Here is a 142,196-nt window from a genome sequence, read left to right as displayed (position 1 = left end):
TTCCCTCAGCGGCCAACCTCTCAGTGTCCCTTAGCGCCCAAATCTGATCCATTTAAATGGTTAAAATTTGATATACGCACACATCACATAACTATTAAAAATACATATAAATAATTTATTTTTAAATAATAAAAAAATTTATTTTGAAATATCATGTATGGGTGAACCCGTATTGGCTTGAAAGTCGTCGGGTCTCGCACCTTATTTCCCCGTGCTTTCCAGGGAATTTCTTGCGCACTGCACTCCATTTCTTGGGCGTGTTAATTAATTTATCGCATTTCATTATTTATCATCATCTTGCAGAGCTTAGAATCGTCTTTTACGAGTTGCTCTTGAATACGGTACTGAAGATTCAGGATGACCCAATTGTATGTGAATTGAAACTTTTTGATTCCTTTTTCTTCTTAAGAATAACTTCCGCCTCTTATTGTTTCTTGTACTGAATGGTTGTTCTTTCGGCTGCAGATGTAGCAGTGGACAAGAGATTGCATCTCTTGTGGCCAGCTCCGGTCTTCTCTCCTCTTCATGGAATCTCATCGGCGACCTGAACCCAACCCATCCGAACGAGAATCTATTCTGGAAAAAGCTTGTCAATGGATCAGATTTGACAATTATAGCGTTTGGGACTACCCAGAAGCATGTTGAACCTGATTTGCTTCCTTCTTCGAACATCACTCCTAACCCCTTCGAATTTCTCCGTCCCAGAAACAACCCCAACTTCTACTTCTCTCTTAATCGGTCTGTAATGTCCCTCTTCAATGGTTATCTCCCGATGCTTCATCAACTAAAAAGCGAGGTACGTACTTCTCCTTCACATCCTCAAAAACCTGTGGATGGCGGATCCACGGGGAGTTACGAAGATTTGTTAGCACGTTGACTTTCTTACCAGACAGTCGAACTGGTCAAACAAAAAAAAAATGATGCTGAACTCAAGCAAAAGTGACTGTTGAGAATTGAGACTGATAGTTAGGTGTGTGGGCTTTTGCTGAATGCAGATCGATCTCCGAAAACCGGTGATAGTCACTGGGCATGCCGTTGGAGGATCGATTGCTTCTCTTTTCACTCTATGGCTGATAGAAAAGATGCGGCCAATATCAGACAAGCGTCCGCTCTGCATCACCTTTGGTTCCCCACTTGTTGGAGACCAGCACCTGCAAGAAGCCATATCTCGAAGCACCAGCTGGAACTCTTGCTTTCTTCATGTAGCCTCTCACCGGGACCCACTGCCTTCCTCTTTCATTTCCGATGGTTCCTACAGGCCCTTTGGAACATTCCTCTTGTGTTCTGATCACGGTTCTACTTGTTCTGAGAACCCTGATTCTATTTTGAGGCTTCTCAAGGAAATGAGTCCCCCGGATCAAGGATTGTTGCAAATTCAAGGATATGGAGATATTGTCCAGATGCTCAATAGCAAGGCAATTTTCAAGGACTCTGGCGTTCCCAACACTGCTCGTCAGAATTTACTACAGGCAAGTCTTGCTTTGCAGTTGCAGACGCTGGGATTTTCAGATCCACCATTGTTGCAGGTATATCTCGACCCCAATTTCTAATCTATGCGGGGGGGAAATGCACAAGTTTTAGAAGATTACGTCTTTTTCTTTCTCGAGAAAAAAAAAATCATGCTAGAATTCAGTATTGAAAAGTGGGACAAACTGAATTAGGAATGACCGTGTTTTTAAAATGGATGTGTCAGAATCTGGTGAAAGATTTGGAGAGGCAGGAGCTGCTGTTGATTCTGAAAAAGAGGGAACAGTTTATCCCGCACAAGAAGCTGGATGAAATGAAAAAATATATGGCTCGACTGGAATGGTACAAGAAAACATCGAAGAATCGAAAAACAGGGTACTATGACAGGTACAAGAACGATTGGTCTCCAACTGACCAGGACGTTGTCATGTTTGTGAAAATCCTCAACAATTACTGGAAAGATATAGTAGAAGAGGTAGACAAGCAGCCCCAGAAAGAAAGTGTAGTTTTTCGTACTCGATGGCTCTACGCTGGGACCAATTACAGGAGAATGGTGGAACCATTGGACATAGCTCAGTACTACAAGGAGGGAGGACATGACTACATAAATAAAGGAAGACCCGAGCGTTATAGACAGCTACAGAAGTGGCAGGAAGAAGACAGGAAACCGGAGCCGATAAACAGGAAGAACGTGCAATCTATACTGACAATGGATTCTTGCTTCTGGGCACATGTGGAAGAGGCTCTCATTTCGTTGCAAAAATTGAAGATGATTGCAGGATCGAATGATGCAGAGAAGCAAGAGGAGATGAACAGGTTGGAGGAGTTCGAGGGGTACGTTTATGGGTTGCTAAAGAATTACTCAGTGTCACCGGAGATTTTCTTGGAGAAGAGTAGCTATATGCGTTGGTGGCATGACTACATCAGTATCATGGGAGCTTCACATGTCTCCCAGCTTGCCAAGTTCATGAAGAATAACGTTGGCATGTATGAGAAGGGTGAGTATGAATTCCCCCGCGAGTAACCGTGCTTTCTATATCCGGACATTCTACGCATGTGCAACTTCAAAATAAATTAATGTTAGTTCATTTCCCTTGAACTTGTGATGTATATTTCTGTTGGTGGTCATGAGTGAGACTGAGGAATGCCGCTGCCTGTTTTTGTTGAGTAATTCCAAGCCCAGCCAAAATGTTTGGTCATGTTATGAAGTAGTTGTGTTAACTTGTACGTAGTTCAGCGCGTGTGCAGAAGGTAAGAGGTATTACAGAGATTTAATATACTGTCTTCTCTTCAGAGAGATTTCAGTTTTAAATTCTGATGTGAACTGATAGAAAGAAGGACAATTCACAATTATGTTTTTGGAATGAGGCTGATCTGGGAGGTGGCTGCTGAACTCGTCGTTTGGATATATGACTTTTAACTGTTGGGATATATTTTTATAATTTTGGAATATAGGATGGTGTTTGAAAATTTTATGATTAGGTAAAATAACTTTTTGAATACACATTGAAAAATTTGGTCAAAAAAAAATGTACATTGAAAAAGTTATTCGAAGTAGATTTAAAAACTTAATTTTTTGAAGCTTTTTAAATTGACTTGTGTTGAGTTTTTAAATTTATTATACTACCTTTATTTCCTTACAATACTTATCGGGTGATCTATTTTATTAAAATTTAAATTTAGTGTAATAGTCACAAGACTAAATAGATTATATGGGGAGGCAATTTTGTAAACCTTTTGTATATAAAAAAGAGAGAGAATAATATTTTTAATCTTATTTATAAAGTATGTCATTTAATATTAATGACTGTTAAACTATTTATTATATAATTTTTTTAATATTAAACTTTATATTTTTTATTCTTAATTTAGTGTAATAGTCACAAGACTAAATAGATTATATGGGGAGGCAATTTTGTAAACCTTTTGTATATAAAAAAGAGAGAGAATAATATTTTTAATCCTATTTATAAAGTATGTCATTTAATATTAATCACTGTTAAACTATTTATTATATAATTTTTTTAATATTAAACTTTATATTTTTTATTCTTATTATTTAACATATTAAATTTTATGTTATTTTAATTTTTTTACATTTTTAAACATTTTTAATATATTATATTTATATAACAAAAATTATAAATTATTATAAATCAATGTATTTTTTTATCATTATATATTCAAAATTGTATTTCAAAAGTATAAATCATCATCAATTCAAATAGATTTTAATTTATTAAATTGATTTTAAAAAAATGTATCTAAATACAAATTTTATTATAATAATTGATTTTTATTAAAATGATTTTTGTCAAATGAATTTTCATTAAATAAACTTTTAGCAAATTAAAAACTAAACACACTGAAGTGTACTTAGAATCAAGACTTCGGTTGCAGTCAAAACCTCTCGGTCAAGACTTCGACTGTAGCCCATTCTTCCTCGACTGCAACCAAAACATGTTAGTAATATGCTGTCTTTGGCTTTCAATTGAGGCCGAAAGTGCTTGGGCTAAGGCCTGATTTTTTCTTGATATAATAACTTCATAACTCCTTCTTTGCTCCTCAAATAATGCTCCAACAACCTAAGAAGGCAAGAAATTTTATGAATCCAAGATTCATTATATCAAGATAAAGAATTATGCATAATTTACATTAAGATTTTGTCATTTAAACTCAAGTGTGAGATATGCATATTTTTCTATTATATGTACCAAAAATATGCACAATTTTATTAAAAAGCATATGAAATTGTAGGAAAATGCGTTGAGATGACATAAATTTCTATAGGTTGTTAGAAATTATGTCTAATCCCTTCATTATCCATACTGAAGTGGTTATTTTTTTTCACAGGAGTTGTTTGTGTGCATAGTTTCATTTAATTTTATTCTTAGTATTGTTATCATGGTAAAAAAATTACAAATTTCACACACTGTAGTTGTTCAATATCCATATTGAAATGGTTATTTTTTCTATAAGAGTTGTTTGTGCGCATAACTTCATTTAATTTTATTTTTAGTGTTGTTATCATGATAAATGAAGTTGCAAATTTATCACACTGAAATTGTTCATTTCCCTATTGCAGTTATTCATTTCTCTATATGACTTGTTTATAACTCTATCGTGGATTGATTGGGGCTTTGGCAATTCAATAGTCGATGACAACAAAATAAATGGTATACAACATAATTACAATAAGTTATCAAGGAAATTTCTTTTTGAACCCCCCAAAATTTTCAATGAAGCTAATATTCTCACAAAATTGACAGATAGTAACAGTTAAGAATAGCTAAAGGATCAATTTTTATATATAATTAATAATGAGCGAGGATTATTCATTATAGTGACAAATCTTGGAAATATAAAGTTTTCAAATTTCTTGATGATTCAATCATAAGATCAATGATTCAGCTCAAAAGGCCAAGTGAATTTTATAAAAAATCTACTTGGTTGGGTAAATGAGAGAATTGAGAGCGAAATTCACGCGAGAATAAGCTCCAAAAGTATAGACGATGGTTTGTCATAAGAAGTTTTTGATGGTCTAAACAAAGAGATTGAAGCTTCAAATTGGGGGGAGGTAGAGGGTGAGAGGCATGGCAAAGAAGGCAACGGCAAACAGAAGTTGCAGCATATCTAAGCAGTGATGTGATCACCACAGAGCTTAGAATTGAAAGAGGGTTAATTTTGTCATTTTTCTTAACATTTTAATTTTGCTTCACTACTCATAATCTAAAATGAAGTTTCAGAATTTAAGAGGGTTTTTTTTTTTTTCAAATTAAGTATGGTCAAGGGATATGGACTGAAATTTTCCCTTGATTTAACAGGTGCTTAATAGGTTATCTCCCAATTTAACACCAATAATAATAATAATAATAATAATAATAATAAACAAAACTAGAAGATGATTACTTTGACCTCTTTGAGGCGCGCATTGGCTTGAAAGTCGTCGAGTCTCGCACCTCATTTCTCCGTGCCTTCCAGGGAATTTCTTGCGCACTGCACTCCATTTCTTGGGCGTATTAATTAATTTATCGCATTTCATTGTTTATCATCATCTTGCAGAGCTTAGAGTCGTCTCGTACAAGTTGCTCTTGAATACGGTACTGAAGATTCAGGATGACCCAATTGTATGTGAATTGAAACTTTTTGATTCCTTTATCTTCTTAAGAATAACTTCCGCCTCTTATTGTTTCTTGTACTGAATGGTTGTTCTTTCGGCTGCAGATGTAGCAGTGGACAAGAGATTGCATCTCTTGTGGCCAGCTCCGGTCTTCTCTCCTCTTCATGGAATCTCATCGGCGACCTGAACCCAACCCATCCGAACGAGAATCTATTCTGGAAAAAGCTTGTCAATGGATCAGATTTGACAATTATAGCGTTTGGGACTACCCAGAAGCATGTTGAACCTGATTTGCTTCCTTCTTCGAACATCACTCCTAACCCCTTCGAATTTCTCCGTCCCAGAAACAACCCCAACTTCTACTTCTCTCTTAATCGGTCTGTAATGTCCCTCTTCAATGGTTATCTCCCGATGCTTCATCAACTAAAAAGCGAGGTACGTACTTCTCCTTCACATCCTCAAAAACCTGTGGATGGCGGATCCACGGGGAGTTACGAAGATTTGTTAGCACGTTGACTTTCTTACCAGACAGTCGAACTGGTCAAACAAAAAAAAAATGATGCTGAACTCAAGCAAAAGTGACTGTTGAGAATTGAGACTGATAGTTAGGTGTGTGGGCTTTTGCTGAATGCAGATCGATCTCCGAAAACCGGTGATAGTCACTGGGCATGCCGTTGGAGGATCGATTGCTTCTCTTTTCACTCTATGGCTGATAGAAAAGATGCGGCCAATATCAGACAAGCGTCCGCTCTGCATCACCTTTGGTTCCCCACTTGTTGGAGACCAGCACCTGCAAGAAGCCATATCTCGAAGCACCAGCTGGAACTCTTGCTTTCTTCATGTAGCCTCTCACCGGGACCCACTGCCTTCCTCTTTCATTTCCAATGGTTTTTACAGGCCCTTTGGAACATTCCTCTTGTGTTCTGATCACGGTTCTACTTGTTCTGAGAACCCTGATTCTATTTTGAGGCTTCTCAAGGAAATGAGTCCCCCGGATCAAGGATTGTTGCAAATTCAAGGATATGGAGATATTGTCCAGATGCTCAATAGCAAGGCAATTTTCAAGGACTCTGGCGTTCCCAACACTGCTTGTCAGAATTTACTGCAGGCAAGTCTTGCTTTGCAGTTGCAGACGCTGGGATTTTCAGATCCACCATTGTTGAAGGTATATCTCGACCCCAATTTCTAATCTATGCGGGGGGGGGGGGGGGGAGGAATGCACAAGTTTTAGAAGATTACATCTTTTTCTTCCTCGAGAAAAAAAAAATCATGCTAGAATTCAATATTGAAACGTGAGACAAACCGAATTAGGAATGACCGTGTTTTTAAAATGGATGTGTCAGAATCTGGTGAAAGATTTGGAGAGGCAGGAGCTGCTGTTGACTCTGAAAAAGAGGAAACAGTTTATCCCGCACAAGAAGCTGGATGAAATGAAAACATATATGGCTCACCTGGAATGGTACAAGAAAACATCGAAGAATTGGAAAACAGGGTACTATGACAGTTACAAGAACGATCGGTTTCCAAGGGACCAAGACGTTTTCATGTTCGTGAAAATCCTCAACAATTACTGGAAAGATATAGTAGAAGAGGTAGATAAGCAGCCCCAGAAAGAAAGTGTAGTTTTTCGTACTCGATGGCTCTACGCTGGGACCAATTACAGGAGAATGGTGGAACCATTGGACATAGCTCACTACTACAAGGAGGGAGGACAAGACTACATAAATAAAGGAAGAGCCGAGCATTATAAACAACTACAGAAGTGGCAGGAAGAAGACAGGAAACCGGAGCCGATAAACAGGAAGAACGTGCAATCTATATTGACAATGGATTCTTGCTTCTGGGCACATGTGGAAGAGGCTCTCATTTCGTTGCGAAAATTGAAGATGATTGCAGGATCGAATGATGCAGAGAAGCAAGAGGAGATGGAGAGGTTGGAGGAGTTCGAGGGGTACGTTTATGGGTTGCTAAAGAATTACTCAGTGTCACCGGAGATTTTCTTGGAGAAGAGTAGCTATATGCGTTGGTGGCATGACTACATCAGTATCATGGGAGCTTCACATGGCTCCCAGCTTGCCAAGTTCATGAAGAATAACGTTGGCATGTATGAGAAGGGTGAGTATGAATTCCCCCGTGAGTAACTCTGCTTTCTATATCTAGACATTCTATGCATCTGCAACTTTAAAATAAATTATTGTTAGTTCATTTCCCTTGAACTTGTGATGTATATTTCTGTTGGTGGTCATGAGTGAGACTGAGGAATGCCGCTGCCTGTTTTTGTTGAGTAATTCCAAACCCAGCCAAATTGTTTGGTCATGTTATGAAGTAGTTGTGTTAACTTGTACGTAGTTCAGCTTGTATGCAGAGGTATCATAGAGATTTAAGGAAAAATTTCAACAAGGACCCTTGACCGAAATTAATCAAAAAGAGAATCTCAAAATTTCTGAAACTTTATTGAAAGACCCCTACGAAATTTCTCCTGAATTTGTGATAAAAATAACAAAATTTGTTTCATTTAACTTAACAACATAAATAACTTGTTTGTTTCTATATTATATATTATTCATTTATTTACTTAATATTGTTTATTTTTTTACTTCACTTATTTGTAAGCCTAATTTAATTTAATTTCATTTTGTATTGGTTTCATGATAATATGACTTGTTCATTTCCATATTATATGTTGTTTATTTACTTACCAAATGTTATTCATTTTTTTATTTCACTTGTTTATAGCCCTTGAAATAAAATCAAGTGAAAGTAGGCATATAAATAAGTAGGGAAATAAATAATATTTTATGAGTAAATAAGCAACATATAGTATCAGAACGAATAAATTGTTTATATTATTTATTTAAATGAAGGCAATTTTGTCATTTCCTTCAAAAATTCAACAGAAATTTCATATAGGTTCTTAAGTGAAGTTTCAAAAAATTTGGGGATCTCTTTTTTATGAAGTTCGATCAAGGATCCCTGATTGAAATTTTCCTGAGATTTGACAGTTGATCCCTGATTGAAATTTTCCTGAGATTTAACAAACTGTCTTCTGTTTAAAGAGATTTCAGTTTTAAATTATGATGTGAATTGATAGAAAGGAGGACAATTATGCTTTTGGAATGAGGTTGATCTCGGAGGTGGCTGTTGAACTCGTATGGCATTTTTTTTTTTTTTTTGGGTAGGAACTCGTATGGAATTAAAACTTACTTAGAATCACGTTGTCCAAAGTTAAGACTATTGTTTTGGGCCTATACCCAAAAGCCTTTTTCCCGGGTTTTTGTTTTGATTAAAAAAAACTTTCAAACAGATATTTATATTAATAACCCCAAAAGGCCCATAACATTCTGCCCTCGTCTTGATCCATGCCATCCTCTTTTATTCCTGTCATATTCATTTTACACAGATATTTTTTTAAAAATTTATTTTCACGAAACGAAAGAATCCCGCCACAATATGAAGGGAAATGTTTTTTTCCAAGACAGATTTATTTGATAATAGGATAATAATAGCTTTTTTAAAAAATATAATCTAAAAAATTTATGTAATAATTTTTGAAATAAAAAAATTTAAATCATGCAAATGCGTTCATTAATTCATAAACGACTCGATCATATTTTACATTTTATCAAAATATACTACTAAAAAAAGGCTCTATATAGTTGTTATTTTTGTCATTATATAACAATTTTTAATCACTATATAAGCCAGGTTATATAGTTCAGGGGCAATTATATAACAATTTTTAATCATTATATAATTAAGATTTAGATAACAGCTATTTAAAAGAAGCTACTAGAATAGATTCTTTTCAGCTTTGGTTTTAATTAAGCATTCAGCAAACTATATAACTGTTATTTTAAAATAATCATTAAATAGTTGTACAATATTTAATGGTTATTTTTGAAAAACGGTTAAAAAAAAAAAAAAAAAATGGAGACTATATAACGAATTTATATTTCAATCATTATATAGATGCAAGACTATTTAACAATTATTTTATATAACTGTTATATAATTTCTGAAATCAAATATCACCTTGTCTATATAATGATTATTAAAATAATCTTTATACAGGGAGCGTTATATGTAGCTCTTTTTCTAGTAGTGATGTTCACAAAAATTATGTTTGTCAGGTGTGACTTTTCAATCCAACATGCCGGATGACACGTTATAACACATGACTACATTAATAAACAGATCCAAATTTTCTCGGATCGCACCTGGCAGCCATTGGACTATTATTAAGTGTAGCAAAAGTTAATTAAATTTAAAAAAATGATATAATTTAGGCATTAAATTAAAATAGTGAAAAGAAATACTCCGAAGTTGTGAGGGGATTTCGGATTTGGAGTGGGTCCGCCGGCGGAAGTTCAGCATCTAAAACCGCGTACCCCGTGATTGGTGCCGCCATTGATCCATCCTCTCTTTCTTTCTCCCGTTCCAAGATAAGTAGAGATTCTTGTTACTTAAAATTCAAATCTTTACGTATTCGTCTCAAATCAAAAAATAATGTGAGAAAAAATTTTTAACCCAAAATATAAGAGAAAACTAATGCCCCATTTAATATTATGAAAATAATATTGATGAAAATAAAAATAGATATAAAAGTAGAGGTGAATTTGAAAATTAAGACACATATGGAGTTCAAAAAAAATGTTTAGTGTGTTTGTGGAATTGGAAGATTATTTTTATTTAGGTTAAATTATATTTTTAACCCTTTAACTTTATATTTAATTTTAATTTGATTTTTTAATTTTACAAATTATCTTTTTAACTTTAACATCGTTACTTTCAAGTGATTATTTTTTGCATCAATTATTATTATTTTAAAAAAATTAAACTTAATATGTCAATATGTAAAAATATTTTTTCAATATTTAAAAGTTCAATATAAAAATTTGCTAAAATAAAACTAACAATGTTAGCGTTAAGGGACTAAAAAAATACTTTATAAAATTAAAGAATTAAAATAGAACATCATGAAAAGTTAAATGACTAAATGTATATTTTAGCATTTTATTAATATTAATATTTAAAATATAAAAAAAATTAAATTGTCCTCATCCCAAAAAGAATTGCTCCGGTGGATTGAAAAAGGGACACCATGAATGATGAACTGTGGTAACCCATGAAATTGAAGAAAAAGAAGATTTTGTCACGTAATTGAAAACAAACAAAGAGGCAAACAACATGAGCAATCATTGTTGAATCAAAGGCAGATTTGGAAGAAGATGAAGAATGTCGTCGTCAATTCCATTCGTGTTTGGTCTTATCATTTTGTTCTTTGGTCAACATCATTCATAACTGTCTGTCACAGCTTTAGAATTTTCCTTTCCTTGAATCGTGCTGGCCTTAACTTTGATCAACCTTTTGATCTTAACTAACTCAGCCGAACCCACAAAGTAGGCAAAGAGATTTAAGAGGATTAATTGCACAAGTAGAGAGTAGAGAGCTTGAGTGAATGAACTTGAGAGCTTTATTTCTTTACTTGAGTGGTTACAAATGAGGAATGAGGGGGTATTTATAGGCTCCCCCTTTCTTCCAGAAAGTTCCCACCTCCTTAATGGATGGTTAGGATTGATTCGATCCAAAGTGTACATTATATCTCTAAAATATTCTATAGAAATATCTACAAGGAATAAATGATATTTACAAGGAGAATTCTAGAATGTACAAGAGAAGGATATTCCTAGAATAATTTAGATACTTCAAGTGCCCTTTACACTATTCTAGAGATATTTAAGTCTTTCGAGGTCATACCAGCGTATTCCAGAAGACTCTGATGCCTTCTCGATTGTCCTGGATTATTTCATAAGCTTATAGAATACTTTAACCTCGTGAAAATTCTGACTTTGTCACATTCTCCCCCTACCTATTTGAGTGACGTCCTCGTCACGGCATCATCTTTATAGGAACAAAGTTGTTCTTCAAATTGCTAAAGATATCTTTGAGATTCCCTTGTTGTTTTGCTCTCTAGCAATCCCTTCCATTTGATCAAGTATTGTGTGTCTGGTGGCACACCTCTTTTCTGCACAACTCGATGACTAAGTATTTCTTCGACTCCTTAATCATATGCCTTAGTGATGATCAGTGGGGCACGCGATGACGTTCCTCAAGTTAGGTCATCCTGATCTTCGTGATAAGGTTTCAATATACTAATATGAAAGACAAGATGAATCTTTAAGTTAGTAGGGAGATCCAATTTATATGAGACTTTTCCTACCTTCTTGATTACCTTATAGGGACCTTCATATTTGCGAATGAAGCCTTTGTGTATTGTTCTGAAGGCTTTGAATTGTTGTGGGAGAAGTTATTAAAAATTGTACCCTAAGGCCAATCATTGTACTATGCACATTATTATTTAATAAATTTCTCTTTTATTATCATAACAATTGCATATTCAATATGATAATTGTATTCCTGGACAAACTATAGTGATTGTCCTAAATGCCCTTGGTCGGTCATCTTTAAGGAATCATAGATGAAATAAGACTAGTATGACTTTAATTAATTATAAAGATATAAATTAAAGTCATAAGCACTTGAAAGAGTACAAGGTGCTGGATCGATCCGCTATGAGAAAGCTGCATGGTATAAGCCATAGGCTTATTTCATATGTAATAATATTACTAAGTTCTTTGACCTGAGATTATCATGAATTCCTACATGATTACCACTGAAAGTCACTTTTGACCGGGTGATCATAAAGGCTATGATTGAGTTTAGTGATATTCATGTAGAGAAATATGAGTGGTCAAGATAAAATTTGTCCCTCACATTAAGTGAGAGATATTACTTGGCCCCTCGATAAGTGAGATTAAGAAAATATATGGCCATACTATAATAGAAAGGGTTTTTTCATTACTATTATCAGCCTACTTAGAGATCAATAAAGTAATGGTCAGGTAAAGAAGAATAACAATTTCATGTCTCATGCTTGACCGAAATATCGCGTGACAAAAGGGATGTGATATAGTTGCATGATAGGTTATGTCGGATCATCGATCTCTATGTGAATTGGGTAGTTGCAATATCTTGCTAAAGGCCACTTGTCACTTATGAGCTAATAGCGTAATTTGCCTATTGCCAATTTCATATGGGCCTACAGGGTCACATGCAAAAACAACCCAACTCAAGCTATAATATCCAAGTTCATTGAATCTGAAATATGTCTAGATTCAATGAATGTAGCATAAGGTGAATGAATTATATATATATATATATATATTTAAATATTTATTTAATAAATATATATACATATATGAAATATAAAATTTAAAATATAATTATATATATATATCCATATATGTATATATATCTATCAGATATATATATATATATATATATGATATATAAAATTAAATATACATAATATAATATCTATATTTTTAAAATATCTATGTATATATATATTATATATATATATAATATAATATGTATATGTGATATATTATATTATATTATGTTATGTTAGTTTTAAATTTAATTTTACATGATAAATTAAATTTAATAACTAATATGATATGAGAGAATATCATGTCAGTTTTATAATTTAAATTTATAAGATAAATTTGAATTAGATATGATATTATAGATTAAATTTATGAGATAAATTTAATTAAATTTTTGTGAGCTTTTAAGTGAAAGACGTAAACCCTTATCTATATACTATATATAGATAGGGACGTCCTTTATGAAGGAGGAGAGAGTTAGAAAAGTTCTGATAGCAAAACACTTTGAGAGTCATGAAACTCCCTATAGAAAAAAAACTAACGTTCATAGAAGAATGAACACTGGGAGCGCTAGCACGCTATTTGAGTTAGAGAACTATTCGTGTGGATATCAGTAGAGGAAGTAGATTTACATTGTCAGCTCTTGAGATCCAAACTCTTGAAGAAAACATATGCCAAGTTTGAAGAATTAAAAGATAACTCTTCTATCCACCTTGACTTAAACGAGTTCATTCGATCTATATCAGGATAGGGTCTTTAAAATTTTAATCTTTCACCATGCCTCCCTATCCAATAGGAGTTTCACTATTGCTATGTCTCCCACTTGAAATTCTACTGCACGCCTTCATTTGTTTGCAAACTTCTTCATCTTCTTGGCAACTTTAACAAGGAAGGATCTTGTTTCATCAGCCCATTCCTACCAGGACTTAGCCATGTGAAAAGCTCTAGGGCTCTTACCTTTATAGGAGGTTGCAAGGGCATGTGGGGTGATCGGTTGTTGTGTACTCTTTCCTGTCGCCTCGCTCCTCCGTAGGTTGTAAGAGAACTGAGCCACATCAAGTAATTTAGCCTAGTCTTTTTTATTGGCGCTAACAAAGTATTGTAATTAACACTCAAGTAAGGTATTCACCTTCTCAGTTTGCCTGTCTGTTTGAGGATGAAAGCTAGTTGAGAAGTGTAGTTCTGTCTCTAATAATTTGAATAGTTCTGTCCATAGCTTTCCTGTGAACCTTGGGTCTCTATTGCTGATGATAGTTCTAAGAAAGCCCCAATATTTTACCATATTTTTGAAAAACATTCGAGCTGCTTCCTCAGCTGTAAAGTCCATTAAGGTAGCTATGAAAGTTGCATATTTGAAGAATCAATCTACTACCACCATGATGGATTCGAATCCTTCTAACTAAGGTAATGCTGAGATGAAGTCCAGTGAAATACTTTCCCATGCTTGGCTCAGCATAGGTAAGGGTTCGAGTAGTCTTCCAAGTAATTGGTTATCCACCTTATCTTGTTGGCATACAAGATAAGTCTTCACATAAAGTTTCACATCTTCCCTCATGTAAGGCCAATAATAGGCTGCTTCTAGCAAAGCCAAAGTTTGCCTATGACCTGGGTGACCTGCCTATTTGGAGTCATGACACTCTTTGATCAGCTTCTTCCTTAGGTTTGCCCATTTAGGAACATACATTCGGCTTCCTAAAGTGTAGATAATTTCATCTTCCACCCAGAATCTCATAGTCTTTCCCTCAGGGCTATAGGATCCTAGGCTATCCCTTCCTTAATCTTCTCGACCAAGTCCCCACTAACGTGGGTCAATGTTTCCAGTTCTGCCTTTCTACTTAGAGCATCTGTAATGATGTTAGCTACTCCTATTTTATACTCCAACACATGGTCAAACTCAGCCAAGAACTCTTGCCATCTTGCTTGCTTTGACGTCAACTTCTTCTAGAGTCTGGAAGTAACTAGTGGCTACGTTGTCCGTCTTGATGACAAACTTTGCCCCTAGCAAGTAATGCTTCTAAGTAGGTAAGCAATGGACTACAGCCATCATCTCCTTTTCCTAGACCATTTATCGCATTTGGGTGTCATTTAGCTTGCGACTTTCAAAGGCAATAGGATGCCTCTCATGCATTAGGACACCTCCTATAGTAAAGTCAGAGGCATCAGTATGTACCTCAAAGGGTTTGGAGAAGTCAAGAAATGTCAACACTGGTTCTTCCATGACAGCCGCCTTTAAGTCCTTAAAGGCTTGTTGGCACTCCTCTATCCAAGTCCAACACTTGTTCTTTTTCAACAACTTTATGAGAGGGGTAGCTCTTGCTGAGTAGCCCTTAATGAATCACCAACAATAGTTTACTAATCCCAAGAAGGATCGTAGCTCAGCCACACATGTTGGAAGCTCCCATTCCTTTATAGCTTGTACCTTTTTCTCATCCATTTTGAGGCAACCATGTGAGATCACATATCCCAAGAAGGAGACTTCCTCCATAGCAAAGGAATACTTTTTCTTTTTCACATAAAGCTCATTTTCATGAAGGGTCTTGAACATAGTCTGAAGGTGTTCAACATGTTTCTCCAATGTGTTGTTATAGATGACAATGTTGTCCAAGTACACCACTACGAACTGATTGAGATAAGGATGAAAGATCTTATTCATTAAAGTGCAGAATGTGGTTGGTGCATTGGTTAGTCTAAAAGGCATGACTAACTATTCAAAGGACCCATATCGTGTTACACAAGTGGTCTTGGGTTCATCTCCTTCGGCAACTCAAACTTGATGATACCCAAAACTTAGATCTAGTTTGGAAAAGTATTTTTCCTTCCCCAATTGATCAAACAAGTTAGCTATTAAAGGAATAGAATATTTATTTTTAATTGTTACCTTGTTAAGTGCCTAATAGTCAATGCATAGGCGTAAGGATCCATCTTGCTTTTTTTGAAATAAGACCAATGCTCTAAAAGGTGCTTTTGATGGTCGGATGAAACTTAAGTTGATTAACTCCTTTAGCTACTTCCTCAATTCCTCTAATTTTGGTGGTGCCATATGATATGGCGCCATAGCTGGTGGCCAAGTTACCAGTTTTAACTTGATCTCATGATCCACCTCTTTATATGGTGGAAGTTCTTAGGCAACTCAGCAGGCATAATATCTTGGTTCTCTACTAGGACGCGGGCAATTATGGAAGGGACTTCTTCCTTAACCTTGTCTTCGGGGTCAATCTCTTTCAGTTTTACCAAGTATGTAGCCTCTTACTTTCTTAATCCCTTTTTGACTTGCAAGGTCGAGAGTTGGTATCCACCACTCACTCTTCTTGTAGGCATAAAACAAGGGTTTTCCTTCTCTAGTATGCAAAGTAAATTATAGTAAGGCATGGGGTAAGCTTTGACTTGTCTAAAGAACTTTAATCCTAGCATGACCTTGAAGTCATCTATAGGAGCTACGGAAAAGTCTATCTTACCACTCTAGCTTCCTAAACATAGCTCAACCCCTTGTGCTATGCCACATAGTTTCTTAGGAGGTGAGTTAACTGCCTTTAGACTTCCTCCCTCCTCCACCACCTTGAGACTTATTCTCTTTGCCTGTTCCGAAGTGATAAAATTATGTGTAGCTCCAATGTCACATATCATGGTGATAGGTGATCCATTCAGCTTCCCATCTACATACATCAAACCCTTAACTTTAAGATTCTTTGGTAAGGGTTTGACTTTTAAAACCTCAAGGAGTCGTAGAGACCTCATCTCTGCATTAGGCTCCTCTTCTTCAACTTTCTTCATAATGGCTGCCAATGTACCTAACTTCAGACATTCTCTCATTCGATGAGGGCCTTTGCACACAAATCATCTCGTCTAGTCTTTGAAGGTCTTCTTTTGCCCTTCAGGTTGTTTCTTCTGTGGGGACTTGCTATCACCCTTTTTGGATATCCCCTTGCCCTTATCTCCCTTACCTTTTCCAGGATTAGGTTTGGAAGACTTAGGTTTAGAGGGCTCACCTTTTTCCTTGTGATACTTTGTGAGACTTTAAGCTACTGTGATTGCCTCATTAATGGTCTTCACATCACGCCATTGTAACTCATGCTTGGCCCAGTTCTAGAGGCCATCAATGAAATAGAAGAGAGCTTCTTCACTACTCAGATTGGGAATTTGAAGCATTAAAGAGGTGAAGTCTCATATGTAGTTAGAGATAGTGGTCTTTTGTTTGAGATCCCTCAGTTTCTTTCGTGCCTCATAGACCACATTCTCTAGGTAGAATTGTCTTTCCAACTCTTTCTTGAAATCTTCCCAAGTATTGATTGTACAAAGCCCTTTGTCTATATTTGGATGCTTCCTTGCCACCATAGCATGGCATTGTCTGTAAGGAAGTAAGCAGCGATACATACCTTAGTTTGATAATCAATCATCCTTAAGGTGTTGGCATAACATTCCATCTACCATAAGAAGTTCTCAACTTCCTTGGCATCTCGTAACCCCTTGAATTCCTTGGGTTTGGGAAGGTCTAACTTGACTCCCCTTATTCCACTATTTTCATCTAATAATGGGTTCCTTCCTCTTTCTTCTACGAAAGTCTTGAGAGTGTTGAGCTATTATTACATCGTGGTGATGGCATCTATCACCTTTGTCTCTAAGGATTTCACAGCATCCTCCCATTGATCCTCAGAGTTTTGTAAGGTATCCATACTACTTTTTAACTCTTCAAGTTCTTCGAGAGTGTGGTCCTCCAACAAACCTATATCATCCTCAACCTTTTCTACTCTACCCACCATTTCTTCCATAACTTTCTCTAAAGCATCGATTTTTATGGAGAGTATAATAAGGTCTTTTGAACTTACCTTACTAGTGCCTTGTGCCTTCTTGCCACCTTGGTGTAGAGGTTGGGATTCCCTTCCCTTCTCTTCATCATGAGTAAGAGTCTCCTCAATTAAACCATGGCTCCCTCAAACCTGGCTCTAATACCACGTTGTCATGGCCTTGAAACTTCCCTTTCCTTGAACCGTGCCGGCCTTAGCCTTGATTAACCTCTTGATTTTGACTAATTCAGTCGAACCCACAAAGTATGCAAAGAGATTTAAGAAAACTAGTTGCACAAGTAGAGAGTAAAGAGCTTAAGTAAATGAACTTGAGAGCTTTATTGCTTTGCTTAAGTGGTTACAAATGAGGGGTGAGGGGATATTTATAGGCTCCCCCCTTCTTCTAGAAAGTTCCCACCTCCTTAATGGACGGTTGGTATTGATTCGATCCAACGGTGTATATTCTATCTCTAGAATATTCTATAAAAATATCTACAAGGAATATCTTGATATTTACAAGGAGAATTCTAGAATGTACAAGAGGAGGACATCCCTAAAATATTCTAGATACTTCAAGTGCTCTCTATACTATTTTAGAAATATCTAGGTCTTTCAAGGTCATACCAGTATATTCCAAAAAACTCCGATGCTTTCTTGATCGTCTAGGATTGTTCCAGAAGCTTTTAAAATATTTTAACCTTGTGAAAATTCTAACTTTGTCACATGTCGCTGGCATCAATCAAACTTGTTCCTATTCATCCATTTCAACTCTCCTTAGTTCAAGTAAGTTTGAGAGTTTTCATCCTCACCCTTCATGGATTTGAGGAAGGTTGTCACCACTGAGAAAGTCACAAGAAGTAGGTGATAAGTTCATCGGTTGGAACTTCGAAGATTGATAGGAGGTCATTGTGTTCACACACCTAATTTGAGAAGAGAAGAAGGGCTAGAAAGTGAAATTAGGGACTTGAAATTTGAAAATTGACTTTTTTTTATTGAATCCAATTCAAACAATTTTGATGGAAATGATTTTTATGTGAAAGTCCAATTCAACCAGATTTTAACCAGCCAAATATAAAAAAAATTTCAATTCCATTCTCATATCAATTTTCACTCTCCCAATTCCATCATACCAAATAAGCCCTTAGGTTTCATTAATAATATTTTTTCAATATTAGCCCTTAGGGATATTTTTAAAAGTTATGATTTTTTTTTAAAAAAGGAGTTGATAAAGTGTTATTGTTGTTTTTTTTTGGTATACCTAATCTTATCTCAAATTATTTTAGGGTGTATTTGACAAAAACTGATTAACAAAATGTGATGATATTTGAATAATATTTTTTGAAATTGATTTTGATATTGAAGATGTTTGAATAATTTTTTAGAATCAATTATAAAGATAGAGGAAATGGAAAATGTCCAAATTTTAAGAACTGAAGAAAGAAAAAAAAATTCTCCAAAATATAGTTTCACCGGCAAAATAGAGTTTTGCAAAATTGAAATGTTTGGATAAGTTTTTGCAAAATTATAATGTTGGTCCCAAAATTAATTCTAAAAGAGAATCCAAACAAATACTTATAATTTAAAATGAAGAAAGTAATTTAGTTGGGAAAGGTCAGAGTTTTTTTTATTGTTGACGAGGTTTATTCCTTATATTTATATAAAAAAAAAATACCCATGTGTCACACATCTGCCCCCAGCATAATTCATTGTTTCTTAAAATATTTGAAATCGAAATTATATATCCAATTCATATAAGATAATTCCAAAGTTTTGTTTTAGACATTTATTTTAAATTAATATTCATTTTAAAGTTTAAACTTCATCCTCATTTATTGATGTCATTATATTCGAATTTGGTATTTTAACTTATGACAATTACTTATATTTTTTTCCCTTGAGTAGTTTATTCAATAAAAATATTATTATGAATTTTTAATAGCAGACAAGTGTAAAGAAATAAATTACAATGACTATTATTTGTCTTTTTTTTTTAAAAAAAGAAATTTTAATCCCAACATAACATTTCTTTATAAACAAAGGAGAGACACGCGCGCATCTATGCACACACACAAATATATCAAACATTAAGGGAACCACGCATGAATCAAGAAATCATTGTGTGGGAGGAACATAATTAAAATTTTATCTAAAAGTAGGGGGCAAAAATTAATTTAACATTTTTCATAAATAAAATTTTACTTACGAAAACAATTTTGTGATATGAGGGGCCACAGTACCCGCTTGTCTTCTTGAGCTCATCACTAGTCTGAACCTGCAACCTCTTTCAAGCATAATAGAACATATAAAATAAATATTATATTATTAACTTAAACAAAAATAATATCATGGAATAGTGAATCACTGAATTGGCCATTATGGACGATGAATGAAGAGGAGAGTTGCAGGTAGAGGAAGCCAATGTATGATGATGGAGGATAGGGGAGGGTGGCTAGCAGCGTTGGTCCATGTCAGCGGGATGGTGGCCAATGGCAAAAGAATACAGTGGTTGGCAGTCAATGCTAATGGAGTGCGATAGGGGAATAAGGATTGAAAAAATTTATATATTTAAATTTACATATATATGATGCTTATTTTTAATTACATTAAGAGAAATGTATCTTTTAGTTTTCATAAATTATTTATTTATGACAAATTTATGTCATTAATATTATTGACACATTAAAATTCACATGTCTTGATTTGATTGAATAAAAATATATTAAGTATATAATATTAAATAAATAAATTTTGCTTATAATATATTTAATAATGTATTAATTATATTTTTAATATTATTTTTATTTAAACTCATTGATCAATATAATGTAAATTTTTATTTTTTTAAAAAAAATTTAAATATGGTAAAATTACAAGTTCTCTCACACAAAATCAATAACTTTATTACCTTTCTTTAATTACGGCAAGGTAATTAGATGTGTCTTATAATAATAGGGAGAATGATAATTAACTTTTAGAACTTTAAATTAATAACAATTAGATCCTTGAATAAATTTTTTATAAAATAAATTATAAATATCAATTCAAATAATTACAAATAGAAATGTATAATTTAAAAGTTATATTTGATACTTAAATATTTATTTAAAATTAAAAATTCAGGATTTTAATTATTTGGATCAATATTTTTCAACCAAATTTTTTAAAAATTATTGAGAACTTAATTGTTCTTAATTTAATATTATCAGATTTAACTGTCATTTTTCCATAATATTTAGTAGAGGAGGTACATATTTTGGAAAAATATTCTCTGAGGACCATGGGAGGTATTTTATATTAAGATTATGATTTTTTATTATACCCCTTTAATCTTTGGCTAAAAACAAATTTGCATTGGGATGACTTAATTGCCCCTCTTAATGAAAGAAAAACAATAAAACGAAAATTGGATGTTAATATTTGAATGTGTTGTTGTTAATCAAAAACTAATTATTGTCCAAATTTAAATGACTTTTTATTTATATAAGGTAAACACTTGTTCTGTTAAATTTATAATATTAATTTTTTAATTTTGTCAAAGTTAAAATGTATTGTTGTCTATAAATTATTAGTTGTCAAAATTGAAATGACTTATTATTTATATAAGATGAACACTTACTATTTTAAACTGTAAAAATAATTTGATCATTTTTTATAAAAACTTATTTTCAATTAAACACTAAGGAAGTGCAGTGAAAAATTAGAATTTTGATGTCCTTCGTGACATAAAATACCTCCTATGGTACTTTGGTGATATTTTCCCACATATTTTTCTATGAATCAGCCAGTTAGCCAATTTTTAAATCTTTATATCCGACTTCTACAATCTACTGACTGCTCCCATATTAGTGTATACTGTATACTGATCTTATAAGACAGCGGGAAGCAATTTACATATTTTTTATTTTTATGCATTTGATTGAGCGACATATCCAGCTGATGAGAAAGATGCGGATGCTGTGCAGAGAGCGCGTTTACTGTAGATTTATGTAATTTAAATTACAAGCCTTTATTTTCTCCGGCTCTTCAGTCTCGTCTTTACCTCCTGGGAGCTTCCTCCTCTGTCCCTTCCCTCACCTCACAAATGGCCACTCCCGTTCTCGTTTTATTCCTCTCCTCTCTCTCATTACTCTTCCTTCCCTCCCACTCCAAGCTCTCCTTCGACTATTACGCCAAGTCCTGCCCCCAATTCGCCCACATCATCCAGGACACCGTTACCAACAAGCAGATCACCAGCCCCACCACCGCCGGTGCCACCCTCCGCCTCTTCCTTCACGACTGCCTCCCCAACGGCTGCGACGCCTCCGTCCTCATCTCCTCCACCTCCTTCAACAAAGCCGAGCGCGACGCCGACATCAACCTCTCCCTCCCCGGCGACGGCTTTGATGTCATCGTTCGCGCCAAGACCGCTCTCGAGCTCGCCTGCCCCAACACGGTCTCCTGCGCCGACATCCTCGCCGTTGCCACTCGCGACCTCGTCACCATGCTCGGTGGCCCCTACTACAATGTCTACCTCGGCCGCAGAGACGGTCGTGTTTCCATGGCTTCCTCCGTTGAAGGCAATCTCCCCAGACCGACCATGCCGATGTCGCAGATCATCCAGATCTTCGCCTCCAGAGGATTCTCCGTCCAGGAAATGGTGGCTCTGAGCGGGGCCCACACCATTGGATTCTCCCACTGCAGCGAAATCAGCAGAGATATCTACAATTACAGCGCCTCCTCCCTTTACGATCCTAACTACAACCCTCGATTCGCGCAGGGGTTGCAGAGGGCGTGCGCTGATTACAGGAATAATCCTACATTATCCGTGTTCAATGATATAATGACGCCCAATAAGTTTGATAATATGTATTTCCAGAACCTCCCCAAGGGTTTGGGGGTTTTGAAATCGGATCACGGGTTGTACACCGACCCGACAACAAGGCCGTTCGTGGAGCAGTTCGCGGCGGACGAGAACAAGTTCCTTCAGGCGTTTGGACAAGCAATGCAGAAACTGAGTCTCTTGGGAGTGCAGACCGGAAGGAGAGGAGAGATCAGGCGAAGGTGTGATCAGGTTAACTGATCCAAGCCATTGGTATGCCGGGATTGTAATATTTTTTTGGGTTCAAAATTAATTCTTCGTTGTGAGAATCAGATGGTGATAATTATTATCTCAATACATATTTCTATCTGTGAAGTTGGTATTTTAAAGGGTTCAATTATATACATTGGATACATGTAGTTACTTAGTGTGAGCTAGTGTAAGCTGTTGGTCTTTAAATGCTTTCGATCATCTCCAGCTGTCATGAAGTCCAATATTTCGTCTGTTACTAATGTTACTGCGTGATTGAAGCTAACCTGGGCAGACGGCATTGTTCGGAGCACGATAGATTATTAAATCTACTTACCGAAATGAGCAAGACATGTGCTGGAAGGAAATTTAATCCAACACAATTTCAAAATAGAGAAGGTGCATTTTTTATTTGAAAATGTACTTAATGAGGCTGCATAGTAGGTTGAGTTTCATGGGGTTGGACTTTGGAGAGAGTTGATTTTGGAAGTTTATGCATGCATCTTCAGTTGAGGTTTCTGAGGTTGTTAACTTACTATTGTTGATATTGATCAATGATCATTCGTATTTAATATTTAAAAAATTATCAATATTTTTTTTTAATACAAGGCCACGGCAAAACCGTGCAAAAGGATTATGGTCTAGTCATATCTAAAACTATAAGGTTATTACAGTTTATTAAAAGAAAATCCAAAATCATAACGTTGATAGTGTCATGTATTGACTGATAAACTAATAAGTCAGCACATCTATTTGTTTTTCTATAAACGTGATCAAAGGTAACAATTTAATCTTTCATTGTGAAAACTTTAATCTTCCTAATAATGCTTGATAATGGATGACCTCTGTGGTATTCTCTGTTGATAAGCGACAATGCTTCCATAGAATTGGTGTAAACATTGATTTTAGTTAAATTCATATTTCAGTAGAGATTGGAACCTTCAAAAATTTTCATAAATTCGGCTGAGATTGATCATTAGTTAAATTCATCAATACTTTTTGGGGCCAATCAATTAACTATTAGCTAATCTATTAAAACCGTGTCATGAGGATTCATTGGCCGGTAAGAACAATTTACTGGCTATGAGGAAGCAATAACCAATCTGAATTGAGGCTTCGGTTCATGATCCATGATGCTTTCTGTTGAAGGTCAAAATGATGAGTCTGTCCCAGGCTTGCAGCAGGTTGGATATTCTCGTAATTTTGTGTTTGTGGGGATTAGGAATAATCATGAGTCCCTTTTGATTACATTACGCCGTGGGGGCAAGGTCCCTTGTCAAATTGATGTTTCTTTTTCTTTTGCGAGTTTTGATACCCCACGCGGTCTTGTGTTGGGCGATTCCTTTTCAAATGTCTTCTCATTACTGTCACTGAATTTATAATCCTCGGGGTCTCGAATTTGGTTATTCCAATAAATAAAAAATATCACCTGTCATTGTAGGGTGAATAATATTTTATGATACCTTCTCTCGTTGATATTTATTCTGATTCTGATTCGTTTAATTGCACGCATTCATTCAATGCAATTTTTTTCTTTTTGGGTTAGCCATGTATATTTTTTTTTATTAGAGATAATCATGTCAAAAATATTATTTGGCAATAAATATAAAAATTTGGGAATGCTAGTATTAAAAAAACTTTAATTTAATGTTAATATTTTTATAAGATTTTTATTTGTCATTCTCCCAAATAAAAAACCCAACCTTTCGTACAATCCAAACAACAACAACAATAACAACAAGTTTTATCATATTAAACGAAAACAGTTACATAAATTATATAATATTATTGTATTCTATTAATTAACCTTATAATGGCTATTTTTAGAGAGAAAAGAAAAAATAACAATGGCCAAGGTTTTTTTTTTTTAAAAAAAATATTGAATGGGTTTATAGGTGACATTGGGGGGAACCCAAAAATAATACAAGTATGTCATTTTAATTTATTTGGGAGAATATCAATGAAAAATTTTGAAATAATTTAATATTAAACAACGAATTAGACGGATTAGATATTTATTAAAATTTGAATTTCGGTTAATCATTAATGTTTACTTGTTAAAAATCATTGTTAGATATTAAATTCTTTTGAGCATTGTTTAATAATATTTTCTCAATTTAATTTCATAGAAAAAATCAATTATCTCAAGGTTTTCTTTCTGACAGGTGTAAAATTCCCCATCCCCAGCTTATAAACGATATGAAGGCCATCCTTCCTCCCTTGCTCTCATTCTCCAATTTCCGTTCCGTCCTAGAAGCAATCAACCTGCCATGGCAGGTGGAACCGAAGCCTTCCCGGATTTGGGATCACACTGCCATCACGTTGATTGCAATCAACTCGATTTCCTCCCTTTCACATGCGACGCTTGCTCTCAGGTTTCCCTTCTTTTGAATCTCCATTCCTTCAATTCTCCCTATCCTCACATCTTTCTCCCATTTACATTGCAGGTTTTCTGCTTGGAACACAGATCTTACAAGTCCCACGACTGCCCCAAATCAGACCATAACAGCAGGAAGGTTGTGATTTGCCCATCATGTTCCATGTCAATGGAGACCACCGGTTATAATGAACACGACGAGAAGGCTATATTGGAGAAGCATGACAAATCTGGAATGTGTGACCCCGGCAAGAAGAAAAAGCCCACTTGTCCTGTTGGGAGATGCAAGGAGGTCTTGACATTTTCTAATACCTGTATTTGTAAAACTTGCCAGCTCAAGGTGTGCCTCAAGCATCGGTTTCCTGCGGACCACGCATGTAAAGGAGTAACATCCGCTTCATTGTCATCACCTGAAGCTACTGCAAATTGGGGATGGAAGGATCGATTCTTGGCTGCTTTGACTTGGATGAAGGGACAACAGTGCTCCAAAAGCAGGGGTCAAAGCACCTCTTCTCGTGCTCCATCTGTTAAAATCTGCTGAGGACAGGGTAAGATCATGCTTTTATGTGGTTATCGTATGTGATGTGCATCATAGGTGCTTGGTCATTATTGTACAATTTGATGGCAATGAATAACAATACCATCTTAAAGATATATTTCGTATACCACTAAATACGTTTATGAAACTTAATTATATATTGAATTCTTTGCCTCTGGTTTTGTTTCAATTTATATGAATGGCAGTAAGTGTTTCAGTTCTTTTCTTGTTTACATCTGGGAGAGGCAAATAGCCATAAAATGAAAGTGAAATGGTTATATCATTAGTAAGCGGTAAGCCTAAAGTCTCTAGTTCCTGTTACCCCAATGTTGTCATATCTGCCTTTAAATCAGATCATTTCAGAATCACAAGGCAGTTCATGTTATGCACATGCTTCCCATCCTACAAATGGCCAAAAATATTGGACCAAGAATCACTTCTGTCTTTTCTCTTCTCTAGCCTCCAGATTAATCTTAACTTTTAGAGAAGGGTCAGAAGAGAATCCAAACGTAAAAACACTGCATCAATATGAAAAGATTCTTTTTACATGCATTGAAACCAGGAGACCAAATGCAAATCAAAACACATCGTTTTTGCAACAGTATCTACTATAGGAGGAGGCTGTTGCTTCAGTAAGCCTCATATGTTTCTAATACAAGATGTACACAAACATTTTTCCAGAACAATGAAAATGAGATTTTGATATCCTCAAATAAAATACCACCTAAGGATATAATGTCAAGTAATGATTATTTTATCGTAACATCAAGAAAAAGTTGTTTAATAAACTGAAGCATGGGAAAGGGGATCAAACTATTACCCCCAGAGCATCTATAGGACACAAATTGAAGCACCAATAATAATAATAAAACATATATAAGTGTCAGCATCACCTGAGACATGTATTTCTTGCAGAACCCTCCGACACACCAAAATAAAGCAGGAATAGATCCCCAAAAAAGAAAGCTTATATTGGAGTGATGAAGATCCTTTTCCAATATTTATTGAAATGGTCTTCAGCTACATGCTCTTGATGAAAATGCACGTGGTGAGGAGTGTTATTACTGTGCTAAGCTTTGGTCAGCATTTAAAAAAAGAAAAAGGAAAAAAGAAAAAGGAGGCAAATAAAACCTGTCCTTCAACCATTAATATGCTATGTCACCTGTGAACTAGTGAACAGTAGATTCCATCATGCAGATAAAGAAATGACATATGAACAGTTGACTTGTATCATGTAAAACATCAAGATTCTTATCATGCAGATTTATTACATCAAGATTCTTATCACCAACTTTGGAGGATTGACATGTGAGATCTTCATGAATGAATGCCCATTATTCAAATAAGGGAACTGAAGTAGATGTGCAAGACATATGGATACAGAGACTTACATGACCAGCGCACGTAAAGAATATAGGGCAAAAGTGTAAATTTAACTAACAATTATTTTTCGAGGACCGTCTGACAACTTATACTATAATGTAGTGTGAAATAAATTATGAACTTTAAAAAATAAAACATCTAGCACCTTTCATTAAATTTTAATGGAAGGTAATTAGTTGACCATATTTTGACTCAATCTCTATCTACATGGTTATACATGCGGCATTGTTCCTTGTATCTCTCTCCTCCCTTTCTATACATTCTTCTTCTTCTGTTGACGAGAGTTGAAACCGACCTTCACCATCTCTAGATCTATAAGCAACTCTTGGCTTGAAATCAACAATGACATTCCAACCCAAGCCGTTATGTGTCACCATTGCACAAAGGAAGGTGAGAGAACGTGGTAATATTGATAGGTTGAGAATGATCGATGTACATTTCTTCAAGGAGGCTTTCAAGAGTTACTATGATGATGCTGGAACAAAACCATTTTCAGATTTGTATTGTTTTTATGACTCATAGTCAGCGAGCTGACTCTCAAATTAAAGAAAGCTACTTAGAGCACCCTGACTAGAATGTGCGTTGACTTGAAGGAATTTTTGATGAATTGCAATTCGATGCCAAAGAAAATTAACCCAGATCTAGAAACAAAGTCAACAGCCCAAAAATTCCACACATTTCTTCCTTCTTTGCAAAACCACACGTTTTTGAGAAAAAAACAAAGAGACCTAGGGAGAGAAATATAGAGGTAGAGATACTCAAAGCTTAAACATGGAGGTGGAAATGTCAATTCCCAAGGGCCCATCTTTGTCCTTTCTCCTTTGTAATCATTGATTAATTTGAGACAAAAATAAATCATATTTCCATCATTTCACTCTGCAAGCTGTGACCCTTCTGGAGAACAACAAAGTTGTTCATCCTAATGTTCATTGGAGGTTTGAAAACCCAAAGAGCTTATTGGTAAACCTGTTGTGAGAGAGATTGAGACTTCAAACCTAATTTGTTAAGGGATAATGGAAGACTTTACCTTTGAATAAGGGACGACACAAATCCGATAAGACACCAAAATCCTTGTGGCGAGACAGCAGAAAATGGGACCACTCTAGCAACCGCTTATCGAGGAAGACATATTTAATGAGGGAGAGGTGATTTGGTGAAGATGGAAATGAGGAGAGTGCCATCGAGGGAGAGAAGAGAGAAAATTCGACAGGCTAAATTAGAATCAGTGGAAGGAATGATGGTATCAATCCATCCATTGGATGAATTAGGAGCTCAAGGCTAGGAATTGGAGTCATCAAAGCCAAAGAGCTTGCAGATTAGGGTTGGGAAGGTGATAGAGAAAACATGGCAAGATTGGTTGGGTGAGTGAGATTGGAGGAAGCAATTGATGGAGGCACAAGTGGAGAAGATTTGAGAATGAGAGGCGGGGGCAATAATGGTGGAAGTAATGTCCTGGGATTTAGAGAGAGAATCAACAACATAAGAGTGAGGGAGCATGGTGAGGAAGCGAGGAAGGAGAGGGAGAGAGTAGGGGTTATGGTTAGGGAAGAGGAATAACGCATGTGTGGCATGACCACTCCTTTTTTTTCCCCTTCCAGTCAAACAGTTGGTCAAACAAACGACTGTTTTATCACAATTGTCAGAAGGTGCCCTGGTTCATATAAGAGGTATGTCTCAAAGGTTTCACGATAAGAGCGGCCCAATATTTTTTTTTCCCCTAATAAGAACAGTGCATTTATTTCCATATTAGGATGATGTTCTCAATTTTTTTTTTAAATGGAGACGCAATTGTATGAAATCAGCACATAGAAATGAAAATTAATTATAAATATATATAGTGGAGTCCTTCTTTTAGTACAGTAAAAAGATCAGAGAAGACCATACAAAAAAAAAAAAAATTTGATAGAGAAAACACATTCCCTCATGCAAACACAAATATACCCATACAGTACATGTGTTAATCTATAATGGCCATATAGAAGTTTGTCACAAGTCTCGTATCAAAAAATTTCACAAGTGGTGTAAAGTTTATAAATTCAAGGTACTCTTTCTCTCAATAAGCTAGTCTTTTGATGTGAACTCTCCTTTTGTGTTTGTGCTCGTCATATTAGTGCTTTTATTGAAAGATCGATGTCAAGAAAAAGGCTACCCACAAAGGGTTTTGACCGACATAAGGTTGAGTGAAGTGCTGTGAAGTAAAGCTGTTGGGGATGTCAGCTTTTGACGGGGTGGTATTGTCACGAGTCTCGCATCAAAAAGCCTTACAAGTGGTGCGGAGTTTATATGTTCAAGGAGCTCTCCCTCCCAATAGATTAGTCTTTTAAGATGGACTCATTCTTTAGATTTGTGCTCATCACAAGTGGTGTGAGATTTATATATTATATGTCCCACATTAGGAGGCTACATTAGTGAAGTGTGGTCTATCAGTCAACTAGGCACCTTTTCCCTACAAGGTGCCTTTTAAGGGTAAATTCTACTTAAATAACTTGTGTTCGTGATATTAATACTCTTGTTAAGAGTCGTTTTTGGTGAAAAGGACTATCTATGAAGGGGTTGATCGACCGAAGGCCTAATGAGGCACTTTTTGAGAGGTGGGCTATGTCATAAATTCCACATCAGGAAGCTACATTTGTGGAGTGTGATTTATAAATTAATTGGACAGTTTCTTCCTATAAGGTACTTTTTGAAATTGAATTTTATTTAGATAGTTTGTGGTTGTGATAAAGTTGTGGCTAAAGACAAATATAGCTAAAATCTGTGACTCTTAACACCATAATTGTTAGTATCAAATTCAAAAGAACCCTTATAAATGAATGTGAATGTTCTGTAAAAGCCCAGTGTCACGTTCTAATTCAAAAACCTCGTGAATTGTGAAGGCTGTTTTGCGAATATCTAACGTTATTGCATTTGTTAAAAAAATCTTTTATGAATGGACATAAATTTTGTTGCAAAACCTAAAACTCAGAATTTCAATAATAAAAAGGGTAAATTGTCAAAGTTTTGTTGTAAATATGTAACACTAGTATTGCCAATATCGAAGGACCCTAATCAATCTAACCGTGAAGAATCAAGATATCGAAAATTTCCTTCAAATTCAGGTTGTTCCCGAAGGCAATGCTGTTCCACTATACCATTGCTTTGTAACCACGTGGCCTCCGCCGACATTGAAGAATGAAACACATCACTCACAAATAGTAAAATGTGTAATTTTATTATAAATTTTATATTTTATATCAAATTGGATGACTGCCATTGATTTTAATCTATTTAATTATTTACCAGTCAGTCACGTAGAAATTAAAAGTATACATGAGCTTTGGTGATCAATAGTTTAATACGACTTCTTTCACTCAAATAAAATATTTTGCCGCGGATGGACAAATTCAAGTTGCCAAACAAGTTCTTATACATTAATGTTTTTTTTTTTTTTGTCAAACTTATACATTAATGTTAATTGTGATGTATGGACAATCTCGTCCTTGATTGGACGCCCCTCCAAAAAAAAAAAAGTGAGACGATTTTTAAACAAAATATTAAGCTATGACAGTCAACATGGCCATGTCTAATCATAAATTCATAGATTCAAAATATTAGGTGCGCTATTTACGAAATCATCAATTATTGTTTGAAAAATGCGAAGAAACATGAATGTGCTATTGCATATGTGTATACTCCCTCCGTTTCTACTACCTTTGACTTGCAATTTGTATAAATAAAATTACACATTTTAATAAATATTTATTATATATTTTTTTAAATTATTTTTCATAATTTATAGGATTCATGAAGAAAATAGATCCTAAATTCTTGCTCGAAAAACATCCTGAATCCTGAATTTTTAAAATATATAAAATAAACTTTAAACTTTTAAATCTATAATAAATTAAATCCTATTGTTATCTTTTTTTTAACATTGTTACTGTTCGCCGTGAGCCCAATTAATTAGTTATACAGATCCTAAACTATTACTTGAGTAGCATTCTGAATCCTGAACTTTAAAATTTTAAGTAAATTATTCCCATCGTTTATGTATAAAACGTTGACTATTATGTAGATCAAATTAACCTCGGCGTAATTCACTGAGGTAAAGGCATCATTTGTCATGACGAACGATCGATAATTTTGTGAAATGATATTTTTTGCCTTTTTTTTGCAATGATTTCCTAACAATTAATACCCCATTCTTTCGTATACTATATAACTCTAATTTAATCTTATTTTAAATAATATTTATTTATTTAATGATGAAAATTTAAAATTTCATTTGAAAAAAAGTTTAAGTATCGTAGAATTTTACAAACAATTGACGTGAAAGTCAATGACTTTATCAATGAATTTAAAATTCAAAGTAATCGATTAATTAAAATTATTTAATATTTAAATTTTTTTTTAATGAAATCCTAAGTTTTCACTATCAAATTAAAAAATATTATTTAAAATATAACTAAATCAGAGTTATAGAGTACACAAAAATGTGAAATACCAATTGTTTAAAAAAAATTTTAAAAAAAGGGCAAAAAATGTCATTTCATAAAATTATAGGTCGTTCGTCACGGCCAATGATGCATTTACCACGGTTAACTACATCAAGGTTAATTTAGTTTACATAATAGTTAACATTTTATACATAAACGATGTAGGTAATTTGCTCAAAATTTTAAAATTTAGGATTCAAGATGCTACTTTTGTAATAGTTAGGGTCTGTGAAGCTAATTAACTGGGTCCACAGTGAACAGAAATGACATTTAAAAAAAAAAAGATAACATTAGGGTTTAATTTGTTATAAATTTAAAAGTTTATGATTTATTTTGTATATTTTAAGAGTTTAAAGTTCAAGGTGTTTTTCGAGTAAGAGTTCAAAATTTATTTTACTCATTAACCTTAATTTATATCAATAAAAAATAATTAATGTATGTTTATGTTAATTAAAATAAGACATTTTAATTCATTTTTTTTCAGATTTAATTATTATAGTTAATTGATTTTTTAAAATAGTGTGATAGAATTATATATATATATATATATATATAGATATAGAAACGGGGGAAGTAAATAGTCAAGATTAGTGCCTCATACAATACTGTTTCAAGCTTGAACATTAACAAACGTAGTAAGTACGAGGGACACTTAATCCTGTAATTAAATGTTCTTCACGCCATGTGGAAAAAGCGCCACCTAGTCAGTCAAAACCTACCACAAAGACACGTTTTGGGCGCAAATTCAGCAACATCATCTGTCTTCTTGATAATGAGAAAACCTTCGGTCTCTTTTAGTTGATACATCATAAAAGTTTTAAAATACTTTATAAAATTTTTATTTCAATTCTTCAGTAATCTTTTATATATGTATAGCTCAATTATTTTAATAGTTTAAAAATATAATTATTATAAAATCTACTTATTTTTAATAAAATAATATTATAGTTACTTTTAAAGCATTAATGTTATTTGATTTTGATTTTATTTTACATTTAATAAAAAAATTATAAGAATCATTACTAACAAACCTTTTTAACTATTGCAACAAAAATTTCAAAATATATGAAATGTTATGTGTTTGATATCTACCATAAAATCACTTATCTAAAAGTTAAAACATTATGGTTAAAATATATTTTTTTAAAAAAATTACTTATTTTTATAACAACCAAGCTATTAAAATTTATTATATGAATTTATTATTGTGTTGATATGCTTATTTACTATGATTATTAATTAAAAAAATTAAATAATAAATTCAGTAAACAGGTAATATAGGTTTTTTAGATTGAACATAACTTTAAATTTTAATTATGCATTTAAATTATTCAATGCTTGTGGGGAAGATAAAATTTTTTCTAATTTAATAATAATTTATATTGAGAAAGAAATTGCCAAAAATTTTATCATAGACATGATAACTAATTATTTTTATGCAATAAAAAATTGATAAAAAACTTAAAAAATAAAAGTATATATTTATTTTTGTTACATATATGTAAAATTGAATATAAATATATAAATTAAAATATTTATGTTACGTTAATGATATATATAGATTTAATTTTTTTTAATTATCATATATGCTTTGTCATCTCGATCCTCTCTAATAAAATTTTCTGGCTGCGCCCCTAGTGAAAACCATGATTAGTGTTGTAATTCAAATTAATTAGGTGGGTCATGGATATTGTACAATATTTGAATAACAATAATACTCACTCTATCCCAAATTATAAATTATTTTAAATAAAATTTTATATACCAATAAATCTCATTAAATACACTTAACAACATTATTTTTTTAAAATAAAAATATAAAATTTTAAAAATATTTATTATTTAATATATTGAAAAGAGAAAGGATGAAAATTAATTATAGAGAGAGAAATGATAATATTAGAATAAATCTATTTAATGAAACTATAATCTTCTCAAAGTGTCTTATATTTTATAATAGAGTGAGGAATCATATCAATTTTGTTAATTAAAAATATATCAATTTCGTTCATGATTGTTGCAAATTAATTTATATTATTAATATAATTAAGAATTAAGGTGCAATTTTACCCGTAAATTATTCATGGAGGAGCAATATTATCCCTAACTATTCAACAGAGCAATATAGCCCCTGAACTAATTAAACTAGAATAATATTACCCTCGTTGTTTATAATTCAAAAACATCCATTATTTAAAGCTAATGGCCTTCATTGGTCAAAATTTTTACTTAAAGGTCAAACATTTTAGTTTAAAATGATGAGGGTAAATGCTCCGGTTTAATTAACTTAAAGGTTACATTACTACATTAAATAGCTTAAAAAAAACATTGCTTCTCCATAAATAATTTAGGGACAACGTTACATCTCAACCCCATAATTAATTATATTATTTACAAGTTACAGACGTTATGATTGATTTTTTCAGATACATGTGGAGATCATTCACATAATTTCTTGTATTCTACTCTTTACTGTGCTTATTATAATAGAATATTAACAACCTTGTATAGATTAAATTCAGTTAAAATTAGTTACATTTTTTTAAATTTCAAAATTATTTTCAATATCAAAGTAAAAAGGTATTTAGCTAAAAAAATGTTTTACACAACGAATCTTTTATTAAGGAAGGCCTCCCCTCCGTTTTTCTACCCAAATAAAAAGGGAGGAAAAATCCACTCCCTCCTCCTCTAACCAAACCAACCCTTAAGCAACCAATACCTTACTATTAGTGAATGCTCATTAATTAATAATTATATGTATTTTTTTTGGGCCTTATAATAATCATATGTAGTTAACAGAAGCAACTCGACAACATTTAATCTACATTCTGCATGCGTAACTACAATATATGTACAAGTCCTGATTAAAATGGAACATAATGATCCATGCATTTAAATAGAAACGTATACTCCTTCAGTTTTATTTATAAATCATTTCTATCAATCTCATCAATAACAATGCAAAAAAGTAAAAGGAATTATAAAATTTTAAATATATCTTTATATAATAAATTTAAAATATGATGTCATATTTTTTTTTCTCAGGATAATTTTAAAAATATCTTTTAGGTATCACCTAAAAAACCACACCATAACTTATAAATGAGATTAAATAAATTTTTTAAAATATATATTATAAATGAAATCAAAAGGAGTATCACATATTCATATGCTCGGCAAACAAAAACTAGATAACATAAGGAGAGAAACTAAGAGACCAATCATCAATGTCCTCCTCTTACTTGGAGAGGAGGAGGTTGATAAAAAAAGCAAAAAGCTTCAGTAATAAATATTATGTCGTCCTAACCTAGCTAATCTATCAGCTGATGTGATCTTATTCATGTACATACAGTATGTGCAAGAGCCAAGAGTGTAAAAGCATAACACCAGGCGCACAGAAGAAAGCAAAAAATACAAGAAAAGAGAGAGTTTAATTAGCTATGCCTATACATAACTGGCCGGGATCGTAATACCTATTACATATATCACTAGGAAGGAAAGAACGAACACCGTACCCAATAGGAGTCTTAGCTCTTGAACATTTTGATTTGTATAAAGGCACAAAATTTGGATGACATGTCAACAAAAACCAACACAGAAGCATATCCATATTAAAGTTCACTCATGGACAAGCTAGGGAAACAAATACAAAAGTCGAGTCGATCAAAAGACGCTCTCTTACTGCAGCTAGCTAGAATCGCACAAGAAAGAAAGACACCCAGATGTTCACCTGAGATACCATAACTGATCGATAATTACAAAAGGGTAACGACGGAAACCCGTAGAAAAGGATCTATTATATATGAAGGGTGTAGTCGGACCACGAAGCTTGATTCCCCAAAAGCCAACGAACAGGACCCGCCGGATCGGAAGAGAAGACTAGGGCTGAGTACTGAGGAAGGTGGTGACAGGAGAGAGCGAGTGGGATGACGCTGCTTCATGAGGGGGAGGGCGAGAGAAGCCCAAGTGTATGTGGAGGCTAAGTGGGAAGGCCCAAGTCATGTCGTTTTGGTTGACGGGAAGGAGAAGTAACGATGACCTGAGGATGAAAGCGGAGAGAAGGTTGGGAGAACAATGATGGCGGTAGACGTAGAGAAGGCAAGACAGGGCCATGATGAAAACTTTTTGTCTTTGGGATTCCGGTGAGAGATTTTAAGGATGTGGCATTATGTCGGCTCTCTCTCTCACCCTCTCTCTGTCTCTCTGTGACACGGTAGAGAAATCATTGGCGAGCCTTTTCTCTTTGTTTGTCTGCTGTTGTTAGTAGGCCACGAACCAAAAGGCAAGCTCTTTGTCCGGTTGCTCCGGATACATCCACCTTCTTTCCGCTATTTTGAGCTTGCATTAGGGCCGGCTTTCAATTATTGCGTTGCTTTCACAATTTTACATTTTTAAGTCAACTACTTACTTCCAACAAAATTTTCTACACGATTAATTGACTTTATATTTGCTGGGGTGTATTTTTTTAATAAAAAAAATTAGGTGAGATGATACAACATAAAAACATGCCTTCACACTACATTAGTAATAAGATTTTTAACCTACAACCTTACAAGTAATTAAATGAAAATTAATCATTTAGTCTTGTAATTTTAATTTAGTCATAACCCAATCCTTATATTTAGATTCATTATAATTAACTTTTTATAATTTTAATTCGATTATAATTCAATCCCTGAATTATGACTATTGTAATATAGTTCCTATAATTTTAACTAATTAAATATTAATTTTTATATTTTAACAAATAAAATTATATAGATTAAAAATATTTTTAAATTTTAATGTTTATGAAAATTAAAAGGGTTCAGTGGTTTAAAATATTAGTCCAAAGTTTTAACAAAATTTTAATCTTTATAATTTTATTATTTTTAAAATATAGAGATTAATGTTTCAAATAATTAAAACTATAAAGACTAAGTTGCAAGAGTTAAAGTTTAAAAACTTAGTCACAATCAAGTTTAAATTATAAAGATAAAGTTACAATAAGTTGAAGTTTAAAAAATTAAATTATAACTAAATCAAAACTATAAGGATCAAATAACTAATTTTTTTGATAAATAAATAGATCAAATTCCTACTGGACAACCTTTGTTGGCATATTCCTTGAGGTGTATGGGTGCAATTAAAATTTAGTTACTCAAAATGTAATTTATGTTTATAGTGTTAATTTTTATTTTATGAAAACTATTGAGGTATTCATTATAACAATTCATTCGTACTTATTTTTCTATTAGATTTTGACAATAACTAATTGTTGATGGATATAAATTTTCTTTAACGATTCTTAATTATTATTTTCCCATTTTTTTGGGGGAGGGGAGGAATTCATGGTAAGTTTTTTTATTTTTTTTTTTGCTATCATAACAAGTAAAAGAGTCAGGTTCATCAAATTGCATTTGGGTGGAAATGTTGCTTGCAGAAACAATTCCGAAGGGGAAAATCATGTTTGAAAATGTGTTGAAAACGGACTTGTAACTTTAAAGAAAAAACTGATTTTACAATGCTTTTAGACTTTTGTAACTTCAAAGATAAAACTAATTCCATGTCACTTTTGACTTAGATGAATTTGTGCCAAACAAAAAAAGACTAAGATGAAAATATTTCCAAACACAAGATTACTTTGGATGTGACTCCAACAGCATGATATTGAAAATCAGACCAGACCTGCTGGTCCAACCGATGACCCAGCATCTAGTCCAGTCTGATTTAGTTGGGCAAGATGGACACCCTTGACCCGGGTTAGCCCGGCTAACCTCACCTAACCCCCCAGGTCAAGAGGTTGGGTAGATTATTTTTTAAAATCTAACCCCTAAAACGATGTCCTTTTGGGGGTCATCATATAAAAAAATTAAAAAAAAAATGAAGCGCGCATCCATCTCACCTCTGCCTTGAATTGCCCATCTCGCCTTTGCCTTGAATTGAAAATGACCAGAAGCCCTACGTACCCCAAAATGACCTGCCTCGAAGCCTTACCCAGCCTTCATCTCGTCTCCTCTCTGTAGCTGTGCTTTGTCTAAAGCTCTGAATCTAAACCCATGAACCGAGAAGGTAAGAATTCTAGTCTGATTGTCTGAATCTAGTGTCTCGTCTCGGCCTCTCTGATCTTCATCCTTTCCTCTTCAAGCTTAGAGGGTCTCGTTTCATTTACTATCGTGTGTCATCCTTGGGAGCTTCGGCAATATATCTCAGGTAGCTACTCTCTCTCTCCCTCCACTTGATTCAAGTATGGCTTCTCTCTCTCCCTTCTTTGAGCTTCATGTAGTTACTCTCTCTCGCTATTGCTGTTGCTCTGTATCTTCTAGCTTCATTTATGATATGCGTACTATATTCTGATTTACTCTATAACTATTGTTGCTTTATATCTTTGAAATATGCTACTCTGTACTCTTAGAGTAGTGTGTGTTCGAGCTTCATTTCTTGAAATTAAATTAGCTGAAATTAAATTGCTCTATATGTTCGAGCTTCACTTCTTGAATCTTTACTTTGTTGGCATGTCAGCTTTAATCTACACACTTCTTGAATTTGCTCTGCTGGCATGTTCGAGCTTTACTTTTTTTTTTTGCATTAGATGTTTATTTATGTTGACATTATCGTAGCTTGCAGATTAAAGCTATAACATGGATATTGAAAATAATTCTAGTAGTAAAGGAACTGAGAATCCTACTCCTTATTCCAACAATCCTACTCCTAATTCCAACAATCCCACCCCTAATTCTATTAATCCCCCTACAAGTCATAATGACTCCACATTTAGAACCCCATCAGTTTGTGGGAAAAAAGATCCTGTATGGGCATATGTTGCCTTAAGAAAAGAGGGCAACAAAAATGTGTATACATGTCTTTATTGTGCATTGAGCTATAAGGGAGGTGGAATAAATAGATTAAAGCATCATCTTGCTGATGTAAGTGAAAATGTAGTTTCTTGTAGCAAAGTTCCTCTTGATGTTCGTCATTAGATGCAAGAATCATTGAAAAATGGGAAAAAGAGAAAGCTTGCTAATGTACAAGCAGACATGGGGGAACATGTGTCTAATGCTAATGAACCCAATGCACCTACTACATCTAAGTCAATTCCTGAGAGTAGTGCCAGTAAAAAGAAACCTCCTACTATTTCAGTTGAAAATTATTTTGCTCCCAGGACAATTTCAGGTTCCCAGCCAGGCATTAAGAGTGCATTTACAACTAAAGAAGCACAACACAATGCAAAAATGGCCATTGCTGAATGGGCTATTATTAATTACATTCCATTTAATGCATTAGATTGCCCTTTCTTTTCAAAAGCTGAAAATGCTATTGCTTCAATTGGGCTAAGGTTTAAAGGTCCTAATGCTTATGAATTTAGAGTCAACTTGTTGAATGATTGGAAAAAAGAATGTCAGCTACTTATTGAGAGTTATCAATCTAAATGAAAAACTTATGGATGCATATTCATGGCTGATGGTTGGACAGATGTGACATAACAAACCTTGATAAATTTTCTTGTCTGTTCTACACATGGCATAGTATTTGTGAAATCTGTTGATACTTCTAATTTAATAAAAGATGCCAAGACTTTATTCTCATTGTTTCTTGAAGTGATTGAGTGGGTTAGTCCCAAAAATATTGTGCATGTGGTGACTGATAATGTTGCTAAGTATGTAGCATGTGACAAGTTGATTAAAGATAAATATAAAAGTATTTATTGTTCACCTTATGCTGCTCATTGTTTGAATCTCACTTTGAAAAACATTGCAAGCATGTCTCATGTGCCACAACTTGCAACAAAGGCATCAAAGATCACTATATTTGTTTATAATCATATGGTCTTCTTGTCATGGCTCAAGAAAAGAAAGGTTGGAAAGAAATTGTGCATCCTAGTATAACAAGGTTTGCTACAACATTTATCACATTGCATAGCATATATATGCACAAACATGATTTGCAAGCTTTAATCACTGATAAGCATTTTGTGGATCACAAATTATCAAGGACCAAAGCTGGAATAATTGTTCGTGCCATCATATTAGATAATCGATTTTGGAATGAATGTCTTGAAGTTATAAAGGTTGTGTCTCCTCTCATAAAGTTGTTGAGAATTGTTGATTCAAATGAGAAGCCTTCTTTGCCTTATGTTTATGAAGGCATGCAAAGGGAAAAAAAACAATTAAGGAAGTCTTCAATAATAAGAAGGATCAATACAAGCCTTACATAAATATTATTCATGCCCGATGGGATAAGCACTTGAAGACTAATCTTCATGTAGCAACATATTTGTTGAACCTTGCCTTCTTGTATGATGATGATTTTGTTCATAAGAGAAAGTTAATGGATGCTATGCTTTTAGTGTTTGAGTCAACTGAAAATTAAGATGTTGATTATATTGTGATAATGAAGCAGTTGAGCTTGTATCGTGATCATAAAGAATCTTTTGATAAAGCTTTATGTTATAGAGTAGCACAAAAACTAGACCCTTATAAGTGTTAATATTTAACATGGTCATGATAATTTTATTTATCATATAACATTTTACTAGTTGTCCTTTATTTGCAGATGAATGGTGTTCATTTTATGGAAGTTCTGTTCCAGAGTTGCAAAATCTTGCAATGCATATTCTTAGCCAAACTTCTTCTTCCTCTGGTTGTGAAAGAAATTGGAACTTATTTGAACGCATCCATATCGGAAAAAAAGATTGAAACATCAAAGACTAAATGATTTAGTTTTTACAAACTACAATCTACGATTGAAGCATAGGTAAAAATGAAAGTTATGAATGTTTTTAATAAATAAAAATTTTATTACCATTTCATGATAGATATATACTTATATTTGATTGCTTTGATCTCATCAAAGGAGCTAATGGAAGAAAAAAACAAATTTTGATCCAATTGATTATGAATTTATTGACAAATTAGACTTTTGGATTGCTAAAAAGGAACAAGATCCAGCTCCAAAATTTGATGTTGATAATGTCACTAATATGGAAAGTGCTATGTATAATAAAAATGTTGTAACTTCATGAGCTTTTGAGAGAAATAATAAAAGTTTATACTTACTAACATGTCTATATTGCATAATATATAATTATTTTTTACACAATGATTAATGTTAATTCTTGTCATAAATAGGTGACAAAGGTATGAATATTCCAAGAGCATCCAATTTGATTGATGATGTTGGAAATGGTTTTAATTTCTCTCAATCATCTCCTAATATTTTAATCCCTACTCCTGAAGATTTGAGTAAAATTAATAAAGATTTTGGTGTTAATTATTATTAGCTTTAGACTTTTTAATGATTAAAGGATTGTAATGATAAATATTTTAAATGTTATATTTTTAATGATATTTTGATGATTGTGTTAGACTTATATGCGGTATTGTATAAAATATTAAATCTTAAAAAATTTATTTTTATTTAAATCATATTATTTTATCATGTCCGATTTGAATTTGAGTTAACCTTCAATTTAACTAGTCTTGATCGTTTTAATGACTAATCTTATTTTTAGTGCCTTATCCAACAAAGAGGCGGAGAGATCTTGTCACAACAAATCATGCGCAAATTAGACATACTCGAGGTGGGAACTGGGCGCGTGCGTTCTAATCATCACCAGATAAAAACGGCAAAAACCAAATAACGGGGCATGACGAAAGGATGGGGTGACCTGAAAGCAGGGAACGACTTTGCTCTGTCAATGAATCTACCTAAACTCTTGATGGACATAGTATTGTAACATCTCAAATCGTTTTGTTTTTCAAACAATTTTTTAATTTTTTATTTTTCAGAACAGATAAAAAATAAAATTTTCAAACAGTTTTTATTAATTTTGTTTTTCAAAACAATTTTTTAAAATAAGAAATTTAACGGGCCCTAAGCCCCTTTAGCAGAAGTGGTTTTGTCTTATTTTTGGTACAGTGTTCTATTTTTATCTTATTATCAATATTATCAAAATTATTACTGATCAGGAGTAAGAGATTAATTGATCAGGTGAAGAGAATAATTCCAGAGACCAGAGAGATGTAAAGAAACAGGAAAAGAGACAGATCCAGAGGTAAGGTGGGTTCCACTGAACTGGAAGGATTAATCCCACTCCCATCCCCTTGACTTTTCTCTCTCAAGCAGTGAGAAATCAGTTACCATGTTTCTAATATAACTAAGCCATTATATTTATAAGTTTCTATTTCATAAAGCAGGGTAGAAGGAACTTGACTATTCATCAAATAACTTACTTGGGAGAAACTTTGGCCAGTCTAACATGCCGAATAAAGTCATAAACTAAATCTCATAAACACTTGAAAAAAATTGGGGAATAACTCAAATGGATACATCCAAACGCCAGCAGCACCTCTTAACCATAACTCAGATTGTACCAAAATAATGTCCATCCGATGCCATCAAACTTCAGCGATACTGACAACAAATCAATCATACCCTCGTCAGAAAGATCCCCCACATTTAAATTGACTCGTAAAACACAAACTAAAAAGCAGTAAATAAATGATAAAACGAACAAAACATTAGGCCTATTCTCACACAACTAGAGAAATCACCCGAAAGGAAAAACTAAGCAAACTAGACGATTCACAAAATTACGTCTCAATACAATCAAAAACATCCCCAACATGAGCATACCTTGATGAACCCAATTTCCTTTGCATTGCTACGGAAGCACTGCCTGCAGCACATCAGGCCATATTTCCTGATCAACCCATGGGGGTTCCCGCAGACTCGGCTGCACAGTGACAAAATCTCACATGTGAACTAATAACACAGACAGTGGGGTAAAACAGTATATTCCATGATGGGGAAAATGCGAGCAAGATTGAGCCACATTTATCCAAACAATCTATGCAAACCAAACTGAACTAAAATAAATCAAAACCAGAATTAATGGGTCCGAATCAGTATTTCACACATAGAAAACAACCTAATCGGTTGGATTATCAGTCTTTAATGATTTGCCTCGGATTTATGGAACCGAAGTGGGAACAGAGTTTTCAATTGAAAAGTCACAAGCAATCAAATTGTCTTGAAGATGTGCCAATATCAGCCACAACGCCACTGCTCGATCAGGACACTTTTGATATATGTTTAGACTCTCTAACACATACTATTAGCACATATTTTCCCCATGTAGCCAATTCAAAGAAAGCAGATGAAAATTAGATTATACCTTATATGTTGATTATGAAACTTCTGCAGATTTTTCCACTGACACTATTCAAAAGGATTTTTTTTTTTTTACCAACATATTCAATAAGATTCAATAGTATGTGTTAAAAAGGACTTATTGTTTGCAGTTGTCTGCTTCATGCAATTAACTGAGACTTTTCGGTCCTTTGCAGGTTATGCTAGTTTTTTTTTTTTTTGTGGTAACGAAATAAAAAAAAAACGATAGACATGAAATTTGTGACTCGTCAGTATAGCTGAGTTCTTGACTACGAACTTGTGAATGATTATTAAGTATAGGTTTATAGATTTGAAGCATTTAAGAGAAAATACACGTAGACTTGGAGATTTTGAGGATATCAGTATTAATAAGTTTATTCTAATGCTTAAACCGAACTGAACCTGATCCAGCCCAAAGTTTAACCAGAATTGAAAGCATTAAACATGACATTAAAAGTATTCCTACATAATAAGACCACTATTTGTCTATATCGTCATGGTTATGCTAGCACGAGAATACTATAAGTCCCAGGAAGAGGCAACTAAAAATCTGGCAGCGATTAATTTTACATTGCCTCTCAATTAATGAGAAGGGCATTGCAAACAATAGAAATCACCTGAATCATACAATCCATTTGGAGTGAGCAGTAAATAGTGATACAGAACTTTAGAAAGTTGATGATAGAAATTTCTAACTGACTCCAATAAAAAAATCAATGATTTCAATGACCCAAAACATCATAATATTGGAATGAATACGAACAAAAAAATATTGAAAACCTAGGCATATTATCGGCCAAAGTTGAAGGGAAAAAGGGAAAAATAGACTAGATGGTAAAAATGGAAAACAAACCAGGTCCGAGAACCAGGGCCATAGTTTTTAGGATGCGAATTCCAGACGTTTGAATGTCCCATTATTCGCTTTGCCTATCTCAGCACTGCTTCCTTTCCGATCGTTGCCGCGGTAAACCCTAACTCCTGTGCTCTTATATATAATATTTACACCTAAGAAAGCGGCCAGGATCTCAAAAGCCCAACCAGTGGCCTTTTTTTTCCCCCAAAAACATGTTTTTGTTTGTTCTTAAGCTAATATGGCCCAATAAAATAATCTCAGCGCCCTTTTTTAATATACATATATTTATATTATTTAAAAATATAAGATGAATTTAATTATTTAAAGTTGAAAATACACCCAAAAAAAAACATGATTAAAAAAGTGAACACTTTAAATGGTGCTATCATGTTATAATAGAAAAAGAACTACATGATGGACTGTGGGCATTATATAAGAGTCTAGAACGATTTTTGATATATTACAATTTCTATAGATTTCATTGTGTGCGTGTACACGGTCTAAATGTTTGAAGTCCAATAAGCTAATCCTCAAATAGTCAACTTAACCATATGTTTGCCAGATGAAGCTTTGACAATGGAGAAAAATAGCTTGTACCGGAGTCGCTAGAAATTCAGGTTTTATGCTATACTATTTCTATTCCTATATCTGCAGAGGGCTGTAGAAGCAAAAAATTGTCCTAATCTTATAACAATCACAGTCATTTAGGTTTTATCTGTTTTATTTTGTTTCATCTATCTCGTGATTAAATAGTTAGCTAAAAGAAAAGCAGGAACTTTGCGTGCGGAAAAAAATATATCATAATTAATTGCTTCGCATTAAAGGTAATATAAAAAAGTTAGGAAAAATTTTAGTGAGGCCCCTAACCCAATTTAATTTCAATCAAAATGCCAAAAATTATAAAATTTTACTGCACATGTGAAGGATTAAAATAATTTTATTGTCTCAGATGAAACTACACACATAAACAATTCATGCAAAAAAAAAAAGAATAACTAGTGCATGAAAAATGAACAATTAATGTTGATAAAATTTACAATTTTCATTAACAATATAATACTATTATAAATTCACAACTCTTATTTCATTCATGTCAGCTGTTTATTTTCATATATTAATTGTTCTTTTTTTTTTATATGAGGTGTTCATGCACCTAACTTCACTTATGTACATTCATAATAGAATTATGCTAGTAATGAGAGCTGCACATTTTACTTACATTAGTTATTCATTTTTTATGTCACTTGTTTATTTTTCATAGATCAATTGTTCATTTCATTAGGGACAATAAGATCATTTCAATTTCTCATATATATGCAGTGAAATTTTAAAATGTTAGGAGCTTTGACTGAAGTTAAGTAGGATTAAGGGAGTCTTGTTAAAAATTTTCCAATGAGTTATGAATATTAACCAATGGGTTGCATTTGATACAAGGGGTTAGTCTCCCACATCAAGTTATTTTTTAAACAGAAAGCGACCCCTCAATTACTTCAAATAAACATGGAATACACACACACACACACACACACGAAACAATTGACAGGAGGAATATTTGAATCACACGAAGGAATAAGTTGACTCCAGAAACACCAAGTTGTTAGGAATTAATTAGCAAAATAATGCTAAATTAAGAAAATACATTCTCGAGACCAGGAATGGTTTTATGTTTTTTTTTTCTAGGCAAATAATTTAGAAGAGATATACTAAAACAAGTATTTTATTAGGTGTCACGTATTGAAACAGCACACAGCACACCCTCAAAAGAAAAATCGTTACGAATGCTTGAATGAGATGTTTCAAGATCAAAAGCTAGGTGCCTTCTGAATTCTCGCAGTGTTATATATTGTTTTTCTTTACCTTGCAATTTGGAGACCCACAAGTTTTGGCTTTTTTTTTCATTGTGCCTTAATCTCTCCCTCCCTCCCCCGTCTCCCGCCTTGGTTTTGCGGGGAGACTCGGGGGCACTTCGAATATGAATCCCAATGATACCTTATTCTCTCAAGTTGACTTAATTTCCTCATCCCCCAATGAGACATTTTACAATGTCTGCATTAACATTCCACCTCGAATTTCTTCGGATGGAATATGGGGAAGCCACAAGCATTCTGCCTCCCCATTAAAATCTTCATTCCCAATCTTTGAGTTGCAGGTCATTGTTATTTTTGCGATCACTCATATATGTCATTTTTTCTTCAAGCGCTTGGGATTTCCTCTCTTCTTCTCGCAAATGATGGTAAGACCCTTTCCTTCCTTTTGATGTTATGTTGAAACCAAAATTTCAATTCTCGCGTCACAATCCCCTCTCTCTTTTCTTTTCTTTTTTACAAAATCATGCAAATGGTGATCCCCGAAAGGAATAATCCTGTCAAATATAAGCATGATTATCGACATTATCTCTTTGTTTCGTAGGCTGGCTTCATTTTGGGACCCTCGATTCATTTTGAGCCATTAGACAAGTGCAAAAGAATCTTGTTTCCTTATGGGAGTCAGGATACTCTCGCAACAATTTCAGCACTCGGTTATGCACTGTTCATCTTTCTATATGGAGTACAAATGGATACTTCTATGATACTAAGAACAGGAAGAAAATCGTGGATCATTGGCCTCATAGGATTAACTATACCTATTGGCATAGGATATTTATTCCATTACGTTATCTTAGAGAAGCCATTAACAGCTATTCTAGGAATCTATTATCCGAGCCTGCCTGTCATATTTGTATCACATAGCACAACTTCATTTGCAGTTATTGCATCCTTTCTCAATGATCTTAAAATCCTAAATTCAGAGCTTGGCAGGCTAGCATTATCCTCAGCGTTAGTGAGTGACATTTTGAGCACGACTTTCACAAGCTTTGCCACTGCCATTGTGAGTAGCATTATGGGCAGGAAAAAGCTTTATGAAACCTTGGGCTCCTTGTTTGCAGCTATCATATTGATCCCATTAGTAGTTCGTCCAGCAATGCTTTGGATCGTAAGACATACACCAGAGGGTAGACCCGTGAAGCAAGTTTACATTTATAACATCATTGCATTGCTCTTTGCATTATGTTGGCTTCTGTCAAGGTCAGATCAAGCCTTTGCTTTGGGAGCTTTCATCCTGGGGTTGTCTGTGCCAGAAGGACCCCCATTAGGATCCGCACTAGTTACACAACTTGAATTGATAGGAAAATCATTCCTCTTGCCCATCTTTGTGACTACCAGTGTGATGAAAGCTGATCTCTCATTGGAGGATACATTAAGGACATTTATAATTATGGGATGTCTCGTCATTATAGTCCATATTGTCAAAATATCTGCTTGCCTGATACCTTCACTCTATAGCAAGATGCCCTTCAATGATGCTTTGGCTCTTGCTCTCATTATGAATTGCAAAGGTGTGGTGGATGTAGGCATATACAATTCCGTGTTTGATAGGAAGGTACTTCATTCTCTCCCCACCCTTTTCCATATAACCTGCATTATCTTTAATTTTTGACTTTCTAACTCACTGACCAATTCTTCTTAACTTATCTATACAGCAACTGCATGCCCCGACTTATGGAGTGATGATGATTAGTGTAATGCTTATGGCAACCATTGTGCAAATATCTGTGAAATGTTTGTATGACCCTACAAGAAAATATGCTGGCTTTCAGAAAAGGAACATCATGAATTTGAAACCCAACTCAGACCTTCGTATGCTTGTTTGTATTCATAAACAACACCACCTCTCTGGTATCATGCATTTCATTGATCTTTGTAATCCAACGCATGACTTTCCCGTCATTGTCGACGCCTTGCACTTGATCGAGCTTGTTGGACGCTACCAACCCATATTTATCTCTCACCGTCTGCGAAGAGATGCGAACTTGGGCTTGACAAACTCGTACTCTGAGAATGTACTCATGTCCTTTCAGAATTATGAACACGGCAAGAACCCAGGTGCGGTATCAACTAACACTTACACAGCCATATCTCCATTTAGCTACATGCATGAAGATGTTTGTTACCTTGCACTGGACAAACTTGCATCCATTATAGTACTTCCATTCCATCGAAGATGGTCCATTGATGGCTCCATTGAATCAGAAGACAAGAACATCAGGTCTTTGAATTGTAGGGTCCTAGAGAGAGCTCCTTGCTCAGTTGGTATCCTTGTAAATCGCGCATCCCTTCCAAGTGAACCAAGTATGACATTGCATTTGGCTGTTATCTTTTTCGGTGGGAAAGATGATCGAGAGGCCTTGTGCTTAGCCAAACGAGCAAGCATAAACCCTCACATTAGGTTAGTTGTCTACCACATTCCTGAGAAAGACAACTCAAGATCATCTACCTTGGATAAATTATTGGATAATGCAGTGCTCAAAGATGTCATGGAAGGACATTATGGTTCACATGTGATTTATAAAGAAATTATAACAGAGGGTGGAGAAGATATTGCTTCTGTTATTCGTGATCTAGTCGATGATCATGACTTCTTTATTGTTGGGAGGAGGCATGATGTTGAAAGTAGTGTAACATCTGGACTTAAAGATTGGTGTGAGTTTGAAGAGTTGGGTATCATTGGAGACTTGCTTGCCTCACCAGATTTTGAAAGCTCGGCATCTGTTTTGGTGGTGCAACAACAGCAAGTACTCAAGTAATTAAGAACAAAAAAGAAAACGGGTAATTCTGCAGACTGCAAGGAAACAGTAGATGTTGGGATTCTAATTCTACCTTCCTTTTTTGAAAATTTGACTTCTATAAATTGCAAAAATGTCACATGACATACTCAATAGTCACTTAATTTTTTATTTTTAATTATATTGAAGATTGAAGATTTTTTCAGTGAAAACAATTGATCAAACTGGCTTCTAATAATAATTGACATGGATAATTAACTTAAATTATTGACATACTTTTCATTTTTTGAGCGATTTGTTCATATAGAGGAATGATGCAGCTAGCCATTCCATGAGTTCAACAACTAGAATCATATACCAATAATATATGTTGCAGAAAAGTTAAAATTATTTGATGGACAAAAGAAACTGACAATTTTGGGAAAATCATCAACACTAGAAGGAGCCACCAATAAAACACTATAATATCTACTACCTATGGCATGCAACTAAATGAACATAATAGGAGGCAAACTCATGTGGGCATCGTTGTTAACTAGAGGAAGAACGGAAGGGAGTACACTTAGCACACTTGAACATGTTGCAATTGTTTTCTCCTTGCGTTGTACTTCTCCCACATTATTTCGCTGAGGTTGGGGTAATCTTGCTCATTTGTCCATGAAGAGACCATATTCTATTAATAATTCGCATTACTTCTCGCAGCAACACAGTGTACCCATAAATACATCCCTAGAATGGAAGCAGAGAAGGCCGAGGAATATGCAGTGTGAGTATCGTCGAATTGAGTGAAACATATAACACTAATTATGGAGGATGCGCAGCAAAATACCAAAAAAAAAAAAAAACGCTAGACGGAATTTGTGAATGCCGAAGCGAGTAGCGACGTTAAAGTAAGCCCTTGGCCTTTGCACGGGATGCATCATGCATCATCTTGTGACGCCGCTCTATCGGCTTTGGTGAGAGGATGTTCACTCACCAGATCACCCCTCAGCAATGTGGAATCCAACACCACTTATGCAAACATAAAACAACGTGGCTTCAAAAATCCAAGTAAATTGCATATGAAATTTTTTAAGAGATGGCGACGATGAATATAAAAAAGAAATTAAAAGAAGGAAGCGATAGACTAAAGATAGAGAGCGAGAGAGCGACCAAGTGAGGGTCAGACGAAGATTGTGTTGAGATTATGCGCACCTGTTTTTTTTTTTTTTTTTTTTTTTTGCGTTGATCCTCCTCCAAGAAGGTCCTTGCGTGAAAAATGCTGGAGAATAAACAGAGTCATGAGCAGGCGGGGTGGTGCGGGACGTAGAAGAAGCCGATGCTAAGGGGGTGTTAGGGTGATGGTATGGGACATGTGGAATATAATGATTGGTGGCCACTTTTTAAAATTATTTTTTACGATTCATATTATAGTGCAGTCATCGTCCGGTAATTAGTAAATTATTTAGATATAGATAATGACTAATGACATAATGAACAGGTGATAAATTTGTGATGAAACTTATCACAAAACATTAAAAACCTAATATTAAAGTATAATTTTAGCCATGGCCATAAAAAAAATAATTTTAATCCTCTAACTTTATATAAATTTTTAATTTAATCTCTTAATTTTATAAAATATATTTTAATTCTTTAATCTTAATATCGTAAATTTAAAATAATTATTTTTTATACCACTCAGTGTTATTTTAAAAAAATTAAACTCAATAAGTTAACATTTAATAATTTTTTATTAATATTTAAAAGTTTAATTTATAAATTTTTTTGATAAAACTAACAGTGTTAGGATTAAAAGATTAAAAATATGTTTTATAAAATTAAAAGATTAAAATAAAATATTACGTAAAGTTAAAAGATTAAAAGATTAAAACTTAATTATAATTTTAAAAAAAACTAATCATAATAAATCCATTACAATTTCTAACAATATTCAATAACAATTAAAAGTATTCAAATTATAATCCATAACAGTCTTCAATAAACTTTAGCAAGTATAAATTATATTATAACAAGCTATACAAAAGACATAAAATTATACAAAGGAGCTTAGTTTTACCTAAACTAACTTCTTGTTAGATAAAAGATCTATGCCTTGTAATAATCATAATATGCGAGACTCATTAATCAAACTATTATATCATTTAATTAATATGAATTCCTTTGCTTCACTATAGTTCACTCCATAATGTAATATATTTTATTAAGAAAAAAAACAAAAAAAAAATGTGGCTTCGCCCTTACTCTCTTAAGGCTAAGTAAGAACTCATCACTTTTACATGTGTTAGACTAATAAAACATACAAAACTAAGAACATTATTTAACAAATTAAAAATTATATTAAAAAACATATAAAATTAAAAACACTAATATGCGAGATAGTGTTACGATGAGATATATGAATAAATTTCAATTATATTAACAAAATTTATTAGGACCAGACTAGATATAAGTAGCCTGATAATTCAATTTCATGTTATGAACAGAAAATTTGGTTTGGTTTGATCTTTATTTTGCGTTGGACCAATGTTTTTTTAAACCAAACAATAGGGGTGTTCAACCTAGACCCGTCTTGATTGGCCCAGTATCGTCCCGATCATATCGGGACGGGTCTTGTCTCGGCTCGAAAATAATCGGGACGGGATTTTACGGAACGGGACAGGAAAGGGGTTCGGGACGGGACGAGACACGGGATTACCATCGGGACGTCCCGTCCCGTCCCGAATATTATATATATTATTTTTTTTATTTTAAATATATTAATTATATTAATATAATTTATACTTATATTAATTATATCAATTATAATTTTAATACTTGCAATTCTTATTTAAAACTAAAGTTTTTTTATATTGATAATTTTAATGGCATGGAGTAAATATGGCGATATCTTTCTTTATAATATATTAATTATATTAATATAATTTATTCTTATATCTATCTATTTAATAACCTTTATTTATAACATATTTCTTGCTTATTTTTAGAAGAGTAATTAGCTTAGTACATGTTCACTAAAGTAGAAGAATAATGATTTGATATTTGTTTGACTTGCTTGTTGTTGTTAATCTTATAGCATAAAGATCACTTGTATTTGTTATTATAATATGTAGTTATGATTAATATAATTCAAAAATTAATTTTAAATTATTATTATTTATGTGCTTGTGTTGTTTTGATTTTAAAATTATTAAATTATATGATTTAAAATTTTAATGAACGTTATTATCCAAATCTTTTTTCGATATTATTCAATTTATCGGGACGGCGGGACGTCCCGATCTCGTAACGGGATGGGATAACTTTCGAGACGGGATGGAACACAGGACCAAAATTTAGTACCGATTTTTTTTTTCGGGACGGGACAGGTGACAGGAGTGTCCCGGTCTCATCCCGTCCCGTGAACACCCTTACAATGAGTAGCTGTACCAAGGGTGTTGGTGCAGGATATGTGGAATGTAATGATTGGTCGCCACGTTTTAGTTTTATTTTTTATTATTTATATGCACTGCGTCCAGCGACTCGGAATTAGTAAATTATTAATATATAGATAATGACATAATAATTTTTTTTTGAATAGAAGATAATGACATGATAAAAGGATGATAAATTTGTGATGTGGGAGAATGACAAGGCTTTTTCAAAAAAATAAAAATGAATGAATGAATCTGCATGATCAACTGGCTATTAAAAAAAATAGAATATTAATTATGAACATTGACATAGCTAATTCACAATTAAGTTTTAAGGATTTACAACCAAGTTTTTAAAAATTAAAAAAATTTATGTAATCTACAATCTGTTCAGTATTCACAACTATAATTACAAATTTATAATTGAGGGAATATTATAAGTAAATAATATGTCAGAAAATGGAGTTGGGCCAGAATGTTATTGAATCCAAACATATTTAAGATGCACAGCCGATACATCAAAAATAAAAAGAGAGGAAAAGGATAATAAACATTAAAAAAAAAAAAAGATGTTCATTTTGAGATGAATTCTTCCTCTAACCACTCATCTTTATTTATAGAGCTAGGAGGGTGCTGCCAAAAAGCAAAACCCATTTGCCATCAATTAGCTTAATAATGAAGTGAATGATTTGATTGAAATAATCACATTAATTATGAATGAATCATTTTTTATTTTAGAATAAATCAGGAATTATTTCACAATTAATTAATTCCTGATTTCTTATCAACTCCTTTCATTCTGAAATATACCAATTTTCCTCTAATTAATCTGATATAATGACTCAATTCCCGCCAAGGACAGATCGTAAATTTCAAAAACAACCTGAACTCTAACTGAGCAGATGCAGTGACGTACGTAAAGGCATTTTCATTTATTTATTTTAATTTTTAATTTCACTTACGGTTCACAAATTTAAAGTCGTCCTTCGATGTTATTTTTTATATTGGTGGTATTAATATGTCATTTTCCTAATATAATATATGTATAGAATTATTTACTATAGGATATGGATACGTTTATGTTTTTTTTGTTTTTCCATGTATGTCGCAATTATGTTCACATAGGTGTTTTTTTTTTTTTTTTTTTTGGGCAAAACATGAAGATAAAGCCAAGACCAGAGGTATGTTTCTAACTGTACTCTGCAAAATTCATCATTGACTTGTTTCATCCTCTGTACATAGAGTGATCTGCTATGGTAATTCAAGCGAAGTTTTCATTTTTAAACCACCAGTTAATCACCCGTGCATTGCATGAGATATTATTTGTACAGTTTTTTCAAAGATGATGGTAAATTATAAATATATTAAGTAGTTATATACCTAAAATAATAATAAAAAATAATTAAATAATTAATATTTAAGAATGATGTTGCAAAAAAATGGTGGTGATAATACAATATATAAATTTTAAACACTTATTTAATTTTGGACCCAACAGTTAAATAAAGAAAGACAGGTAAATTGTAAAAATAGGTTGTAGATAAATGCAACAACTTGTTACACCAAATAAAAAGTGAAAATAGTTAAAAAATAAAAAAGAATAGCACCTCAACAAATAGATGACTGTCATATATTAGTTAGATTGTTGAAAATTTTCTCATAGACTATGTTTGCGGCAACATTTGTGAGCTTATCATCTGTATTAAGAATTAATATCCCCAACCCTTTCCTATTCTATAATTGAGATATAATAACATATAGCTGATCATATATAAAGATAGATCTTGATAAGTATAGTCCAACACTAAACAAGCTCTGACTTTAGCTTTTGTTTATGGTTGTAACAAAGAACAATATAACAGAAAATTGTCTTTTATAAAAGGTGAATGGCAATCATCAGTAAAAGGTAACATATCAATCTTTAAAATGGAGTTCTTTATCCTAGCATTTGATAATAAAATTGTTTGTACTTCCATAATACATTTTCCTGTCTGAGTAACGATTAGACATGTACCATTACATAAATTAAAAGATTTATCAATATTTCTCAAAAGCATAATAAGGGCTTCAACTTTAAGCTTTACTGTAAAGTATAACAAGGCATAGAAGAATGTACGATGATTTGAAAAATATTATTGCCTTTTGAGTTCAAAGAGGTCCGGGGACTGTTCATCTAAAAAGAAAAACTTCTGTAACATGAACTAGGCAGATCTATAGCCCAGTGGAAGCTGGGTTTATTGAAAGAATATCAATAATAGCAATTACATATCATATACATATATAGCATTAAAGGATCGCTATCCGGCAAGTTTAGAACTATAAAATTACAGAGAGTAGAGAAATCAGGTTGAATTCTTAAGATGGGGGAAACATGTGTGCACATCAGACTTGGGGTGCTTGGCCTCTGCATGTTCCCTGCACTTCACTTCTGATGTTGTGCAAATGAATGTTTGCATGCACACCTTGCACTTCATTTCACATACCCATTCATCAGTTCACTTCATACCACAACGTCACACACATCATCCTACCAACCTTCTCAACTATATGTCCTCATCTGATAATTCCAATCTCAACCTCTTTCTCTACCTTTTTTAATTTTTTTTTTTTAACGAGTTCAATCAAGTTAGCTACATTAATCTACGCAACAACAACGTGGAAATCCAATCTCAGAGATATCTACCTGAAGTGATCTGATTTTTGTTAATCGTGTTATGTGCATTCATAATCAGATCAAAATTCACAAGCATACCACAGAGTTGGGTGAAAATCCAACGAAAATGTTAATATTAACTTAAAAGGGCTGTTTTGCTCCATTCCTATATGTCTTTATATTCTCAGCAGAGACATGAGCACAGAGAAAAGAGGAAGCAGGAACAATCGGATTAGTACCTGGATCGTCATGGCTTTTTTGTTGGAATCAAGCTGACTTCCTGTTGGGAAAGAAAAAAGAAGAAGAATCATATGCGTGCGTGTTGCAAATATAGAGAAAAGATAATGAGGAGAAAATGAGGGAAAGAAGAACAGGGTTGCTGAGAAACCGAAACAGAGTGAGAGAAAGTGATTGAAATCTGAGGTGAGAGTGGAGGGTTTGAAGAGAGGAAGAAGATAGTGGTACCTTTAGGGCCTTTTTGTTTTTGCATGTTCTTCTCACGAGCCATCTTGGACTTCTGGCCATTTCCTCCCCCCATTGGTTGTCGCAGCAGAGCAGAGGATGTGAGAGTTGTGCTTTGGGATTTCTCACTGTGGATTCCAAATTTATAGACGCATCACACAACCTTCGTCCCTAGGATAACCAGAAATACTCTATGGAAATGGAAGTTATCTTATCTACTCCATTATTGTTGGTGTCATCATTAGTATTTGGATTTGGATGTAAATATACTTCATTACTGTAATCGTATGCCACAGAAATACAGTACGTGAATGATTTTACTTTTAATGAAGTGCTGTTACTGGGGATCAAGTCAATAAGAAAGATCATAAAAATTCAAAGAGGGAGCACATGACTGGAATGTTGGGTATTATTTGGAGTGGTCTCAAGGGTGTCGAAGGTTGATTGAGAGTCATGTGAATCTAAATAAATATGATATGTTGATCATAACAATAATAATAATAATAATAACAAGACGTGACATTAATGAGAAAGGTGGGTAGGCGGAAAGAATGAATCAGATAATAATGGAGAGAAATGAAAAGGGAAAGAGGGGAGTGAAGTGGGAAAATAAGGGGAGGAAAAAAAAAACAAAAAGGAAAAAAGGGATGGGGGGATAGTGGAGGACAGCGTGGAAGGCAAAGCTGAGCATGGAAGGCAACCACAACACAGCTGGAATTCACCCAATACGTTTAGTGGCAGAGACTCAAGCTCAGCTCAACCCAGCCATATCCATTAATTGCTTTGACATTTTCTTCCTGTCCTTTTTAATTTCACATAAAGTCTAAATTCTTTTTCCTTTTCTTCTCTATCTCTCTCATTTATCATCTTTTCCATGAAAGGAATTTCAAGACTCAAGAGCGGTGCACAAATGAAACCCATATCCAGGAATTTGCGTGTCCGCACTCCGCATTCACTCAACTACCAATTTCCGCAACACTTACCTACCTTGTCACTATCATTGGTTGCGGGTCATTTATTTTAGACAAGATTTTCTTCTCAAAAAATAAATTCATGGGAAATAAAAATACACGCACCGGCCTTTATAAGGCTTCTCAAAGATTATTTCTTATTAGTATTCACTTCAATTGAAATAATACATTTTCATCTTTGACCAATCACTTCATCTTGTGAAAATTCCAATATAATTTAGACCCATATTCTCATATATATATATATATATATATATTATACATAAACTTTAATAAATAGTAAATCATATCACTCATTATATGATTTGCGGATTATATATTTATGTTCATCTTATGATAAATTTTGTCATGCATATATCAATAACCCCATGTCACCGAGTGCTTATTATTAAATAAATCATGAATTACAAAGATCTCACAACTTGACACAGGTAATACAAAAATGATGAACGCAGGTGAAGAATAAATTCTTCCTTGAAAATAACCCAAATAAACCAAAAATTTTCTTACAGACAAACACATCAGCAGGGGCTAAAGTAACCTCCCTCCCTCTTAAGCCTCCTACTCTTCTATGACCAACTTATTTCGGCATTTAATTTTTGATAACTATTCAATGTTCCAGCACAGATACTTTGAGTTTTGATGTGTAAGATGGATTTGATGCTTAGGTTTTGTGAACACGATGTTTTATCCAGGCTTTTAGATATAAATTAAAAATAATTGAAAAGCTCAATAAAATTGAGTAAATTAAATAAATAAAATAAAAAATATGATTTTATAAAATAAAATAAAATAATATCTTCATTACTTTAAAAGAATTTTTTTTCCTTTTTCATAGCGTCCATATCCTCACAATTATGGTCTTATCATATTAAATGATATAATTTGAATCTAAAATAATTAAGGCAAAAGTCAAATGAAAATTATTAATAATTTGATATGATTAAAATTAATTGCATTATTAATGTGAGAAAAACTCTAATTGAGTCTCTATAAAAAGAGACTTTTGGGAGAAATTGGACGGACAGAGAAAGTGGGGGGAAATTTTGGAAGAGAGGAGACATAGAGCAAAAGATTTTGAAGCTGTACAGAGATTTTTGGGAGAGGTTGGACAGACACAAAAAGTGAGAGGAAATTTTGGAAGAGAGGAGGCGCAGAGCAAAAGGTTTTGAAGCTGTAAAGATGAGCAATAAATTGTTAATCTCTATCATCAAGGCGTGCATGCAATGATGTATGGTATTAAGCTGTGAGACTTTAGCATTGACACTTCTAGTTAATTGCTTTTTTTTTTTTCCCTACCTGTTGGAATTGTTTGGAGGAGTTCTCTCATGGCTCTATTACATTGTCCAATGGTTTGTTATAATGATTCTTTTTCACTGACCATTTGTAAAGAGCAATAATTAAGGGGGGTGTGTATGTATGCTTGATGCCATGTGTGGAAAGAATACCTGTGACGTGATTTCAATTGGCATCACCAAAAGATTGTACTTGATGAAGGTGTCTTCCATTGTTTATATTAGTCTAATTCTTTATTTGGATTGTTTTTTTTTTAAAGAGGTCTTAATAATAAAATACAATTTTAACTCTCTTCTTGAATTTTTCATGAATGATATTATATCATCATGAGTATTTAAAAGCATCAAATGAAATATCATGAGTAATATTAAATAACTACAAGTTCAAATAGGAGTTAAATCTTCTCTCATGTGCATTATTAAAAATAATAAAAATAATAGATTTTTAACATATTTTGGGTTATGTTATGAATAAGATTAAGTCATCGTGATTTTTAAAAATATCTATCAAAATTTTCTTATAAAAATATTTTCTAAAAAATTATTTTTAATTTTTTTTTATTTTTTTAGGGTTTGCATAAGTGATACAAAATCATTGTATACAATTAAAGTGTCAATCAGTAAACTGTGAGTGATACTAAATCAATGTGGGTTTTAATATTGGTTATTTTTCTCTTACCCAAAGGTACTTTCTTGGAACAAATTGTTATTTAAAACAAATAGATATAATAATATAACCCAAAATATCAATCTTTTCAACAAAGAAATTAATTAAAATAATTTAAAAATAAATAATAATATTTCAAATTATGTGAATTTTGATTCCTATCACAAGATACATAAGCCCTAGGTTTTGATCCTAGGTCAAGTCTCCCTTTATAAATAAATCATTTGTTTTTATTTTTATTTTGTTTTTTATGTGATTATAAAGGATAATTAATATATTATTAAAAAGTCAATTAACATATACAATTAATTTAGAGTAGTTGTTTTCATGAATGAGTATTGTGAGATGTCTAACGCTTTTCTTATACACAATCGACTTCCAAACCCTTTTCGCAGACCATCTTTTTCTATTATATAATTTTTTAAGATTTTTTTAAAACTTTGATGATGATTCATTTTTTTATATTTATCAACTTTCCTTCACCAGGCGTGACAGGTTCCTTAATCTTTCCTGATTGATTTTTACCATAGTGTTTTGTACTCCTTTTGATCATAAATGCAAGAATTAGTGAGCTGATTCACACAAATTAAGAAAACTATGGTTAGTTATATATAAAAGTACGTGTTAGTTTCTAAAAAGTACTCAGTACCCCCTTTTAATCATTTACAATCGAGTATTGTCAACATAGCTTATATATCATATAAGAATCTAACTATATGAGTAGTTTGTAAAAAATGTGCGATACAAAGAAGATCGCGATTTTACATTTAGGATAAAATTAAACCCTTGACTAACTCAAACATTTACAAGTATTTTTTTTAAAAAAAAAAACAAGGATAGAGATGGTATCCCAGTGTTGGTTAGTGCTATTCTATTGTCAATAAACTGAAAGAAAGAAAAGAAAGCAACGGAGAGAGATTGAAGGAAAATAAAATTTCATTACTAGCTAGAATCGCTCTTTTTGCGATAATGTTTACACAAAATTGCATACAAAAACAAGCTGACTGCACTCAAGGTGGCCAGTAGCCAATAGTAATTATCCAGGCGAGCCTCGTTCATATCATCGGAGAACCAACTTGGTTTCCCTTTTGAGCTCGTCAATATTTCCACCACACTGATCAATAGAGCACTCACGAAGCTTCCCACCCCAAACACGCTTGTATACAATGCAATCCCCAGCGTTCTCATATTCTCTGGAACTTCACTGTAAAAAAACTCTTGCATCCCCACCACCGTAAAAATGTCTGAAATGCCCAGCAGAACGTACTGTGGTATCAGCCAGAATATGCTTAAATCTACTGTTTCTGACTTTGATCCTGCTTCTCTCATTTCCCTTCCAATCTCTAGCCTCTTCACTTCTACCATAGCTGCAATCACCATGGCTACCACTGAGAGGGCCATTCCGATTCCCATTCTCTGAGTTACACTTATACCTTTGTCCTGACGACTGATAAGCTGAGCAATTGGTATGAAAACTCTGTCATATAGTGGCATCAGCAGTATTATGGACAGTGTGATAGCGCTTTGAAGAGTGGCTGGTGGGATCTTGAAATTTTCCCCAATGTTTCGCTTCATTGTCATGCCTTGTTTTGTGAAAAATGTCGGAGGTAGCTGGAATATTACAGCGAACATGAGAAGCATTGTCCATATGGGGATTAGTCTCAGCACAACCGTAGTGTTTGCTAGCATAACTGTGCTGCTTTTAGAATTATCATTCAACTCCTTTAGGCTTTCCATGTTTTCACAGCAGAGAGGTTTTTCTTGAAGCCTATTTCACCCCAAAAAAAAAAAAAAGCACCATTTAATCTAACAGTAAACTGTGAACAAAATTTTCTGACGGAGAAAAAGGAACTTACTCCATCTCCTTTATTCCTGACTCCTCTTTTGGCAGAGTAATTTTAGAACGGAAGCACTTCAATGCATAAGATTTGATGGACTGAACTATTCTGTTGAGGGGCTTCTTTGTCTTGGATTCACTGTCTTTATATACATATATGTGGCTTCCGCATGAGAACACTAACATAGACACAGCCATAGACATTGCAGGAATGGCAAAACCCAAGACCCAGCCAGAAGTATCTTGGATGTAGGACATGACTGTGACACCTAACAGACTTCCACCGCAAACGCCAAAATACCAACATTGGAAGAACACAGTCTTCTTATTGGGCTTGCTATCTTCTTCGCTACAGGGCAATTCTTCGTCATCATCAAGTTGATCTGCTCCAAAGGCTTGCAGTGATGGGTTATACCCACCTTGGCCTAAAGAGACCAGACAGAGAGATGAAGAGAGAAATGAAAATGGAATTTTTTTTTTTCCCTCAGGCCTTGACCTTACCACTGCTGTTGATGTCAACGCCGCAAGTCCCTGACCACAGCACATAAGCAAACACAGCAGTAAGCACACAACACAACTATAAAATCCTGTCTCTATCAAAATTCATGGTATAGTTCACCGTGTCAAAAGCTGAAATTTAGGTCAGAAAATTGCCACTTGCGGTTGTAGAGGAAGTTATCAGACCGAGAAGAACTTGAAGCTTTCAGTTCTACTCGTTTCAAAATTTCCTTGAACAATTTTTAATTTATGATGATTGATTTTACTTGTGTTTGGAGGCCTATTTTGTTATGCTGCAGTGATAGGAAATCTCCTCAAGTAAAAATATGGTAAAACAGATGCAATTAGATTTTTATTATGGGAAAAATGGGACAGTAGCGTGTGTAAATGAAACAGTAGAAAAGAAGCCACTGATTAAAATCATTGAAAGTGAAAATTGTGAGAAATGGCCACAACTCAAGTAACGGACTAAGACTGTCATGGAAGCATGCTCATTAAATATTAACTGAGAAGGTGCATCAAGAAATGGACATGAGGAGAGACAAGTCATGACCCACACTCCCACTAACTTAATGCATCCCCCTCCTGACAAACCACTAAGGACCCCGTGAGCGTTTAGAAAAAGGAAACAGTTTTAGAAAAAGGAGATAACGGAATTGAGGGTTAGGACAAAAACCGAAAAAACAAAAACAAAACAAAAATAAAAGAAAACAAAGGAAAACAAAGGAAACAGAATTGAGGCTGGTGACTCACCAAAAGATAGAGGAAAGAGGAGGCCGTGATGGTGGAATACTTGTGGTAATAAGCATCAGCAATGGGTGCCACCAGCAACGGCATTATGGAGGTGAGGCCGCACCAACTGTTCACCATCTTCGCCGCCGACGAGTTGCTTAGATTCATAACATCAGTCAAATATGTGACTAAATTGGACGCCACCCCTTTGAACGCAAACCTCTCGATCCCAGCAATGGCTGCATCTCATTCAAGCAACCTTATACTCAATCACAGCACATTAGCACGACACCAAGATGACTGACTGATACAGATATGGATATTGATTTACCTGTGAGGAGAATACACGACTTGTTGAGCCTCTGGGTTTTGTGTCCGCGTGCCATGTGAAGCAAGACAACCAACAAGAGAGTCAATCTCTGTGGCCTTCTCAGAACAAGAAGGCTACAACAAAAACGGGTTATGTTCCTGCATGCGTAGCTGATCGGTCCTCTCCTGGGGCTTTAAGTTTGAATCGCTTCGGAGAGATTTATATAGGAGACTTGGGGAGGTGGCTTTTGTTTTCTAACTCCTTAGTGCGACACTAGACTGCCACTACGCATGCACTCTCAAGAACGCTGGTTCCTTGGGCTGTATAGTATAATTATGAGGCAATAAAGGCAAAAAAGTGAGAGCGCACTTTCAGGTTGAGAATGGAGTCATGAAATTAACGAGGTTATACGTTATCAAGATTATCTGAAACAACCTCTGCCATGATTTACTTCAGTGACACGAAGTAATGCTTTACACTTGCTCTTCACAACCCCCTGCCACGTAACCCATCAAGCATGACTTCACATTCACATTCAAATATTTTTTAATCGAGTATATACGTGCCAGATACCAGGCAAGTTCCTTATTTTCTTAAACAAAGAGAAAATTTCCAATGTAAGATAAAGCAAATTAAACCATTTTTTGAGGTTAGCCCAGAAGCCAAAGACCACGTCCTACTCCGGATATTGCCAACCAATTATTATTCAAGATTGCTGCATGGTATAGCTGCCTCTTTATGTCATCATAATATCGCCACTTCACCTTTCCACTGTAATTGTTATCTTTCCACTTAAGTGCACGAAATTTTAGAAACGGCTTATCGCAACTGCGAAGCGTGAGATCCCTTCATGCAAAACACGCTCATCGTTCCTCTTTTTCGGTTGCTGTTAGTCTGTTACAGATGAGGATTGAAACTGAATTGTCCAGAAAAAGAAGCTTTTGAAGCATAGAGGGCAAGCACGCAACGACACACACTCGCACGCAGCCAACACAAGCAAGCACACGACATGGAGAGTCTGAGAAGAGCTTCAGAACAGGTCACTTGGAATATCCAATGCAAATACTAGAACTAATTTGCCAAACACATCTTCTGTCTTGATAGACACGTCCAGTGCATTACTACGTGCCCGATAACACAATCTCGCTTTTCATCGTGGGTGGTTCCGTGAGATGGACACCACTTGGGTTGTTTTTTAGAGTCATCAATGGTGTGGAATTTGGCTAACAGAGCGGCGTGACAGAATGTGGTCATCCGCACTCCATCTTTTTTTCCCCCCCTACGCTTCCGTGTCCCTGTACAGCCCTGGTGTTCATGCTACGAATCACTGGTCATTTCTTTGCTTATGTGGCCATCTATTATTGGCCATATGGGGTACCATGTTTTGACGGTCTGTCACTGTATCTCGTGTTTGCTCAAAGCCCTCAGTTGACACATCAGCAAGAAGCACAAAGACATGGGTGCAGCAACGTGTTTTGAGTGGGTGATTCCGTAGGTAATAATCTTTCTGGCCAAAATCTTATATCGTCAAATTCCAAGCCATTTTACTGAATTTTTTATTCGTAACCTGTTATCCTGTATTTGTATATATGGATCACTAATCGACTGGCAAATATTTTTTCCCGTTTCTAGATAACTTAAAAGGTTAAAGAAGGCACTTAAAATTCAAAGGGAATCACGTGTGGATTGTGTGCAATACTGGTACAATTACCATTTTTCTGTACCTACCTATCTATTCACAGGTTTACGTCTCTGTTTGTGTCGTGGAAGCACGTAGTGAGTAGCAGGAAGGAGGGTTTTGCGACTCAGTGAGTGATGCTAAGATGGGTGAGATTATCTTGATCAGGATAATGATAAGATATTAATTCAAAGTTCCACTGGGCCTGTCTCTCACTTTGTTTCCTTTCTGGAGGGATAGGATCAGATTTTGTGGATTGATTCTCCATCTTTGAGTGGGTGATTCCAGAATTGACTATAATCATAACGCAGGTGGTGTGTGCATGTCTCAGATAAACTCAAAATTGAGCGAGACAGGAAGATGAAGTAAAAGTAAGGGCAGCCAATACTACTAACAAACTAGCCAATGCATCAAGAGGATGAAATGCTCAACTCAGTTAAATAATAACGTAAAAAAGAGGATGATGTTTGTTGGAAATGAGATAAGACATTACCGTTTGGCCTTGGAAGGGTGCTCCATTTGAATAGGACATATCCTCTGGTTTGCAGGATCAGAGCTCAGAGAATGGGCAACTCTGTTCAACAGTTATCCGAGGAAGGAAGAAAGTACCTTTGCTGGTGACATGATGGTACCACATTTTGAAATCGCTAAATCATCTCGCGGGAGGTTTGACGCTCGTTAGAATCGTTCAGGCTCTATTTTCTTTTCTTTTTAAAACAAAATTCCAAGTGTTGAATCCAAGATATTAATTCCCACTCTCAGCCACATTATGCACTGTGCAGGCAATTTATAACAGAAACCACCTTTTTTTTCCTTTGTTTTCTTAGTATTGTTGAAAAATCACCCGCTAGTAAACATTTATTATTTTCAAGTCCCAGCGAACTCTAATTAATATAATGTTGTGAAGGCTAGAAAAAGTGAAGTGCAGGACAAAGGGGTTGAATCGCCATTGGCTTTCAACTTTCAAATTCTGAAGGGCCACTCGGCTGAGGAAAACGTTTATGGTGACCTCATGGATTTCACTTTAATTGGTCAACTATAATCTTTCGATCAATTTAAATTTACTATAAGGTTAAAAAAAAAACGCGATTTTAAATTTACTCCAGCGAATTGAGATAGCTGTAAAGTCGGAGAGCGAAAATGTCGCCAAGATAAGCAACGTAGGTACGTAACGCAAAGCAGTGGTGATTGGTTCAATTCGTCAAATATAAATTATAATTTTTGGACCAAAAAAATTATATAAATTATAATTGTAATCAATTTTAGCGTGCCCTTTCAAAATTTTCAAATCCGCTTTCACATAAACTATACTTAATTTTTTCGTCCCTTCCTGACTTTTGGTAGACTCTGCAACTGAAATAATGCCATATCCTGAGTTGTTAGAAACAAAAAAGTTTGTTAAGTACTTTGATCCAAAGGTGGGCAGCTCCTGGTTTCCCAATTATCAGTTATTCTTAATTATTTCAGCAAAATCAAAAAATGATAGTTAATTTGTTAAATTAGTTTTAAAATTAAAAAAATATTTCGATTTTATTCCTATTAAAAAGATAAAGAAACACATCATTGAAGAAGCCACATAAAAATATTTAATTAGAATTAAATCTCTTTTAGTAATTTAATTTGCCAGGGTAAAATTGAAAATTAGTAAGTAAAAATTCTTTATGTGAATTACTCTCATTGTCAAGCATTTTTAACCTAACCATAACCTCAGACCAATGAGTAAGTTAGTCATAGGGTTGGCTATTTTATTTATAAGAGTATTTTTTAAAAAAAAACTCATTAATTATTTATTAAAAAACTAAATTTTTATATTTTTTAATATCCAATCTCTGAAAAATATTTTATATTTTTTAATAGAATAAATAAGGATCATTTAACTTTTCTAGAAGGCATCTTATAAGGAAGACAAGAAAAATATACTCCTCTAATCCTATTTAGAGGGTAGAGAGAGAAAAATATTTAATCTTATTTATAAAATACTTATTAATTTTTAATACTCTTTTTTATATTTTTATCTTTATTAAATACTTTAAAAATTATCAATAATAAAATTTAAAAAAATTATTAGAGATAAAGATAAAAACTTATTAAATTTTATGATAAAATTAATAAAAATTTAAATTTTTTTTAATTTTAATAAAATATATTAAAATTTATTTATAAATAAAATCGAAGAAAATATGTTATAACTTTATCTAGTTTAAAAAATATTATTATAGTTCACTTGGCCAAAAAAGTTAATGGATTTTGGGTCGCAGTGTGAAATCGAAACCTGAGCCGACAATAGGTTCATAAATTAATTACTGGACGATAAAATGTATCAATTGATAAACTAATCATTATTTTATTTATTTGAAATTTTTTATGAAAAAAATGACAGAAAAATTCTTACAAAATATGTAAATAAAAATGAGTTATAATGGAGCAAATTTCACATTTTTTGAAACCTTCCTGATATTAATATCTTTTGTGGAATAACTATAATGGACCAAATTTAAAATAAAAAGAGAAATGGATAAGTGACTAAAAAATTTGCAGAACAAAACTCATTATTTACTATCTCATTTTAGTCATTATAAAAAAATAAACATTAATTAAACTAAAGTAATAACTAATATTCAAAATACTTGGATTTTAATGATTAAAAATTTATGAAGGATAAGTTGTAATTACTTATCCTATTTTAGTCATTATCAGAAGAAAAATGGTCACTAATATTTGCAATGCCTGGACTTCAATGATTAGAAAATTTGCAAAAAGGTCATTTTATTAATTACAATGCTTAGATTTCTATGATTGGAGTCATTATAATCATTTTACAAAAGATATTAATGTTTCAAAGATTCTAAGAGACATGAGAGTAATTATCATATTTCATCAGACTTCATTATCAGTGGCGTATTTTTGAGATTTTTCTATTATTTTTCATTTTTTATTCAAATTCAATGTGAGATTTACTTTGTTCACCAAAAAGATTATTTAAAAAAAAAAAAAGTGGGGGACCCGGGAGGGGGAAGGGCAACTTGGGCATCAGAAATAGGAGCGAGGCCTGGCCTGCCCAGCTGACCCAATCCATTTTTGCTGATCTTGACACTTTTGAAATGATCCGGCTTTGGTCACTTGGGCCACCATCATCTAAACTAATCATCCATTATCTGGGAATGAGAACGCCGACTGCCATGTCAGTGTACTATAATTCCGTTCCTCCATATGACCCCAAGCACTTCCCCTCATGTATGATGTAACTCACCTCCCACAGGCTATCCCTTCCTTGGTCTCATCCCATAGGACATTCTCTAAACTATTACCCCCAGCGCAAGATACTGTACTTTCCTTATTAATACAATTTCTAGTTGCCTATAATATTCACAGCTTAATGCACTTTTTAAACGTTTTTATTCATCTTCATTATTATTATTATTATTATTATTATTATTATTATTATTATTACAAATCAAATTTTATGTTCGTTATCGCAGAACTTTTATAATTTTGACAGAACTTTCATTGTCATCAGTACTAATTACGTAGTAAAAAAAATTACAACAAGTGCCTCATAAAAATTAAAAGAATTTTATTATCATCATCATCACATCACTACTACAAAAAAATTTTGCTAATTTTGTGGCAAAAGATAGACTCACTAAATTTAACAAGAGATTAAACATTTGTATGCTTAAAAATGACCCCCTAATGCCATGTGGCCTATTCATTATATTTATGTGAAAGCTAAAAACTTAAATTCTCAACCTTCTACTGTCCAAGTTTTATACTCTCATTATTTGTCAATTAAACTAAAATTAAATATATACTATTTAACTACATAGATATATCAAATGATATATTATAAAAAATACACATGTATATTATATTTTATTTTTAATCATTAATATGATAGAAATATTTATATTTATCTAATTCTTTATATTATATTTTTAATAAAATATTATTTTTTGGAAAATAAACTTAAAATAAAAAATATTAAATAATTTTATTATGAACATTTTAATTAATTTTTAAATGATAATAATTGAATATATAATTAAAATTTATTATCAAAAATTAATTTTTTATAGTAATTAGTTAAAGATAGAATTCCTCGCTAATACTTTTAATATTTCAATAATTATCTCCTTTTTTAAAGAGGCATACAAATGTATTTCTATTTTTATCTTTAATTATTTATTTTTAAAGAGGTATAAAAATGTTTATCTATTTTTCTTGTTAATTATCTTATTTTAGATAGGAATTAGCACTCTTTCATTATTTTTCTTATTAATTTTTTTATTTTATAGAGGAATTAATTATCCTCATTAATTTTAAGTTAAACTATAAAACCAACACCCCTTGCTAATTTAACATTTTAGAAAAGAGTAAACAATTCTCTCGCTAATTCATATTTTTGTAATTGTATATTTTACTTTTTTTTAAGAAAAAACCTTGTGAATATTTGTAAATAATGACTTTATATTTATTATAAGGTATTTAATAGGGGTAAATATAAAAAGATAAGATTAGTTAAAAAGTAAGCAACTACTTTATTAAAGAATGAGATTTATTTAAAAATATTTTTATATTTTTAAATAGAGTAATTTGGATGCTAATAAAGAGAACAAAGTGCGTGATGATGTTTTGACTTGACATGGTGCTTTAATTTATAGGAATGGGCAGAATAAAGGGCATGAATTGAGACCATGAAGAGTGCACCACATTTGGAAGGAATAGGAACTTCTTGCTCTCTGTAATATAAAATTCTGGCGGTTCTCGTGGCTTTGCTTGTTATTAAATCTGCAGATGCCTTTCACGGCCTTTAAGAAACCCAATTCAAATTCAAAAGTTACAAATTCAGAAATGATTATAGGATGGTGTTGTACGAGACATGAATTAATTAAGCCAAGGCATGAGTGCGTGGGGGTGGGCATGTGCGTGTGCTCTTTGTGATATGGGAAAGGGCATATGCATGTACTATGTATTTTGTATTTTGTATTTACTGTCTCCACAGGACGAGCCTGCTTTCTCGTCGTCGGGCTTATGGCTTTAAGGAAACCTAATACTGCCAATTTACCCCTTCCCTCCTGACTTCTGTCACCCCCTCCCCAGCACTTTTTTCTTTTTCTTTTTCTTTTTTAATATATCTCTTCTTCCTTGTTCTATTAATTTATGTATTTTAGTTTGCTTAGGTTTCAGTTTTTCCTTGCTGTAATGTTCTAGGATTTCTTGTGTGTGTATCTTTTGCTCTGTTGGAATGAAGTTTTCAGAGTTTAGTAAAAAAAAAAAAATTTATGTATTGTGTTCCACCATGGACGAGCTTTTTTGAACGAACACTGCACAGCCTAATGTTTAAGATCCATCGAGTTCATTAAATTTAATCATAGTAGCTTTATTTGAATTTTTTTTTGCCAGTAAAAAAGTTTCATGATTCTTCTCTCAAATTTTAAATAATACTTCCTCTAATTTTTATTATAAGATACTTTCAATCGTTTCACTCATATTAAAAAAGTTATTTTTTTCTCTTAATATCATCAAAAAATATATGTACTTTTATTTTTATCCTTATTTTTAAATAATGATATAATTATATTAAATACCTTTACGCTAATCAAGAGAGGGTAAAATTAGAAAAAACAATTTAATTATTGAAAAGTCTGCTATATTTTAAAGTAAAAATTACTTCTAGAAGGTATCCTATAATAAATAGTAATAAATAGGACTGGAAGGAGTATTTATCTTCTTAAAAATACACATCATTTATTTTTATTGACATTTGTGAAATAAATTTCTCACCTAATTATGAGATTATATTGTATTTTTTGTGGCATCTCTGATTATACTCAATAAAATTTATATTATCTTAAAATTTACAACGTGACTGATTTTATCCTTCAAAGAAGGATGTAATATTTTGTTAACTGTAGTATAAACGTTCAAAAAGTTGAAATACGTTTCAAATATAAGAAGGAAGTTATTGGTAGTGTAATGAGTGGCTTGCAGAATCGTGTTGGTATTGGTTGAAGGCTTAGCTTGATTTTGCATTTTCTTCTTTGTATTCCTTTATTGCTTTCTGGAGGTTGTATTGTTATTTGTTAGGCTTTTTCTTGCTTTCTTAGGTTGTACCTTTTATTGTTTTTTTTTTTCGGGTTTTTGTTATTGTACTTCTTGGTGCTTTGTTTTGCTTTTCCGATTAGTGTGTGTATTTTTTTTTAATCAATAAAATGGTTCTCTTTTGTGCAAAAAAAAAAAATATATATATATATATAAAGGAAGTTGCACATAACTTATTAAAATTATACTATACAAGAAGTTAAATTACAAACATTTTAGCATATTTCTTTCTTTTAAAAAAAAATTAGGAAAAGTTACACCTAGATCTCACAAAATAGAATTCATCAATTTATAAAATACTTTTAATTTTTAAATATTATGCATTCGGTAAAGAACATTTATAATTAACCAATCAATATTTATAACTTACTCTTATAAATTAATATTTTTTTACTAAGTTATAATGGTGCAAGATTTAAAAATTAAAAATATTTAATAAAATTTATGTAACTCTTTAATGGTAAATCTAAGAGGTGGGTGTAATTCTTCAAAACAAAAAATTACGGCTCACTATTCATGTGATTTTGATCCAGGAGTTCCTGGAATGCATAATATTTTAATTAAAAAATGAAATCCGTACGGTTTAAAATAACGACCGAATCGTGCCCCGCAGATGATATCAAATTACGCGGAGAGAGAGAGAGAGAGAGAGAGAGAGAGAGAGAGGGGCGTCGGCACCGTCGAAGAAGAGGCAATTAGCAAACGTAGAGTGGTCCCCCAGGTTCCTTGAGCCCAATGAATCGCATCAAGACCGGGTTGCAATCCTCGGGACCACTCCAAAATCATATTTCTATTTCTAATACTATACTTAATCATTGCAATAATCCTCCATTTTTTAATTTTTTTTGTTTTGCCAACCATTAATTTGGATTCTTTTGCTCCGACACACACAAAAAAAAAAAAAAGAAAACAAAACAAAAATGAAAGAAAGAACCTATCCCATTTTTCATTTTAAATCCCATTCGTTTATCAACCTTTACTTAAAAAATATATAATGGGAACAATTGTACAGTAATTAAGGGTAGGAACTAGGAAGACGTCAAATTTTTTATAAAAAAAATATAAAATAGCTGTATCTTAACAAACCAGACACAGACACTTTAGTCTTATTTCTAATTAAGATTCAGATTTACATAAATCCGTAAACATCTTTATATATATTGAAAATTGTTTTTATATTTTGTTTTTGTTCTAGTGGTTCTTAAAAATGATATTAATATACCGTTGAAAATATAAACTCCCTGCCCAAAGAGAAAGTTCAAAAAATATTGTCATAAAACAAATAATTTGCCGACATATTTTTTTCAAATGTGTGAAGAGTTGATGACATATTAATCCATATATTAATGTCATTAATTGCTTATGTAATAGTATTACCTAATGCTTTATATTATTTTTGAATGACGACTGGCTGTTTGTTTCTGTAATATATACATATACATACATACATACATACATACATACATATATTATTCTTTATAAAAAATGCATTAATCTTGGAGTATCTAACTAAAGTTTTCTTCATCAGAACCTAAAATACACCTAATATTAGATTCTTTCCATCATCAGTTAAAATGACACCAAAGAAGGACATCATTTGTGGATTTTTTTTGATACGCAAAAGGTTTATTTCTTTCTACTAATTTTCTCCTTTTCATCTCTTTAATGGAATGGAATATTGTTTTAATTTATTAACATAATTTATTTTTCTTACTTAATTCGCGTCCATTTTAATAACAAAAGGCAATTAAAAAATATTTATGAGAGTTATTTGCTGTTTGTATTTTTTGTTTATATTCAATGTATTTTTATCCGGTGCACGTACTGTATTATCTCCTATGTTTATTGGATTTATACTTTATAGATAGATTTGAGCAATTTTGACACCAATTCATCATCTGTTCAGATCCGTTCTTAACCAGTTTGATCCAATTCCAATGACGGTGATGCCATGTAACACCAGCTCCACGATATCACTATCTGACTAATATGGGGAAGTGAAAAAACGCCCCAGGCTTGTTTATGCATGTAAAGAATATAGAGTCAAAGGGCATCTGATGGCAACACTGCTGATGTAATAACTAAGGAGCATTTATATTCAAAACCATTCATAAATTATTTGTGGAGATAATGATGAGCACCTTTTTTTTAAAAAAAAATTGCCTACATCTATCTTCATATTAAAAACAATCATGTTATGTTCTTGGTGGAAATTCAAATTTTAGTTCATTGCATTGTGGGAAGCCATTTCTTTGTGCTAAACTCAACTTGGATTGAGCATCTTCTTCTTTAACTTTGGTGTGTCATGATTAAAAGGAAACCCCCAAGCTAACTTGCCCTACTGGGCTATTCCCCATTGGCTTCCCACCTGATCTCCTCTCTCTTTTCACATATAATTACATATAAATAAATATATCCCAAGCTCCTCCTTCAAGTTTCCTTAAGGTCCGTTCCTGCCTTTTCTCATACTCACTTCATCATGTATATATATATAATACCTAACAACAACATGGCACGCCACCGTCGCTGTTTGTATTTCTAAATCTAAGTATTGTTGGTTTTCAAGGTGCATCTCTCGTTCATTTTATAGCTTTCTATTCTTCTGCTTTAACTGGTAACTATTTCTTCCTTTTGCACTATACTTGAATCTGATTTAAGGCGCGTATCCTCTCTGTGTCTGCAACTACGGACATATCAAGAACTTACATGCGGGGTGACTTACTCGCATTGCTGCTTCTTGACTCAGATTTTCATAGAGTTTTAGGACCGATATATTTAGCTGCAGCTTGCATAGAAAATTACTGGTTTTCAACTTTTCATTGCCACTTACGCAGGGCTCACTGTGTTGGTCAAACTCTTGTGCCCCATTTTCTTCCCAACAAATTAACTGCATGGGAATCGAGAAAATCGGACATGTATCAGCTATTTTTTTTTCCTCAATAGAAACTGCATCGTTTCGTCATCCGGCTCTTGCCAATATATCTGAAAACGACTTCTTCTGGAGCGTTTTCCTTGTGCTCAATCCATTAGAAAACCCGTGGGCTTCACAAATCGAATCTCAGATTTTCGAGAGCGATTTCAAGCTTCGGTTCTCGCACTTCTTTTTTCTTTTTTTTGAGTGATCAGGTCATGCAGTTTTCGACTTGGTTTGTTCCCATCGTTTTGTGTTAATGGTATTGGGAGAGTCTGGGGTTGATTTTATGGAGGCGGAAAGGTTTAAAATCACGTGTTTTGAGCTTGAATAGCTCAACCATGGCGGATTCAGTGATTGTTGGAGCTTAAGCATAAGGAAGAAGAAGATGCATTTTGGCATCTGAAATGAAGGCCCCCTGCTATTCCTTGGTATTTGAGGAGCGTGGAAAAAAATACAAAAAACCGGATTAAAAAAAATTTTGGTCAACCAGCGGTTTGAGTTGCCCTTTGCATTGCAAACCCAATCCCATTCTCATAAGTTCGTGTAATTTTATGACCCTAATATTTTTGCTCTTTTGTTTTTTACTAGAATATTATTGCTCTTTTGTGATTTTAGGAGTTTGAAATTTTGAATCATGTTTTTTTTTTTACAAAAAAATTTAGGTAAATTGAGTTATAGAATTCATTATAGCTAAGATATATTTTTAGGCTAAAATCGTATTTACAAACATCGAATTATGCTTATGTGATTCCGTCCTTTGATGGCCATCTCCTGTGTGTCACCTATTTTTTTGGGTTTTGGGCTTCTACTTCATTGGGCCTCATTTGCTTCTTTGATATTGTGTAATATTGGGCCAAGCATTTCCACTAAGATGAAATTTGGGCTTACAATAATACATAATTTAAAGGAAAAATTATAAACAGGTCTCTAATAAAACTATAATATTTAGCGGTCAAGTTTATGCATTTACAAAGTGACTGCTGACTGGAGCCTCTGGGTGGCTATTATTTTTATAAGGAACTGTACGTAACTCTCTAATTTGTTTTGGTGCAACGTTACTCTAATTTAAAATGCCCTGTTGAGTGAAAGTTCTCAAACAAGCAAGACTTGTTCAAGGAAATTGGCATCTTGTGCTGTACTTGGCTAGTATATTCATTTCTACTTTATTTAATGAAGATATTTTGAAATTTTTTTCCTTGAAAATATTATTGGAAAACTAACTCACATATTGCTTCTACTTGCTTAGATTTTCATTGAGTTCCCAGACCATTTTAGATGCAATTTGAACAGAAAATGAATTGGCTTTCATTCCTAATTACTTGGGACTAACATTGTTGGACAAAAAGTAAAAGCTTTTAAACTTCTGAACCCCATTTCCTTCTCAACAAATTAACTGCATGGGAATAAAGAAAATTGGAAAATTCATTATCTGCTCTTACAACTATAAAACAAACTAGTTCTTATGAGATGTTGACTCAAATTTTGAAACATAACATGTTATCGGTTGTAATTGGTAAGCAACAAAGATCTCATTGGAGGGAAATGGCGAGAGACACAAGCTTGGATGGGGAAATTATGACATCTGATGATGCGACAGGATCAGCAAATCATCCACCAACTGAAGGACTTGAAGTTGTCCAAACAAACACAGACTGGCAGCAACAACATTTTAAGAGCAAGGCCAAAGAAAAAAGCTATAGAACAGTTCCTTTCTACAAGCTTTTCTCATATGCAGATAGTTTGGATCGTCTTCTCATGTTTGTTGGGACAACAGCGGCCATTGCCAATGGAATGACTATACCTTTGCTGATGATAATTTTTGGAAATGTCATTGATGCATTTGGAGGAACCAGTGACACCAAAGAAATCGTTCATAATGTTTCCAAGGTAATGCCATAATTAATGACTAGCACCACTTCATTTTACGATTTCCAATTTGGATTTCATAATGATTGCTTTTATTTTCAGGCGTCTATTGACTTCGTATACTTGGCTATGGGTACCTTTGTAGTTTCATTTTTGCGTAAGCATATCAAATCTTCTGACTTGCACCATAATTTGGTTTGACATAAATCTTAAAAAAAAAAAAAAAACTATACATGCATGCATGCTATTTCACAGAGGTGACTTGCTGGATGGTCACTGGAGAGAGACAGTCTGCGAGGATAAGAAGCTTATACCTTGAAGCAATTTTGAGACAAGAAGTAAGCTTCTTTGATAGGGAAACCAATGGTGGAGAGGTTATTACAAGGATGTCAGGTGACACTGTTCTCATTCAAGATGCCATGGGAGAGAAAGTACTGTTCTTCGCCTTTTGATTTTCTTTGCCATTTACTGAAGAACCGTGTTTTCCGACTTGTCCTAATACCTTTTTGAGTGATATCAGGTAGGAAAGTTCATACAACATGTGGCAACATTCTTGGGAGGTGTTGTGATATCATTCTCTAAGGGTTGGCTTCTAACCCTCGTCTTGTTATCTTTTCTTCCACTTCTTGTCCTCTCTGGTGCCTTGATGAGTTTCGTCGCTGCAAAGATGGCATCTCGTGGACAAGCAGCCTATTCTACGGCAGCAAATGTGGTGGACCAGACAATCAGTTCCATTCGAACTGTAAGCCTAGATGAAGGATGAACTCTTCAACATTTCATTCTCTCACAAAATAACATGATTTTTAAACATGTATCAATAAAATTTTTCGTCAGTCTTTACTCAGACATTTAAACTTTTAGATGGAAACTGCCTTTGACATAAAAATGGTATTGGCTAATCTCCACAGGTTGCATCATTCACGGGGGAGAAGCAAGCCATAACCCAATACAATAAATCTTTGACAAGAGCTTACCGTGCTGGTGTGGTAGAGGGAGCAGCTTCTGGTTGCGGCTTAGGTTCGGCTCGTTTGTTTTTGTTCTCCAGTTATGCTTTGGCCGCATGGTATGGAGGGAAGATGGTACTAGAGAAAGGATATACAGGAGGACAAGTCATGAGTATCTTTTTTGCAATATCTACTTGCACCCTGTGAGTTAGCTTCTGCTATTTAGTGTGTGTGGGTGTGTGTGTGTGTGTAAAATAGAGATAACATCATAATCCCCTCCTATTTGTCACAATTACCAGGTCACTTGGGCAGTCATCTCCCAGTTTGATTGCATTTGCTGCGGGACAAGCCGCAGCTGTTAAAATGTTTGAAACAATCAAGAGGAAACCAGAAATTGATGCTTATGACACTTCTGGTCAAAAGTTAGAAGACCTTCACGGAGATATAGAACTAAAGGGGGTTTGCTTTAGTTATCCTACAAGACCAAATGAACTAATATTCAATGGATTTTCTCTGTCAATACCAAGTGGCACTACCACTGCTCTGGTTGGGCAAAGTGGGAGTGGGAAGTCAACCGTTATCAATTTGATAGAGAGGTTTTATGATCCACAAGCCGGTGAAGTTCTCATTGACAATATCAACATCAAAGAGTTCAATCTAAAATGGATTAGACAGAAAATAGGCCTTGTCAGCCAGGAACCGATTCTCTTTACCTGTAGCATTAAAGAGAATATTGCTTATGGCAGAGATGGTGCAACCGATGAAGAAATCAAAGCTGCAGCAGTTCTTGCTAATGCTGCTAAATTTGTTGATAAATTTCCTCAGGTGAACCCCGAAAATTGGATTATTTGATTTGATGAAATTATATCCTGTTGCATACTCTGCAAGACCAGAGAAAAGTCGTTAAATACATGCCATGATCCTTTAATTTTAGTTTTGGTAACTTATGGGATAGGGACTAGACACAATGGTAGGCGAGCATGGAACTCAGCTCTCGGGGGGTCAAAAGCAGAGAATTGCAATCGCCAGAGCAATCTTGAAAGACCCAAAAATTTTAATTCTTGATGAAGCTACCAGTGCCTTGGATGCAGAATCTGAGCGAGTAGTACAGGAGGCATTGGACAGAATTATGATAAGCAGGACTACGGTGATTGTAGCCCATCGGTTAAGTACTATAAGGAACGCAGATATAATCGCCGTTATCCATCAAGGAAAGATAGTAGAAAAAGGTATGTCCATTATTTTGTATCAAATGAACTACACCATGGCAATTTATTTGACTTTTGTTCGATGTTTATGACTCACTTCATTTTTATCTCTTTCAATCGGTTAGGCTCACATGCAGAGCTCATAAGGGATCCAGATGGAGCCTATAGCCAGCTCATTCGATTGCAAGAAACTAAAAGAGAACAAGAACAAATTAGTGCAAATTACAAGGATAAGCCTGAAAGCTTTCAGGACTCTGAACGACAATCAAGTCAACGATTTTCTTTCCTCCGATCAACAAGCCAAGGATCATCTGGAAAAGGAAACAGCGGCCGTCACTCTTTCTCAAGTCTCACTTCTGCAGCAGCAGGAGATTCTGATGCATCACATAACCCCGCCAAAGTCTCTCTTCTCCGCCTTGCTCATCTTAACAAGCCTGAATACCCAGTGTTACTTTTGGGTGCTTTGGCCGCAACACTAAATGGAGCAGTATTACCAATTTTGGGGCTCCTGCTTTCTGGCATGATACATACTTTCTTTGAGCCTGCAGATAAACTACGTAAAGATTCAAAATTCTGGGCATATGTGTATGTTGCACTTGCTGTGGCAGCGTTCTTAGTGAATTCCATACGGTCCTACTTCTTTGGCGTAGCTGGTTGTAAATTGATAAAAAGGATTCGTCAACTGTGTTTCGAGAAAATAATTCACATGGAAATAGGTTGGTTTGACAAAGCTGAGAATTCAAGCGGAGCACTTGGAGCAAGACTCGCTACTGATTCTGCTGCTATTCGAGCTGTGGTTGGGGATGCACTGGGTTTGCTGATTCAAGATATTTCTACTGCAATCTCTGCCTTAGTGATTGGCTTTGAGGCAAGCTGGCATCTTTCATTGATCATTCTTGCTATGCTACCTTTATTGGTAGTAGTAAATTCTCAGGTGCATACTAAATCCATCCGAGGATTCAGCTCAGATGCAAAGGTTTGTCTCCAACTGTCACAACATTATCATAATGAAATAGGGGGGAAAAAACTTCACAAGCATCGATCAATGGCTAAACATATAGATCTCTATCTAAGTTATACTGTGCTGATGCTAATATTTAGATGACCAATAATGTTACAATTGAAATTTCCAACAGAAACAATATGAGGAAGCAAGTCAAGTTGCAAATGATGCAGTAGGGAGTATCAGAACAGTGGCAGCTTTCTGTGCTGAAGAGAAGGTGATGGACTTATACCATAAGAAATGTGAAGGACCAATAAAGGCAGGTATAAGGCAAGCATTGATCAGCGGAACTGGTTTAGGCGTATCGTTCCTTGTCTTGTATTCTGTCTATGGATGTAGTTTTTATGCTGGTGCTCGACTTGTTCAAGATGGCAAAATATCAATCTCACATGTTTTTCGTGTAAGTTACTGTCTATTACTACTTTGTTCACCATCATTCTAGATATATTGTTCTTTTTTTTACTTCTTAGTTACTTTTGACAAAGTAGTGGTTACAGAAGAGAAGTTCTTTTCAGCGCTAAATTCTGAATTACATCTAATTAACATTGATAATGTGGTTTGCAAATTTTTAGGTCTTCTTTGTTCTCACTATGGCAGCTGTAGCACTCTCTCAATCCGGTTTAATGGCCCCAAGCGCAAGCAGAGCAACAACTTCTGTTGCTTCTATATTTGATATTCTTGATCAGAAGTCAAAAATAGACCCCAGTGATGTCTCAGGATTGACATTGCAAGATTTGAAGGGCGAAGTTGAGTTTCGTCATGTTGCTTTCAAGTATCCCATCAGGCCTGATGTTCAAATATTTAGAGATCTTTGCTTGACCATTCACCCAGGAAAGGTAATTCACCAATTTAGACGTTAATCTGAAGCACAAGTCATCTGATAACAAAACGATTAGCCATTTGTAATCATCTAACAATTCTGTCATGCTGATAAAAAATCAGACCGTTGCACTAGTAGGAGAAAGTGGAAGTGGAAAGTCTACTGTGATCTCATTGCTACAAAGATTTTATGACCCAAACTCAGGTCACATTACATTGGACGGAATTGAAATCCAAAAGCTACAAATCAAGTGGTTAAGGCAACAAATGGGTTTAGTAAGCCAGGAGCCCATGTTGTTCAATGACACCATTCGAGCTAATATTGCATTTGGAAAGGAAGGATATGCAACAGAAGTCGAAATTATAGCTGCTGCAGAACTGGCAAATGCGCATAAGTTCATTAGCAGCTTGTATCAGGTAAAACCCAAAATTCAAAGAGCTAAATCTGTCTAAAGACCTAATGTACAATTCTGAATGACTAGCTAATTGCACATATGTAGGGGTATGACACAATTGTGGGCGAGCGTGGAGTTCAATTATCTGGAGGGCAAAAGCAACGAGTGGCAATTGCAAGAGCCATAGTGAAGAATCCAAAAATATTACTGCTAGATGAAGCCACCAGTGCTCTTGATGCTGAATCTGAAAAAGTTGTTCAAGATGCACTGGATCGTGTTATAGTGGATAGAACCACAATTGTTGTGGCCCATAGGTTATCCACAGTTAAGAATGCAGATTTGATTGCTGTGGTTCAAAATGGAGTCATTGCAGAAAAGGGAAACCACAAGACTTTGCTCAGAAAGGGAGAAGCCTATGCTTCCTTAGTAGCACTGCACAAAAGTGCTTAATCATCATAAGCACTGGCAGGATACGCGAAACACATTGCCACTTTTATATGATTTATTCTAATCTAAATAAATATTGATATTTGCATATTGGTATGTGATTCAAATCAATATACATGCCTACGGTATAGTAAAGAGTCTATGTCAAGTCAAAAAAAAAAAATGTAAAGACCCATAGAAAATATGGGAGACATTATTCTAGAAAAAAATAAATTCTCTTTATGTTATTTTAATATTTGTAAGAAGGGAAATCTAAAGCCTAACTTTATATGGAAAAGGTGTTAACGTTTCCTTTTGTGTTTTTTTTTTTAAGAGGAAATATGAAAGTTAGCTTTATATGTAGATGTGATTAAGGTTTCCTTATTTAGGCATTAGAGTTTTGTTAAATAAATTTGATTGCACTTGTAATGGACACACTTGATGAATGAAATATTGAGATTAAGTTTTAGAAGCTCTCCCCCTCTCTTTATGCATTGTGTCTCTCTCTCTCTTGCCCTCCATTGTTTTGTTCTTCATTTCTCCCTCCTTATTTTTGGTTTCTCTCTACTCTCTCCCTCTATTCAGATCTATGTGAGTGTGTGTGTGTGTGTGTTACATCAGTTTGGTATCAGAGCTTGTGTTCCTACGTTCCTTGGTCATTTCCGTCACTTGAAAATACAAAAAACTCGCTTGAAAAACTCACAAACCTTATTTTATGCTACTTTCCCAGAAACGCCCGCTTCCTAGCGTCAGATTGCTAAAACACCACTGCCATCGTGTTCAAGGGGAGGAATCCGGTCAAAACTAGAAATTTCACCTCCGTCCTCCGTCACACTCACCTCCATGTGTCGGTGGAGTGATCTGTGTGTGGTCATCACGCACCACACGCGCCAATGTACACAATGCCTAGAATCTAAATTTTGTTACGTTTTGCATGCTTTCAAGGAGTTTTCTACAGTTTTGAGCAAGCTTAAGGATCCTAAATCATCTTTCAAAGAATTATTTGGGGTAAAAGTTCAACTTTTGGGCTTTTAAAGCCTTGTTGGCAAGGCCATTGACATCTCATTTATCTGACTTATATGATTTTTTGGGAGGAGGTGGTTCTTCCTTTTATGCTTGGTTTGAAATCTTTTGTTTGATCCTTTTGAGCATGCAATTTAATTTTTAAAGTGTGTTTAGTTTAATATTTTTTAAAAAAATATTGATCATTATTATTGTTAATTTGTACCTCTTGACAGCACTATTCCCAACCTAGAACACACTTACCTCACACACAATTTAGCCCTATACCTGGGTCAAAGAAATTAGCCTAGGTTAGTTGAAATTTAATGGTTTCCCTATAAGGTCATAGACTTTCGGAGGTTATTGTGAACACTTCACTCAGGTTGTTACCTCTTTAACATACAATCCTTAAGGAATTTTGAATTTCTGGAGGATTAGTTTTGTTAGAAAGGGACTTCACCTTTTTAGGTGAGGGCAACTTGAGAACCTTTTTTTTAATGTTTCTAGAACCACCCTAAACCCTACACTTTAAAATATTGCCCTTGTCATTGTATGACCATTCATAATTTATATGACAACCAAGCCTTACTAGACTAAGAAATTACTACCTTTAAATCTACCATGGCCAATAACTTCCAAATCACCCAGAATCACCTTAAGGAATCTGAGAGGGCTCAAAAGGCATATGTGGACCGACAATTTGATAAACTCAAGGAATCATGAATAGGAAATTTGAAGAGATCATGGGTGCTATTCAGTTGCAACAAGGATAGGATACAGGAAAGGTAACTGAAGGGCTATTAGAAAGACCAATATTCATATGAGAATCCAATTTTAGGAATGAGAGATCCCTTGTCTTAAATCAACCTAGGGGAACTCCTTATAGGGTTGGTCATTCTTCTAGAACTATAAGTGAAAGACATGGTAGACCCTCTCTTCATGAACTATCAATCATCAATTAGAAGATTTAGATGATACTTGGGATAGTTGTGACCACAAAGAATAACATCACGGATCACTTCAACCAATCGAGCAAAACGGTAGAGAAAACTTTAGAAGGGTGCATACTGAAGACATTGCTGAAAAGGTTAAGGTTGAGGCCCTAAATTTGATGGAAGATTAAATGCTAGTACTTTTTTAGATTGGTTAGCTAGCATGGAAGACTACTTTAAATGATATGACATGAGCGATACCCAATGAGTTTGATTTACAAAGATAAAGCTTGTGGGTTTCGTGAGAAAATACTAGCAAAATGTTCAAAAGAACAATGAGTGACAGGAATATCCTCTGATTGAGGTGTGGGATGAAATGAAGGCAAAGTTGAAAGAGAAATATGTGTCAATTCATTACAAGAGTCAGTTGTATGACAAGTACCTCAACCTGAAGCAAGTTTCCACTGCTTCCGAGTATATATCTTGTTTCGATAACCTTATGATTAGAAGTGACATGGATGAAGAAGAATGGCACGCGATCATTAGGTCCGAGTATATATCTTGTTGCTCAAGTTGAACTTCCCTAAGTCTCTTGAGGAAGCATACCATAAGACCTTGGAAGTAGAGTCTCTGTTACAGTACACTTCTATTAGGCATACCAATTTACAAAGCAATCAATTTCGATAGACATGAAGTTTAAACCTGATGGATTGACCTTTCAGAGCACCTATGTCTAAGCCTAATGAAACTGGGTTCAAGAGTAATACCTCTAAGTCTATTGAGGCTTCCCGCCCTAGTAACTCTGTTGTTGAGTGTTTTTGTTGTCACTCAAAGGGTCACATTACTTTAAAGTGCCCACAACAAGCTTTAGCTATTGACTCGCCTTTTGAGGAAGAGGAGAATGATGTCAATACCAATATAGTTATGGAACTAGTTGAGTATCCTTCAGATGTTGATGAGGACATCATCATTGATGAACATGGGTGTGTGACACATTAAGTTGGAGTTATGCAATGCATTTTTTAGTCCTTCTACCTAATGATTCATGGAAATAAACTAGTATCTTCCATACCTTTGTGATGTGTGGGGGCAAATCTTGTAAGTTAGTGATTGATAATTGGAGTTCTAGAAATGTGATTTCTAGTCAAAGAGTAGTCAAGTTATATCTCAAGACAGAACCTCACCTAAAGCCTTTTTGAGTGTATGGGTTCACAAAAATTCTTTACTAGTCACTCAACAATGTCGCATTCCTCTACAACTAGGTGACTATAAAGAAAAGGTTCTTTATGATGTTCTCCTGATAGATATTGTTCACATTCTGCTAGGTCGATTATGGCTTTATGATCACAATGTCATCAACCATGGTCGGGAGAATACATATACATTTAAGCATAATGGCAAGACAATCCTACCACGCCTTACTAAGCCTAACACTGATGTTAGACATTTAAGTAATTTAAAAGGTATGAAGCCCAAAAGCTAAAGTTTGCACCTTCTGACAGAGAAATAGTTTGTGCGAGAAAGCAAAGATAGTATACTTGTGTTTGTTCTAGTGTCTAAGATCTCGCAGTGAATTGCTTCGGTTATAACTACGAAAATGCCTAGGGAAGTGCAATAGCTCTTAAACAAATTTCTAGACATCGCCCTAGATGAGCTTCCATTTGAGCTACCACCAATGAGGGATATCTAACATGCAATTGATTTTACTCCAGGTTCACAACTCCCTAACCTACCACACCACCAGATGAATCCAAAAGATAGGGAAGAGCTTAATCGACAAGTTAATGGACTACTGGAGAAAGGTTATATCCAACATAGCATGAGTCCTTATGCAGTACTTGCTCTTTTGACTCTTAAGAAAGACGGCTCTTGGAGAATGTGTGTAGACAGTAGAGCCATCAACAAAATTACCATAAAGTATAGGTTTCTTATTTCTAGACTTGATGACATGCTTGATTTGGTATCCAGATTTAATTGGTTCTCAAAGATTGACCTTTAGAGTAGTTATCATCAGATCAGGATTAGACTTGGAGATAAGTGAAAGGCTACTTTTAAAATGCAAGATGAGTTGTTTAAATGGCTTGTCATGCCATTCGGGTTATCAAATGCCCCAAGCATATTCATGAGAGTAATGACTTACCTCCTTCGCTCATACTTGAAAAAATTCTTAGTGGTATACTTTGATGACATACTAGTCTTTAGTAAGTCTAAAGAGGAACACTTGAAATATCTTTGTCGCACCCAAAAAAATACGACGCAGACGGCACGCAAGCGGAGGTCCCGGCCTTCGCGGCGGGAACCGAATCGAATGAGGAGTCACCACCAAGATTTTGAGGTAAATCTCGGGAAACCAATTAAAAGGAAGATAAGGGTGATCTGCGAAATTAAAAAATAGGTTCGGGAGTCGTTGAGTGTGGGGAAGGTGTTAGGCACCCCACAACACTCGTTCAGCAGAACGGTTACCTGAAGTTTGCTGTGCTCCATTAATATAGTTTTTTTTAATTATTTTAATTATCCCTTTTATATTCATGTGTTTGATAAAAATGATAAGAATTAGATAAGAAATATTTATTTATTTACGAGGGAGGACGGACTTGACTCAAAATCTGACTCTGAGGCCTACGTACCTTGTGATGGGGATCAAAGTCTATGTAGTTCGAGCTCAAAAGTTTGTTGGTGAAAATATTTTTTGAAGAGAAATTAATTTAAAATAATTCACTATTTTTCAAATAAAACAATTTCTGAAAATTTGATATGTGTGTTTTAAATTGCAAAAAGTAATTTAATTTTAATTATTTTCTCAATTTTGAATTTTGAGTTAAAGAAAAGAAAATGGTTTAAATTTTTTTTTTATATTTTGATTGGGAATTTAATTATAGTACCTGCAGAACCTTATTGATTCATACAGTAATGCAATTGCTCTAAATATCTGCGGAGATTCCGAAATCCCATATGATAGAAGAGTTTGGCAATTTAATTTATTTATTTATTCTTATGTATATTTTAAGTGTTAAAAATATATTTTAAGTGTGTATATACATGTTTTAAAGAATTTTAATCATCATACCTGCATAACCTTATTGGCTTATACGGTAATATGATTATCCTAAACATCTGCAGAGATTCTAAAATCTCACACGATAAAGGAATTAAATTTAAATACATTTTTAATGTGATTATATTAATATATAATTTATACATATTTTAAAAAACTTAATCGTTATATTTGCAGAGTCTTATTGACTCATACGATAATACGATTATCTTATAAGTCTACAGAGATTCAAAAATCTCACATGACTAAAAGATATAATTGATAAATATGATTACCATTTAAATATATTAATTTGGTTAATTAATTTTCTAAATTATTTATTATATGATTATTTACAAATATCATTTATTTATTATAGAAATTGATAATCACTATATCTGCGAGGACTTATTATCCCCACGATGATGTGATTAATTTAAATCTCTTCGAAGATTTTCGAAATCTCATATGAGACTTAAATATTTATTATAAAGAGAGAATTAATTTTAATAATGGGCCTTTGAAACCCATATAAATACATACAAGATTGATCCTCATACCTGCGAAATCTTATTGATTTACACGGTATGAAATCATTTTAAATGCCTACGGAGATTCTTAAAATCTCACACAACAAATAAATCAAAGGCCAGAGAGATTAATATTATGATCAAACTATACCCAAAACAATCAACAAGTTTTCATGGTTAATAAGCAAGCATAATGATAAATTTTCAAATACCAAGAAACTAATAATTCAATTAAATCATATTCTTTGATCACTAAGGGGTATAGGATCATATCTAGTCTCATATGTAGTTGGACAAAGATCCATGAAAACTTAGAATAAAAATGTGATTCAAAATCATAACCTTTAGCCGATGCTTTAAAACTTGAGAACATGCTCTTATATTTCCTAATATATCATCAAACACCTAAATTTGGATAGTTCTCATAATGCAAGTAACAAGATCATGAAATCACAATTTTGAAGAACCAGATTGTTGATCCACCTTTAAGCATTTAAATGGATTTAAACATGCATTAATCATCAAGTTAGAACAAACACTTACTTAATACATGCCCATATTAAAAAATAAACCAAATTTCACCTATCCCTTCTACAACATATATGCACACAAAATTTATCACAGCCATAATCGCATTAGCAATTATTCAAGCACAATATTTTAACCAAACCTGTATTAATGCAGGCTCGATGCATTTTTTGAGAGTGAAGTCAAGACCTACCCATGGACCAGATCATTTTGAATCATATGCCATACACAATGCCATGCATCTTGTGAAAACATAGGAGCCATGATCTCAATAAAGGCTACACAAGGAGGCAAATGAGGATCTGTGTAGCGTCCTAATTCTTCCTCTATTATTCTGTGAACTTCACGATCACCTTCCTTCTCTTTTTTTTCATCAGGTTTAAGTACTTCTTTGCGTTGAAATGCTCAAGTCCCAACTCTTCATCCCATGCAAATACGTAGTCGTAGGGTGCCACAATATTTGGCTGCAGAACTCTCCCACACTCTCAGTCTCTTCTTCTTCTTCTCTCTCCTTTGCATTTTCTGTGTTGCTTCCTCTCCCTCCTCGTTCATTCTCTTTCCTTCACACTCCTCAGCAAGATTCAGAAGCAAACCCTTTCGTCCATCTTTGCCTCCAGGAGCTAACTTTTCTCTCCTCCTTTCTCAGACGTTTTTCTTCTTTATGCTCTGTTTTTTTCTTTCTTCAGTCTCTCTTTTTTCTCCTTCCCTCCTCCATGTTGCGTTAGTTCTTCATCCAAACTTCTCCCTCAGTCTCTCCCTCGCTCTTCTCAGTCCTCTACTCTCCTTCTCGGTGCTCTCTCCTTCCTCAAGTTTCCTCTCGTCCTCCGGCTCTGTTTTTTTTCTTCTCTCTTTTCCGTCTGGTTCTCGTGCCTTTTTTCGCTGAAAACTCCCCTTAGTCTCTATTTTTTGTTTAGTTTTTGGTCTCTCCCTCTCCTCTTTTTCTGCTTAGTTTCTTGTTCATTTTTCGATCCCCTGTTTCTGTGCTCTTAGTTTTCTTTTTAAAGCAGAAAAGGTTTTTTTTCAAAGCTTACGTATAGCTCTTCAAGCGTGTCACCTTTCTGCTATATTTTTCTCACTTTTTCTCTGCTGTTTCGTCTACTTTCTTTGCTGTTCTGTCTACTATCTTCGTACACGTCTGGCTCTGTTTCTTTTTATTTTGCATTTGCTATGCTTGCATCTGCTCTCTACTCTCTTTTTTGCTCATGCATCTCTGGCTCTATTTCTTTTCTTTTCTCCTGCTACTTGTATGTGTTTCTCCTCTGCTTCCTTTGCTTTTTCTACAAAGTGCATGCGTCTTCTCCTTTCTGTGTTGCGTGTGTGTGTGCTTCTGTAGATTTCTTGTTTCTCTCATGTGCTGTGTTGGTCCATGTTTCATCCAGCCTTGCATTTTTATCCACTCTGTAACGTGTGCATGAAGGACCCAACGTATTTTAATTTTTAATAACTCTTTTTTTTATGTTTATTAATTTCAAAATTTAGGTTAAGGGACTTAAAAAAATTGATTTTGGATTAAGCAAATATTTTTGAAAATATAATCCTAAAAAGAAAATATAATAACTCTTTTAAGAAAATATAATCCTAAAAATCCTAATAGCTCTCTCTTTTTTTTAATTATGTTTATTATATTTTTTTATATTTTCATATATTTTGGTTATTTATTATTATTTAAAAAAAATGTCCGGACAAAATATGGTGTTCACAATCTTGAGTTAATTTTTCTCACCCTACATCAAGAATAGTTTTATGTTAACTTGCCTAAATACTCGTTTCTTTAGAATCAAGTCATCTTCCTAGGTTTTATCATTTCTGAAAGGGGTTTAATAGCTAACCCCAAGAAAGTCCAAGCCATTTGAGAATAGCCTGAGCCACAATCTCTTCATGAAGTAAGAAGTTTCTATGGCCTTGCTTCTTTCTAAAGATGCTTCATTAGAAACTTTAATACTATTATGGCTCCTATCATTGATTACTTTTCAGGATATTAAGATGAAGCTTTCTGAAGCTCCAGTCTTGTCTTTATTGGATTTTATGAAGTGTTTTGAAGTTGCTTGTGATGCATTTGGGATAGGAATCAGAGGTGTTTTAAGCCAAAAAGGTCACCCTGTGGCTTCTTTAGCAAAAAGCTCAATGATGCAAAACAAAAATACTCTACTTATGATAAGGAATTTTATGCGATTGTGAGATCTCTTAAGCGTTGGAAATACTATCTCCTTTCTCAACAATTTGTTCTTTACTCTGATCATCAGGTATTTAGGTTTATCAACTCTCAGCGGCACTTAAATGCTAAACATGCTAAATGGATTGAATATATTCAGGGATTCACTTTTATGGTTAAGCATCATTCAAGAATAGAAATAAAGTGGTGGATGCTCTGAGCCAACAGATCAACTTATTACATATTATAAGCATTAGTGTTGTTAGTTTTGAAAACTTGAAAGAAGACTATACTTCATGTCCATATTTTGGGATAATATACTAAGAAGTTAACAATGACAAGTGTCATGATCATGTTGATCTCCTCCTTAAAGATGATCATCTCTTTCATAGAAGCAAACTGTACATCCCACGAACTTTTATGTTAGATTTTCTTGTCTAGAAATTACATGCTGGAGGTTTAGCTGATCATTTTAGGATTAATAAAATTGTGGCATTAGTTAAAGACAGGTTCTATTAGCCTTCCCTCAAGCGTGATATGGCTCACATAGTATCTCAATGTCAAAATTGTCAAACCTCTAAAGCTAGAAGATAGAATGCCGATTGGTACACCCCTTTGCCAATTCCTGACACACTTTAGAAAGACTTGAGTATGGACTTTGTCTTAGGATTGCCTCGAATAGCTAGAGGTCATGATTTTGTGTTAGTGGTTATAGACAAATTCTCCAAGACGGCCCATTTTATTCCCTATAACAAGACCACAGATGCTTCTTACCTTGCAAAATTATTCTTTAAGGAGATTGTGCGTCCGCATGGGTTACCTACTATCACTGTATCTGATAGGGATGTTAAGTTTATTAGCCACTTTTGAAAAACTCTATGGAAACTTTTTAGCACCCAGTTAAAGTTTTCTTCTGCTTTTCACCCCTGGACAGATAGGTAAATTGAAGTTACTAGTCGAAGTTTGGGTAATCTACTTAGAAGTTTAGTCAGAGACAAGCTGAAGCATTGGGATTTGGTTTTACCCACTGCCGAGTTTGCATATAATAATTTTATGAATAAGTCCACAAGCATGAGTCCCTTCCAGATTGTTCAAGGTTTAAATCCTAAATAGCCTATTGACCTTATACTAATCTCTTTGACATTTCGTACTTCTAAATTTACAAAATCCTTTGCCTATCGCCTTTCTGAATCATATGTTGAAATTAGGCAAAAATTAGTAACGAGTAATGATCAATATAAATTATCTGCTAATACTCATCATGGATTTTGAAGCTTCAATATGGGCAACTATGTTATGGCTCAAATTTGTCTAGAACATTATCCTAAATATGCTTTTAAAAGGTTGCATGCTCGAGCTTCTAGACCTTTTCACAGAGTAAAGAAGTTAGGATCTAATGCCTATCTTTTAGAATCACCTCTTGACATGGCCATAAGTCTAGTTTTTAATGTGGAGGATCTTTCATCTTATTAAGGAACTTTTGAGCCTCCCCTTTTGCTTTTTGATGATTTTGTAGGTACTCAGCCCTCGCAAGTGCCAATCCCACCACTACCGTCTATCTCACAGTCAATAGAAGAGATTGAAACCATTATGGATGACCAAATTGTCCTAACTTCTGAGGGGCCTCTCCATCGTTACTTGGTTTATTGGAAAGGTTGTTCAAATACAGATGCCACTTGAATCTCAAAAGCTAAGTTTAGACAACTTGATCCTACCATGTTGGAAGCCTATCAACTTTCTATCTCTTCGGAGGAGAGTTCCTTGCAGTAGGGAGAATTGATAGTAAATATGGGAGACATTATTATAGAAAAAAATAAATTCTCTTTATGTTATTTTAATATTTTGTAAGAAGGAAAATTTAAAGCCTAACTTTATATGGACAAGGTGTTACTGTTTCTGTTTATGTTCTTTTGTAAGAGAAAATATGAAAATTAGCTTTATATATAGATGTGATTAAGGTTTCCTTATTTAGACATTAAAATTTTGTTAAATAGACTTGATTGCACTTGTAATGGACACACTTGATGAATGAAATATTGGGATTAAGTTTCAGAAGCTCTCCCTCTCTCTCTGTGCATTCTGCCTCTCTCTCTCTCTCTCTTTGTTTTGTTCTTCATTTCTCCTTCCTTATTTTTGATTTCTCTCTACTTTCTCCCTCTATTCAAATCTATGTGAGTACGTGTTACATCAAAGACTCTATGGTATGTTGTTATTTGTATCGGACCCAGTTTGTATACGACTACAAAATAACAATAATGACAAATAAAGAGTATAGTGAAAAGTCTATGGTGTGTTGTTAATTTACATGATTATAGTATAGTAAAGAGTCTATTTTAGGTTAAAAATAAAAATAAAAAAGTAAAGAGTGTATGTTGTGTTGTTGATTATATTAAACCTAGTTTGTATACAAAACAAAACAATAATAATGTTGAGTTTGGAATAATTCCATTTTATTATTTTTATTAATAATTATTATTTTTCAAAAATTTTAGCTTTCGAAATTTTTGTTTTACATAATGTTTATTTGAACATAAAAATATTAAAATGGACAATATTATTTAAGATATCCAAGCAACCCTTTTTTTTTTAACATTCCCGGGCAATCTAAAATTACTATCAAATAATTGAAAATAGCTTATAACTTATTTTTTAATTATTACTAATATTTAAAACAATGTTTTCAGAATCGAACCAACAATGGTAGTGATTCACGGTTCAAATTGTCTAATTAGTTGGACCCATGGTCAAACTAATAACATAATAATTAAATTAAAAATATTATATATATATATATATAATATAATATAAATGTAAGAAATAAATATAAAATTGCTATATAACTTGAAGATAAAGCTGAATATTTCAAGTTAATTATGAGTTAATATGCCTCATGATATAACATAATATCAAATAATTCAATACCAACACTCATATAAGATATCCCTACACTAATTTAATTTTTTTACCTGAATATTTATTTAGATTGAAACATATACAAAGAATAAAAATAATTTATCAAAAAAGGTGTCCTAAAAAAATAAAAAATGAAGGTATTATTTTGATGTAGAGTTAAAATTGGAACGAAGTATACAAAACAAATTCATTTTTACCTTCTCAAAGTGTTGAAAAGTGAGGGAGATTTTTTTTAGGGGTTAAAATTGAAACAGAGTGAAACAAATTTGAATCATCTCATTTTTACAAAACCACTCCAATTCACGATTTTTTAAGGATTCCCAATCTAACCATTATTTCAAAGTAGTCTAATCTTATAACAGCCCTCACCCCACCCTCCCGGGGGTCTTTTGGATTGGACTCGCCCACATCACTGCAGTGGAGGTTGGTTTTTCCCAAGGTGGTACTTGAGTTATTCCTTACCCCACCAAAGAGGTCTTTTGAAGCCTTCCCAGACTCAAACCTCCAACCTTTACCACCTTAAGGAAGTTGAGGCTAAGTCTGGTACTATTGAGTCACCTCCGCAGCAGTGATGTGGGTGGGCCCAGTCCAAAAGACCCCCGAGAGGGTGGGGTGAGGGTTGTTACAAATCCAATTCAAAAGCTAAAACAATTTTATGGTTCAAATTGAGCTAAAATAAGGACCAGCTAGCAATCTAACCAGTCAAAACATTCAATCTGGTCTATTTTGAAATCATTGGTTTAAGACGGTTGAATTTGGTAAATTCTATTATAATTGAGGTTAAAAGAGAGAAAGTAAATGAAATGATTTTCTAAACAAAAATATCCGTGTAAAGAAAAATTCAAAAGAGAATCTCACTTAAGGTCCTTAGCATGTAATTTGAAAATGCATTGTGCCCCAGGGCCCTTCTTGCAAAATTTGTTGTTAATGAAAAGACATATTTGCCCTTGTCTCAATAGAATGTCCATGTATAAACAACACAATGTGCATGAATTCTCAACACAATATTCATAAATGCACAAAACATCTAGTGAACATAGTTTAACTTGAAGTAAAATATACAAACAAGCAATGCATGAACAATACAATGTGTAACATCTTGATTTAAATTTTATTAGTTAATTTAGATTAATAAAAATTTTAAAAAATATTTAGAGATAAGCAAACTAGTAAGAGATGATTATTAGATCTATTTTAGAATATAATTCTAAGTTAAGATTTTTTTAAAAAAATAATTATTATTATTATTATTAAAAAAGAAGAAAGAAAAATATAATAGAGAGAGAGATTGAGAAATGAAATATATATATATATATATATATGTATATGTATAGGAATTAAAAAGAATAGAAAAAGAGGGAGGTAGACTTTTTGCATGTGCAGGTGTAATGCGCGCGCGCGCACAAAATGAATGAGGAAATAGGTGTGAGACCCACATTTTGTTTATTTAAATTAGTCTCTCCTCTTTCCTTCTCATTTTTCCAAGCACTTTCTCTTTTCCCTTCATGTGACACGGATAGTGTAAGCGACAGAACACAGTCGCCGGCGCAGGGGAGCTGGGTTAAAGGTGAGACTTCTTAATAGAATATTTAGGGTGAGATTTTAAACTTTTCAAAATTAAGTAAGTGTTCTAAAAAAATTTTTAGTCATCTAGTTCCTTTCATTTCTAATTTTGTGATGGTGAAAAATTTATGTTGAATAATGTGGTTGTTGAGGTTATTGGTAATATAATAAATGTTCTAGAGTATAAATTTATTAGTGAGTTTTGAATTTGAGGCTTATGGATCAAACTCTAGACTAAATTTTTATTAAATTCAAAAATATATGTTAATTTATTGAGGTTTAGATAATTATTTGAGATGAAAAATGGATTATTATGGCTATAGGATAATGATTCTAAGTTTGAGACTCAATTTTTTAATTTTTAGATATTTTAGGTGCAAATTTATGAAATGAAAAGAAAAATTATGATAATAGAAATTGATTTAGAGGTTGATTTTAGCTTATTAATGTTTATTGATGACTAAAAAAGGAGTTAAAATTTTTACTTAATAGTACTAATTCTAGATTTGTATTAAGGTTAAGAGTAGGAATTATGTTATATTATCTAATTTTATTATTAGAATTATTTTATTAGTTTTAATAATTGAAACTAATATTTATAAATAATATATTATTTGTAGATTGTGTTCTTAGTGAAAATTGTGGTGGGAGAGAAATTGTAAGGAATAATTTATTAAAAAAGCTACGAGGTAATTATACTTTTAATTTGTGATTAGCGTTGCTTATGTTAATTGGGTGATTATTGAAAAAATTATGAATCATTGTTGAGAAATTATTTTGTTATGTTTATGAAAAAATTGTGAAATTGTAAATATGCATTTTAAAGTATTTTTGCCAAGTGGGATATCATGTAATATTGTTGAAAATGAAAAAATTGTGAAGATTGTAATATTATATAAGTGTACAATGTTAATATGAATTTTGTTTGATTATTGTGGGAAGTGTTGGGAGACTTGCAGCCGTTGTTGTATCTATGTGCCATATGGTACGCCCCTATTGGAGCCCAGTAGGTGGCTTGTAAGGGCTCGGGCTAATCTACCTTTGGCTGGGTAATAACATCGAGTGAGAGCTACGATTTGAGGTCAATAGAGGGTGATAAGGATGGTTATTTGTTACACATTGTAATATTTCTTGTATTTTTGTTGAAATTATATGACTGTTGTTTTCCCACTTAACAAGCACACATTTAACTATTTATATACACTATCATAAATTGGCACTGGTTATTGGGACTTTCGAGTCTCATTATGTGGTTACCAATTTTTAGAAGAAAAGCCACGAGTAACGCGTGGAGGAGTCCCTGAGTCTTAGTGGCATAGATCCACAATCTCTTTTAGGTATTTGATTTATAATTTTTAATGTGTTATATTGTCAATACTATGGCTTTTTGTTTATTGACAATTATATGAATATAATGATGTAATTATGCCCTTTAAACTATTTCTACTTTTGGTACACTTTGGATGATTATAACCTTGATATCTGATTTATTTTGGATGGTTTGAAATGGCATGATTATGAGGCCAAATAATTGGCTTGTTTTGAAAATTGATTAAGTTATTTATTTTAATTGTTGATCTATTATTTACACTTGTTGGGAGTATAATGATGAAAAAATGTGATTTTAATCTAATGGCATGTGGGAGATAAAAATTTATCTGAGATGTTGTATTGTACAAGCTTAAACCAATTGTTAAATGTTTTTATATTGAATTTATTAACATAAAATATATTAGGTGATTGTAATCCAACTATGATTATATATGTATATTAGTTGTATGAAATTCATTTGTATTATTTGAAAAGAAAATATTTTGGGCCTTTGACATTTATTTTATTTTTAATTTCTTGGGATTCTAATTTTTAAAAATGACAATTTAAGGAGTTAAATTCTATTTATCATAATAGTACTTATTTCTCTAGTTTAATCTTTTCTACCATGGTAATTATTTTAAAAAGTGAAATATTTTATAAGGTTATGTTTTATTATTTTCTACTATGTTAGTGGTTTAAATTATAGAATTTTTTCAAAATAAAAATATAGGATAAGTTGACTTCTGTTTATCATAATAGACACTTTTTCTATCATGATTGAGTTAAATTATTTTAAAAGATAAGTTGATTTTTGTTTACCATGGTAGATACTCTTCTACCATGGTTGAGTGCCTTTTTATGTAATAGCCCCAACTCACCAAGGGCCTCTCCCCCTCGACTTTCACCATACCTATCAAGTTCAGCCTCAACTTTGTTAAGTAGGAGATGTTGTGAGATTGAACCTAGGGAAGCTCTCCTTGCGTTATTTGTCACAGGAGAATAATCCCACATACTACTGTGGAGAAGCCTTGTCTCTTGACGCTCTCTTAAGAGGGGTCGTCTTGTGTGGGGCCTAAGGAAAGGTGTGTCCAACACGGTGTAAGTTCAGGGGAAAAGGCTATTGATAAGCTGGAGCTGTTACACAATGTATATACACCATTTGATATTCATCAATTCTCAATGTAGTGAACATATGTTAATTTGTAACATTTGTACAACATAAAGTCCAAAATGAATAATATACTTTCATTGAAACAACATACTAGAAGTTAATGCTCACTGGATATTTTGTATATTTATGAATATTGTGTTGAGGATTTATGTATATCATATTGTATTTATATGAACATTCCATAAAGATAAATACATTTTTTTATTCACAACAAAATTTACAAGAGAGACCTTCAAGCTTGTAATATATTTTCATATTTTACTGAGTCTTAAAAGCAAATTTTTGTGTTTTCAAAACCTTAAATGAGATTCTCCCAAAATTCAAGGCATTACACACACACACACACACACACACACACACATATATATATATATATATATATATAATTTAATAAGACTTATAATTGCTGGTAGAAAAAAAAAGGCTTATAATTAGAAACACGAAAACTTATAATATAAGATAGGGTTTGTTTGATAAATGTACTAACACTTAGCGGTCTAATTGGTTGTGATTTATAGTCCAGTAACGAGATTACTGTGGCAAAATTAGTCGCAGTTATCGCATCCTATCCTACTCCGACACCTATACGCGGATCGTGGTTATTCTGTATAATCGTTTAACAAGATCATTATTGCAAAATTAGTCTAAAATTGAACCTCAGATGTCGAACTACTAATTCTTTATCGTACGGTTTTTTAAGTTTAGGTCGGACGGTGCGGATGATCCCTATGGATGAATCTCCGGGTTTAGAGTCTTTGTTCCTTGGCGAAGCAAGTCTTCCTTCAGTAAAGACGTTCTCGTTCTTCATCTCTTCTCTCTGAGCTTCCGAGATTCTTCTTTTAGGGCCCGGGATCCCGAGATTCAATTTTTAGAATTCTCGCCGGCTTTCTTCTTCCTCTTCGAAACCGCCCACCATGGCCGACGATCACCTTCACCACCACCAGCAACATCGACCGCACCGCCTTTCCGTTCCACCACGCGCCACCGCGCCCACCACCTTCTCCACCACGCCCAGACCATATCCTATGTACCCTTATACATCATTAACCCCGACCCCGACTCCCTCAAAACACCGTCTTTCTTCGGTTTCATCGTCCAACTCCAAATCCTCTAGTAAATCTTCCCTCTCCTTCCTCTTCCTCCTCCTGTTCTCCTTACGATCCTTTTATTCCCTCCTCCCTTTTCTTCGCTCCTCTCCTTCCTTTTCACTATTCCCTTTTTCCTTCCTTGTATCACTTCTTTCCTTCCTTCTCACCCTCTGTTTTTCCCTGTTTTCTTCATATTCCTCCTCTTCCTCGTCCAGAGACCCATTTCACCAGAGAAAGCCAAACCAACCAATTTTCGCTTTGAACTCGATTACACAATCTCAGCAGAGGCTTTTGGTCGGCAAATCAGTTCTCCTGGCTTTGGTCTTTCTCCTTCGATTTCAAGCACTTCGATACTGCGGGACCGCTGCGATGATCCTCGCTGAGTTGACTGGGAGCGTGGCTGCTCGGTTCACTGCGGAGGGGAGAAATCAAATTCGTAATCGATCCCCAAAGGTTCGTGGGTTTCTCGCATTGTCTATCGGATTGTTTCTGTTATCTGTCAGCTGGGATCGGATTGAATGTTTACCCTTTTCTACTTCATTCACTGACAAACGGCGATATGCACTATTCGCGCGGGAAAATTGTGTGAGGATTTGGCCCATGTTGCTTCCCTTTCTATCTGGATTCTTGGGTTGTTACGAACGTAAGTCAATGGATTGGGGAACAATTCAGCAACTTGGTCATAAACGGGTTCGGCTAATTTCCCTTTTCTTCACTACGATTGTGTTACTTGTTCCAGCTGTCATCAGTTTTCTACTATTTGAAAATGAGGAAGAAAGTATTTCCTTCACAAAATTAGCTTGGCCTCTCGTTAATACTGTTGTTTTTGGTGTACTATTGAGTGAAAATTACAGTAATGAGAAGATAGTAGGTTCGGAAGATTCTCAGAGGGAGTTTTTAGTCACTTTTGTCTGTACTGTGGTATTGGAGCTTTTCTATTTCCCTGAGCTTTCTCTCTGGGGTTTGTTGCTCTGTGGTTTCTTGCTCTATATAGCTGTTAGAGAATTGGATCCTGGTCGCTTGGATCATCTTGAACCAGGAGAGGCATATTCAGAGTCATTTACTAGCATGATTATGAAGCCTATCAGACATATTTTAAGTGAGAGGAGATCCCGTAAAATTGCTCTTTTTCTTTTTATCAACACTGGCTACATGGTTGTGGAGTTTGTTGGCGGGTTTATGAGCAATAGTCTTGGGTTGATATCAGATGCATGTCACATGTTGTTTGACTGTGCTGCCTTGGCAATTGGGCTATATGCTTCATATATATCGCGTTTACCTGCAAATCAGCAGTATAACTATGGTCGTGGGAGATTTGAGGTTCTTTCAGGATATGCTAATGCTGTTTTCTTGGTTCTTGTGGGAGCACTGATAGTATTGGAGTCACTTGAGAGGATTCTAGATCCTCAAGAAATATCAACTAATAGTTTGTTAGTTGTGTCTATAGGAGGGCTTGTAGTCAATGTGATTGGCTTGATATTCTTTCATGAGGAACATCATCATGCACATGGAGGCTCTGGATCATGCTCACATTCACATACACTCTCTAAGTTCCATAGTCACCATGACCACCATGACCATCATGATCTGCATTGCCATGGGGAACATAATAGCAAATCACATGGAAAGCATGAGGATATTTTTTCTGTTTCAAGTGATTACCAAGAAAAATTATGCTCTGGTAGTCTTGACCAACACTTCCACGACCGCAATTCCTGCAGCCATCACAAGAAAGATGACTCTAATGCAGAAGATCACATTACTCGGAGCCCCAAGGATCATGGCCACCGATGTCATCATGACAACCATGGTCATGGGCTGCAGCATGTCAACCATGTCTATGGTGGTCATCATGATCATGATGACCAACAATGCCATCATCATTACGACCATGATCATGCTTGCTATCATGACAACCAAGGCCATGGTGATCACCATGGTCTTGATAATCACCACCACCACAATCACCTTGGTGTTGATCACCATTGTCATGAAAGCTCACTCAAATTCGATACAGTTGCCAAGTCTCATGGTGAGGGAGTTTGTTCTTCCATGGGAAACTGTGACTCTAAACTGAAAAATATATCAAATGATGATGCAAAAAGCCCTCAAGGTCATGTTCATTTTCATATTGATCACAATATGGAAGGAATATTCTTGCATGTCCTGGCTGATACAATGGGAAGTGTTGGAGTCGTTATATCTACCCTTTTAATTAAGTACAAGGGATGGCTCATAGCTGATCCTGCGTGCTCAATATTTATTTCAATTTTAATTGTGTCCTCAGTGATACCTTTGCTCAGAAACTCTGCTGAAATTTTGCTCCAAAGAGTGCCTAGGGCGCATGAGAAAGAGTTGAAAGACGCTCTAAATGATGTTATGAAGATTAGGGGTGTTCAAGGCATAAAGTTTAACGTATGGAGCTTCACAAACACAGATATTGTTGGGACACTGCACCTCCATCTATCAACCGATGCTGATAAAGCATCCGTTAAGTCTCAGGTATCTGATAAATTACACGATGCCGGTGTCAAGGATTTAACATTGCAGGTGGAATGTGTGGGGTAGTATCTTTGAGCATGGTTTTCATCAAGGTATTCTACCTGACAACGATTGCTTCTGGAGGAGGCTGATGAATTGAGATGTGCGGTTTCTTGATCCTTCGCTGTCATTGAAAATGAGATGATTTCTACGTAGTTTTCTTTTTGGCCAGAGGATGAATTTTTGGTCGTTGAAACAACATTGATTCTGATATAATTTGATGGCTGATCGTATTCCTGCGAATCTCTGCCCTCATCGTTGAGGGGTGACGTTTTGACTCGATCAAACAACTGGCGGAGAAGCGATTACTTTAATTGATGCAGTTATGTATATTATGTACATGAACAAGCATAGGCACTTGATTGAACATTTGCACTTAGCCTATTCTGGGCTGGAAAGATTTCTGCACATTTTTGGTCTGTTCTCTTTGTTATGGTTGAAAATTGAAGGGAATACTTTCTGCTTAGTTTGAACTGTTCCATTTTGAGATTTGATCGACCCTAAAAAGCAGATAAGCAGTGACGAATTCTGAGATCCAATATATGCTGCATTTTCTATCGATGTTATTGTTCTGCGCTTCTGCTTAAAGAACGCTTCACTCGTCACTTTGTCAGCTTATGGTTCTGACCGGTGATCATCCTGGCTAGCCCGCATGTTGAGCAATTCGTTCACTCTGTAAAGAAAAAAATAATTGCCCCTTGATGAATAAGGTTTAATTTTTATGAATTGAAATTTATATTTTATAACATAAGGTATCGTGAAGTTAAAAAAGAATTCAGTCGTAAATACCAATTCTCAATATTTTGTATAAAATATTTTAAATTTATAAGGAGGTATGGTGTCGACTTCTTCAGTATCATTCATATGACTTTTATATAATTTACGTCCTTCAATCATATTTACAAAATATTTTTTAAAAATAATTTTTAATTCAAAATATAAGATCTCTTATAATAATTAAATTATTTTTCTTAATTTTATCCTTTCTTAATTAGTGTGAAGGTATTTCATGTAGTTATATTATTATTTAAAATTGATGATAATACAACTACATTAAATATCTTTACACTAATTAATAAAGGGTAAAATTGACAAAAATAATTTAATTATTATAAGAGATTCTATATTTTGAATTTAAAATTATTTCTAGAATTAATGATAAAAATAAAAATATATTTCATTTTTTTTATGATATACTTTTTAAGTAGATGTCAAAGTGTTAATATATCTTTTTAAAGAGGCATGCTTGAAACCATGTATTGATTACAATTTACATCTAAAAATCTATTTTTGAACTTATGTTTAGGGATAAAAGTAAGTTGAAAATTGGAACCACTATTAAACAATGGGAGACAATATTAATCATTAATAATTTAGTTCATAAATATACTTTTAATCATTTAATTTTATATAAAATTTTATTTTAATTTTTTAATTTTATAAAGTATCTTCTTAATATCATTTCATCATAACATTAATATTTTTATTACAAAAAATTTACATTAAACTTTTTAATATTAACAAAATATGATATATTAACTTTAATTTTTTTTAAAAAATAATAATAAATATAAAAAATAATCATTTAAAAATAACAATGATGAGAATGGAGAGTTGAAAAGATATTTTTTAAAATTAAAAAAAAATAAATTAAAATTGTAAATAAAATTAAAGTATAAAAAGTATATAGCCTCGTCTGATATTACTGTCATTTTTTCTGCGAACTCTGATATGACGGCGTTAAACCAAATCTAGCTAACCGCCGTGATAGAGCCACGTAAGAAGCGTGAAAAGGATAGGAAGCCACCAAGTAAGTGTAGGAAACGTTCAGTGACTTAACCAATTAGCAAAGTGCTGTTAAAGATTTGGCTTTATTTTAAAATTGTGCCACTGGTAGCTTTCCCTCGAATTGCTCTCTTTGATGCTGCAATCCCTTTCATTTCTTCAGCCCCCCACATCGAAACCAACTTAGGTTTATGAGCCAGAGATCTGCCCTTTGAATATGGAGAGCTCGGACAAGGTGGTTGCTGTGATTATGGTGGGCGGACCCACCAAAGGTATTTCACCTGCTTCTGCTGACTAAACTTCTATGTTTCTTCCTGTGTGATTTAGGGTTCCCCTTTACTATGACTCTATTCAATTGTGTCTGCAGGGACAAGATTCCGGCCTCTTTCATTTAATGTTCCTAAACCCCTTTTCCCTCTAGCTGGGCAGCCAATGGTTCATCATCCCATCTCTGCTTGTAAAAGGGTGTGCTTTTCTTCTCACTTAGTTTTCACATTTTACGCAGTTCCTAAGCTGATTCGGAACACCAGAAGGAAATTGGCGTTGGGTTCCTCAATGTTCACTGATTCTTCGTATTCGTTGTCCGTCTGTGTAAAATAAATTCGGACTCATTGGTTTCTTTGACTTACAGATACCTAATCTAGCTCAAATATATCTGATAGGATTCTATGAGGAGCGAGAATTTGCACTGTATGTTTCTTCGATTTCAAGTGAGATGAAATTGCCAGTAAGGTGACTACTACTTTATGTAGTCCTTTTCGTCTTTCAGGCATGCGTTTCAATAGTGTCACTGCTGGATCTGACTTTAATATTTTACTAATCTTGTCCATCCTAGATATTTGAAGGAAGAAAAACCACATGGTTCAGCTGGCGGCTTTTACTGCTTCAGAGATATTATCATGGAAGACAACCCAGTTAGAAATATGGCCGTCATAATTGTTTATTTTTTATTAAATGTAGAACTTGTTGTATCTCAAGTTTTCCTATTTTGATTGCAGTCACATATCTTTCTTCTCAATTGTGATGTTTGCTGTAGTTTCCCTTTACCAGCCATGCTTGGTAAGTTGATCACAATAAAGATATCGTGGATCTTTAGAAGTACAGCACTGATGATCACTTTGTTTCCTTTTCAGAAGCCCATAAAAGTTATGGTGGAATGGGGACAATGTTAGTAATCAAGGTTGGTGCTAGTAAATGAATTACTATGTTTGTGCATAGGGATTACAAGCTGTTGGGAAACTTTGTTAATCCTTTTATCTTTTTATTTATTATTAATATTTGTTTGGTGTTGATGGGGATGAAATTCGCATGTGTAGGTTTCTCCTGAATCGGCTAGCCAGTTTGGTGAGTTGGTGGCTGATCCGGTCACTAATGAATTGCTGCATTATACGGAGAAACCTGAGACTTTTGTGAGTATTTACTTTAGTTGGCTCTAACCTATTTCACTGTTTTTTTCTCTAGAAAAGCATCCAATATTTGAGTATGATTGGTAAAATTATATTTTTTATGGTTTTGGCTTTGCTAATGGAGGATTTACCATTTCATAACCTGCAGGTTAGTGATTTGATAAATTGTGGCGTTTATGTATTCACCCCTGATATATTTCATGCCATACAAAATGTATCCAGTAATCGTGAAGACAGAGGTTGGCCTAGTTTATCTGCATCCATGAATTTGTTTGTAAATACATAGATTAGATCAGTCTTTGTATTTTAACAAACCTGAAATCAAGAGCATACGCATGATAATCCATAATTCCACCAACATATTTTGGTCATTGCACTCGATTACATGATATGGTTGATAAGAGATAGTTATTATGTAAAATACTAGACTTTTTTTCTTTATTTGTGTGCTCTCTTTTAATTTCTCTCAGTGAAATATATTTGCTGTCAAGTGAAGTTTTTAGTGAACATGAACAATTTTCCTTGCAGATTCCAAGCTTCGGATTTTTTTTGATGTTACTTTTCTTCAGCAAATATAAATTATATTATGCTTCTCGTTTCTTGAAAGCCCTCACCAGTTTAGGGTTGAGTGAACATCAAATATTGGGACGATGCCATAAGACAATAGACAATTTTCCCCCTAAGGCTATTAGTTGAATTAAGATTTTAGTTGAAGTTAAAACAAGGCTAATTGCACTGTAGACTTAGCTTTGGTCTGATCTCAGAGTGAGTTGCTTTTTTGGGCAAAAATAGCTTTCATTGTTGGAAAACAACTTCATTTTGTTGATTGCAGCTAATTTACGTCGAGTCTCCAGCTTTGAAGCACTCCAATTTCCCACCAGGTTGGCCTAACACCATTAACTTTATTTTTTTCAAAGCAAAATAAAGGTAATTTTTTAATGGCTTACACATGCATCCTAACTCCCTATTGGTTCAGATATGAGTCAAATGCATAATAGCCTCTCCCCATGGCTGCCTGGTTTTCCCTTTAAGCCATGGAAGCAATTATGTTATTTGTCATGCAGAATATCTGATCTCTATTGCTTTTTCATCCTTCTAAATTCTCAATGATTTGACAAATATTCAGATATCTCTTTCACATCTTTCCAACGCAGTCATCCTTTGCCTTTTCCTTTCCAAAACTGCACTTTCACTTTTTCACCAAACTCACAGATCTGTAATTGTTCTGCAGGGCTCTTCCTACAGATTTTGTAAGACTGGATCAAGATATTTTGTCGCCTCTGGCTGGAAAGAAACAATTGTATACATATCAGACAATGGATTTTTGGGAGCAAATTAAAACTCCAGGGTAGGATTTCCTTTGTATATTACCCTTGAGCCTTAACCTAGAACCCTGGTTAGGCTCCACCTAATTGAATCTACTTGGCATGAACAGAATGTCTCTAAAATGCTCAGAGTTGTATCTCACTCAATTCCGGTTTACTTCACCCCATCTTTTGGCCAGTGGAGATGGTAAAAGAAATGTTACGATTGTTGGTGATGTATATATTCATCCATCTGCAAAAGTACATCCAACTGCCAAGGTAGTTCCATTTGCGTCTTTAGAGGACTTTGAACTTCCCTCTTTTATGCAAGCAAATAAAAAGTTGTTGTGCTGATGTCGAATTCTTATGTGTTAATTTGATGCCTGTGAACACCATTAGAGCTATGTTCAGGCTCCAATTGGGAACTTTTAAAAGCTGTTGTGTTGTATGAAAGCTCTTCATTAAGAAGTTATTTTGGATTGACAATGAAGGTGCCGTTGTATGAGTTTAAGAATCATTTGTGTTCCATCAAATGATGAGTTGGCTATAGCATTTATGGATGTTTTGGCTGCTCATTTAAAATAAAACATTGAAGTTTGCTCATTTTTTCTGACCTAAGTACTTGCTGTAAAATTTAAAATAAATTCCTTCTTTTTCTTTCTTGGGCAGATTGGTCCCAATGTTTCTGTTTCAGCAAATGTTCGTGTTGGGGCTGGTGTCAGGCTGATAAGTTGTATTATTTTGGATGACGTTGAAATCAAGGTAAGGAGCAAGATGTTTTCAGCGTGACTCTTTTTTCCCCCCAATACCAAAGTGTATTCTTTGCTGACAGCAAGAACTAGATGTGTCTAGTGTGACATTTTTAATGTATAAGCGATGTGTTGTTTCTCCTGACAGGAAAATGGTGTAGTTATAAATTCTATCATTGGATGGAAATCGTCAATTGGCAGATGGTCACGAGTGCAGGCAAGTCCAGTACACGATATTCATAGCTAGTAATAGCGTTTGATTTTGAAGATAAAATCTAAAGAATGATTGTGAATAAATAGAGAATTATGCATCCTCAGAGCACAAATTTTAGTCCTGGAGACTTGCAACTCTAATTGGGAAAGCTTTATAACCCTTTGAGGGTTGTATTAAACATGCTTGCTATGGCTAACCAATAGTCAACTGCATGCTGCAGGCTGTGGGAGACTACAATGCCAAGCTTGGAATCACCATCCTCGGTATACATCCTCTGTTTGGTCTCGCTTGTAGTATTTTTTATTGTTGGTTATCTAAATCCAATATTCGAAATCAATTCTCAGTACTGGCCTTTGTTTCCTTTTAACTTTTCTTACAGGAGAAGCTGTGACGGTTGAAGATGAGGTTGTTGTGATCAATAGCATTGTTCTTCCCAACAAGACCCTGAATGTCAGTGTACGAGAGGAAATCATCTTATGATATTTGGAAGAGAAAGTTTTACTTGGAACTCAGAAAGAAAAGAGGTTTCACCAGGCTTTTCACTTTTCCTTTTTTATTTATAATTTTTCGTTTATTTTATTTTCTTTCTCTTGTAATAACAATACTGAAATGAAGCAAATATTTTATTAACAATATTCATTTTTTTAATAAATGAGTGATATATTGAAGTTCAGGCCCAGCAAGAAAGTAGTGTGCCTTCTCGGTCATATGACTTTTCCCCCTTCTTTTTGAGTTTTCTTATACAGCTAATGTCCGGAATTGTTGGGTTTCATATTTGTACTTGAATAAAATTTTCTGATTTGATTACCTGCCTAATAAGCACCTAAGCTCTTTCGAATGAACTATTGGTTCAATAATCAATGATGCCCACGTAACTTTTTGACGTAAGTGACGTAAGTGATCACTGCACTTCCAGAAATTGTAAGCCCATCCTATGTGATGTAGGGTCTGGAAGAAACTTTTCATCCACTCCATAATTGAAAGAATTCAGAATTAATCGCTTTACAATTTACATCTTCAACGTTATCGTTTGTTAAAAATAAACGAGTTACGTAAATCACAATGAAGCCTTATTTTATCTTATAAATTAATGCTACTTCCATGAAAACCAGAACAAAATGTGTACACTAGCTGAGGTGGCTAGATTTTTTAAATATTTTCGGAGAATGATATTCTTGTGAGAAAACTATTGACAAACAGTGACCCTTTTAAAATTAGCGAGAATTACTGTAGAGTCCCGCAAAAACTGCTAAAATATTCTCTTCCAAGGGACCCAAATGTGTTTCCTCTTTCATGTTCTCGTCTATTTAAATATTTGAATGTCAAGTTCAGATTCCCCAAACCCCCCCCCCCAAAAAAAAAAAAAGAATTGCACTCGAAACTGTTTTGTAAGCGACATTCTGTTGTGTGTACTTGCACTAAAATCTTCCTCGCAGTAATTCAAGCAAGGCAAGAGCAAAATTTAGTACTCAAAGATGAAGCCAAAGAAACTCTCAGACACTACCAGCTACCAAGTACTGGCAGATTTCAAATGCCGAAAGCAGGTTTTTCTCCCCCCTAATCTTAAGAAAACACGTACGGCCTGATACAGTTAACGGAGGATGTGAGATGCACAAAACACGTTTTAAGTTTTTAACCCAATATTTTGGGTTTTTGAAGAATATTAATATCGAGACGCGAGTCTTCTCACATCGTTACCAACTATATTTCTTGGACAAATAAAAAAACAAAAACTTGTCAGAAACTTCTTCAGAAGTAACAGAACTATACATGGTTCCCTATCGTGTGTTTACAATCACGTATTAGAGAACAAACCAAAATTAATCATGTATTCTACTCTTTTAAGTTGAGCCGGACGTAAGCAGATGCTACAATATTCGCCTAACAATCAAGAAGCCGCTGAAGCTACGAAGCTCATCCAAAGTTTACATGACAGCTACATGCGTATGTGGTGTCACCCTTCGTCGCCCAAGGGAACTGCTCTCACTATCTATCAACTTATTTTCCCTGACCAACCTTAAAACTCCATATTTAAATGAGAAAGTTATCCGAGAATAATTCAACCCTATAATAGGAGCGACTAAAATTCATTTGTTTGCAATCAACCCAGCTTAAATCAGCAGAAATAATTCAGTGACGAGTATTTCATTGCTGGGGCCGCAACTCCAACTTGTAGGCCTGAATTTCCATAGGAGATATGGTAACGTGCCCGTCTCGTGCTTGATCACTGAATGTCTCTGTCAATCCCAGTACTTCTGGGTCTTCATGCAAAAGATTCAAAGATGCCGCTTTAACTTTCGATACTGAAATATCCTTGAACATGGAAAACAGATTTAGGGGTTGTTCAGCCAGATTAGTGCATTGTGATCTTCCCTTCCGACAGTATGAAGAGTCCCAATGTCGCCTGTGCACAATTAGAGCAAATCTAAGATCTTCAGGTGGTTCCTGAAAAAATTTTGAAGGCCTAGGTACCTTAAAGTTCACAATATGCAAGTCACAAGGCAACGGAGCAGCTAAAGGAGAAAAAGATCTGGGCGGAGGCTTTACTGATAATTCCTGTGGCTTCTTGGCAATAAATGCATGTAATGGAAAGTTCAAGTGAGCACCAACACAGTGAGAGGAGAGAGATGGACTAAAAGGGAAAGAGCTGGAAACCATATTTGAAGGGGAGGAAATATTGGTTTCCATAGTGATATGGAAGACAACATTCATTACACGATTATCCATCACTCCTTGGCCCAGACCACGCCCATCATCTCTTACCAAACGACGATCAAGCATAATTTCTAGATACCCACTTTTAAGGCTTGCTACACCCAATGATTGCCGAGTATGGACAGAAAAGCGCTGACCATTGGATCCTTGAATGAAGGCAAGAGAAGGCATAGGATAGTAATTGCCTTGAAGAGGAATCTTATCATAAGTTTCTCTTCGGATCATCTGAAACCCATTCACATCAGAATAGAAGATCCTTTTGCTATCAATATCTGTTTTATATCTCACTATTAACTCCCTGTCATTGAAATCATGGCCAATAAGCTCAACGTGGTATTCCTTTTCAATGACAAACTCCTGGATAGTGTTCTCACCATTGTAAATACGGGTGCTATGCGAGATGGGGGCATTCTCCCATGCTGTCCTTGGATAAGAGTATACTTCCTGCATCAAGAGGCCCTCTGAGATCAGCAACTGCCCACCTTCTTCAACAATAGACTGAGCATCACCATTGGGCTTGAATAAGTAAGCTCCACTGCCTGAACTATGATACATACCGATTTCCTCATTCACAATATTCGGGGGCCTATTTTTTAACCTTATCTTCTGTAACAAACCATACCTTACATCAAAACTTAGTTTTTGATGTTGATTCTCAATTTCAGCCACAACGGCTTCTAGTTTTTCACAAGAATAGGGAGGTGGACAAGGAACTAAACTGGATTTGGAGAAAAACTTCAACTTTGCAGGCTTGGCCTTTTCACAATCAGCAAGACCATTAGCAATATAATATGTCTGCAACCCCATTGCAGGAACAGAAACTACCCAGTGCACTCGATGCCTCCCAGTAAAGATCTTGCTTTTCTGATGCTGCAATTCAGGAGAAATCTGGCTTTGAACACATTTCCAGTCAGAGTCAATTATAGAAACGTCAGGATTATCAACAACAACCATAACAACTTCTTTTCTGGTTTGCTCTAAAGGATTAAAAAAGACCACTGATTGATAAGTCCCCTTTTGAATACCGATTACTTTGTGCACAGGCTGAGCATCATATTTTGATCTCATCAATGATGGCTCGAAGTGGGAAGGACTTTGATCTAATTTCTCAAACCGCATTCCAAGGAGTGCTTCAATTGCTTTGGACATATATATCTGCAAGTCCTGCAAAGAAATATGCATTCGAGTTCCGTAGTCCATAACCACATGATCTTTTGCAGTACCAGTTACCCCATCATGATGCTGAAAAAGGGCCAAATTCCTTCTAGCAGCAGCCAGCTTATGGGAAAAACCCACTGCAAACTTCTCACATTGTGACCTCCGACAAAACCCAAGTATTAGAGCCATCATCATTTCTGTGGCACGAAGTGTCTGCTCTAGTACTCTATCAACAGCCTTGAAAAAGGGCCGTGAAACATAATAGCCGCTCCAGTAGTCATGCTGTCGATCAGCATAAGTAAAGAAGTCACCTGACAGAGAAGGAAAACCTCCCACGACACCAGATCCTATTTCACCAGGATATGAATAATTTATTCTGTCTGCTTCCTCACGAACGGTTTGAAAGTAGTCTTCCAAAGTACCAAACTTAGCCTCTGCATTCAAACTGGGGTTTGAATTGATATAGTCAAATAATAATTGGTAATTTTTGAACTGGGCTTCTGCTTCATTGATGCTAATGTAGCGAAAATCATCTCCAAGAGGAACAAGGAGTGTATTTGTCCGGTATAAAGTAGATTTCTTCCGGTACTGATCCAGTAATTTGAGCGCCAACTCCTGCACATTTTCCTGATTGATCTCCTCAGGATGCTGTCCCCATGGGCATAGTTCATAAATGGAACCCCGCATGCGGGCAAAATCAAACTGACAGCAGATAGCAGGCTCTGGGCCACAAGTATGTGGTATGTCATATGAATAGAAGGGCATCATATGGACAAATATATCAGTAGTTTCCACAGCATCCCAGCTCTGACGCCATATGTACTCTAAATTCTTATGCCATGCAAGCTCCTTCTTCAGCTCATAATGGGTCCTCTGGATAAGCATGTTATCAAAGCCCATACGGCGCAGAAGATATGCCATAGTAGGTGAGTAACCAAATGGATCTATGGCCCAAGAATTTTTAGGAACAAACCCAATGATATCGTTCAACCAAATATTTCCTTCAGTCATCTGATAAATGAATTTTCAAAAATTAACATGGAAAGGGAATTCTCTCCTTAAACAAATAAATAAAAGAGCATAAAAAGAAAGAAACTTTATCAATGTTTGAGTTAGAAACTTAGGCTTAGATAAGGAGGAGTTTATGGTCTTTAAATGGCCTATATGAAAGGATGAAAACGTAGCATATGAATGGGTGTTGCTGCTTGCACCAACAACACATCCCAAGTGCTATTTTGAATGGCAAACTAAATTAGACAATAAAACTGCAGTATCAGGTACTATATAAGCAAAATGCTTATCCAAACCAAAGAAGAGCATAGTGGTAAATAAATAATCACAAATTCCATTTGCAAATGGTCCCAAAAAAAGTAGATCTCAATCATCAATTAAAACAACTACTTTTCATAACAACTGATGTAAACTACCCCAAAAAAATGGAAAAAAGAATTATAGACATGAATAATTTTTCTAATATTTTAATATTTATAATCACCAATGGGCGTATAAGATTTTTTTTTTTAAACCAAAGTATTTTTTTTGTAATATCTAAAATAAAATTGACTTACTAGCTAGAAATAGACACTTGAATTGTAGAATTTACAATAATGTAATACTTGTAAGTCCGTATTCCTTCCACTCAAATCATTGTCCTTCCTGCTGCAATTTAGAAGGTTAAAGCTCTCAACATCTTTTTGTTTCAACGAACATACATTATAGGAGTTATACTACTAAACTGCTTCACATGCATAAACCACAAAAGAATTGTCACACAATATTTGTTCGTATTGTGCGCTAAATACAGGCTAAAGTCAACATAATTAAACTGTCCTCACAGCTAAAAATACAATCAACCAAAAATATGTAGCTGAACAAAGCAAACGAATGTATGCAAATCTAATAATAGAGAAAGCTTTAAAATGTACCTGTTCAATTATAGCAAAATAATGTGAATTGGCCTGCATAAAGGAAAGACAAGTTAAAAGTAAGTCAAATTTACACACACAGACTCTCAAGAGAATATTGACCTGTTTCTTTCTTTCTGGTTTTTTTTTTTTTTTGGTCAGAAGTGTTGGACTCTCTCTTTAGCAAGGAAGCTCTGATGAGTTCCATATTTTGATATTACTATTCCACAGGCACATTTCTAAATGATGCACTTCATTAGCAGGAGAAAAAATATGTGCGCATTAAGTGCCTAGGATCATAAAACTCAAGCAACAAAACAAATTTGATAATAGGTAATTAACTAACTTATTCCGCTGCAATGATTTAAGTTAAATACTTCAAATTACTTTAATAGAGACTTAGATAGTATGGGATGCCCAATGACTTCTCCCACGTCATTAGCCAGCTTTCGGAGATAGTTTCCCATCCCACATGACTACTTGAGTAGAGTAAAATGTCATAGTATGCAACCACTAGGATGCCGGTTCTTCAAAGGGGCCAATCAATGGAGACTTGCCTCCATGGCTACCTTTCGGAGAAGAATTCCAATCCTGCTTGAGTAACCATCATACTCAAACAGGAATAAAGCAGTCATTCAGCAGATTCTGTAAACAAAGATAAGAGACTAGGGGTTACGAGACCAAGTGACCAATATTACCTCATCATTCATCACCCAGCCGCCACCAACAATTTCTAGCTGCCCACTTTTAACTAAATTGATGAATGATTCCTTCTTTGTATTTGTGGCATCCCTCCACCATCTCTCTAAGTAAGACATCTCTTCCCATATGAACTTGCGACGAGAATCCTGGATATCCAAGCCCAATAATCCATTAAATATTACAAACGCAATTTATTTATCAACTTGTCAAAAAAAAAAAAATGCATTGAAGTCAAAACACTTGCTCCTTCCAAACTTCTTTTTCCGGGCCTCGTCTAACTCTTGAACACTTACAAATTAAGAAGGAAAAAAATGGATCAAATGTGTGTGTGTGTCTCTAGTCCATCAAACTCTCACAACTTTTCTTATCAGAAACGAAGCACCTAGATAATTTTGCAGCCGTAAAATATCAAGTTCACCGAACCAATAAAGACAAATTGCAACAGCTTCAATTGCCATTGTTCACAAACCGACATATATTTATGCATTACGTCAAATTAGCTACAATCCAACAAAGATCACAAGAAATTCACACACACACACACACACAAAGAGCTTCCAGTCTTATCCGAACAAAATTGTATAATGAGTAACAGCAAGAAACGTTCACCTTAGAAAGAGTTTCAACAATGGTATCAAGTATATGACGAGACTGCCGATCATAATACTCCTCCACTGTAAGCTTCCAACCAGGATCATTGTGTGAGTGAGGCACCACAAAAACCTTCAATTTCTCAGAATCCCATTCGTTCCCTTTATAAGTCACACTCCAACCCTGCTTCCACGCCCCACCATCCACATCCAAAAACTCAATCTTATCATACAAGTCCTTCGTCGTGATATCGACGTCAGCAGCCAAAAGAGAGTAATTGCCATGTTCAGTCAATATGGATTTCCGATTGACGGGCTTCCGATGGCGAGGTGAACGGGAATTGAAGTGAGAAGTGATGGGCTTGGGGACCCCACAGCGCAGGAGGATGACAAGGAAAACGAAGAGCGACACGGAAAGGCCGATTGTGAAGAAATTCGCAAAGAGAAACTCTTTGAGAGCAGCTCTCCTGCGAGATTTTCGGGGTAACTTAGATTTGGAGTTTGAAGACGGAAGGATAGATTGTGCCCAGCCGCCACGCCTGGTTCTACTAATGTAGGACGAAAAAGCCATGGCTCTCTCCCACAAATCGCGATGGGGGCTCCAACAGCTTCGCTCTAACTCGGTACTTTTCAAGCGTTCATGCGAATTTTATAACATAAATACCTGAGATGGGATCTATGGTAGCAAAAGCGAGGTGAAGACGAAAACCCCACTTTATATTTGGCGAGGACCAAGAGCAAGTGAAGTCTTTGATTCCAAGTCTCCCAGAGGAAAATCTGTCCGTCTTGATCCATTAGGAGGAGGGTCATTTCTGGCTCCCAAATGGACCATTCCACTCCCACCACACTGGCGGTACATGTCACAGGTAGTAAGTAACCTGGTCTTATCTTCCTTCCTTCCTTCCTTTATTTCTTTCTTTGTTTTTTCTTTTGGCAACTGTAACTTTGTTGTTTTTAATGTTTCGTCCTATTTTGCATCTATTTATAACAAAAATTATCATTATTTATTTATTTATTTTATATAAATAAAATCATATATTTTAATAATGTTTATTATATATTTTTTAAATCATTCTTCATAATTTACATTAACAAAAATAATTAATATATATTCATATTAATTAATATAAAGTATTTTAATTTAATTTTTTTATTTTTAAACATAATTATTATAGTTAATTAATTTTTTTAATTGTGTGATATATTTTTTTTTATATATAAAAACAACGGGAGCACCTTGTATAATTCTAAGATTAGTTTGTTGGTTAAAAATTAAAACAAAAACTCTACATCTTTTATGGGAAAAAAAAACTAACAAGACTGACTGCTTTCCGTGACAAAGACAATAATTGATCAGCCTTGACTTTATCGAGGCAGACCATGCTTGAACCACAACCGTAAAAATTAAATTTTACAAACAGTGGATTCGTAAAACAGACCCTAACCAATTTACAGTATTTTTCATAGAATAAGAAAGCTTGCTTTTTTAACTGGTTCCAAAATCCCTTAAATAATTCTTCTAAATAAACACCTTATGGCTTATACATAACCGTTTGGAACTTGGAAGGAGGCTGTTTTCTTTGGGGGAAAAGATAATACTGAATTTATAGTGAAAGGAATTCCTAGTGCTTGAATGTTTGAACTCGGATTTATAATATTATGTAGTTAATGAATATTGAATTGGTTACCCAACTAACAGACCCTTTGCCATGAGTCATGTGACAGACTAATACAGCAAACAAACTTTACAATTTACAGTAAACACCACACCTGTACAGCCCAAAATGCAATATGCCGAGTAAAGTTGTATTTGATAATGCAAATGCTCCTCAAGGAGAAGCAGTAGTAAAGACCGAAATAATAGTAGAAGAGAGCACGGCAGTTATTTCAGATGGATTCACCACACAAGCTTGCATGGAACGGTGGTTATGTTCTGCAGCAGAAGCACGAGCAGAGGAAACGTCAACAAGCTTTTTCACAAGAAAATTCCATAATTTCACGTGGTTTACAAGGAAGTCTTTGTCAAAACAAACAAGCTCTATACACGTTACATATCTATTTCATGACCTGTACGATGCAGCAAATTTCCTTTCCGGTATCAATCTACCGTATGCGAAGCAAAAAGTCCTCTAATTGAAAGCGAGACGAACGAAATTAACAGAACTATATTTAAAGTCACCGTAAGGAAGGAAACAAAACAAGACGAGTATTTCGAAGTTGATGAAGTGGCAGCTTCTTGGGGCGGCGGCAAAAAAGCAATTATGAAATGATGTGAATTTTGGAATTGGAGTTTGCGGTGTTAAGGTGCCGAGGAAGGCTGCAACTTGAGGCCGGATGGTCGGCACACACTGTTGAAGTTGAGGGTTAACGGTGAATATGAATGTGGTGGGTCCTACCGCTGAGGCCAACTTACGCGCTTCTTATTAAAAATCAAACCTAAATTGTATGCTTATATTGCAATGATATGGTGAAAACTGAAATCCCTCCAATTTTATAAATTTCTTGCATGAAAATGTGGAGGATTTGAATACCTCTATTTATATTTTTAATTTTAAATGTTAGAATTATCTTAACAAACACACACAGGAAGTTCATACGGGAACAAAACGTTGGTGGGTGAGATCGATAGGGCAGGATGGGATAGACCTCGCGCGCGCGCCTCGTTCCTTTCTCTTAACCCTTCTTTCATGGCGGTCTCGGCCCCATCATTCTTCCTATCCCGCATCGCTGACTTCTCACTCCACCCTCCCAAACCCCCTCCTCCCCGCTTCCTTATCCCTCCTCCTTCATTTTCCTCAGCCGCCGCACCCCGTCGTTCCTCTTCGCCCCCTACATCCCTCTCCTGCCTCATGTCCGGCTTTGACGGCGGAGGAGTGTCCGACGAATTTGTTTCGACTCGGAAATCCACCTACGACCGTGGTTTCGCTGTGATTGCCAACATGCTCAAGCGAATTGAGCCTCTCGACACCTCTGTCATTTCCCGGGGTGTTTCTGATTTAGCCAAGGATTCCATGAAGCAGACCATTTCTACGATGCTAGGATTGTTGCCCTCCGACCAATTCTCTGTTACCGTTACGGTTGCAAAGCATCCTCTGGATCGGCTTATGTTCTCGTCCATTATCACGGGGTAGTGATTTATTTTGAATTGCGTCTTTACTTTTCTTTGCAAGTTCGATAGTGAACTGTTTGCTTCGATTTTAGGTACACTTTGTGGAGTGCGGAGTATAGGATGTCTTTGGTGAGAAATCTTGATGTATCTCCCAGTGTAAAAAAAGAATCGGCTTGTCCAACTCAGACAGAGGTTTCGGGAGATCTGAATGGTGAAGATAAGAATATTGAGATTGGTTCTGACGTGGTATTAAATGGTTTGGAAAGTTGCAGTCCTCGTGTGTTTGGGGATTTATCTCCCGAGGCCCTGAACTACATTCAGCAGTTACAGTCTGAATTAACACGCGTGAAGGAGGTAATCCATTGACTCGTTATTAGTTTACTTTTCTATCCTATAGAATTGGAGTTAGCTCCGTGGAGATGTTCTTAGCATCAATCTCCATGACAATGTTTGTTGTTGTTCAATCGGAACTCTTTTATATTTTTTTTACCCCTTGTTTTTTTGTTTTTTCTTGTTCTCTCTTCACTGCCTATATAATCAAGCACAGCAGAGAATACAAAGTCTGTCTCCTCAGCAGTGAAAAAATGCTTCTGTTGCATTCTTAGACCTTTATTACAATGGCTGCTGACAATTCAGAAGTTATACAAGCTTTTTATATCTGCTAGTTTTCTCCGTGGATAATCTTATTTGTCCAACTTGCTATCAGTTTTTGAATTGTCTAATTTTGGTAAATATATTATTTATATTCCTCACTGCTGTTTATTCTCACTTCTCAGTACAAATCTCTTCAAAAGTTGTGGGAAGCACCTTGTTAAGAACTTGCAACTATATCATCACTATGTATGTAACCTATAATGTTTAAAGTGCTTTACATTGGCTTTATAGACTTTGGGATTAACTTTCTTGAAACACTAGAGGCATCAATGATCCTTTGTTCAAAATAGGCAGACACTATAACCATGTTGATTCAAGATTGACTTTGCTTTCATTGCCTGTTACTTGAAAGATGCAATTTCTTCCGTTACATTACATGTCATTTATGCATTGCAAGGTGATCTCAGAATATTGCTTCTTCTTCTTTTTTTGGCCCTCCAGGAACTAAATTCCCGGAAACAGGAAATCATGCAAATAGAAAATGACAGAGGGAACAGGAACAATTTGTTGGAGTATCTTAGGTCTCTGGACCCTGATATGGTGATGACTAAAAATTTTTTCCTTTCAACCTATGTTATTTTCTGTTCCTGATTCACGTAGGTCCTGGAACTTCTCTATGCCTTGTAAGTGATTGGTATGTGTAATTTGTCTATAACAGGTGACTGAACTGGCTCGACCATCAGCAGGAGTGGAGGACATAGTTCACCAACTTGTTCAAAACATATCGAGGAGATTCATTGGGGATAATGCCAACTTTAAGTTGGTGGAATTGTCAGTGGAAAGAAATATAGACGATCATTCAAATGATGATAAAAGATTATGTGATACTGTAGGAACTTCGCGTGATTACCTTGCCAAGTTGCTTTTCTGGTCAGTACAACTCTAGCCCTTCGAGAAGTTCTGTCCAGTTCTAAGAGTTATTTGCCTAAATCTGGTCATAAATATCTATACGTGAACACATTGTTGCATTCATTGAGTCCTAGTTTCCATAATCTAGTCCCTTCTTTGCTATTGGCATGCCTGTGATAATGTTTTTGAGTTTTTCCCCATTGGCAGGTGTATGCTATTAGGTCATCACTTGAGGGGGTTGGAGAACAGATTGTATCTAAGCTGTGCTGTAGGACTGTTGTAAAGAGAAAGGAGGAAGGCATGTATATTCTTCCCCCACTCCCAATTTTTCTCCTTCTCCTTCCAAATTTTCCATAATAACATTAATATTCAGCTTATTGCACCTTTCTCTTGATTCATTGTAAGAAGCACACCACTTTGTAGATTCTTACGAATTTTGTGAAATCAAGTATAACAACTTGTGAAATTCCATAAATAATGCCTGAAATGAACGCTTTCATTTTGCTTGCCCAACGGCTGAGCCCGTTTAATGCTAGAGCTGATTGTTTTCTGCTGTATCGTATTTACCAAAATGGCATTCATTCAGCATTCCCGGACACAGATCGTAGACCCTCCCCATGGTGACTGATTCACTGCTTTGTCCTTTCGTTGTTTACAATCTTAATTGTTTATTCAATAATGATTATATAAAGTCTTAGTTGTACTCTTAAAGATAATCATACAAACAATTTATCTTTCTGTCCAATATATTTGGTAGATATTTAAATTTGTATGTTGATATTTTTGAATAATTTCTGTCCATGATATAGCTTAAATTAAAAAAAGAGATTTTTTGTATCTCAGAGTATTTTTTTTTTTGAAGGAAAAAAAAACTGAAACACCCATCATATTGGTTAATTTTATTAAAGATAAAAGAAGTCTTGCATTTAGAATTTAAATTTAGAAGATGGATTATGAAATTTTTTATATGATGCTTAAAGATAGCTTATTTCATTAAAATGGTTTAAACAACTTGGTTAGACAAGTTGTAAACTTTATATGTTCATGACTTAATTTCTAAATTTTAGATGTGGGATTTTTTTTCATCCCTAATATATTTCAGTTCTTAATTGATCAAGGAGAACTTGAAAATATATATATATATATATATATATTTCAATTAATATTGTATCTCTTAAATAACTTGGTATCGCGCGCTGTATTTTGATGATCACAAAGTAATGAACTGCTTAGTAGACTTTGGAAGCACTGGTGAGACGACTTAGATGTGGGACGAAGTTTCTTTGGTGGATTTAACGGGTTTTGAGCTCTACGTAAGACAGTGTGCTGGAACAAAAAAATAGTATTTTTCTTCTTATTTTAAAGCAAATCAATGGATTAATTAAATTGATATAAATCGGCGAACCGAACCCGTGAACTAAATTTTCTGAAACATTTTTTCTGCAGTACTGAAGTGAAATTCTGTGCATAACGCGTTTATGCTGCGGATTCATCCAACACACAGCCATGTGATTCTCTGAATTAATATTGCCACACCGCTCAGTGCATCGAAAACAGTATAAAATACATAATATACCGTTTCTTTATGTTCTTCTCTCCCTCTACATACAAATTAAAGAATCTTGGCGGTTTGTTTGTACACATGAATTCCAAAAAATTAGTCCTAGACTAATGTTTATGTTATCACGTAAGCAGGTGAGCTTGGGGTTTGTAGAGATCATAAGGTGCCCACACAAAGTCAATAGGACATGGCTTTCTGGCATCAAGTCTTGACCATGGCTTCCCTTTACCACTCCAATGCAGCAAACTTACTGGACCAGGATGCAACCTCCTGCAACTATTCTCCACATTATCTCCTCCAAGCCCATGCTGGTTCCATCTATGCTCAATGGCCTCTATTTCTCCTCCAAAAACCAGCAAAAATGGAGGCAGAGATCCCAAGTCATAGATCCTTCTTTCCTTCTGAATCTCCATCCACTTCTCAATCTTCTTTGTGTAGTCTCCCTTTCTCCATTTTGCTAAGTCCATTTGCATCACCCCCGTGTTGAAATAGCAAGGCCTTCTCTCCGCAAACACCTCTGAGAACTCAGGACTGGACCAAAATTCATGAGAAAAATATCTAGTGAAATTCGCGTGACAATACTCTGGAGCTCCGATGACTTTTGACCCACTCAGTGAAACCTTCCATAGCTTTTGGATGTCATCAACAACTATAACATCAGAATCCAAATAGATCACTCGTTCAACGCAGGGCTCAAGCAAATCAGCCAGGTAACTTCGAGCATAGTTCAACGGATTCTCCAGAGCTTGGCGTATTGTCGGGGATATGAGATCTCTAATTAGACTTTCTCTGAACACGTATACTGTGAACCTCAGAGCAGGGAAGGTGGACTGAACTATTCCTTCAAAGTCATCCTTGTTCTTTAACCGCGAATCTGAGGCAATGAAATGAAAGAACACGTTTTCTGGGCAAGAAGTGTGTCTGAGAACAGAGTGGATTGCAGCTACTGATCCTCTCAAGTAGTCCCAATCAATAGTCATGGCAATGTGAACCAATGATGAGTCGCATGCCATTTCTAAATTGTCTCTGTCAATTACAGGGCACATCTGCTGGTTTCTGAATTCTGGGGCCTCTGAAAATTGCACAACCTTTTCATCTTCAACCTTTTTTCCATACCCACTATGTGAAATTTTGTATGGTAAAGATCGAGCTGCATTGGTTGGAACGCGAAGAAGGAAAACTGAAAGAACCACAAAAAGAACTTGTGGAGAGCGAAACATTACTGGCTTTCCGCGCAGAGCAGAGGGAAGTGATTGAAGAGAGAAGTCTGGAAAAATGAACAAAAATCAGAGATATTGGAAAGACGAAGGCAATGGAAAGGCCAAGAGGTGGGGTTGAATATAAATGCAAAACAGGAAACGAAACGCGGTGGTGACGCGGCAAAGGGGACAAGCTTCGCCGTTTTGAAATAGATGAGAGAGGCAGCTCTGAGAACCTTCGTATGGGCTTCTGAGTTTCTGGGTTTTGAATTATTCTTTAATAGACGTTTCGCCTCGGTTTTCTAACGGAGGCCACTTTTCGGTTTTGTACAGTAATACATGGAAGACAGACATCCGAGTCTGACCACGTGCTCTGAATATTTATTTGTTGCACTCTCTCTCAGAACTACTAGGCAATGTTTTCATAATCGAATAAGATATCGAATAAAAAAGATCAGGATTTTACAATTTACATGATTACTAAATTAATGATATAATAATTAAATTAAAAAATTATACATATATATATATATATATATGTATATATTATAATTTAAATATAAAAAATAAATATATAATTGTTATTTAATTTAAAAATAAAATTAATTATTTTAAATTTTTTATGATTTAACAAGATACATGATATAATATAATATTAAATAATTAAAAAAATTAATCATTTTTAAAATTACTGATAAAAAATAAAAAGAACTGATAAAAAATAAAAAGATTTTTTTTGAACAATTCAATTTTTGAAAACTTGATCTGATTTTTGGTTCAACCACTGGTTTAAAATTGCCTAATTTAACTCAATCCTTAAAACAGTTTTTACATGCTAATTGAATTGAAATTTGGATTGGCCTAATTTTTTAATCCTTAAGCCTCTCAAATTATTAATATTCCTAAGATGGCTGCATACTTGAGCGTGTCTTTTTTTAAAAAAAAAAATTTATCAAGTCCATTTTTTAATTATCCTCATTTAATCACCTATGAGAACTTGCGGAGACATTCTAAAACTAATACATTTTCATTTTTCTGAATGTTGAAGAATTATTTTCTTACACTAACTTAATTAGTATTTAAGAAATAAATCAATTTAACATTGAATTAAGATTAAACTAATATCATCAAAAGCTTTAGGTGAATAAATTAATATTGTTAAAAAATTTCCCAAAAAAAAAAAAAAACTCTCATTTTCGTTAATGAAAGGCGGAAACTGCCACGATACGCAAGGGGAGGTAACACTCAGCATTAGTTGAAAACTGAACTAAAACAAGACTGCCTGAAAACGTAAAATAAAAACAGCCATCGATGCTATCTAATGTATAATAATAATAATAATAATAATAATAATAATAATAATAATAATAATAAATTTCACTGTTCATGAAGGGACCCACAAATTGCCTTTTTTTCAAAATTTAATTGTTTCTTTCTCACTTATATTTTTGGTCATGCTTTTTTTTACTTTGTTAAAAAAATTAAAGCATTTTTCACTGTCACTGCTAACATTTTTATATTATATTTTTATGATATCATATGTACACATTTATATAAAATAACTTAGTCCAATAGCTGAAAAAAATATTGTGCCTAAAAAATTGAAAAGTGTAGTCAATTCACATTAAGAGGTTTGTTATTAAAAATTTAAAAATTTATAAGAAATTTATTATTAATATATAATAATATATTATTAAAAATATAGTAAACTCACTATAATATAAAATATAATAAATATTAGGTTATTTGTTTAATGTAATTTTATAACATTGATTATATTTGTAAAAGCCCCTCTTTTGCATTTATATAACTTTTGAAGTTGTCTTTTAATGTATTTTTCACAAGCAATAAGTTTAGGATAAAATAAAGTTTTTTTTTTTAATATGCACAAAAGTAAAGTATTTTGTCAAAAAAAAAAAGGTCTTTTATTACTCGCAGATACTCTCCTATCAATTATGGTTTTTTTCTTGGGACTCGCAGAATGATTTAATATTATGGCTCATTAATCAAGATTTTTCTTTTTTAAGAAAAATTAATACTTTTTAAATTATGTTATGTTTGAATTAAAGAAAAGGAGAGACACAAAGGATGAGATTTATTATTTTGAGTTTCACATAAATGACTTCATTTCCTTTTTTTTTCTTTAATTACTTCATCCTATATTATATTAATACATTTAAATTTCATGTTTTAATGCAAATGTTGTTATTCTAGAAAAAATTCCCATGACCCTAGCAGCAATCTACCCTATTATTGTTATTTAACTATTGTAATAATATTTTATGCAATCTAAAGTTGGTGAAGTCTGTTAAAGAAACAAAAAATAAAACAATTAAAATGTATTATGGCGTACTAATAAAAATAAACCATATATTGAATATAATATAAAAATCACATTCCATTAAACCAAAACTTTTTGTAAAGATACATGCTAACGTAGCATCCAAAACAAAAAACAAAAAAATGAATTTCTATTTAATATCCCGCATCGCACGGGGCATTTTCATAATAATAAAATGGAAAGGAGGTTATTTTCATGGCGCAGAAACGAGTCTTGAAGTCAATGATCTAGAAACATTAAGTATGCCTCTTGCTTAGAAGGGAAGTTTCACGACGTGTGTACATGTTAGACTCATTAAAAAAAAAACAAGAATGATAAAAACCACGAACGCCATATAAATTTAATGGAAAGCTCATAAAAGTCATAAACATTTCATACAAGTTTTTGTGTGTAATATTTCTTTTATTTTCTTTAATACAAGCTGAAGTTTATTCAATACAAAATGGGTTATTTGCTGACATCTTTTATAGTATATATCACCAGATAATACCTAGTAGTTCCCATTATATACAAATTCATCTTACGTTAGACACTGATACTCTCGGGCTGGGTCTTGTTTTGTCACTTTTGTGTTGGTAATTAGGTAAGGGTTTGGTCATAATTTGGCTTCACTAACGGCGTTAGTGGGGGAGGTAGAGAGAGGACCAACTCTACCAACTTTTCATTAATAAGCTATAACTACACAGAATTTTTCAATCACATTTTTCTCCTTGAAAATAGCCACATGGTCCACACTCGTCCCAAAGAGGTACCAAACAAATAAAAAAAGAAAAATTCTATGGTGTAGTAAAGCGAAGAAGAACATGGGTGGGAAATTAGAAAAATATTGATATTACATAACCTCGTTTCCTCAGGACTGAAAAGGCAGTAATTAAACTCTTGGGCATCTAAGTAATATATTACGAACCCTGTTATATATGTTTGGTATTGTATTAGTTTCGATCAAAATCACATTTTGACCAAGCTAATGAGAATAGTTTAAAAAAAAAATCTAAATGGGGTTTCCATCAAATCCAGTGGATTACCATTTCTTTTGCAGCCATTTGCTTCCCATAAAGACAATTCAGCCAAATAAGAAATCAACTAAAATTTTCATAAAAAAAAAAAACAAAGAAAGAAAGAAAGAAATCAACTAAAGGCTGAAACATAAGAGAGAGGGACATCCAATCTTTATTTGTTAATTTGTTAATCACCGACACACAATTATAGTTTATGGGCAACAAATTCGGCCAAGCAATCAAAATCTGAACTAGGCGCCCACTGCCTACTGCTTTAAAAAAAAAAAAAAAACTGACCACATTAAGGAGATGTCAAAAAAAAAAAACTTAACAAAAAGAATCAGTGAAAATCTGGGATTCAATTTAAAATGCATAAACGACCAGAAAGTAAACAATATGAGGTCACGCTGACATCACGAAAGTTACATTATAAGATGGATGCATCAATGTAAAAACTATAATTTATCTTTGCTCATCTAAGCAGCCAACTTGGTGATTAATTGGTTCAACCAAATTTGCGCTCACCTGTCTCTCCTTACAGTGCTAAGACATAATAAGAAAATATTGCGATATAGAAGCTAAAAATGATCATTTATTTCTCTCTCTCTCTCTCTCTTTTTTATTACTTCTAAGAGTTTAGAACATTAAACCAAAGAATATGGAGTTCGACAAATTTTTTTGGAAAAAAAATTATTTATAAGAAATTTCAGTATAACGGTAAAACAATGTAGCATTTTGGCCCAAAAAAAAACTATAATATAACAAGAGCAACGCTACTAACCTTACTTAAAATAGAATTTAACATAATTTAAAAAATATTAAGTATTTTTTTAGAAAGAAATAAAAATGAAAAAAATACACTAGGCAATAACATTATAATAGGTGAATATTCGTATTCATGCCGACAAAAAAAAATAGAAACTATAAAAAGCTTGTCTATTACACCAAACCTTTGAATTTAAAATTCACATCATGTCTTGAAATTTTATAATTTACTCTTAAGTTAACTACATCTCCAAGCATATACAGTCTCACTGAAACTTCCAAAAAACTTTAAATGTAGTCATATTTTGATTGTGCGGATGATAAAGGAAAATTTTTTTTTTTTGAAAAAATTGGTGAAAAGGACCAGGATGAAAAGGAAATTGGTTCTAGAGATCAAATGTTTTTGAAGGGCCAAACTTTATATTTTATTCATTTAACAAATTCTAGATGGACCAAAATGCCCCTATCATAACAAAGCAATTGGAAAATGAAGACCACTCTGTGGTTGGTTTCTTTGTGTGAGTTGAACGAGAGAATATGGTGAGGGATGTTTCTGATAGACTATTAACAGCAATGTGAGTTGTGAGCAGGTTGTGAATGACAAGTTTTGAGAAAGACAACAACATTTCTTTGCACGGTGCCCTTATCAGATGATTTTTGATCAATGAGTCTTCAATGACAAGTTTTGAGCTACTTTAAAGTGCCAGTGGCCTGAGGGACAACAACTAGGTATGCATTATATGTCAAAGCTTCCATTTTGTTTGAGCGAGCACGGTTTTGGTTTCCTCTTTTTCTAAGTTGCTTCCTTTATTCTTCATGCCATATAAACTTATTCATATTTGAGTTTGACCCTAAATATGCAATTGTTTGAACCCAGTGCTCTTAAAAAATTTAATGTAAAATATCCATGAGTAGAGTTGGGTGCGCGAAATTACCTGCTATGTGTCGATTTTCATGTAAAATTAATACAACTTTTCGTATTTATTACTGTAACAGTTGTATATGGAGTATATAAATACCTGCAAAATGAGAATATCAGAGGTCATAAATAGTGTGATAAGTATAAAATTTGAAAATTAAAAGTCCAACTACGTTGAGTAACTACAATCAAATTTCCTGAGTTGTAGTTTGCTTATATGCTCTTTGTTATTGGTAAAAAATATGTCAAAGATAAAAGGTCATTTTGAATGCCTTTTCAATTCAATGAAAATCACTTTTTACTGAATCATTTAGGCAAAAAGCTAATGTATCATCTAGCACAATATGAGAATTTTTGGGAGGGTTTTTTTTTTTTGATGAAAAGTGATTCATATATATCAAAAGTTTACAAGTCAAAGTATGTTAAAGTGGCCATTTCTCTATCCCTCCTCCTCTTCTCTTATAAAATATGGAGGATGGTTAAAGAAATGACCATCCAAGGATAAAGTGTGAGCAAACTTAACCAGAGAATCAGCATGTTTAACATAATCCCTGTTGACAAAATATTAACAGTCCATCCTCTACTCAACATTGATCTAGCCTCCTATGTGATGTCTTCAAAAGGGTGGTTTTATAATGATTCCCTCAAAATTAGATTAATGGTATTGGTATAGTCAAATATAACATTCACCTTCTTGATTCCAAGCCTCTAGTAGTAATGGCTTTAATTTCAAAAATCATAGCTAGCAGATTTTTTACTTTTATACTATATCCTAAGATTCATCTGTTGTCATGGTGTTTGATGATTCCACCAACAATGTTGCCCCTTCCTTGAACTATTGAAGCATCTATCTCCAAAGAGAAACAATCATCATCTGATTGGTTTTGTTGATCATTTGCATTTCCACTCCTTCCATTCTTGGTGAATTTGTGTTTTATCTTGGAGTCTTGAAGGGCCTTGAAAAAGACATTGAAAGGATTCTTAGAACAAAACTCCTCTTCCTCCCTAAAGACTTTTTTACACCTATTAATCCATATATCCCAACAAACATAAGAAAAAATAGAACTCTAAAGGATACTATTAACAGTGTTCCTCCCCATCTCCTTAGACATGTTCCATTTAACCCAATCCTTAAGTTCTAAATTACAAAAATCCCCTCGATATTCGGGTGAAACTAAGTGCAATGATTTGTGTTTGGCATAAATACAATCACGAAGAAGGTACATCAAAATTGCTAGGGTTTCACAATAGAAGAACACATTAAGTATTTCAGCAGATTATATGTTCATGTTCATGTCATTTGCATTGTTGAATTTTTTTTTATATGATAACATATTTCCCATTATGAGTAGATATGATTGTGATATGTTCATTATATGCTAGCTTTAAGGGTGGGATAACAGGCCTATTCTAGAGTGCATCGATAGACTTGAACTGCTTATGGTATGTCGCATTACCCATGTATAATAATTTTACGGCTTGAATTATTGCCTTACATCACATATTCCTTACTTTGTCTAGGTTGATTTGCCTACACATAGGGCTAAAGTAGAATGATGGCTTGCTAACCCATTCATGGAACAAAAAGCAAGATAAAGTCATAAAAGAATTGGAACGTGATAAAGGTGTAAGAGGAAAGAAAGCTAGGAAGAGGATTTAGTTTTGTTATACAAATATTGTTATAGATTATTCAATGTACACATCTCGTTAGACACATCTTGGTATAGATTATTCAATGTATAGATTTTGAGTATCTATATTAACATTCTCATATTTATGATATCAAATGTGGATACAATTTTACCTCTAATATTACTCTTAAAAAATTCTGCCCTTATAATGACTAATTCCATGTAAATTTAACTATCAATAACCTTAATTTCCACGTAAAACACCACAAATTACATGGAAAACAATGAGGAAAAATTTGTGTACATGCATGAGAAATAATTTACATTGATAAACATGTAAACCATCATTGATTACATGAAAATGAAGATAGGGAAAAATGCGCGAGCATGTTTGATGAGTAATTTACATGTAATCCCTAATGGATTACAAGTAAATAAAACACAAAGATTGCACACCCCTGTGGGTGGCCCAGAATTACATAAAAACCATTGCATTTTACATGTAAATCAGTATAGGAAAAAATATGCAAGCATGCTTGATGAGTAATTTACATGTAATCCTTAGTGGATTATATGTAAATGAAACACACAAAGAGCACCCCCTGATTGTGTCCTAGAAGTACATGAAAATCATAGCATTTTACATGTAAATCAGTATGAGAAAAAAATATGCGAGCTTACCTGATGAGTAATTTACATACAATCCTTAATGGATTACATGTAAATGAAACACACAGATTGCACGCCCTTATGGGTAGCCCAAAATTATATGAAAACCATTGTATTTTATATGTAAATCAATGTGGGAAAAAATGTGCATGCATGCCTGATGAGTAATTTACATGTAATCCCTAGCGGATTACATGTAGTTGAAATAGATAGATTGCACGCCCCTGTGGGTGGCCTAGAATTACATGTAAATAGATAAGATTACATGTAAACCAATGACACAAAGAGGACACCCCTGTCAATGACCCAAAATTATATGAAAACAGCTTCTGATTACATGTAAATCAACCAAGCGATAACCCTTACACCCTAAGCCAAAATGCTTGCACCCTAAGTAAGATGACTTGTACTCGAAGCGAGATGGCTTGCACCAAGAGTAGAATTACATAAAAATGCCTTAGGTTTACATGTAAATCAATATTGCCATCACACTACACATAACATTTGCACCCAAAGCCAGAATGCTTGCACCTGAAGCCAGAATGCTTGTACCCAAGCTAAAAGGGTTGCATCCTAAGCCAGAATGCTTGCATTCAAGTCAGAAGGCTTGCGCCCTAAGCCAAATTACATGAAAATGCCTTAGATTTACATGTAAATCAATGTTTCCATCACACAACATATAGCCTTTGCACCTAAAGTCAGAAGACTTGCACCCAAGCTAGAACCCTTGTACTATAAGTCAGAAAGCTTGCACCCAAGCTATAAGGCTTGTACTAAGAGAAGAATTACATGAAAATGCCTTAAGTTTACATGTAAATCAATGTTGCCATCACATTACACATAACCTTTGTACCTAGATCCAGAAGACTTACACCCTAAGCGAGAAGGCTTGCACTCAAGCCAGAAGACTTGCTCTTAAACTTGCACCCAAGCCATAAGGCTTGCACCAAGAGAAGAATTACATGAAAATGCCTTAGTTTTACTTGTAAATCATTGTTGCCATCACATTACACATAATTCTTGCAACCAAAGCCAGAAAGCTTGTACTCAAGCTAAAACCCTTACACTTTAAGTTAAAAGGCTTACACTTAAGCCATAAGGCTTCCACCAAGAATTACATGAAAATGTCTTAGGTTTACATGTAAATCAATGTTGCTATCACATTACACATGATCCTTGTACTCGAAGACAAAATGCTTGTACCTTAAGCCAAAACCCTTACATCCGAATTCAAAACCCTTGCACTCTAGACCAAAAGGCTTGCATCTGAACTCTAGCTTGGGTACAAGCCTTCTAGCTTAAGATGCAAGGCTTCAGGCTCAAAGTACAAGGCTTATGGCTTAAGGTATAAGACTTCTAGCTTAGAGTATAAGGATTCTGGTGTAACATCCCAATTTAAATTTTAATAGTTAATTTGGGTTAATAGAAATTTAAAAAAAAATATTTAGAGGTAAATAAATTAGTAGAACATGATCATTAAATCTAACTTAGGATATAATTCTAAATTAAAATTTTTTTTTAAAAAAATTATTATTAATTAAATAAAAAAAATATTATTAAATTATTATTATAATAAAAAAAAAAGAAGGAAAAGGTTTGAAAAAAAAAGAGAAGGAAGGAAGAAAACGTGCAGCCGCCTCAATAGTAGCAATAGTAAAATAAAATAATAAAAAAAAGAAAAGAAGAAGAAGAAGAGAGAGAAAATAATTAAAAAAAAAGATGTGGGACCCACTGAATTTTTATAAAAACTCACCTGTTCCTTCATTTCTTCATTCCTTCTTTCGTGCGTGAGCTTCGGCAGAGAGAGCATCTGTGAGCCAAATTCACCGGTGCTGGGTTTTAAGGTAAGAGTTTTTAATAGAATATTTAGGGTGTGATTTTAAGCTTTTCAAGACTAAGTAAGTGTTCTAAAAATTTTTCTTAGTCATCCTTCTTCTTTGGTTTCTGAGTTTGTAGTGGTAGAAAATTTAAGATCTGGAAGAGGGATGAATGTATGTTGAATAAATATGGTTTTTGAGGTTGTTAGTAGTATAATAAATATTCTAGAGTATAAATTTATTGGTGATCTTTGAATTTGTGGCTTATGGATCAAATTCTAGACTAGATCTGAAAATATATGTTGATTTATTGAGGTTTAGATGATTATTTGGGATGAGAAATGAATTATTATGGTTATAGGATTATGATTCTAAACTAGAGACTCAATTTTTAATTTTTGGGTATTTTAGGTACGAATTTATGAAATAAAAAGAAAATTTTGATAATAGAAATTAGCTTAAAAATTTGATTTTTAGATTATTAATGTTTATTGATAATTAAAAGAGGAGTTAAAAATTTTACTTAATAGTATTAACTATAGATTTGTATTAAGATTGAGATTAGGAATTATGTTATATTTTTAACTCTATTATTAGAATTATTTTATTAGTTTCAAAAATTGAAACTAATATTTATAAATAATATCTTATTTGTAGATTGTATTACTGGTGAAGATTGTGGTGAGAGAGAAATTTTAAGGAATAATTTATTGAAAAAAAAGCCACAAGGTAACCATGCTTTTAATTTGTGATTAGTGTTACTTCATGTTAATTGGGTGATTATTGAGAAAATTATGAAATTTTTTAATATTGTATAATTGTGCAATATTATTATGAATTTATTTGATTATTGTGGGAGGTGTTGGGAGACTTGCTATTGTTGTTGTATTTATGTGCCACGTGGTATGCCCCTATTGGAGCTCAATAGGTGGTTTGTAAGGGCTCGGGCTAATCTACCTTTGGCCGGGTAATTTAGCACTGAGTGAGGGTTACGGCTCGAGGTTAATGGAGGGATATAAGGATGGTTGTTTGTGTTTATTATAATATTTCTTATATTTGTTGGAATTATATTATTTTTAATTCTCACTTAGTAAGCGCACATTTAACTGTTTGTATACACTATCATAAATTGGCTTTGGTTACTGGGACTTTTGAGTCTCATTATGTGGTTAACAATTTTCAGGAGAAGAGCCACGAGTGACACGTGGAGGAGTCCCAGAGGCTTAGTGGTATAGATCCACTGTCTCTTTTGGGTATTTAATTTATGATTTATAATGTGTTATATTGCCAATATTAGGGCTTTTTGTTTATTGTCAATTATATGAATATATAAATGTAATCATGCCTTTCAAACTATTTCTATTTTTGGTACAATTTGGATGACTGTAATTTTAATATTTGGTTTACTTTAGATTGGTTAAAATGGCATGATTATAAGACCAAATAACTGGCTTGTGTTGAAAATTGACTAAATTGCTTATTTTACTTGTTGGGAGTATAAGGATGGACAAATGTGATTTAGTTTACTTGTTGGGAGTATAAGGATGAACAAACGTGATTTAGCCTAATGGCATGTGGGAGGTAAAAATTTATCTGAAATGTTATAGTGTGTGAGTTGAAGCCAATTATAAAATATTTTATATCGAAATTATTGATATAAAAATGTGTTGGGTGGCTATAACCCAACTATGGTTGAGTTAAATTTTTTTAAAAAAAAAAATTTTAGTGTGTTACATCTGGCTTAGGTGTAAGGGTTATAACTTAAGGTGCAAGGGTTTTGCCTTCTGTTATACCAATGACATTTACATATAATCCATAGTTATTTTCATGTAATCCTTAATGACTGACAGATGCTTCCTTTCTGTTTGACGGGTTTACATGTAATCCCTAGTGGATTACATGTAAATTGTTACTCAGTTGTGCTTGAGATTTTTCTCTCATTATTGATTTGTATATAATCTATAGTCATTTCATGTAATTCTTAGCAACTAATAGGGCCTTCCTTTTTGTGTGATGGGCTTACATGTAATCCACTTAAGATTACATGTAAATTGTTACTCAGCCATGTTCACGATTTTTCTTCCCTTATTGATTTACAAGTAATCTGTAGTCATTTTCATGTAATTCTTGGCGACTGACAGGGGCATCCTTTTTGTGTGATGGGTTTACATGTAATCCACTAAAAATTATATGTAAATTGTTCCTCAACCATGCTCACAAATTTTTTCCCTTATTAATTTACATAGAATTAGTTGTGTTTTTTGTGTAATTATAAGGGCACTCATAGTGGGTTCTCTTAATATATTTTATTTATATGTAATCCATAACATATTACATGTAATTGTCACACTGAAAGGTGAGGATTTAACAATTTTACATGAAAGACAACTGAATTTTTAATTTTACATATTACTATAAACAATACGAAAGAAAGAATAATAATTTCATTAGTTTTGCTATGTCATTGTGCAAAGTACAAACCAACAAAAAGATGAACAATTGGTATAGTTGCAAGAATTAAGATTACAATGATATTATAATTCTGCAAAAAAGAGTGGGTCACTCTTTTTTGTTGTTATAAAGAACACCTTATTAAGGACACAAAATTGATTGACATTACACAAAAAGCAAAACACAACTTAAACTATATATATTTAATGGCAAACGCTGGGATCAAGTTATACATTGCCATTTAGAACACTAGTTTTATACATCAACTAGCATTTTTTTTTAATTTTTGTTAATCACAGCAATTAAGGTTTTTTTTCTCCTAGTACAAGTATTAAGATATTGAATGCTATCTCTCTAATTCAAGTTTGGACTTCTCCAATGTTGTCTTGGCTGCGAGTTTCTTTACTTCTATCTCTTGACTAAGTATTTTTGCAATGCTTACTTGCTCTGCTACAATCTTTAAGCTTTTTTCAGCCTCCATCATACTTGCACTGATCTCACCAAGATGAGTCTTTATGTTCTTGGTATCCATCTCACAAAAGGTTTGTTGGGATTCTACTCCTTAAAGTATCTTCTTAAGTTGAGGAGCCTCCTCTCGAGGGAATTGACTACGTTGCTAAAGATGCTTTAAGCAAAGCTTTGGTCTTGACAAAGTTGTCATGGATGCCAAAAAGTATCAGCTTCTCCTCTTCATAATGCTGAATGTGCTTTGCAATAGAAAGGTCATTTTGAGCATAATTTTGCACTTCAGTTAAGGAATATGTAGAATTAATGAATTCTTTCTCAAAATTCTTTATAATCAACTTGTAACGTTTTCAATGGATTAAAAGTATCATCTGCAACCTTTCTTATGGACTTACAATCAACAGGATTCATAGATTCAAGTTCAAATAGAAAATCTTTTAAGGCATTTAATAAAATCTATTTTTGCCATTGTGCTTAGGACCTTGGCTTTCTTTCACTAGTAAATGATACATTGGTGCTAAAAACATTTCTATAATCCTCACAAAGGCAACCAGTTGAAAGTGTCTTATGTTCACCAAGTTTGTTGATTACGAACTGATTACATTCATCAAAAAGACCAATATGATTAATTTTTTGCATAGGAGTGCTGATAGCATTAAAAGATGTGAAAACACCTGCAAACAAGAGATACGAGAGCTATGCTAAATAAATTAAAATGAAAAGGGCATGAACTCATTAGAAAAATTGAGCACATCATACTTACAACAACAAAAAAGGCTTCGATCAAGGAAGTTTTAAGTTTAGAGTTGGATGGAAAATTCAAGCATATCTAACCAGCCTATTAGGCGACGATCTGCAATATGATTTGTAGAAAATAAAAGACAATGCAAATAAAAACTCAAAGATATCTCCTCAAAAATGGAAGGACCCAATAAAAGACTTAGAAAAAAAAAAAGATACTCACTAAAAGATGCATCAACATTAATAAATATTTGCATATGAAATTTTTTTTGGATCATGGGAATTGAAAATTGTTGATAGATTAATTATTGATCATGCTTTCTCCTCAACAACCTCCCAAAATTCATGAAGCATACTCTAAGTGCCTAGTCAAAAAGGAACAATTCTTGGTTTAACCAACAAGGCATCCTCCCACAAGTGGTAATTGCAAGCTACATGATCTCGTTTGAAAATATATTCTTTTAATCACATAAAAGTAAATGATCATAAAGTTATTGTGCATCAAATCTACAAAAGAAAAAATCATTCAATAAATTATTATGAACCAATGAAAATCATTCACACAACATAGGGCAAGCAAAGAAATAACGATGCTTTCTTTTGCCAATAGTCTATTTCATCTAGGTTATCGTTTGATCCATCATCAACCAACTACAAGATACTTTAAAGTAGCTCAAAACACATCATTGAGTCATCGATCACAAGTCATTGGATTAAGGTGCCGTGCAATGAGATAGGATTGTCTTTCTCGAAACTCATCACTCACAACTCACTCATAGCTTACACCACCGCTAATAGTTTACCAGAAACATCCCTCAACATTCTCCCAAAATTTATGAAGCATACTAGTTCAAATTGCACGAAGAAAGAAAGAAAAGAGAGTGGTGTTTGCTTTCTAAGTTTTTTGTTTCAAACAGGAGTTCGGTCATACCATGAAATTGTAAAATGAATAAAATAATAATATTGATCCTTAAAAACATTTGGTCCCTCAGGACCAATTTCTCTTTAACTTGATCCTTTTCACTAATTTTTCCCTTTTTTTCCGGTACACGAGGTAAACAAGTTACAAGGGCACCGTTCAAGAAAATTATAACGCAGATTTGAGCACGAATCAGAAAATGAATAAAATACATCACACGTCGGTTTAGCGTATTTGGTAGAAGACGGTGAGGAATATCCGAGTAATGATCGTCTACTCCTGATGGCCACAGAAAAAATATACATTGAATTATACAAGTCTAAGCATCGAAAAGAAGAAACTTTTGCTTCTAATGAAGACTCAGATTGCTTTGGTTACAAATTTCTACAACTATATTATGAGGCAAATTATTTACAAAGGACTGGCCAACTTCCCACCCATTAAACCTCATTAACAAATTACACGGACCCATCTATTCCTTCCCTCCATTTTCAAGTGACGATTAAGGAATATTAAAGGGGTTACATATATGATATATGAGGCGCTAACCCAAGAATTCCTAGGTTTCGCAGCACCAAAGACTATATTATAAACATATATGTGCTATGGGAAACTCTTCAAGTGTTAAATAGATGCACGAGATCAGATCTAAAACCCTGTAGTTACCTTGACGGTTCCAGTCACATCATTGAGGACAGACAATTATGAAACTGATAAAAATCTGAAAAATCTTTCCTGTCTAGCTCGATGATGCCGGGAAGATGTGGTCAGTGATGATGTTCTCCTGTGCCTTTTGGGGCGGAAGAAAAAATCTTCCGTGTCCAGAACATAAGAGATCTGCGAATGAGACTGGCAAATAAGTAAAACAGCACAAGAGAGTTCGTACACCTTGAACAAATTGCTTTAAAGAACTGGCAGGCCAGGAGATGAGGCCTTGGTGGCATTTCAAAATTTCCACGAGTGAACATATAGCAAAACGAGTAATGATACTACAAATATGAAAGGACTAAATGCTTTTACACGTCACTATAATCAGTCTAGCACGAAACATGTAATCAAACATAAAATGCATTTAGGAGATCATAGATATGACATGAACAAAGGATCCAGTTTCCAGAATCCAAGCTCCAAATGGTGTCGCGAGTACAAGTCTGCAACAGATACACTTGCTTGCATGACACTTATATGGTACTTAAATTTACAAACTAGCTTTCGCCTTGTACTTCCGAACAACTACCTAATGTCTATTTACGATCATGAACATGTGAATAATTGCTCTTTCTTAATGGACTAAAATGAAAAGTTACTTAAACATGCATGCTTCTTGATTAGAGTACAAATATAAATATGCAATAAGACGATTTAAATATTCATCACTTGTTATTTTTGAATAATTAAAATCCTCATTGATCAATATGGATATCATTACGTTATTCATTTTTACACATTGATTGCCTTCCACAGTTGTAGAGATATACTTGCATATATTTATCTTGAACGTGTCTACCTCATCAAAGTCAGCTTTAGTTTTATAGAAAAAAAGAATTTAACGATGAGAATAAATGAGTTGATGGCAACTTTTATTCTGCATATTCCATAAAAAGCTTGAGAACGTGTTTCACTAAGAATGGAACAAAGATATATTCACTCTCAACGACCAAAAGCTGAAAACTAAAGCAATAATCTTATCCCCAGTCCAAAAGTTGTCCTAAGAACACCAAAAATTAGTGACGGATCTTCCAGGGCACATAGAAAATTTCTAAAAGACACGATCTCAAATTATACGTAAAAAAAAGTGCCTTTAAAAGGTGTCAGGATTCTTCTCCCCAACAAAAAAAGAGAAAAAAGGAAGGACGTGCCCAGATAATTAGATAAACATAGTCTCACATTATACTTCGCAAGTTCGCAGTATGGCCACAAAAAGCAAAAGCCAACATAAATGGAAAGCAACATACCTTGGATGAGCTGCAAGCTATCTTACATTCCAATCCATTTATTATTTTAACACCTTCCATGGCCAAGCACATAGATGCAAGTTCATCAAGATCTCCATATCTGCGCTTGTTTCTGCATATACAATTGATGGCACCAAATTATGCATCACCTAATTGAAAGCAACTGGTAGTAAACTTTTAAAACTAAAGTAGGCAAACCACATTCATGACAGAAAATGGTGCCCCAAAGAGCAAATTAATGATTAACTACTGGTAGGCCTAATAAACTCAACCAAAAAATATACTGATATAGTACCATATAATGTTAATTCATAGTTCTTCTCATCTCTATTGGAAATAGCTTATCCACTACATTTTGGAAACACTTGATATTTTAAGAAACTAACTTCTCATAGACAGATTAATTGAAATCTAAATAAAACATAAGAATAATCTGCAGCACATGTACCTTCGCAGGATAATGCCATGGGGTTCTTTTTTTCCGGGAGAGACAGACAGAAAATCATTATACAGGTAAAAGGAAAAATTTGGATCAACTGAAACGGCAAACACTTCGGGCTTTTCGTTCATAGTGTCCATCAGCTGAATGAACACCCAAGAGGGGGCACATGACTGCAATAAAACAACATTGGAAAATAATATCATCCATAAATGACAGCATAGAATATGAGACCATGAACCCACACAATTCTATTTGTAAAAGTTATCTCTTTCCCCTTTTTGGGGAGTGGAGAGGGGGAAGTCATAGAAGACCTACACATTCAAAACGATATATATTCTCATCATGAAGGATGACGCGAGCATTTGCATAATATACTGAATCGATTAATTTGCCAGGTTTCCGCAACTTTTCATACTCATACAATTGGAGAAGCTTATTGTCTATCTCATCCGTTATAACTGTTTGAAGCTGCAAAGAAGGAAAACAATTTCAAAACTTCAAAACTTAGATGAAGAACGAGAGTAAGGGAAGAAATAAGAAAAAGAAACCAACATACCTGTCTGACCAACTTATATATCAACTTGTCCAATGTGAATAATATATATGACTGGTTTCCAATTATTGCTCGGCATTCATCTTCAAACTTCACATTGTCAGCAGAGCCATCAAGCAAGTTGTAAAGTGCATTCATAAATCTAGAGAATAGATAGACAATTAATCAAAAAAGCATAAAGAATTTAGCCAAGAACGAAATCAAAATAAGATCCCAAAAGATACCTCGAATAGGGATCTGGGGAAGAAGCCTCCTTGGTTGTTTTCCACTTTGCTTCAGCATTCATTGAATATTTTTTCGCTAATGATATCCTTTCATAAAGTATCTGCCAATTCCAAAGAGTGAATGCCATATTGACCAAGGAAGAAATTAATATATTAAACACCAAATCATTAACATTATCCTTACTTGATGAAGCCTAAAAAGAACAAAAAAATCATCGTTTCCATAGAAGATCCTGGAATTATTTCTTTCCTCAACAAGTGAAATTGCGGCAACACGCTTCGTGAGAGGCTTTACAGACAGAAGGAACCTTTCAGATAATGGTAATGACGAGCCCTCTCCTCCAGCAGATTGTGCATCACATATCCCCTCAGCTTCTCCTTCACTCTCAGCCTTACCCTCAACATCATCACGTTCTATATCTTCATCCTCCTCATGCTCTTCTCGAGAGCATGCATCACCAGCAGACTCACTACCTGAGGCATCTTCACCAGCTTCAGAAACATTATCACTGTCCTCATCATCAGCATCCGCACCATTATCACCTCCAGCCTCAGGACAGCAATCTTCCTCCCCATTTCTCAATTTATAATTTCCTCTTTCAATATTATGCTTTGACTTAGGCAGTGTTTGCCCACTGGAGTCTCCATACCCAACAAAATTATCCTCCTCTGAGTCAGCATTGGGTGATAATTCACCCTCCTCCTTTTCAGCTTTGTAAGGTCCAGCAGATTCTTCATGGCTTTTGACTTTAGTGCTTTCGATAAGCACTCCATTGGCCAATGGAAGTGGAGGGGCAATGTCCCGTCCCTGAAGCAACAAGATAATCAGATAGGCACACCAATGTAAACTTGGAAAGGAACAATAAGGTTAATTTTATTTTAAAAAAAAAGGATATTGAGAGAAAAGATGAATAGCTAAAAGCTGGATACAAGTACTTTAGTTAATACAAGTTAAATATCGCCACCACTGTGAACCCATACCTCCATCAAAGGTCCATTACCACCCTGAGAAATGGCAACACCATCATCACCACCTAGTGTAGCAGCTGGTCTTGCTGGATTAAGCAAACAACCTTGAAATAAAACAAGTTTCAGTTCTTTTTTTGTTTCATACAAGTTTTAGAATTTTGACGAGACTAGAATTCAGTAATTGCAGCAGAAAAGATAAATAACTGAACAAAATTAAACAGCCAATTCCATGCAATGCATTAATGTTGCAACTATCATGTTTACAGACCTGAAGCAATTTCTAAGCAGGTCTTGCTCACGCTAGTTTCTCCTCTAACTGCAATTGAAGTATTATTAATAGTTGATTGCTCATCAGAAGCAATCTGCTTACTAAACCCAGAGATTTTTTCACTACAATCCGCATTGTTCTTCCCTTTCTCCATTAGAGGATCATCTCTACAAGTACGGTCACTGTCACCAGGTCCATTTTCTTTGTCATTGGCTGCTAAATTAGTCTGTTGACCATTCTTTACCTCAGTTACTCTACCATCCACTTCATTATCAGATTTTGGCAACCTTGAATTCATTAGAATAGAGTCTCCGTTGGAGTTTCCATCACCTCCTGTACTTGAAGCAATAAAATGGGCAACACGTTGCCCTGTTTTCCTGTCCTCCACATTTTCTGTCCCATGAGTGCGAGAGGGAACACCAAGTATCAGCTCCAAAAAGGTAGTCCAAAGTCTCATAATTTTGTTCGACATATCTTTACTAGAGAAAACCTCTTCACATGAATAACGAATAAGTTTATATAGGTCCTCATGAATCCCAGCATCCAAATATTCAAACTCTAGATGTGGAATTAGAGGCTGTCTATTTCCAGCAGCGATAGCCTGAAGAATATCATACTCTTTATGCTGCTTTGCTTTCTTTTCTTTGATTTCAGCCACCAAAGCTGTATATTTAAAAGAGAGAGAAAATCAGAACTGGTAAAAAAGAAAAACAAAACACCAGAACACGAAAAGATGATGGGTGCCAAAAATTCCATCATAAGCTTTTACTAGGATCACCACTAAGTGTGCTAGTCTCCTGATAGCTCACTTTGAAGAAAATACAGCAGAACAGAAAAGGACCTCTGTGTCCATAGAATTTAAGGTTATTTACAATATTACTCAGGTGTTGCAACTTGCAAGCACAGCAACTTAATAACCTATAAAAGGATACCATATGATACGGAGAGGTATTGATGATTGGCAGATAAAACATAACATGAAAAAGCACATACCAGTAAAATAAATGGAATTATTCATAATAACAGTTCTTACTTAAGACCTAAAATATTAATAACACACAAAGAACCAAATAAACTGCCAATGATTTGAAAAATAAACAAAAACTTGGATAAATCAAATACAAGCTCATATATTTAAACTCAATTAAACCCTGATGGTGAAAAAAATTCAGGCTGCCAAATTTAAATCTGACTATTAGGACATGCAACTGGGAAGTTGGTTCTGTAGTACTGAAAGTATATATACCTCATAGCACTTTCTAGCATTAAACTTCCCCCATATGACCCTTCCATATCAGGTCTTCCAGAGACAAGTACCAACAAATTATTAAGAAAGTGTCTTTTCCTATAAAAATTAGCTTTTATTATCTCATGCGATGCATGGAGAGCAAAAATTATATCAAATAGAACACTGCACTTTATATTTTCTTTATTGATACTACTCTTATATTAGTCGAGATGTCATTATTTATCATGCAATAGAATGCATTATGAGTGTCAGCTGCCAATTTCCTTGGGTCACCTGTTCAACAGCAATATGTAACCCAAAAAGCTCTCATCTGATCAGGTTGTCAAGAAAATAGTAAAAAACAAAAGAAGAAAAAAATTGAAAAAGCTCAGACCCAATAGTTTTTTTTTTTTTAATCTAAATTGCTTGGGTTGTGGAATTTGACCATTGCGATGTAAATGATGATTCAGAGGTTTTTCCAATTCAACCTGTGATTTGTATAATCAAGCATAGTTGTCATTTGAAATTGCAAGATAGGAATTCCTGTGCTGCGGTTCTAACAACTATAAGCATAAAAAACAGTTATGCTGAATATTAAAATCAGCAAAAATCAAAAAACGTTTCCTACATCTCTTAGAAAGCTGGCATGCTTTCTGTGAGACAAGGAAGGAAGACTCATGAGAGTGCTCCTGAGTTTAAGGTGTGATGATCCATAACATCCTGATAAAAATGCACACCACATTTCAAGCTTTCACAAGAAATTTCCAAAGTTGCAACTTGCGAAAGCAATTATCTTTTTGGGGAAAACAAGTTTCTAACTCATTACTTGTAGACTAGATGCTTATGCCATTGCTAGATCCAACATATTTATTATACCCCAGCATCGCAAAATTGGTCTTTGTAACTATAATAGTACCTGCCAAAGATTGGCTTCAGAACTTCAATGGTGAAATTTCCTGATTTGATTGACCATGTACTTTTAAATTAGTCTACTTTCCTCTCCTATCGAAGCACATCCATGGCTTATGACACATCATAGTAATCAAATCCCCCCAACCACACACACAGACACACAATTCAATCACTGTGATTTTAAACTGAACTTACATTTAGTGCTCAAGTTCTTTGAATCTTGTTGCTTGAAATAGAAGCTCCGATGATCAAGTGATTTGTAGTGGTTTTTAGCATAAATTTCAGCCCAAACCTTGTTGAAATCAGAACGACACCTACTCCACTCCTCTTGTTTCTGCTTCAGACGAATCAATATCACAGGAAGTGCATGACTTGGATTTTTTCGTAATATGTCCAGAACATCAAGTCCATGATCTCCATACAGGCGTTCAATGCACCTTAAGTTTAGAGCTGAAATATGACACCACATAGACAGAATATCCGGTCGTCAGCTCCAATATAGAGTACAATAAAAATCCTCAAATTAACATTCTAGATTGAGAATAGTTTGCTACAGACCGCTAAAGTGATCTTCAATACAGATTGGAGCCTCCATATTGATCTTATTTTCATTAACGCTACTATACAACTCCTCTGCACATTTGGAAGCTGAGCTTACAGACTCTAATAACATGTCCAGCTCAAATCTACATTAAAAAAAAAAAATCATCACCATTTACCACATATTAAATATTTTCTTTGGCAAAACAATGATCCAGCAGAAAAGGGTTACAATCATAGAACAGTCAAAAGTCACCAAATAAAGCAGGGGTCATCAGACTAAAAGGGAAGTTAAATAACCAGCCCCAGTTATACCTGTCATCCTCACATCTAAACAAGCTTTCTTCATACTGATTCCTACGCATATGTTTGAAAGAGTAATCCTCACTTCCTGAAGTCACAGATACCCAGTGATCATTCAATACTTGAGCGCCAAGCTCAGATCTCTGACTGGCCACAGGAATTGGATACTGCAAAATTGAAAGACACTAAGAAGTTCTACAGCAGAAAATATATTGATAAGGACAAGAGAAAGGAAATGTAATAGAAGTTTCATACATCTTCTGGCAGAAGACGATAGCTTGGGGTACAAAGTTGACAGTTACTTAAGTCAAGTTCTTGAATGGATTTTCCCCAGTATTTCTCCCGGTGTCTTTCCTTGTCTTTAGCTCCATTCATCTCACGCTTCTGATCTTTGTCTTTGTCCTCCAATTTTAATGTTCTGGATAATTGACCATCACCACATAATGACTCTGAAATCAATAAGATTTGCGGCATCAAAATTGATCAGTGAGATCAGAAAAGAAGAAAATATTTAAAATCACTCGATGTAATTCAATAACATACTCTAAATGTTTCCCTTAAAAATAAATATAACTAAAGAACTAAGTCCACCAATCTGATCATCTCCTTCCTCAACTTAAAGCATGATACATTGTTTGGTAGAAACAAAAAGAGCAACCATAAGGTGGACAGCTAAAATAATTCATATAATGACTTACTTTTACTTATGACACCAGCAAGGAAACCATCTGCAAGAACAAATATGTCAGAGACATCATCAACGTTAAAATATGAATGCATGAGAAAAACAATTATTAGAAGTTGAGAAACAATTACCAATATTTTCACAACGCTCCAAGAACTCATTGAATTCATCCATCAGATCAGGGTACTTTCCGAGTAAGTCAGTCACCTGAAATGAGAATTCGAGGTCATCTTGAGTAATAATAGCAACAACAGAAACCCATAAAGAAAACAAACGCAAAGCCTTCATGAAAATCCATTAAGTTTGAGCTGAGAAAAAAGACTGATATCGCCCAGTTCACCTATTGTATGCGACAGAACCACATCTTCTAATGAATTCAAAAGGCATAGATGTAGATGCTGTTAACACACAGCACCAAACGTAAGTTGGAAAACTATAGAAGCTCCCTTCTTGCTTACAACTACAAGGAGCATTGAAGTGTAACTCATAAGTGCGGATGTGTGGTGCTGCTAACATATTGAGGCTGATAACTGATTAAAATAATTTAAATATATGAAGCACAAACACAACAACCATATGCTAGCATCAAAATCTAACAAAACCGTAGGTCTTTACTATGGCATTAACTTATTATCTATATGTAAAGTTCATGTTAGAAAGGCATTTCCGACTAAAATTTTGATCCTGGGGCTAAAACTGTGTGACCAGAAATCCAGAATGAAAGGAAGCTGGAATTTTACTACCTCAAATGACATGAGCAATGCTAGAATAAATGGACTAACTAGGCTACGGAGATTGAACAACTGAAGACATTTCACCTTTCAAATTTTACATATATTGATGTCTTCCTACCAGATTAAATGGTAGATAGATGGCTGATGACAATGTTGGTTAACTGCTTTTGACAACTGTTATGAAACTTACGTAAATGACCGACCCTAAAATCATTCAAGTATATCCAAGCCCCTTTATTTTTTCTTGCTTTATACACCCTTCATCTAAATACTAGAGAACACATAAAAACACCAACTAATTTGTCTGAAAAAACATATACCAGCTAAAGCGTTGACTAGGAAATAACATGCAGCGTTTTCTTTCTAGGAATTGCTTATGGAATTCGGAGGACAAGCACAACAAATTAAAACTTCCATTAGTCAATAGATGACACCATAAATTATTCTCAGAAAAGCAAGTGCATAATTTAAAGTTAGAGCGCACAGTAAAAAAGATCGATTCATCATCATCAACATGCTGAAAAGTGAAGTAAAATCTTCCCAGATGCTAATTCTGGGATTCATGGAAGCAAGATAGTATCACTTACCAAATTCTGCAAATCATTCCTTTTTATTATTCCATTGCTGAAAATATGAAGGCACTTCAAGAATGCTTGGTAGTCATCTGAACTGCCCAACTTTTCCTTAACTTTCTCACAAAAACTGAATGCTTGGTTATACATACCTGATAAAAGTCAAACAATCCAAAAAGAACAGGTTATGAAAATATACAGGTCAAAATGATTAATCAAACCCCATTCTCCCTTGATATATTTAAAATTGAAAAATCAGCAACTTCCTAACCAAGAAAGATAATAAGAATACGAGAAAAATGAAAATATAGGGAACTTTAAGTGATCCAAAAAGTAGCTATTTATATTTTAGCTGTAGAATTTGATTATAAAACCATAAATTACACTTTAAATGGTTAAGGATGTGTTTATTTCGTCAAGCTGGCACTCAGAAAATGGCTCTTTTAAGATCTCAACGTCCAATATGAGGAGAGATAGGTCTGCTTATTTCTTTTATCCTTTCTAGATTTTTCTACTTTTCTTTAGCTTGCTTTGGATAATATCTATTCTAATTCTCTACTTACTTTAACTGCTTCCATTTGTCTATAATATTACTTCCTTTACTAGGGAAAAAAAAAGTCCATGACAGTTAATATATGTGCACATTCTCCCACATTAATCCAGGTGAACTGATTTTGACAACTGCACAAATATGCATTCTTTTCAGAAATTTTGCATCAGACAATGTGATCAATTACAGCTTCTTTTCCTTTTTGATGGTGGTTGCACCAAATATGCTGCTAATAAGACTATTTTCAGAAGTAGAACAGATAAACATCTACAAATTAACCCAGGCTAACAACTCCAGCAATTTTAAATTAAATGAGCAACATTCTAGAATCAAATCTGATCCATCTAAAAATATAGCATGATGACTTACTCTTTAAGGTATCTTTGTCATCATAAGAAGCAAAATCAGCTGCCAACCCAAAATCTTCAGCCTTCTTGACACATATCTTTTTGTCAGGAAATCGTGATTTTAAATCCCTGTTATTATCATGATCAGGTTCTCTCTCATCCTGGTCACGAATTTTCCTATCCCTACTTTCCTTATCAACACGCTTCCTTTGCTCCTTGTTAGATTTCATTATTGCCTTGTCATCATCCAGTTCAGGATGATCAACACTTGGATCACGATCATGAGAATTAAGCCTTTCCCGTCGATAGCGGTGCTGTAAAAAGTCAAAGTCCGAAATCCCAGCATAAATAAAGCAGTTCACAAAATTCATCATAAAGGGAAAGGAACAATTTTATTGCCTTGTCCACTTGCATTGGCCGTATCATGGGTGCTGTAGAACCTCGCTCACTAAAACGTGGAAATGAATTTCGACCATAAGGAACATGCTGTGTTGAAGGTGTTGCAGATGTATCTGGCAAGAATCTAGTAAACTCCTCAAGTAAATCTGGATGGTCCTCGAAAAGGGTAGCAACCTAGAGCATAGTTTGAAAAAAAAAAAGGAAGTAAGATTAACCAAAAGACAGACAGAAATGAGTCAGATAGCCAAAAGTAGAAACGAACATTTTACCTCACTATAGACCTCACCAATATCCTTGTGCTCTTTGCGGTACATGTTCAAAATGTCCAAGAACGATTTGTAAACATGCTCATCATTTTGGAATCGTTTCTGCACATGCAAAACCCATCAACAAATAGGCAAGAAGCAGAAGTTGCAGTGAAACCCTCGCCAAATGAAAATCAATTTACCTTTATCTTGTTCACGAAGCTTATAGCTTCTTCAAATTCAACTGTTTTCTTTGGAGGAGCCTCATCCTCGTCAAGTGTTATCTCATACCCCTTTGGCAAGAAGGTGTTAAATCCAAAAATCAAGTTATTGTGCCCTTTAAATAGTTCCTTCACTCTTGCTATGACACCAGCAGTGTCAGTCCTGCAGAGCATAAAAACAGTTAACACCCCTCTGATCATTTAAGCACCAAATTTCACAATCACTTGGTTTAAAAATAAGTGTTAAGAGTCTACCGTTGAGCCTTGAAATCTTTCATGACCTCTAAGAACATGTCATATTTTTCTCTTTGGTCATGAAACATGTCTTTCACTTCCTTCAAATATGATAGTGCGTCATTGGTAGTCAATTTCTGTGAAGTAGCACCACCTCCCCCTCCCACTCCCCCTACCCCTCCTCCAGGGATTTGGGATTGGCCATAGCTTCATAA

General features: G+C 34.2%; 15 protein-coding genes and 1 long non-coding RNA gene across 26 annotated transcripts in view; 9 read left to right on the top strand and 7 right to left on the bottom strand.

The window, feature by feature from the left end:
- Window positions 1–184: 184 nt before the first annotated feature.
- On the top strand, window positions 185–2,831 carry LOC129307341 (senescence-associated carboxylesterase 101-like). The gene is made up of 4 exons (XM_054948274.1): window positions 185–368; window positions 466–796; window positions 996–1,526; window positions 1,694–2,831. The coding sequence occupies exons 1-4, from the start codon at window positions 358–360 to the stop codon at window positions 2,489–2,491; spliced, it is 1,671 nt and encodes a 556-aa protein (XP_054804249.1). The 5' UTR covers window positions 185–357; the 3' UTR covers window positions 2,492–2,831.
- Window positions 2,832–5,396: 2,565 nt separating this feature from the next.
- LOC129304354 (senescence-associated carboxylesterase 101-like) lies at window positions 5,397–7,912 on the top strand. Its single transcript, XM_054943978.1, has 4 exons — window positions 5,397–5,594; window positions 5,692–6,022; window positions 6,222–6,752; window positions 6,931–7,912. The coding sequence occupies exons 1-4, from the start codon at window positions 5,584–5,586 to the stop codon at window positions 7,726–7,728; spliced, it is 1,671 nt and encodes a 556-aa protein (XP_054799953.1). The 5' UTR covers window positions 5,397–5,583; the 3' UTR covers window positions 7,729–7,912.
- Window positions 7,913–21,599: 13,687 nt separating this feature from the next.
- On the top strand, window positions 21,600–22,832 carry LOC129306703 (peroxidase 31-like). Its single transcript, XM_054947416.1, has one exon. The coding sequence runs from the start codon at window positions 21,679–21,681 to the stop codon at window positions 22,654–22,656; it is 978 nt and encodes a 325-aa protein (XP_054803391.1). The 5' UTR covers window positions 21,600–21,678; the 3' UTR covers window positions 22,657–22,832.
- Window positions 22,833–24,738: 1,906 nt separating this feature from the next.
- LOC129305125 (uncharacterized) lies at window positions 24,739–26,827 on the bottom strand. Its single transcript, XR_008591880.1, has 2 exons — window positions 26,453–26,827; window positions 24,739–25,555 (listed from the first exon to the last, which is right to left on the bottom strand). It is a non-coding gene; the product is annotated as an uncharacterized LOC129305125 (long non-coding RNA).
- LOC129305124 (zinc finger AN1 domain-containing stress-associated protein 12-like) lies at window positions 24,888–29,274 on the top strand. 2 transcript variants are annotated; one of them, XM_054945059.1, is made up of 2 exons: window positions 24,888–25,019; window positions 25,092–25,788. In XM_054945059.1, the coding sequence occupies exons 1-2, from the start codon at window positions 24,915–24,917 to the stop codon at window positions 25,560–25,562; spliced, it is 576 nt and encodes a 191-aa protein (XP_054801034.1). In that variant the 5' UTR covers window positions 24,888–24,914; the 3' UTR covers window positions 25,563–25,788. The 2 variants fall into 2 exon arrangements, with proteins under 2 accessions (XP_054801034.1, XP_054801033.1); XM_054945058.1 differs by adding an exon at window positions 29,054–29,274 and having other exon boundaries at window positions 24,915–25,569.
- Window positions 29,275–41,594: 12,320 nt separating this feature from the next.
- On the bottom strand, window positions 41,595–43,579 carry LOC129306744 (40S ribosomal protein S29). The gene is made up of 3 exons (XM_054947475.1): window positions 43,422–43,579; window positions 42,032–42,131; window positions 41,595–41,809 (listed from the first exon to the last, which is right to left on the bottom strand). The coding sequence occupies exons 1-3, from the start codon at window positions 43,481–43,483 to the stop codon at window positions 41,801–41,803; spliced, it is 171 nt and encodes a 56-aa protein (XP_054803450.1). The 5' UTR covers window positions 43,484–43,579; the 3' UTR covers window positions 41,595–41,800.
- Window positions 43,580–45,275: 1,696 nt separating this feature from the next.
- On the top strand, window positions 45,276–48,173 carry LOC129304474 (cation/H(+) antiporter 12-like). The gene is made up of 3 exons (XM_054944146.1): window positions 45,276–45,654; window positions 45,831–46,841; window positions 46,942–48,173. The coding sequence occupies exons 1-3, from the start codon at window positions 45,394–45,396 to the stop codon at window positions 48,043–48,045; spliced, it is 2,376 nt and encodes a 791-aa protein (XP_054800121.1). The 5' UTR covers window positions 45,276–45,393; the 3' UTR covers window positions 48,046–48,173.
- A 5,404-nt stretch (window positions 48,174–53,577) lies between these two features.
- On the bottom strand, window positions 53,578–54,959 carry LOC129307025 (uncharacterized protein At2g23090-like). The gene is made up of 3 exons (XM_054947879.1): window positions 54,556–54,959; window positions 54,330–54,370; window positions 53,578–53,905 (listed from the first exon to the last, which is right to left on the bottom strand). Exons 1-3 carry the CDS (start codon window positions 54,626–54,628, stop codon window positions 53,780–53,782), a joined length of 240 nt encoding a protein of 79 aa, XP_054803854.1. The 5' UTR covers window positions 54,629–54,959; the 3' UTR covers window positions 53,578–53,779.
- Window positions 54,960–58,403: 3,444 nt separating this feature from the next.
- LOC129304856 (protein NRT1/ PTR FAMILY 5.8-like) lies at window positions 58,404–61,155 on the bottom strand. 2 transcript variants are annotated; one of them, XM_054944682.1, is made up of 4 exons: window positions 60,884–61,155; window positions 60,574–60,791; window positions 59,342–59,853; window positions 58,404–59,253 (listed from the first exon to the last, which is right to left on the bottom strand). In XM_054944682.1, the coding sequence occupies exons 1-4, from the start codon at window positions 60,936–60,938 to the stop codon at window positions 58,428–58,430; spliced, it is 1,611 nt and encodes a 536-aa protein (XP_054800657.1). In that variant the 5' UTR covers window positions 60,939–61,155; the 3' UTR covers window positions 58,404–58,427. The 2 variants fall into 2 exon arrangements, with proteins under 2 accessions (XP_054800657.1, XP_054800659.1); XM_054944684.1 differs by having other exon boundaries at window positions 60,574–60,811; window positions 60,884–61,154.
- Window positions 61,156–71,280: 10,125 nt separating this feature from the next.
- On the top strand, window positions 71,281–78,527 carry LOC129306190 (ABC transporter B family member 11-like). Its single transcript, XM_054946639.1, has 12 exons — window positions 71,281–73,443; window positions 73,525–73,579; window positions 73,678–73,853; window positions 73,943–74,164; window positions 74,331–74,569; window positions 74,666–75,191; window positions 75,322–75,595; window positions 75,700–76,550; window positions 76,711–76,977; window positions 77,150–77,413; window positions 77,520–77,813; window positions 77,897–78,527. Exons 1-12 carry the CDS (start codon window positions 73,024–73,026, stop codon window positions 78,239–78,241), a joined length of 3,933 nt encoding a protein of 1,310 aa, XP_054802614.1. The 5' UTR covers window positions 71,281–73,023; the 3' UTR covers window positions 78,242–78,527.
- A 15,502-nt stretch (window positions 78,528–94,029) lies between these two features.
- On the top strand, window positions 94,030–97,736 carry LOC129305190 (uncharacterized). The gene has a single exon (XM_054945159.1). The coding sequence runs from the start codon at window positions 94,271–94,273 to the stop codon at window positions 97,010–97,012; it is 2,742 nt and encodes a 913-aa protein (XP_054801134.1). The 5' UTR covers window positions 94,030–94,270; the 3' UTR covers window positions 97,013–97,736.
- A 1,117-nt stretch (window positions 97,737–98,853) lies between these two features.
- Window positions 98,854–103,116, top strand: LOC129305191 (uncharacterized). 2 transcript variants are annotated; one of them, XM_054945161.1, is made up of 15 exons: window positions 98,854–99,042; window positions 99,138–99,235; window positions 99,402–99,502; window positions 99,606–99,684; window positions 99,769–99,829; window positions 99,904–99,950; window positions 100,087–100,179; window positions 100,325–100,415; window positions 101,009–101,057; window positions 101,408–101,524; window positions 101,612–101,759; window positions 102,150–102,242; window positions 102,378–102,446; window positions 102,664–102,706; window positions 102,823–103,116. In XM_054945161.1, the coding sequence occupies exons 1-15, from the start codon at window positions 98,988–98,990 to the stop codon at window positions 102,921–102,923; spliced, it is 1,245 nt and encodes a 414-aa protein (XP_054801136.1). In that variant the 5' UTR covers window positions 98,854–98,987; the 3' UTR covers window positions 102,924–103,116. The 2 variants fall into 2 exon arrangements, with proteins under 2 accessions (XP_054801136.1, XP_054801137.1); XM_054945162.1 differs by lacking the exon at window positions 98,854–99,042 and having other exon boundaries at window positions 99,433–99,502.
- A 1,010-nt stretch (window positions 103,117–104,126) lies between these two features.
- On the bottom strand, window positions 104,127–110,369 carry LOC129305873 (alpha-mannosidase 2-like). The gene is made up of 4 exons (XM_054946038.1): window positions 109,532–110,369; window positions 108,919–109,068; window positions 108,242–108,274; window positions 104,127–107,327 (listed from the first exon to the last, which is right to left on the bottom strand). The coding sequence occupies exons 1-4, from the start codon at window positions 110,081–110,083 to the stop codon at window positions 104,589–104,591; spliced, it is 3,474 nt and encodes a 1,157-aa protein (XP_054802013.1). The 5' UTR covers window positions 110,084–110,369; the 3' UTR covers window positions 104,127–104,588.
- A 1,705-nt stretch (window positions 110,370–112,074) lies between these two features.
- On the top strand, window positions 112,075–117,352 carry LOC129306141 (uncharacterized). Of its 4 annotated transcripts, none has more exons than XM_054946524.1 (6): window positions 112,081–112,639; window positions 112,714–112,975; window positions 113,717–113,815; window positions 113,934–114,145; window positions 114,332–114,422; window positions 115,820–117,352. In XM_054946524.1, exons 1-5 carry the CDS (start codon window positions 112,200–112,202, stop codon window positions 114,405–114,407), a joined length of 1,089 nt encoding a protein of 362 aa, XP_054802499.1. In that variant the 5' UTR covers window positions 112,081–112,199; the 3' UTR covers window positions 114,408–114,422; window positions 115,820–117,352. The 4 variants fall into 4 exon arrangements, with proteins under 4 accessions (XP_054802501.1, XP_054802499.1, XP_054802500.1 ...); XM_054946525.1 differs by lacking the exon at window positions 115,820–117,352 and adding an exon at window positions 114,711–114,961; XM_054946523.1 differs by lacking the exon at window positions 115,820–117,352 and having other exon boundaries at window positions 112,083–112,639; window positions 114,332–114,626.
- On the bottom strand, window positions 115,584–116,905 carry LOC129306140 (probable galacturonosyltransferase-like 10). Its single transcript, XM_054946522.1, has one exon. The coding sequence runs from the start codon at window positions 116,903–116,905 to the stop codon at window positions 115,808–115,810; it is 1,098 nt and encodes a 365-aa protein (XP_054802497.1). The 3' UTR covers window positions 115,584–115,807.
- An 11,150-nt stretch (window positions 117,353–128,502) lies between the features above and the next one.
- LOC129305320 (paired amphipathic helix protein Sin3-like 2) overlaps window positions 128,503–142,196 on the bottom strand; it is a 14,813-nt gene continuing 1,119 nt past the window's right edge. For 2 of the 5 annotated variants that reach the window (XM_054945366.1, XM_054945368.1), the window contains 21 exons: window positions 142,003–142,188; window positions 141,730–141,910; window positions 141,551–141,649; window positions 141,282–141,455; window positions 140,905–141,196; window positions 140,001–140,137; window positions 138,811–138,886; window positions 138,693–138,722; window positions 138,250–138,443; window positions 138,007–138,161; window positions 137,710–137,837; window positions 137,347–137,601; window positions 135,012–135,674; window positions 134,756–134,847; window positions 133,959–134,582; window positions 133,775–133,875; window positions 133,554–133,692; window positions 133,313–133,465; window positions 133,004–133,167; window positions 132,556–132,667; window positions 130,921–131,437 (listed from right to left, as the gene is read on the bottom strand). In XM_054945366.1, the coding sequence (XP_054801341.1) occupies window positions 131,303–131,437; window positions 132,556–132,667; window positions 133,004–133,167; window positions 133,313–133,465; window positions 133,554–133,692; window positions 133,775–133,875; window positions 133,959–134,582; window positions 134,756–134,847; window positions 135,012–135,674; window positions 137,347–137,601; window positions 137,710–137,837; window positions 138,007–138,161; window positions 138,250–138,443; window positions 138,693–138,722; window positions 138,811–138,886; window positions 140,001–140,137; window positions 140,905–141,196; window positions 141,282–141,455; window positions 141,551–141,649; window positions 141,730–141,910; window positions 142,003–142,188 (4,090 nt within the window). In that variant the 3' untranslated portion in view covers window positions 130,921–131,302. Of the gene's footprint in view, window positions 129,185–129,307; window positions 129,794–130,513; window positions 130,880–130,920; window positions 131,438–132,555; window positions 132,668–133,003; window positions 133,168–133,312; window positions 133,466–133,553; window positions 133,693–133,774; window positions 133,876–133,958; window positions 134,583–134,755; window positions 134,848–135,011; window positions 135,675–137,346; window positions 137,602–137,709; window positions 137,838–138,006; window positions 138,162–138,249; window positions 138,444–138,692; window positions 138,723–138,810; window positions 138,887–140,000; window positions 140,138–140,904; window positions 141,197–141,281; window positions 141,456–141,550; window positions 141,650–141,729; window positions 141,911–142,002; window positions 142,189–142,196 lie in introns of those variants that run through there. The other 3 variants (XM_054945371.1, XM_054945369.1, XM_054945370.1) reach the window with 3 other exon arrangements.

This window comes from Prosopis cineraria, unplaced genomic scaffold (assembly GCF_029017545.1).
Source record: "Prosopis cineraria cultivar Desert tree isolate PC_DT_omini unplaced genomic scaffold, ASM2901754v1 PC3, whole genome shotgun sequence".
NCBI lineage: Eukaryota > Viridiplantae > Streptophyta > Magnoliopsida > Fabales > Fabaceae > Prosopis > Prosopis cineraria.
Note: the sequence above shows the minus strand (reverse complement) of the source record. Positions and strands in the feature narration are given on the sequence as shown.

Excerpts from the sequence above, each read along its gene's own strand:
- LOC129307341 (XM_054948274.1), top strand. Across the intron at positions 797-995 it reads TTCATCAACTAAAAAGCGAG|ATCGATCTCCGAAAACCGGT; the intron begins GTACGTACTTCT and ends TGCTGAATGCAG. Across the intron at positions 1,527-1,693 it reads CAGATCCACCATTGTTGCAG|AATCTGGTGAAAGATTTGGA; the intron begins GTATATCTCGAC and ends TGGATGTGTCAG.
- LOC129304354 (XM_054943978.1), top strand. Across the intron at positions 6,023-6,221 it reads TTCATCAACTAAAAAGCGAG|ATCGATCTCCGAAAACCGGT; the intron begins GTACGTACTTCT and ends TGCTGAATGCAG. Across the intron at positions 6,753-6,930 it reads CAGATCCACCATTGTTGAAG|AATCTGGTGAAAGATTTGGA; the intron begins GTATATCTCGAC and ends TGGATGTGTCAG.
- LOC129306703 (XM_054947416.1), top strand. The coding sequence starts at position 21,679 with ATGGCCACTCCCGTTCTCGTTTTATTCCTCTCCTCTCTCTCATTACTC.
- LOC129305124 (XM_054945058.1), top strand. The coding sequence starts at position 24,915 with ATGGCAGGTGGAACCGAAGCCTTCCCGGATTTGGGATCACACTGCCAT.
- LOC129306744 (XM_054947475.1), bottom strand. The coding sequence starts at position 43,483 with ATGGGACATTCAAACGTCTGGAATTCGCATCCTAAAAACTATGGCCCT. Across the intron at positions 42,132-43,421 it reads GGCCCTGGTTCTCGGACCTG|CCGAGTCTGCGGGAACCCCC; the intron begins GTTTGTTTTCCA and ends GTCACTGTGCAG.
- LOC129304474 (XM_054944146.1), top strand. The coding sequence starts at position 45,394 with ATGAATCCCAATGATACCTTATTCTCTCAAGTTGACTTAATTTCCTCA. Across the intron at positions 45,655-45,830 it reads TCTTCTTCTCGCAAATGATG|GCTGGCTTCATTTTGGGACC; the intron begins GTAAGACCCTTT and ends TTTGTTTCGTAG. Across the intron at positions 46,842-46,941 it reads ATTCCGTGTTTGATAGGAAG|CAACTGCATGCCCCGACTTA; the intron begins GTACTTCATTCT and ends TTATCTATACAG.
- LOC129307025 (XM_054947879.1), bottom strand. The coding sequence starts at position 54,628 with ATGGGGGGAGGAAATGGCCAGAAGTCCAAGATGGCTCGTGAGAAGAAC. Across the intron at positions 54,371-54,555 it reads AAAACAAAAAGGCCCTAAAG|GAAGTCAGCTTGATTCCAAC; the intron begins GTACCACTATCT and ends CTTTCCCAACAG. Across the intron at positions 53,906-54,329 it reads AAAAAGCCATGACGATCCAG|TGCAAGGTGTGCATGCAAAC; the intron begins GTACTAATCCGA and ends TGTGAAATGAAG.
- LOC129304856 (XM_054944682.1), bottom strand. The coding sequence starts at position 60,938 with ATGGCACGCGGACACAAAACCCAGAGGCTCAACAAGTCGTGTATTCTC. Across the intron at positions 59,854-60,573 it reads CCTCTTTCCTCTATCTTTTG|GGACTTGCGGCGTTGACATC; the intron begins GTGAGTCACCAG and ends TGCTGTGGTCAG. Across the intron at positions 59,254-59,341 it reads TCAGGAATAAAGGAGATGGA|GCTTCAAGAAAAACCTCTCT; the intron begins GTAAGTTCCTTT and ends GGGGTGAAATAG.
- LOC129306190 (XM_054946639.1), top strand. The coding sequence starts at position 73,024 with ATGTTGACTCAAATTTTGAAACATAACATGTTATCGGTTGTAATTGGT. Across the intron at positions 75,192-75,321 it reads TTGTTGATAAATTTCCTCAG|GGACTAGACACAATGGTAGG; the intron begins GTGAACCCCGAA and ends CTTATGGGATAG. Across the intron at positions 77,814-77,896 it reads TCATTAGCAGCTTGTATCAG|GGGTATGACACAATTGTGGG; the intron begins GTAAAACCCAAA and ends GCACATATGTAG.
- LOC129305190 (XM_054945159.1), top strand. The coding sequence starts at position 94,271 with ATGGCCGACGATCACCTTCACCACCACCAGCAACATCGACCGCACCGC.
- LOC129305191 (XM_054945161.1), top strand. The coding sequence starts at position 98,988 with ATGGAGAGCTCGGACAAGGTGGTTGCTGTGATTATGGTGGGCGGACCC. Across the intron at positions 99,236-99,401 it reads CCATCTCTGCTTGTAAAAGG|ATACCTAATCTAGCTCAAAT; the intron begins GTGTGCTTTTCT and ends TTTGACTTACAG. Across the intron at positions 100,180-100,324 it reads CGGAGAAACCTGAGACTTTT|GTTAGTGATTTGATAAATTG; the intron begins GTGAGTATTTAC and ends CATAACCTGCAG.
- LOC129305873 (XM_054946038.1), bottom strand. The coding sequence starts at position 110,083 with ATGGCTTTTTCGTCCTACATTAGTAGAACCAGGCGTGGCGGCTGGGCA. Across the intron at positions 109,069-109,531 it reads TTGTTGAAACTCTTTCTAAG|GATTCTCGTCGCAAGTTCAT; the intron begins GTGAACGTTTCT and ends TTGGATATCCAG. Across the intron at positions 108,275-108,918 it reads GCTGGGTGATGAATGATGAG|GCCAATTCACATTATTTTGC; the intron begins GTAATATTGGTC and ends TCCTTTATGCAG.
- LOC129306141 (XM_054946524.1), top strand. The coding sequence starts at position 112,200 with ATGGCGGTCTCGGCCCCATCATTCTTCCTATCCCGCATCGCTGACTTC. Across the intron at positions 113,816-113,933 it reads GGTCTCTGGACCCTGATATG|GTGACTGAACTGGCTCGACC; the intron begins GTGATGACTAAA and ends TGTCTATAACAG. Across the intron at positions 114,146-114,331 it reads CTTGCCAAGTTGCTTTTCTG|GTGTATGCTATTAGGTCATC; the intron begins GTCAGTACAACT and ends CCCCATTGGCAG.
- LOC129306140 (XM_054946522.1), bottom strand. The coding sequence starts at position 116,905 with ATGTTTCGCTCTCCACAAGTTCTTTTTGTGGTTCTTTCAGTTTTCCTT.